At 42.7% G+C, this 144,179-nt stretch overlaps 4 protein-coding genes, 1 long non-coding RNA gene and 1 pseudogene across 8 annotated transcripts; 1 reads left to right on the top strand and 5 right to left on the bottom strand.

Annotated features, from left to right (window-relative positions):
- The first annotated feature begins 27,949 nt into the window (after positions 1–27,949).
- On the top strand, positions 27,950–76,278 carry LOC145863962 (CKLF-like MARVEL transmembrane domain-containing protein 8). Its single transcript, XM_082968591.1, has 5 exons — positions 27,950–28,097; positions 37,121–37,257; positions 74,742–74,915; positions 75,856–75,975; positions 76,231–76,278. The coding sequence occupies exons 1-5, from the start codon at positions 27,950–27,952 to the stop codon at positions 76,276–76,278; spliced, it is 627 nt and encodes a 208-aa protein (XP_082824717.1).
- Positions 76,279–79,122: 2,844 nt separating this feature from the next.
- Positions 79,123–80,384, bottom strand: LOC145863961 (zymogen granule membrane protein 16-like; annotated as a pseudogene). Its single transcript, XR_014382531.1, has 2 exons — positions 80,215–80,384; positions 79,123–79,735 (listed from the first exon to the last, which is right to left on the bottom strand). The product of XR_014382531.1 is annotated as a zymogen granule membrane protein 16-like (transcript).
- A 9,205-nt stretch (positions 80,385–89,589) lies between these two features.
- On the bottom strand, positions 89,590–91,982 carry LOC106562679 (zymogen granule membrane protein 16-like). 2 transcript variants are annotated; one of them, XM_082959941.1, is made up of 5 exons: positions 91,869–91,982; positions 91,538–91,559; positions 91,341–91,393; positions 90,906–91,065; positions 89,590–90,597 (listed from the first exon to the last, which is right to left on the bottom strand). In XM_082959941.1, exons 3-5 carry the CDS (start codon positions 91,390–91,392, stop codon positions 90,231–90,233), a joined length of 579 nt encoding a protein of 192 aa, XP_082816067.1. In that variant the 5' UTR covers position 91,393; positions 91,538–91,559; positions 91,869–91,982; the 3' UTR covers positions 89,590–90,230. The 2 variants fall into 2 exon arrangements, with proteins under 2 accessions (XP_082816067.1, XP_082816071.1); XM_082959945.1 differs by having other exon boundaries at positions 91,865–91,967.
- Positions 91,983–110,829: 18,847 nt separating this feature from the next.
- LOC145860028 (uncharacterized) lies at positions 110,830–121,732 on the bottom strand. The gene is made up of 3 exons (XR_014380009.1): positions 121,519–121,732; positions 120,368–120,554; positions 110,830–112,642 (listed from the first exon to the last, which is right to left on the bottom strand). It is a non-coding gene; the product is annotated as an uncharacterized LOC145860028 (long non-coding RNA).
- A 1,456-nt stretch (positions 121,733–123,188) lies between these two features.
- On the bottom strand, positions 123,189–124,903 carry LOC145863960 (angiopoietin-1-like). Its single transcript, XM_082968588.1, has 4 exons — positions 124,687–124,903; positions 124,330–124,451; positions 123,987–124,228; positions 123,189–123,349 (listed from the first exon to the last, which is right to left on the bottom strand). Exons 1-4 carry the CDS (start codon positions 124,849–124,851, stop codon positions 123,189–123,191), a joined length of 690 nt encoding a protein of 229 aa, XP_082824714.1. The 5' UTR covers positions 124,852–124,903.
- Positions 124,904–134,241: 9,338 nt separating this feature from the next.
- LOC145860025 (zymogen granule membrane protein 16-like) lies at positions 134,242–136,081 on the bottom strand. 2 transcript variants are annotated; one of them, XM_082959933.1, is made up of 5 exons: positions 135,969–136,081; positions 135,638–135,659; positions 135,441–135,493; positions 135,006–135,165; positions 134,242–134,697 (listed from the first exon to the last, which is right to left on the bottom strand). In XM_082959933.1, exons 3-5 carry the CDS (start codon positions 135,490–135,492, stop codon positions 134,331–134,333), a joined length of 579 nt encoding a protein of 192 aa, XP_082816059.1. In that variant the 5' UTR covers position 135,493; positions 135,638–135,659; positions 135,969–136,081; the 3' UTR covers positions 134,242–134,330. The 2 variants fall into 2 exon arrangements, with proteins under 2 accessions (XP_082816059.1, XP_082816060.1); XM_082959934.1 differs by having other exon boundaries at positions 135,965–136,066.
- Between the last annotated feature and the right edge of the window lie 8,098 nt (positions 136,082–144,179).

Raw genomic sequence — 144,179 nt, 5'->3', positions numbered from 1 at the left:
TTCCCTAAATTTTGTCTCCATTATTGTCCGACGTTTTCTTCATCTGTTACAATACTCACATCTTCATTAAATCACTGGCAACCTGTACATGTTACTACAGGAAAACAATATGATTTCATTTTTTGCAGATTAACCAGATAAATGTCCGTAGAAGTTACAAAGTGAGAAAATAAATAAAAGTTTACATACACATTACTAAGTGAAATACCCGGAGGCACTTGTTACTACCTATCTGTAAAATGTGATAGTTTAATTAACATATTGTTAGATTTCTTGTTAGATATTACTGCATGGTGGGAACTAGAAGCACAAGCATTTTGCTACACTCGCATTAATATCTGCTAACCATGTGTATGTTACCAATAACATTTGATTTGATTTGATAGTAATACAAATATGTAATGTAGGACCTTATTGATAAAAAATAAAATGTCAATGTAAAGCACAATTGCTTTTGTGTATGTAGGTTGAGTTATCTATTTTATTTTAGCTGGGGAAGAATGTGAATTTATCTCAATAACTACCAATTGGGCACACACTGGTTGAATCAATGTTTTTTCCACATCATTTCATTTCCCTTCAAAAGGTAAAACTTGAAATAAGTTTGTTAATAATGTTTTTCATAGTTCTTAAAAACAAGTCAGGCATTTTACCTGTCAGGTCAATCACCCCTAGGGGGGGGGGGAGAAAATACACTTTATTGAATTGTGAAATGTGACGTAACAATCAACAAACCATTCTTGAATGTGAAATGTTTTAAAACGGCTTTAAAAGGTTAAACCTACTCTTGTTTACTACAATCACTCTTGTAGTGCTAAGCTACTGTCACATTAAAAATAATGTCAGATAATTGAATTGAAATGTAAAGGCAATAGGGCCAAAATGTTTGTACCCAAGTACTAAGAGATGATGAGTATTAACTTTACAACATTTCCCAAACAAGTATTATTTATTAAATACAAGTGCACATTTTCTATTTTGTTAGTTGTGTAGTTACCCACAGTGCTATCTTGAGACGTGTGTGAAAACCTGTGAAAGCTTCTTATCTCTCTCTCTGCCAGGTCATTCTAGTCTACTGCTTCCTCTAAGAACTGCATTTATACCTGCTGAACATTCCATCAGCTCGAGATGGAAAGAGCATGACAAAGAACACCTTTATTAACTTACTATAAAATGAATCATGAAACAATTAAAGATTTTACTGACTTACACTTCATATAAGGAAATAAATCAATTGAAATAAATAAATTAGGCCCTAATCTATGGATTTCACATGACTGGGAATACAGATATACATCTGTTGGTCACAGGCACCTTGACAGAGTTGATCAGGCTGTTGACTGTGGAATGTTGTCGCACTTCTTTTCAATGGCTTTGCAGAGATGCAGGATTTTGGTGGGAACTGGAACAAGCTGTCATGCATATTGATCTGGGGCATTCCAAACTTGCTCTGTGGGTGACATGTCTGGTGAGTATGCAGACCATGGAAGAACTGTAACACCAGAAATTGTGTACAAATCCTTGCGACATGGGGCCTTGCATAATCATGCTGGAACATGAGGTGAAGTTTGCAGATTAATGTTGTTGTCCATAGCTTATGCCTGCCCATACCATAAATCCACACACACAATGTGTAACGCTTTTGGTTTGGAGACATAGCGGAGTCAGGTGCAGGACACAGGTTGAGTGAAAACAGTCTAGTTTACTCAAAAAACACAAGCAAAAGCTCCAACAGCAAAACAACAGTGTGAGGAGAAACACCTCCAACAACCACTGACAACGAACAACCGCGGACAACACAGAAAGGTAAGTGAGAGGGTTAAATAAGGAACATAATAAGGGAATTGAAACCAGGTGTGCGTAATCAAGACAAAACAAAACGAAAAGGGAAACAAGGATCGGTGGTGACTAGAAAGCCGGTGACGTCGACCGCCGAACGCCGCCCGAACAAGGAGAGGGGCCGGAAGTTTTGACACAATGGGGCACTCTGTTCACAACGTTTACATCAGCAAACCACTCGCCCACACGACGTCATACATGTGGTCTGTGGTTGTGAGTCCGGTTCGACGCACTGCCAAACGATCTAAAAACAACGTTGGAGGCGGCTTATGGTAGAGAAATTAACATTACATTATCTGGAAATAAGCTCTGGTGGACATTCCTGCATTTAGCATGCCAATTGCATGGTCCCTCAAAACTTGAGACTTCAGTGACATTGTGTTGTGTGACAAAACTGCAGATTTTAGAGTGTCATTTTATTGTCCCCAGCACAAGGTGTATCTATATAATGATCATGCTGTTTAATCAGCTTATTGATATGCCATAGCTGTCACATGGATGAATTATCTTGGCAAAGGAGAAATGCTCACTAACAGGGATGGAAACAAATTTGTGTGCAACGTTTTAGAGAAGTAAGGAACATTTATGGGATCTTTGATTTCAGCTCATGAAACGTGAAACCAACATTTTACATGTAGCATTTATATTTTTTGTTGAGTGTAAAGTAGTTAGTTCACATAAAGATGTATGTAATTCATATGAATAAAATCGTCAACATGTATTGATCACATCTTTACTAATGCTGCAGAAATGAACTTTAAAGCAGTATCCAAATCCATATGATGTAGTGATCACAATATAATAGCCATATCTAGGAAAAACCAAAGTTCCAAAGGCTGGGCCTAATATAGTGCATAAGAGGTCATAGAATATGTTTTGTAGTTATTCATATGTTGATGATGTAAAGAATATTTGCTGGTCTGTGGTGTGTAATGAGGAGCAAACAAATGCTGCACTTGACACATTTATGAAATTGCTTATTCCAGTTACTACTAAGCATGCACCCATTAAGAAAATGACTGTAAAAACTGTTAAATCCCATTGGATTGATGAGGAATTGAAAAATTGTATGGTTAAGAGGGATTAGGCAAAAGGTATGGCAAATAAGTCTGTCAACCCAACTGATTGGCAAACGTACTGTAAATGAAGAAATCATGTGACTAAGCTTAACAAAAATAAAAATAAACTATTCCATGAAAGAAAGATAAATGATACACTGCTCAAAAAAATAAAGGGAACACTTAAACAACACAATGTAACTCCAAGTCAATCACACTTCTGTGAAATCAAACTGTCCACTTAGAAAGCAACACTGATTGACAATAAATTTCACATGCTGTTGTGCAAATGGAATAGACAACAGGTGGAAATTATAGGCAATTAGCAAGACACCCCCAATAAAGGAGTGGTTCTGCTGGTGGTGACCACAGACCACTTCTCAGTTCCTATGCTTCCTGGCTGATGTTTTGGTCACTTTTGAATGCTGGCGGTGCTTTCACTCTAGTGGTAGCATGAGACGGAGTCTACAACCCACACAAGTGGCTCAGGTAGTGCAGCTCATCCAGGATGGCACATCAATGCGAGCTGTGGCAAGAAGGTTTGCTGTGTCTGTCAGCGTAGTGTCCAGAGCATGGAGGCGCTACCAGGAGACAGGCCAGTACATCAGGAGACGTGGAGGAGGCCGTAGGAGGGCAACAACCCAACCAATTGTTCTTATTGTAAATCTGAGTTTGGTGAGTACCAAACTTGGTGGGTGTCAAAATAGCTAGCCATGATGGCCGGGCTATCTACGCAGAATATTGCAAAATGTGCTTTCACCGAAAAGGTATTTTAAAATCGGACACCGCGATTGCATAAAGGAGTTCTGTATCTATATTTCTTAAAATAATTGTTATGTTTTTTTGTGAACGTTTATCGTGAGTAATTTAGTAAATTCACCGGAAGTGTTCGGTGGGAATGCTAGTTCTGAACATCACATGCTAATGTAAAAAGCTGGTTTTTGATATAAATATGAACTTGATTGAACAAAACATGCATGTATTGTATAACATAATGTCCTAGGAGTGTCATCTGATGAAGATCATCAAAGGTTAGTGCTGCATTTAGCTGTGGTTTTGTTTTTTGTAACATTATATGCTAGCTTGAAAAATGGGTGTCTGATTATTTCTGGCTGGGTACTCTGCTGACATAATCTAATGTTTTGCTTTCGCTGTAAAGCCTTTTTGAAATCGGACAGTGTGGTTAGATAAAGGAGAGTCTTGTCTTTAAAATGGTGTAAAATAGTCATATGTTTGAAAAATGGAAGTTTGGGGATTTTTGAGGAATTTGTAATTCACGCCACGCCTATCATTGGATATTGGAGCAGGTGTTCCGCTAGCGGAACGTCTAGATGTAAGACCCACTGTTCCCCGGTAGGCCATCATTGTAAATAAGAATTTGTTCTTAACTAACTTGACTAGTTAAATATAATGATATGTCACAGTAAACAAATTGACAACAGACTTTCAGCATGCATATAGGGAAGGACACTCAACAAGCACGGCACTTACACAAATGACAGATGATTGGCTCAGAGAAATTGATGGTAAAATGATTGTGGGGGCTGTCTTGTTTTGACATTATCGATCATAGTCTGCTGCAGAAAAATGTATGTGTTATGGCTTTACACCCCCTGCTATAACGTGGATAAAGAGTTACTGTCTAACAGAACACAGAGGGTGTTCTTTATTGGAAGCCTCTCAAACATAGAAGTGGATAGAAGCAGGAATTCCCCAGGGTAGCTGTTTAGGCCCCTTGCTTTTTTCAATCTTTACTAATGACATGCCACTGGCTTTGAGTAAGGCCAGTGTGTCTATGTATGCAGATGGCTCAACACTATACACGTCAGCTGCTACAGCAACTGAAATGACTGAAACACTTAACAAAGAGCTGCAGTTAGTTTCGGAATGGGTGGCATAATAAGTTAGTCTTAAATATTTCTGAAACTAAAAGTTTTGTATTTGGGACAAATCATTCACTAAACGCTAAACCTCAACTACATCTCATAATGAATCATGTGGAAATTGAGCAAGTTGAGGTGATTAAACTGCTTGGAGTAACTCTGGATTGTAAACTGTCATTGTCAAAACATATTGATACAACGGTAGCTAAGATGGAGAGAAGTCTGTCTATAATAAAGCGCTGCTCTGCCTGCTTTAAAAAAAGATTTAACCTTTATTTAACCAGGTAGGCAAGTTGAGAACAAGTTCTCATTTACAATTGCGACCTGGCCAAGATAAAGCAAAGCAGTTCGACACATACAACAACACAGAGTTACACATGGAGTAAAACAAACATACAGTCAATAATACAGTAGAAAATAAGTCTATATACAATGTGAGCAAATGAGGTGAGATAAGGGAGGTAAAGGCAAAAAACAGGCCATGGTGACGAAGTAAATACAATATAACAAGTAAAACACTGGAATGTTAGATTTGCAGTGAAAGAAAGTGCATAGTAGAAATAGAAATAATGGGGTGCAAAGGAGCAAAATAAATAAATACAATAGGGGAAGAGGTAGTTTGTTTTTGCTAAATTATAGATGGGCTATGTACAGGTGCAGTAATCTGTGAGCCGCTCTGACAGCTGGTGCTTGTCACGAATTGCGCCATGCTCGTGACCCTTATTTACACTTCGGATAGTGTCTTGAATGCACGAACAAAACGCCGCTATTTGGATATAACGATGGATTATTTTGAACCAAACCAACATTTGTTATTGAAGTAGCAGTCCTGGGAGTGCATTCTGACGAAGAACACCAAAGGAAATCAAACTTTTGTAATAGTAAATCGGAGTTTGGTCAGGGCTAAACTTGGTCGGTGTCTAAATGGCTAGTCGTGATAGCTGGCCTATCTACTGAGAATATTGCAAAATGTGCTTTCACCGAAAAGCTATTTTAAAATCGGACATATCGAGTGCATAGAGGAGTTCTGTATCTATAATTCTTAAAATTGTTATGTTTTTTGTGAACGTTTGTCGTGAGTAATTGAGTAAATTCACCGGATGTTTGCGGGGGGTATGCTAGTTCTAAACGTCACATGCTAATGTAAAAAAGCTGGTTTTTGATATAAATATGAACTTGATTGAACAAAACATGCATGCATTGTATAACATAATGTCCTAGGGTTGTCATCTGATGAAGATCATCAAAGGTTAGTGCTGCATTTAGCTGTGGTTTTGTTTTTTGTAACATTATATGCTAGCTTGAAAAATGGATGTCTGATTATTTCTGGCTGGGTACTCTGCTGACATAATCTAATGTTTTGCTTTCGCAGTAAAGCCTTTTTGAAATCGGACAGTGTGGTTAGATTAACGAGAGTCTTGTCTTTAAAATGCCGTAAAATAGTAATATGTTTGAAAAATGGAAGTTTTCGGATTTTAGAGGAGTTTGTATTTCGCGCCACGCCCATCATTGGATATTGGAGCAGGTGTTCCGCTAGCGGAACGTCTAGATGTAAGAGGTTAAAATCCATTTTTATGCGATTTTTCTCGTAAAATAGCGATAATATTCCGACCGGGAGTCGTTGTTTTCGTTCAAAGACTGAAAATGCAAAATGGACTCTTCACGTGCACGCGCGCACCCGTCTCATTGTTCTCAGATCGACCACTATCCAAATGCGCTTCTGTTTTTCAGCCATGGACTGCAAAGTCATCATTCAACGTTCTTGCGCCTTCTGAGAGCCTATGGGAGCCTTAGAAAGTGTCACGTTACAGCAGAGATCCTCTGTTTTCAATAAAGAGAATAAAGAAGGCCAAGAAATGGTCAGAGAGGGCACTTCCTGTTTGGAATCTTCTCAGGTTTTCGCCTGCCATATGAGTTCTGTTATACTCTCAGACACCATTCAAACAGTTTTAGAAACTTTAGGGTGTTTTCTATCCAAATCAAACAATTAAATGCATATTCTAGTTTCTGGGCAGGAGTAATAAACAGATTAAATCGGATACGTTTTTTATCCGGCCGTGAAAATACTGCCCCTATCCATAACAGGTTAACGAGATTCTTATCTTTCAAATGGTCCTATGTTTGAGACCTTTGAATTATAACATTTTGTGGTTTTAAATTTGGCGCTCTGATTGGTCACTGGCTGTTGAATAGTGTGGGACGATTTCGTCCCACATACCCTAGAGAGGTTAATTTTACTAATATTTATTTAAATTGAGTGCCCTCCAATTTCGCAGGATGTTGTCAGCTTCTATCCCGCTAGCGGGACACCGAGCCCCAAGAGGTTTTAACTCAAGACACATGGAAGGTGGGATGTATACGGAAGGTACGGGGCAACTGAAGACAAGCAGCAGAAGGGCTAATGACCTTGGAGATGGGAAAAGGGCCGATAAACCGGGGGGAGAGTTTGCGGGATTCCACCTGGAGGGGCAGATCCCGGGTGGACAGCCATACCTTTTGCCCAAGATGATACCGGGGAGACGGGGTCCGGTGGCAATCCGCCTGTCGTTGATACCTGGAGGCAGTCTTGAGGCGGGCCGACACGGCTCTCCTCCAGGTACAACGACAGCGGCAGACAAATATCTGTGCCGAAGGTATGCCGACCTCTGCTTCTGGCTCAGGGAAGAGCGGGGGCTGATACCCCAGGGAGCACTCAAAAGGAGATAGGCCCGTGGCATAGCAGGGAAGGGTGTTGCGGGCATATTCGACCCGCACCAGCTGCTGGCTCCAGGTGGTGGGGTTGGCGGAGACCAGGCAGCGCAGAGTAGTCCCAAGGTCTTGGTTGGCTCGCTCCGACTGGCTATTGGACTGGGGGTGGATCCTAGAGGATAGGCTGGTCGACGACCCAATGAGGGTGCAGAATTCTTTTCCAGAACCGGGATGAGATCTGAGGGCTCTGGTCAGAGACCATGTCGATTGGTAGTCTATGGATCTGTAAGACATGTTGCACCATGAGCTGGGCCGTCTCTTTGGCAGAGGGTAGTTTGGGGAGAGGAATGAAGAGGGCGGGTTTGGAAAACCGATCCACCACAGTCAGGATTGCTGTGTTGCCATCAGATGGGGGATGACCCGTAACAAAGTCCAGGGAGATGTGAGACCAGGGACGGTGAGGGACAGGCAGAGGTCAGAGGAGACCAGCTGGAGCTTGTTGATGAGTCTTGTTTTGTGCACAAACCGTGCATCGGCGACAAATGCAGAGACATCAGGGACCATGGTAGGCCACCAAAAGCGTTGTTGCACAAATGCCAGGGTCCGATGGGAGCCTGGGTGGCAGGCCAGTCTGGAGGAGTGGGCCCACTCCAGGACTGCAGAGCAGTCAGGCATGTACATCCGGTTATCTGGACCCCCGGGGTTTGGCTCGGAACGCTGCGCCCCCTGGACCTGCTTCCCTATACCTCAGCTGAGTGCCATCACAAGGAACGAGGTGGGAGAATTATTTCGGGCTCCGGGGTAATAGCCGTGGGGCTATAGTGGTGAAACAGTGTATCCAGCTTGACATTTTTGGATCCCGGACAGTATGAGAGGGAGAAGTTGAACCAGGTGAACATTAGGGCCCACCTAGCTTGCCTCGAGTTAGGGCGTTTGGCGGTGCGGAGGTATTCCAGGTTTTGGGGTCGGTCCATACAATAAATGGATGTTCCGTCCCTTCCACCCAGTGCCTCCATTACTCCAACGCCATCTTCACTGCGAGAAGCTCACGATTCCCCACATCGTAGGTTTTCTCCGTAGCGTTGATGCGGTGGGAGAAGAAGGTGCAGGGATGTAGCTTCAGGTTCAGGGCAGAACACTGGGACAGGACCGCCCCCACTCCTAGATCAGAAGCATCGGCCTCCACCACGAACTGACGGGAAGAGTCAGGATGAACCAAGATGGGAGCAGTGGTGAAGTGGTGTTTGAGGTCCTGGAATGCCCGGTCAGCAGCAGGGGACCACGTGAACAAACTTTGGGAGAGGTGAGTGCTGACAGTGGGGAAGCCAGGGTGCTGTAACCCCAGATGAAACAGCAATAAAAGTTGGTGAACCCCAGGTAACGTTGCAGTTGCACCCTGGACATAGGCTGGGGCCAATCCACTGCTACTCTCACCTTCCCGGGATCCATCTGGACTCTCCCATTGGAGATGATGTATCCCAGAAAGGAGATGGTTGAACTCGCAATTCTCTGCCTTCACATTCTCCAGGAGGCATTGAAGGACCTGTCAGACGTGGAGCACATGTTCTTGGGAGGAGCAGGAGAAGACAAAGATGTCATCAATGTAGACGAAGACGAACCGGTTCAACATGTTGTGGAAAACACAATTTACCAGAGCCTGAACACAGCAGGGGTGTTGGTGAGTCCAAATGGCATGACCAAATACTCATAGTGGCCACTGGCTGTGTTGAAGGTGGTCTTCCACTCATCCCTCTCCCCTATCCGCACCAGGTGTTAGGCGTTCCGTAGATCAAGCTTGGAAAACACGGTGGCCCCCTGGAGCGGCCCGAAGGCTGAGGTTCTTCACCGCTATGTAATTGAGTCCCCGGTAGTCAATGCACGGGCGCAGGGTCTTGTGGGAGAGGACGAGGGACAGATAAATCCTGCAGCTAGGGAGTCCCCAATGTAGGTCCTCATATCCTTGGTCTCCGGTCCCGACAGCGAGTACAGTCATCCCAGGGGCGGAGTGGTGCTGGGGAGAAGGTCAGATGCAGACAATGTCGAAGTAACAACAGCTTATTAACCTCTTGGGGCTAGGTGGGACGCTAGCGTGCCACCCGTGGTGCACTCCATCAACAGCAGGTGCATTTCAAGAGCGGCAAATTTGAATCCAAATAAATGTCAAAATTCAAATTTTCAAAAATACAACTATGTTACACCATTTGAAAGATAAACATCTCCTTAATCTAACCACGTTTTACGATTTCAAAAAGGTTTTACGGCGAAAGCATAAATTTAGAGTATGTTAGGACAGTACATTTACAAGAGTTGTGTGTAATGTTTTGTCAAGTCAAAGACAGGGTCACCAAAACCATAAAACCAGCTAAAATGATACACTAACCTTTTACAATCTCCATCAGATGACACTCCTAGGACATTATGTTAGACAATGCATGCATTTTTAGTTCTATCAAGTTCATATTTATATACAAAAACAGCGTTTTACTATGGCATTGATGTTGAGGAAATCGTTTCCCTCCAATAACCGGCAGTCAAGTCAGCGTCACAAATTAAATAATTAAAATTAGAAAACATTGGTAAAATATTATATTGTCATTTAAAGAATTATAGATTTACATCTTTTGAACGCAATCAACTTGCCAGATTTAAAAATAACCTTACTGGGAAATCACACTTTGCAATAATCTGAGCACTGTGCCCAGAAAAATACGCGTTGCGATACAGACTAGACGTCATGTTGGGGAGATCTAAAATCGAAAATACTATGTAAATAATCCATTACCTTTGATTCTCTTCATCAGATGTCACTTCCAGGTATCACAGGTCCATAACGAATGTAGTTTTGTTCAAAAAAGCTCATCATTTATGTCCAAAAATCTCCGTCTCGTTAGCACATGATGTAAGCCAGCCGGACTTCTCGTCATGAACGAGGGGAAAAAATATATTTCCGTTCGTTCAAACATGTCAAACGTTGTATAGCATAAATCATTAGGGCCTTTTTTAACCAGAACATGAATAATATTCAAGGTGGACGAATGCATAGCCTTTTATAACGTATTGGAACGAGGGTACCCAACATGAAGTAGCGCGCCAGGTGTCTAATGGGACATCACCGTTCCATGGCTCTTGTTCGGTCAGATCTCCCTCCAGAAGACTCAAAACACTTTGTAAAGGCTGGTGACATCTAGTGGAAGCAATAGGAAGTGCCAAAATATTCCTAAACCCCTGTGTTTTTCAATGGGATAGGTTTAAACTCAATACAACACATCAGGTATCCACTTCCTGTCAGAAAATGTCTCAGGGTTTTGCCTGCCAAATGAGTTCTGTTATACTCACAGACACCATTCAAACAGTTTTGGAAACTTTAGAGTGTTTTCTATCCATATATAATAAGTATATGCATATTCTAGTTACTGGGTAGGATTAGTAACCAGATTAAATCGGGTACATTTTTTTTATCCAGACGTGCAAATGCTGCCCCCTAGACCCAACAGGTTAATACAACAGGGGCAGGCAAAAGAATTGTGAGACAGGAGCAGAGGGAAAATGCTGGTAGGCTTGATGAAACAACTAACTGGCAACAGACAAACTGACAACACCAGGGGAAAAGGGGGAAGATGGGTGACACCCGGAGGGGTTGGAGACAATCACAAAGACAGGTGAGACAGATCAGGGTGTGACATTTATGAACAGACCTCTCCCAATCCTTACAACCATTGAATCTATATATTTTGACAATGACTGTTCACAATCTAAGGTAACACCAAGTAATTTAGTCTCCTCAACTTGTTAACCTGTTAGGGCTAGGGGGCAGTATTGACACGGCTGGATAAAAAACATACCCGATTTAATCTGGTTACCACTCCTACCCAGTAACTAGAATATGCATATACTTATTACATATGGATAGAAAACACCCTAAATTTTCTAAAACTGTTTGAATGGTGTCTGTGAGTATAACAGAACTCAAATGGCAGGTCAAAACCTGAGAGATTCCTTTACAGGAAGTGGCCTGTCTGACCATTTGTTGAACTTCTTTTCCATCTCTATCATTTACTAAGGATCTCTGCTCTAACGTGACACTTCCCACGTCGTCCATAGGCGCTCAGAGCCCGGGAAAAAACAGAATGTCGTCATTCCAGCCCCAGGCTGAAACACATTATCGCCTTTCTCAAGTGGCCGATCAAGGGACACGGGCTTATGCGCGTAACCCCGACCGCCCCCGCCTTTGGGATTTTTTCCTCTGTTTGCCGAAAAGGAGATTCCCTGTCGGAATATTATCGCTTTTCTACGAGAAAAGTGTCGTAAAAATTGATTTTAAACAGCGGTTGACATGCTTCGAAGGTCTCCGCCAACCCCACCACCTGGAGCCAGCAGCTGGTGCGGGTCGAATATGCCCGCAACACCATTCCCTGCTATGCCACGGGCCTATCTCCTTTGGAGTGTTCCCTGGGGTATCAGCCCCCGCTCTTCCCTGAGCAAGATGAAGAGGTCGGCATACCTTCGGCCCAGATATTTGTCTGCCGCTGTCGTTGTACCTGGAGGAGAGTCCGGTCGGCCCTCAAGACAGCTTCCAGGTATCAAAGACAAGCGGATCACCACCAAACTCCAGCTCCCAGGTATCATCTCGGACAGAAGGTATGGCTGTCCACCCAGGATGTGCCCCTCCAGTTGTAATCCCGCAAACTCTCCCCCCGGTTTATCGGCCCTTTTCCCATCTCCAAGGTCATTAGCCCTTCTGCTGCTTGTCTTCAGTTGCCCCGTACCTTCCGTATACATCCCACCTTCCATGTGTCTTGAGTTAAAACCTCTTGGGGCTCGGTGTCCCGCTAGCGGGATAGAAGCTGACAACATCCTGCGAAATTGGAGGGCACTCAATTTAAATAAATATTAGTAAAATTAACCTCTCTAGGGTATGTGGGACGAAATCGTCCCACACTATTCAACAGCCAGTGACCAATCAGAGCGCCAAATTTAAAACCACAAAATGTTATAATTCAAAGGTCTCAAACATAGGACCATTTGAAAGATAAGAATCTCGTTAACCTGTTATGGATAGGGGCAGTATTTTCACGGCCGGATAAAAAAACGTATCCGATTTAATCTGTTTATTACTCCTGCCCAGAAGCTAGAATATGCATTTAATTGTTTGATTTGGATAGAAAACACCCTAAAGTTTCTAAAACTGTTTGAATGGTGTCTGAGAGTATAACAGAACTCATATGGCAGGCGAAAACCTGAGAAGATTCCAAACAGGAAGTGCCCTCTCTGACCATTTCTTGGCCTTTATTCTCTTTATTGAAAACAGAGGATCTCTGCTGTAACGTGACACTTTCTAAGGCTCCCATAGGCTCTCAGAAGGCGCAAGAACGTTGAATGATGACTTTGCAGTCCATGGCTGAAAAACAGAAGCGCATTTGGATAGTGGTCGATCTGAGAACAATGAGACGGGTGCGCGCGTGCACGTGAAGAGTCCATTTTGCATTTTCAGTCTTTGAACGAAAACAACGACTCCCGGTCGGAATATTATCGCTATTTTACGAGAAAAATCGCATAAAAATGGATTTTAACCTCTTACATCTAGACGTTCCGCTAGCGGAACACCTGCTCCAATATCCAATGATGGGCGTGGCGCGAAATACAAACTCCTCTAAAATCCGAAAACTTCCATTTTTCAAACATATTACTATTTTACGGCATTTTAAAGACAAGACTCTCGTTAATCTAACCACACTGTCCGATTTCAAAAAGGCTTTACTGCGAAAGCAAAACATTAGATTATGTCAGCAGAGTACCCAGCCAGAAATAATCAGACATCCATTTTTCAAGCTAGCATATAATGTTACAAAAAACAAAACCACAGCTAAATGCAGCACTAACCTTTGATGATCTTCATCAGATGACAACCCTAGGACATTATGTTATACAATGCATGCATGTTTTGTTCAATCAAGTTCATATTTATATCAAAAACCAGCTTGTTGGGGAGATCTAAAATCGAAAATACTATGTAAATAATCCATTACCTTTGATTCTCTTCATCAGATGTCACTTCCAGGTATCACAGGTCCATAACGAATGTAGTTTTGTTCAAAAAAGCTCATCATTTATGTCCAAAAATCTCCGTCTTGTTAGCACATGATCTAAGCCCGCCGGACTTCACTTCATGAACGAGGGGTAAAAATATATTTACGTTCGTTCAAACATGTCAAACGTTGTATAGCATAAATCATTAGGGCCTTTTTTAACCAGAACATGAATAATATTCAAGGTGGACGAATGCATTCTCTTTTATAACGTATTGGAACGAGGGTACCCAACATGAACTCGCGCGCCAGGTGTCTAATGGGCCATCATCGTTCCATGGCTCTTGTTCGGTCAGATCTCCCTCCAGAAGACTCAAAACACTTTGTAAAGGCTGGTGACATCTAGTGGAAGCAATAGGAAGTGCCAAAATATTCCTCAGCCCCTGTGTTTTTCAATGGCATAGGTTTAAAGGTAATACAACACATCAGATATCCACTTCCTGTCAGAATCTGTCTCAGGGTTTTGCCTGCCAAATGAGTTCTGTTTTACTCACAGACACCATTCAAACAGTTTTAGAAACTTTAGGGTGTTTTCTATCCATATATAATAAGTATATGCATATTCTAGTTACTGGGTAGGATTAGTAACCAGATTAAATCGGGTAAAATTTTTTATCCAGCTGTGCAAATACTGCCCCCTAGCCCTAACAGGTTAACGAGAGTCTTGTCTTTAAAATGGTGTAAAATAGTCATATGTTTGAAAAATTGAAAAAAGTGTCATCTGATGGAGATTGTAAAAGGTTAGTGCATCATTTTAGCTGGTTTTATGGTTTTGGTGACCCTGTCTTTGACTTGACAAAACATTACACACAACTCTTGTAAATGTACTGTCCTAACATACTCTAAATTTATGCTTTCGCCGTAAAACCTTTTTGAAATCGTAAAACGTGGTTACATTAAGGAGATGTTTATCTTTCAAAGGGTGTAAAATAGTTGTATGTTTGAAAAATTTGAATTTTGACATTTATTTGGATTCAAATTTGCCGCTCTTGAAATGCACCTGCTGTTGATGGAGTGCACCACGGGGGGGGGGACGCCTGCGTCCCACCTAGCCCATAGAGGTTAATCTAACCACACTGTCCGATTTCAAAAAGGCTTTACAACGAAAGCATATTCTAGTTTCTGGGCAGGAGTAGTAACCAGATTAAATCTGCCCAAATACTGCCCCCTATCCCCAACAGGTTAGGCTATATTTTAAATCACGTGTTCCCCTGATTGAACATCTATCCTAAGTGTTACTATTACAGAGCTCCAGACTAACATTTTCCTCTGGTGTCACAATATTTTACAGTTGCAGGGACAAGCCCCAAGTAATCATCTTATTCAGTCATTAGTATTGCTTTATTAAGAAGTATAAATAATATACTACTGAGGTATTCAAGTTGTTTCATCTAACATGTCCAAGCAGGAATGCGTGATGCAACCTAATCCAGTGATCGTCATGAACTTTGGGTTGACAACAGACAATAGTTATATTTTACTGTCAAAGTAGGACTCCAGAATGTCCAGATTTTGTTCAATAGAGATGAATTACATACATCTTTATGTGAACGAACTACTGTACACTGAACATAAAAATATAAAAGCAACATATAAAATGTTGGTCCCATGTTTCATGAGCTGAAATAAAACATCTAAGACATTTTCCATACATTCAAAAATAGTATTTATCAAAACTTTGTGCTCAGATGTGTTTACATCCCTGTTAGTTAGCATTTATCCTTAACCAAGATAATCCATGTATCGCATATCAAGAAGCTGATTAAACAGCATGATTATTATACAGATACACCTTGTGCTGGGGACAATTAAAAGGCCCCTCTAAAATGTGCAATTTTGTAAAGACATCACTGATGTCTCAAGTTTTGAGGGAGTGTGCAATTGGTATGCTAAATGCCGGAATGTCCACCAGAGCTGTTGCCAGATAATTTAATGTTAATTTGGCAGTACGTCCAAACGGTCAACAACCACAGACCACATGTATGGCGTCGTGTGGGCGAGCGCTTTGCTGATTGTGATCAGAGTGCCCCATGGTGGCGGGGGGTTATGGTATGGGCAGGCATAAGCTATGGACAGTGAACACATTTGCGTTTTATCATTGGCAATTTGAATGCACAGAGATACCGTGACAAGATTCTGAGGACCATTGTCGTGCCATTCATCCAGCGCCTTCACCTCATGTTCCAGCATGATAATGCACAGCCCCACGTCGCAAGGATCTGTACACAATTCCTGGAAGCAGAAAATTGCCCAGTTCTTCCATGGCCTGCATACTTACCAGATATGTCACCCACTGAGCATGTTTGGAATGCTCCGGATCTATGTGTATGACAGAGTGTTCTAGTTCCCGCCAATATCCAGCAACTCCGCACAGCCATTCAAAAGGAGTGGGACAACATTCCACAGTCAACAGCCTGATCAACCCTGTCACACCAGACACTGTGTAATGGTCATCGTACGCAGTGGACCAAGGCACAGCGGGTTGAGTGCTCATAATGACTTTTATTGAACACAAACAAAGCAAAACAAGAAAACGATCGAACGAACAGTGTTGCAGGCTAACACACAGCAGTACAACAACAACTTCCCACAAAGGGACAGGTGAAAACAGGCTACCCCAAAACCCCGGAACACATAAATCAAACACCCCTCTCACATAAATACATATCCCATTAAACCCCGAACCACATAAAACAAATACCCCCTGCCACGTCCTGACCAAACTACAATAACCAATGACCCCTTATACTGGTCAGGATGTGACAGTACCCCCCCCCCCCCCCCCCCCCCCCCAAAGGTGCAGACCCCGGATGCACCTCACACAAAAAATAAACACAAAAAAAAAGAAAAACTAAAGGGAGGGAAGGGAGGGTGGCTGCCGTCACCAACGTTTCCCATGCTACACCCCCACCTCCCCAATCAGCCTACTGTGGAGGTGGCTCACGCTCTGGCCTTAGTCCCCCACCTAACTTGTCCACCCCCGCTAAATACCTCTGGCTGAGGCACGTTGCTGTAGACCTCGGGCTGAAGGACGATTCTGGGAGCTCCGGACTGTAGGGCGACTCTGGGAGCTCTGGACTGTAGGGCGACTCTGGGAGCTCTGGACTGTAGGGCGACTCTGGGAGCTCTGGACTGTAGGGCGACTCTGGGAGCTCTGGACTGTAGGGTGACACTGGCTGTGCCGATTCCGGACTGTAGGTCGTCTCACTCGGTTCCGGACTGTAGGTCGTCTCACTCGGTTCCGGACTGTAGGCCGTCTCACTCGGTTCCGGACTGTGGGCCGTCTCTCTTGGTTCCGGACTGTGGGCCATCTCTAGACGGGGCACTGTCGCCGGACACGCTGGACAGGGCACTGTCGTCGGACACTCTGGACGGGGCACTGTTTCCGGACACTCTGGACGGGGTACTGTCATCGGAAGCTCTGGACGGGGACTGCGCACTGAAAGCCTGATGCGTGGGGCTGGTAGTGGAGGTACCAGACTGGAGACACGCACCCCAAGGCTAGTGCGAGGAGCAGGAACAGGACGAGTTGGACTGGGCTGACGCACTGGAGGCCTGGTGCGTGGGGCTGGTACTGGAGATGCCAGACTGGAGACACGCACCTCAGGGCTAGTGCGGGGAGCGGGAACAGGCCGAGTCGGACTGGGTTGATGCACTAGAAGCCTGATGCGTGGGGCTGGTACTGGACGTGCCAGCCTGGAGACACGCACCTCAAGGCTAGTGCGTGTAGCGGGAAACACTGGACCGTAGAGGCGCACTGGCCGTCTCGAGTGCAGGGCTGGCATCACCCCTACTGGCTGGATGCCCACTTTCCCCTGGCACATGTGGGGCGCTGGTACTGCGCGTACAGGCCTGAAAATACCCAGCCTCGCCACAGCACCCATCACCCCAAAGCATGGGACCTGTCCAGTATGTCTCTGCCCAAAAAGGGTACGGGGAGCTGGCCTGGGGCTCCATCCTCGCCCTGCCAAACTGCCCTTGTGCCCCCCCCCAAAAATTATTGGGGCTGCCTCTCGGGCTCCCTTACAAGCCGTGTTCCCCGGTCCTCGCCAGATTTCCTCCGCTGCTTGGTCCTGTTGTGGTGGGTAGTTCTGTCATAGTAGCAGCCGTGTTGAATGGACCAAACTGCAGCAGGTGGAATGTGGATACTCATCTTTTAGTATTCTAACCTCTATGGGCTAGGTGGGACGCTAGCGTGCCACCCGTGGTGCACTCCATCAACAGCAGGTGCATTTCAAGAGCGGCAAATTTGAATCCAAATAAATGTCAAAATTCAAATTTTTCAAAAATACAACTATTTTACACCATTTGAAAGATAAACATCTCCTTAATCTAACCACGTTTTACGATTTCAAAAAGGTTTTACGGCGAAAGCATAAATTTAGAGTATGTTAGGACAGTACATTTACAAGAGTTGTGTGTAATGTTTTGTCAAGTCAAAGACAGGGTCACCAAAACCATAAAACCAGCTAAAATGATGCACTAACCTTTTACAATCTCCATCAGATGACACTCCTAGGACATTATGTTAGACAATGCATGCATTTTTAGTTCTATCAAGTTCATATTTATATCCAAAAACAGCGTTTTACTATGGCATTGATGTTGAGGAAATCGTTTCCCTCCAATAACCGGCAGTCAAGTCAGCGTCACAAATTAAATAATTAAAATTAGAAAACATTGGTAAAATATTATATTGTCATTTAAAGAATTATAGATTTACATCTCTTGAACGCAATCAACTTGCCAGATTTAAAAATAACCTTACTGGGAAATCACACTTTGCAATAATCTGAGCACTGCGCCCAGAAAAATACGCGTTGCGATACAGACTAGACGTCATGTTGGGGAGATCTAAAATCGAAAATACTATGTAAATAATCCATTACCTTTGATTCTCTTCATCAGATGTCACTTCCAGGTATCACAGGTCCATAACGAATGTAGTTTTGTTCAAAAAAGCTCATCATTTATGTCCAAAGATCTCCGTCTTGTTAGCACATGATCTAAGCCAGCCGGACTTCTCGTCATGAACGAGGGGAAAAAATATATTTACGTTCGTTCAAACATGTCAAACGTTGTATAGCATAAATCATTAGGGCCTTTTTTAACCAGAACATGAATAATATTCAAGGTGGACGAATGCATACTCTTTTATAACGTATTGGAACGAGGGTACCCAACATGAACTCGCGCGCCAGGTGTCTAATGGGACATCATCGTTCCATGGCTCTTGTTCGGTCAGATCTCCCTCCAGAAGACTCAAAACACTTTGTAAAGGCTGGTGACATCTAGTGGAAGCAATAGGAAGTGCCAAAATATTCCTCAGCCCCTGTGTTTTTCAATGGGATAGGTTTAAAGTCAATACAACACATCAGGTATCCACTTCCTGTCAGAAAATGTCTCAGGGTTTTACCTGCCAAATGAGTTCTGTTATACTCACAGACACCATTCAAACAGTTTTAGAAACTTTAGAGTGTTTTCTATCCATATATAATAAGTATATGCATATTCTAGTTACTGGGTAGGATTAGTAACCATATTAAATCGGGTACATTTTTTTTATCCAGACGTGCAAATGCTGCCCCCTAGCCCTAACAGGCTAAGTTGTTAGATTTGCTTTTATAACGTATAAGGCTTAAGCAGACAGACAGGTAGACAGAGAACAAGAAGAAGCACAGAATGACAGCAGAGAAGATGCTGAGACAGATAGACAGCACAACATGGAGGCAAACCAAATGGGATTCACCACCTGGATTCGGTCTTATGAAGCAACATTTGAAATTGGGTTTTTTACATTGGTAAAAAGTAGAGACTCGGAGCTACAAAATGGTATATCATACACTGCATTTTTTGAGGAACAATGGGAAAGTAATTCTGCTTTGAAAGTTGATAAACTTCTTAACTCACTTTTGAGAAAAGGGCCTTTGAATGTTTTGGTACCTACTGGAGAACTCTCCTTTGTCTACACCCATTCAGCATAGTTCACACACTCTTAAACCAGCCACACCCATCTATTTAAGGATTCACATGTGAGGTCATGTGCTAAACAGTGAGTAGTGTAGTAAAGATTAAGACTAAAAGTGGTAGTAGCCTACAATAAGGAAAAATTCCAAGTAAACAGAAACTGTCCAGAAAAAAACATTTTATAAATATCAGATGATGCATACCCAGACACACTTGTCTAAATTGATGGGTCATGTGAAAGAAATGCTATAACCCCAGCCACATCCAGTGGTGGAAAAAGTATTAGTGTCATACTTGAGTAAATGTAATGATACCTTAATAGAAAATGACAGAAGTAAAAGTAAAAGTCACCCAGTAAAATACTACTTGAGAAAAAGTCTAAAAGTATTTGGTTTAACAATACTTAAGTATCAAAAGTAAAAGTATAAATCATTTCAAATTCCTTATATTAAACCAGACGGCCCAATTCTTTTGACGGATAGCCAGGGGCACACTGCAACACTAATGTACAAATTAAGCATTTGTGTTAAGTGAGTCTGCCAGATCAAATGCAGTATGGATGACCAGGGATATTCTCTTGATAAGTGTGTGAATTGGACAATTCTCCTGTCAAAATGGAACGAGTACTTTTGGGTGTCAGGGAAAATGTTTGGAATTATTTTCTTTCGGAATGTAGTGAAGAAAAAGTAAAAGTTGCCAAAAATATAAATGGTAAAGTAATGTAGATGCCCCCAAAAACTGTTAATCTGATGATTGTTTTATGATCTAGAAGGAACAGTGTGTTAAAATAATGACTGGTTTATGATCTAGAGGGGACAGTGTGTTAATCTGATGACTGGTTTTTGATCTAGAGGAGACAGTGTTAATCTGATGACTGGTTTACGATCTAGAGGGGACAGTGTTAATCTGATGACTGATTTATGACTAGAGAGGACAGTGTTAATCTGATGACTGGTTTATGATCTAGAGGGGACAGTGTTAATCTGATGACTGGTTTATGATCTAGAGAGGACAGTGTTAATCTGATGACTGGTTTATGATCTAGAGGGGACAGTGTGTTAATCTGATGACTGGTTTATATCTAGAGGGACAGTGTGTTAATCTGATGACTGGTTTATGATCTAGAGAGGACAGTGTGTTAATCTGATGACTGGTTTATGATCTAGAGGGGACAGTGTTAATCTGATGACTGGTTTATGATCTAGAGGGGACAGTGTTAATCTGATGACTGGTTTATGATCTAGAGGAGAAAGTGTGTTAATCTGATGACTGGTTTATGATCTAGAGAGGACAGTGTGTTAATCTGATGACTGGTTTATGATCTAGAGAGGACAGTGTGTTAATCTGATGACTGGTTTATGATCTAGAGGGGACAGTGTGTTAATCTGATGACTGGTTTATGATCTAGAGGGGACAGGTGTTAATCTGATGACTGGTTTATGATCTAGAGAGGACAGTGTGTTAATCTGATGACTGGTTTATGATCTAGAGGGGACAGTGTGTTATCTGATGACTGGGTTATGATCTAGAGGGGACAGTGTTAATCTGATGATGGTTTATGATCTAGAGGGGACAGTGTGTAATCTGATGACTGGTTTATGATCTAGAGGGACAGTGTGTTAATCTGATGAGCTGGTTTATGATCTAGAGGGGACAGTGTTAATCTGATGACTGGTTTATGATCTAGAGGGGACAGTGTGTAATCTGATGACTGGTTTATGATCTAGAGGGGACAGTGTTAATCTGATGACTGGTTTATGATCTAGAGGGGACAGTGTTAATCTGATGACTGAGTTTATGATCTAGAGGGGACAGTGTGTTAATCTGATGACTGGTTTATGATCTAGAGGGGACAGTGTTATCTGTGACTGTTTATGATCTAGAGGGGACAGTGTTAATCTGATGACTGGTTTATGATCTAGAGGGGACAGTGTGTTAATCTGATGACTGGTTTATGATCTAGAGAGGACAGTGTGTTAATCTGATGACTGGTTTATGATCTAGAGAGGACAGTGTGTTAATCTGATGACTGGTTTATGATCTAGAGAGGACAGTGTGTTAATCTGATGACTGGTTTATGATCTAGAGAGGACAGTGTGTTAATCTGATGACTGGTTTATGAGGACAGTGTGTTAATCTGATGACTGGTTTATGATCTAGAGGGGACAGTGTTAATCTGATGACTGGTTTATGATCTAGAGGGGACAGTGTGTTAAACTGATGACTGGTTTATGATCTAGAGGGGACAGTGTTAATCTGATGACTGGTTTATGATCTAGAGGAGACAGTGTTAATCTGATGACTGGTTTATGATCTAGAGGGGACAGTGTTAATCTGATGACTAGTTTATGATCTAGAGGGTACAGTGTGTTAATCTGATGACTGGTTTATGATCTAGAGGGGACAGTGTTCATCTGATGACTGGTTTATGATCTAGAGAGCACAGTGTGTTAATCTGATGACTGGTTTATGATCTAGAGAGGACAGTGTGTTAATCTGATGACTGGTTTATGATCTAGAGAGGACTGTGTGTTAATCTGATGACTGGTTAATGATCTAGAGAGGACAGTGTGTTAATCTGATGACTGGTTTATGATCTAGAGGGGACAGTGTTAATCTGATGACTGGTTTATGATCTAGAGGGGACAGTGTGTTAATCTGATGTACTTTAGACTGTGGTGGAGCTTGTGCATGGTCCGCCAGGCACAATACCAGAGCATAAACTTGTTCTTGTTTTGGCCACTACAGTTATCATAATTCAGGTCCAACTGTGTTTCCCCAACTCTGTAGTTGGTGAAGAAGTGGTGCATGTAGTTGCGCTGCTGCCTTTGCTGGATGTCAAGCCTTCATCAATCAAATAGTTGACTTGTTGTGGTATTCCTTCACAGCAGACACCAAACAAGCCACACTTGCGAGGAGTTAAAAAGTAGATGGGACCTGCTGCATAGCGTCAGAAGGATAGCGTGCCTGCAAACAACAAAAGAACATTGTAATAAATTACAATTAATTGTCTCACCCCTGTCAATCTGTCTTTACAAAGCTCAGTGAAAGGTATTCGCCTGCCTCCCATATATATATACACTGCTCAAAAAAATAAAGGGAACACTTAAACAACACAATGTAACTCCAAGTCAATCACAATTCTGTGAAATCAAACTGTCCACTTAGGAAGCAACACTGATTGACAATAAATGTCACATGCTGTTGTGCAAATGGAATAGACAACAGGTGGAAATTATAGGCAATTAGCAAGACACCCCCAATAAAGGAGTGGTTCTGCAGTGGTGACCACAGACCACTTCTCAGTTCCTATGCTTCCTGGCTGATGTTTTGGTCACTTTTGAATGCTGGCGGTGCTTTCACTCTAGTGGTAGCATGAGACGGAGTCTACAACCCACACAAGTGGCTCAGGTAGTGCAGCTCATCCAGGATGGCACATCAATGCGAGCTGTGGCAAGAAGGTTTGCTGTGTCTGTCAGCGTAGTGTCCAGAGCATGGAGGCGCTACCAGGAGACAGGCCAGTACATCAGGAGACGTGGAGGAGGCCGTAGGAGGGCAACAACCCAGCAGCAGGACCGCTACCTCCGCCTTTGTGCAAGGAGGAGCAGGAGGAGCACAGCCAGAGCCCTGCAAAATGACCTCCAGCAGGCCACAAATGTGCATGTGTCTGCTCAAACGGTCAGAAACAGACTCCATGAGGGTGGTATGAGGGCCCGACGTCCACAGGTGGGGGTTGTGCTTACAGCCCAACACCGTGCAGGACGTTTGGCATTTGCCAGAGAACACCAAGATTGGCAAATTCGCCACTGGCGCCCTGTGCTCTTCACAGATGAAGCAGGTTCACACTGAGCACATGTGACAGACGTGACATAGTCTGGAGACGCCGTGGAGAACGTTCTGCTGCCTGCAACATCCTCCAGCATGACCGGTTTGGCAGTGGGTCAGTCATGGTGTGGGGTGGCATTTCTTTGGGGGGCCGCACAGCCCTCCATGTGCTCGCCAGAGGTAGCCTGACTGCCATTAGGTACCGAGATGAGATCCTCAGACCCCTTGTGAGACCATATGCTGGTGCGGTTGGCCCTGGGTTCCTCCTAATGCAAGACAATGCTAGACCTCATGTGGCTGGAGTGTGTCAGCAGTTCCTGCAAGAGGACGTCATTGATGCTATGGACTGGCCCGCCCGTTCCCCAGACCTGAATCCAATTGAGCACATCTGGGACATCATGTCTCGCTCCATCCACCAACGCCACGTTGCACCACAGACTGTCCAGGAGTTGGCGGATGCTTTAGTCCAGGTCTGGGAGGAGATCCCTCAGGAGACCATCTGCCACCTCATCAGGAGCATGCCCAGGCGTTGTAGGGAGGTCATACAGGCACGTGGAGGCCACACACACTACTGAGCCTCATTTTGACTTGTTTTAAGGACATTACATCAAAGTTGGATCAGCCTGTAGTGTGGTTTTTCACTTTAATTTTGAGTGTGACTCCAAATCCAGACCTCCATGGGTTGATAAATTGGATTTCCATTGATTATTTTTGTGTGATTTTGTTGTCAGCACATTCAAATATGTCAAGGAAAAAGTATTTAATAAGATTAGTTCATTCATTCAGATCTAGGATGTGTTATTTTAGTGTTCCCTTTATTTTTTTGAGCAGTATATATATATATAATCAGTATAAAGGAGGAAATGTTGCTTACTTGTTGCTTACGTACATGCAAAATCAAGGCTGTAATGCATCATGATGACTTTGCTTGCTGGTTCAGTAGGGGCTGCCAGAGACAACTACAGGTCTTGACAGGTGGTCTTGCAGTCAGCAACCTTCTTCTGGTAGACAGACCGCTCACTCTGAACAAGCAGGAGATGCTGCTCTTGCTTCTTCAACTTGGCTGATTTAACAGCTTCTGGTAGATTGGCAGATCTGAAGACCTGATAGTTGTTCATCTGACACTGCCAGTACAGGTCTGTCCTGGTCTTATTGCTCGAGATGTGGGGCAACAATTTTCTCCACAGATTCCTAAAGGAAGACAGCCAGACTACACGTATCTCTGGAAAATACAGAAGTAATGTGAGATCAATAAAAGTAGTGCCAATCATGTTGGAGGTCAATTAAATAATCAAAATGTGTTTATGCTTTACATACCAAGTATTGTCATCGATTGCTTGTAGAGAGGCCACACTACTGCTTTTGTCACATGGGATGGCAGCAGCTTTCCACCAAAGTGTTTGTGTCCTGGGTGGCATCCTGGAAATGCTATTGCATTATCCTCTGTGTAGTTGTTGATGAAGTTCACCACTCGCTGCAGGTCCTCATGCTTCAGGTGTCACCTGTGCTTGCTTGGGCCAGCTCTCTTTTTGATGGGAGGCATTAGACCATTCTCCTTGTATGACTAGTGGAGGAGAGTCAGTCTTATTCTACTGATGCTGAAAGACAAATTTCAGATACAAATATTTCAACATTATTATACAATAGATATGAAATGGCATTCTGAGATAACATCACTACACACAGTTCATAGACGTAATGTTAGCTAGCTAGCCAACCATCAAACTTCAGCTGGCTAGCCAACAGCAAGTTTTAACTAGCAATACAAACCGATTGTCATTGCTAGCTAAAGTTAACCAAATAGGTTCAATGTTAGCTAGTTAGCTAGCTAACATTAGGCTGTAACTAGCAAAGCGAAATCGCATTCTGAGAAAACATCACTAACATTACATACACTTCATATATGTAAGTCAATGTTAGCTAGCAAGCCAGCCACCTAACCTCCGCTAACGTTAGCTAGCTAACAGCAAGCTTTAACTTGGGGTCTTTTGTTTAGACATGTAAAGTTAACGTTAGCTAGCTAGATAAAAAATTATCTAAAATCCCAATCCATAGAGTAACGTTACTATCAATACAAACCGATTGTCATTGCTAGCTAAAGTTAACCAGATAGGTTCAATGTTAGCTAGCAAGCCAGCCATCAAACTTCAGCTGGCTAGCTTTTACTAGCAAGCTTTTACTAGCAAACTCAGTCAACTTCTTCCGTGATAAGAACAATGTTGATTGCCGTTTCTTCCCCATCACTGTCATCAGAAGACTGCAATGTCTTCTTCAATGAAAATGTTTTTACCTAAATCAGGGATTTCCTCATCGTCTGATTCATTTTCAGTCAGAGAGACAACACGGCACGATCATCCTCCAGAAAGACCACTGACTTTTGTTGATAGCACCTGATAAATTCAGGGCAGCAATGTTATTGAGAGCAGTAGCAACATATTTGCAGTTCTCCATGGCTAAAATTATATCTTTCAAAAAAACTGCAGTAGAAAGGATTATCTACGCATAACGAGCAGCTCATTTTATAGACACAAGATGCTACACCGCAGACCAATCCAAACTCATCTCTCGGGATGTCCAGTCCACGCATTATCTCAGTCATTCACGGCTAGCGGGAAGGTTGATTACTTTTTCTGTGGCTAAACCAACTAGGCTTGTATTTTAACAATTTTATTCATATTTACAGATGGCATACAAGTTTGTTATTAAGGCACATGAAAGTTCACCTGGTTGAGAAAAAAAAATTACGTTCAAACGGCTCTCCTGTGAAGTCCTGACTTGCGACATACGCCTAGTTTCCTGAATCGGGTCACAGATGGCTCGAGCAGAGGCCCAGTTAGAGTGGTGAGTTGTGTCTCCAGTGGTGTTTAACATATTGTATTTGTTTTACATTTTAGTCATTTAGCAGACGCTCTTATCCAGAGCAACTTACAGTAGTGAATGCACACATTTCATGCATTTTTTTCTCCGTACTGGTCCCCCATCTCTGGTCTTTAGTTTTAGTTTTTCTCCATGATCTCTGGTCTAATGAACATTTTGTCAGAAGTGGGTTTTATGCACTCTGGGAAAGGGGGCATTCCATGACGCTAACGTAATGTCTGAGCTCACGTGGGTGTGGTCACTGACTAGTTAAGACTTTATATGAAAAACAATTCTCTCATTTAGACGACTAACATCACATTCATCTTCACACAAATAGTTTCACATTTAATCATGTAAGTTCCACAACATCGAGATGTGAATCTGATCACTGGGAAATATACACATTCAAAGATACAGTTATGTTGTTCTACTGTCCATGACCAATTAGCAATGCATTTGACAGGATTGGTCTTTAAGTACCCACGGATCATTCCAACTGTTTTGGATTACAGAAATAATGTTTCATTATTCAACCTTTTGATGTTTCTTTCCCATCAATACTGCCAAACCCAACGGCAGAATTTCTACACAGTATTTACGACCGGTCATAAAACTGTTGGGAGAGAGAGAGATGGGGGGGGGGGGATATGGCGCCTATTATCCTTCCCCAACATGGCAAATCATGATAACAGTTACAGAGTTTAAAATCCCCTAGAGTCTATTGTAACATTATAAAAAAATCCCCATTAAAATATGTCAGTTTAAGCTAGAGATATCTGTTTTGCATGGGCTGCATCTCAATCCACCATATCTGCCTATGGTAGTCTTCCACATCTGCGGTGGAAAGTGGCCGAGCTACAGGAGTGATTGTCAGACCATGAAACATCCCGAAAATCGGTTTTCTCACAAAATCGTGTGTAGCGTCTGAATGGTTTGGCCTACAAACTATTTAAATATGTTCCAGAGCTTTCTTCTAGATATAGGACAGACACTTAAAAATGTTTATTTTTTGACTGTATTTTTGCCATTTATGAATGCATTATTCAATGCGTTTCTATGGTCTATAGTAGTAAAGGCCAAATTCAAAATTGTATATATTAGTTTTTTTACATATTTGTTTTATCCATAAGAGTGTCCTAAAATTCTAAATCAAAAAGATAAATGATCCATGGTATTACCATCTTAAAACAATTCCATATGCTAGCTTAGACCACAGCTGTCAGCTCGAACCACCCAGTTTATCATTTTAATTTTGAAAGTACATTGGAATTATCCATCGGAGGTTGTCTAAGGGCTAGGTTCAACCCATAAAGCAGAAGTTGTCATGTCCTGACCCTAGTAAGATGTCATTTTCTATAGTAGAGTAGGGCAGGGTGTGACAGGGGGTGTTTTGGGCTAATCTATGTTTTCTATTTCTATGTTTAGGTTCTAGTTTGTCTATTTCTATGTTGGGATTGTTTGGGGTTGATCTCTAATTGGAGGCAGCTGATCTCATTGCCTCTGATTAGAGATCATATTTAAGTAGGGGGTTTTCTCATTGTTGTTTGTGGGTTATTATATTTTGTGAGTGTGTATGTTCCTCCTGCGTCACGGTTTGTTGTTTTTGTAATTCAAGTTTATTTATGTATAGCATTTAGTTTCACGGTCAATAAATATGTGGAACTACGGAAACGCTGCATCTTGGTCCGTTCCTTATAACAGCCGTGACAGAATCACCCACCAACCAAGGACCAAGCAGCGTGGCATGGAGCAGCAGGAGTCATGGACATGGGAGGAAATACTGGATGGCAAGGGACAATGGAGGCAGGCTGGGGAGTACCAGTGCCCGAAGGAGGAACTTGAGGCAGCGAAGGCAGAGCGGCGATACTATGAAGCGCGGTATCCACCAAGAGGCAAGGACGAAAAGGCAGCCCCCCCCCCAAAAAAATGGGGGGGGCATACGGGGAGTTTGGCTAAGTCAGGGGGGAGCCCTGACCTAACTTCCTGGGCGTACAAGAGAGAGCCGTGGAGCAAACCGGAGCCAGTCAAGGAGTCAAACGAGGAGCTTGACCCGAGATTCCGGAGAGAGGTACTGGCAGAAAGGGCACGAAGGAGCAGACGTGCTTACTGTGGGGAGCGAGTGATCGAGCAAGAACCATGTTATGCTGAAATATGCACAGTGCGTTTCTACAGCCTGGTGCGCTCGGTGCAAGCTCCTCACAGGTGCCGTGCTAGAGTTGGCATTCAGACAGGACGGGTTGTGTCAGCCATAAGCCCCAGACCTGCAGTGCGCCTTCACTGCCCAGTACGTCCTGTTCCTGCTACCCACACTCGCCCTGAGGTGCGTGTTAACCTGTTGGGGGTAGGGGGCAGTATTGACACGGCCGGATAAAAAACGTACCCGATTTAATCTGGTTACTACTCCTGCCCAGTAACTAGAATATGCATATAATTATTGGCTTTGGATAGAAAACACCCTAAAGTTTCTAAAACTGTTTGAATGGTGTCTGTGAGTATAACAGAACTCATATGGCAGGCAAAAACCTGAGAAGATTCCTTACAGGAAGTCCCCTCTCTGACAAGATCTTGTTCGTCTTGTCTCTGTTTATTGAAGACTGAGGATCTTTGCTGTAACGTGACACTTCCTACGGCTCCCATAGGCTCTCAGAGCCCGGGAAAAAGCTGAATGATATCGAGGCAGCCCCAGGCTGAAACACATTTGCGCTTTTGGCAAGTGGCCGATCAGAGGACAATGGGCTTAGGCGCTTGCACGAGTCGACTCCATGCTTTATTTTCTTTCGTCTTTTTACCTAAACGCAGATTCCCGGTCGGAATATTGTCGCTTTTTTACGAGAAAAATTGCATAAAAATTGATTTTAAACAGCGGTTGACATGCTTCGAAGTACGGTAATGGAATATTTAGAATTTTTTTGTCACGAAATGCGTCGTGCTCGTCACCCTTCTTTACTCTTTCGGATAGTGTCTTGAACGCACGAACAAAACGCCGCTGTTTGGATATAACTATGGATTATTTGGGACCAAACCAACATTTGTTATTGAAGTAGAAGTCCTGGGAGTGCATTCTGACGAAGAACACCAAAGGTAATAACATTTTTCTTATAATAAATCTGACTTTGGTGAGTGCTAAACTTGCTGGGTGTCTAAATAGCTAGCCCTGCGATGCCGGGCTATCTACTTAGAATATTGCAAAATGTGCTTTCACCGAAAAGCTATTTTAAAATCGGGCATATCGAGTGCATAGAGGAGTTCTGTATCTATAATTCTTAAAATAATTGTTATCCTTTCTGTGAACATTTATCGTGAGTAATTTAGTACATTTTTTGTAAATTCATCGGAAGTTTGCGGGGGGGTATGCTAGTTCTGAACGTCACATGCTAATGTAAAAAGCTGGTTTTTTATATTAATATGAACTTGATTGAACAAAACATGCATGTATTGTATAACATAATGTCCTAGGTGTGTCGTCTGATGAAGATCATCAAAGGTTAGTGCTGCATTTAGCTGTCTTCTGGGTTTTTGTGAGATTATATGCTAGCTTGAAAAATGGGTGTCTGATTATTTCTGGCTGGGTACTTTGCTGACATAATCTAATGTTTTGCTTTCGTTGTAAAGCCTTTTTGAAATCGGGCAGTGTGGTTAGATTAACCTCTATGGGCTAGGTGGGACGCAGGCGTCCCCCCCCCGTGGTGCACTCCATCAACAGCAGGTGCATTTCAAGAGCGGCAAATTTGAATCCAAATAAATGTCAAAATTCAAATTTTTCAAACATACAACTATTTTACACCCTTTGAAAGATAAACATCTCCTTAATCTAACCACGTTTTACGATTTCAAAAAGGTTTTACGGCGAAAGCATAAATTTAGAGTATGTTAGGACAGTACATTTACAAGAGTTGTGTGTAATGTTTTGTCAATTCAAAGACAGGGTCACCAAAACCATAAAACCAGCTAAAATGATGCACTAACCTTTTACAATCTCCATCAGATGACACTCCTAGGACATTATGTTAGACAATGCATGCATTTTTAGTTCTATCAAGTTCATATTTATATCCAAAAACAGCGTTTTACTATGGCATTGATGTTGAGGAAATCGTTTCCCTCCAATAACCGGCAGTCAAGTCAGCATCACAAATTAAATAATTAAAATTAGAAAACATTGGTAAAATATTATATTGTCATTTAAAGAATTATAGATTTACATCTCTTGAACGCAATCAACTTGCCAGATTTAAAAATAACCTTACTGGGAAATCACACTTTGCAATAATCTGAGCACTGCGCCCAGAAAAATACGCGTTGCGATACAGACTAGTCGTCATGTTGGGGAGATCTAAAATCGAAAATACTATGTAAATAATCCATTACCTTTGATTCTCTTCATCAGATGTCACTTCCAGGTATCACAGGTCCATAACCTGTTGGGGCTACAGGTTAGCAATGAACCCCGAGCCGGGATTGCTAACAAGGCTGGAAATTCAAAACATCAAAAATATAATAATTTCAATTTCTCAAACAATCAACTATTTTACACAGTTTAAATGATAAACATCTCCTTAATCTAACCACATTGTTCGATTTTCAAAGAGGCTTTACGGCAAAAGCATAAAGTTAGATTATGTTAGGACAGTACCTAGCAAGGTCAGGCGTCACCAAAAGCAGAAACCAGCTTGAATTATGCACTAACTTTTGTCAATCTCCATCAGATGACACTCCTAGGACATTATGTTATACAATACATGCATTTTTTGTTCCATCAAGTTCATATTTATATCCAAAAACAGCATTTTACAGTAGCGTGAAATTCAGATTTTTTTCTTCTCTGAAATGCTTCCGGTGAACATAACAAAATTACTATTCGAAAACATTGGTAAATTATAATATTGTCATTCAAAGAATAATATATTATCATCTCGTAATTGCTACCGAATGGCCAGATCTCAAAATAACTTTACTGGGAAATCACATTTTGCAATAAACGGGGTGCTATGCTAAGAACAACAGGCTATGCTATACAGTTAGCATCATCTAAAATCGATAATAACATTGTAAATATCCCCTTACCTTTGATTATCTCCATCAGAAGACAGGCATCCCAGGTCCGGAAGGCATCCCAGGTCTGGAACAAATGTGGTTTCTTTTGACAAAGTTCATAATTTATGTCCAAATAACACCAAGTACTTAGCGTTCATTATGCTCCCACAAAACGTGGTGGGGGACTGTAAAATCACGCCGAAAAGCTAAAAAAAACTAGTAAATAATCTATTTATATTCGTTCAAACATGTCAAATGTTGTTTAGCATTAATCTTTTGGTCCATTTTTAACGTTAAACATCAGTAATATTTTCACACAACCTATCCTATGTCGAGATAAACAATGAAGACAAAACTCACGTTTCTCAGATTTATGCACAGGCGCAAAAAAATGAAGTGATGACATATCAACTTCCTTGGATTCTAATTTGCTCTCTGTTTATCATAGACGCTTCAAACAGCTTTATAAAGATCGTTGACATCTAGTGGAAGCCGTAGGTGTTGCGAAATGAATCCTTTCTCACTATGGTATCTATAAAACAATGACACTAAATAGTACAGTCACAAAATTCACATTTTTTTAAATCTATTTTTCACAGGTTTTTGCCTGCAATATGAGTTTTGTTATACTTACAGACACCATTCAAACTGTTTTAGAAAATTCAGAGTGTTTTCTATCCGAATGTGTTAACCTGTTAGGGCTAGGGGGCAGCATTGACACGGCTGGATAAAAAACATACCCGATTTAATCTGGTTACCACTCCTACTCAGTAACTAGAATATGCATATACTTATTACATATGGATAGAAACCACCCTAAATTTTCTAAAACTGTTTGAATGGTGTCTGTGAGTATAACAGAACTCAAATGGCAGGTCAAAACCTGAGAGATTCCTTTACAGGAAGTGGCCTGTCTGACCATTTGTTGAACTTCTTTTCCATCTCTATCATTTACTAAGGATCTCTGCTCTAACGTGACACTTCCCACGTCGTCCATAGGCGCTCAGAGCCCGGGAAAAAACAGAATGTCGTCATTCCAGCCCCAGGCTGAAACACATTATCGCCTTTCTCAAGTGGCCGATCAAGAGACACTAGCTTATGCGCGTGACCCCGACCGCCCCCGCCTTAATAATATTCAAGGTGGACGAATGCATACTCTTTTATAACGTATTGGAACGAGGGTACCCAACATGAACTCGCGCGCCAGGTGTCTAATGGGCCATCATCGTTCCATGGCTCTTGTTCGGTCAGATCTCCCTCCAGAAGACTCAAAACACTTTGTAAAGGCTGGTGACATCTAGTGGAAGCAATAGGAAGTGCCAAAATATTCCTCAGCCCCTGTGTTTTTCAATGGGATAGGTTTAAAGGTAATACAACACATCAGGTATCCACTTCCTGTCAGAAAATGTCTCAGGGTTTTGCCTGCCAAATGAGTTCTGTTATACTCACAGACACCATTCAAACAGTTTTAGAAAATTTAGGGTGTTTTCTATCCATATGTAATAAGTATATGCATATTCTAGTTACTGGGTAGGAGTGGTAACCAGATTAAATCGGGTATGTTTTTTTATCCAGCCGTGTCAATACTGCCCCCTAGCCCTAACAGGTTAATCACATCAGACCAACAAATATTTTTAACATCATCCACATAAGAGTCACAGCAAAATATTTTGGATGATCTATTGTACACAATTTTAGGCCCAGCTTTTGGAACTGTGGCTTTCCTGGATATACCCGCTATATTGTGATCACTGCATCCAATGGGTATGGATACATCTTTAGAACAAAGTTCTACAGTATTAGTAAAAATATGAACAGTACATGTGGATTATCTTCTTCCTGTGGTGATTGTAAACACCCGGGTAGGTTGATGAATAACCTGAACCCGATTACAGTTTACAGTGAGAAGCTTCCTCTTGAGTGGACAACATGATGAAAACGAGTCAATATTCAGGTTCCCAAGAAAGTAGACCTCTCTGTTTACATCACATACACTATCAAGCATTTCACACATTTTATTTGGAAATGGACTGTTAACCTGTTAGGGCTAGGGGGCAGCATTGACACGGCTGGATAAAAAACATACCCGATTTAATCTGGTTACCACTCCTACTCAGTAACTAGAATATGCATATACTTATTACATATGGATAGAAAACACCCTAAATTTTCTAAAACTGTTTGAATGGTGTCTGTGAGTATAACAGAACTCAAATGGCAGGTCAAAACCTGAGAGATTCCTTTACAGGAAGTGGCCTGTCTGACCATTTCTGGAACTTCTTTGCCATCTCTATCATTTACTAAGGATCTCTGCTCTAACGTGACACTTCCCACGTCGTCCATAGGCTCTCATAGCCCGGGAAAAAAGAGAATGTCGTCATTCCAGCCCCAGGCTGAAACACATTATCGCCTTTCTCAAGTGGCCCATCAAGAGACACTAGCTTATGCGCGTGACCCCGACCGCCCCCGCCTTTGGGATTTTTTCCTCTGTTTGCCGAAAAGGAGATTCCCTGTCGGAATTTTACCGCTTTTCTACGAGAAAAATGACGTAAAAATTGATTTTAAACAGCGGTTGACATGCTTCGACGTACGGCAATTGAATACTTTGAATTTTATTGTCAGGAATTGCGCCAAGCGCGCGACACTTCTTTACTATTTCGGATAGTGTCTGGAACGCACGAACAAAACGCTGCTATTCGGATATAACGATGGATTATTTTGGACCAAACCAACATTTGTTATTGAAGTAGACGTCCTGGGTGTGCATTCTGACGAAGACAACAAAAGGTAATGACATTTTTATAATAGTAAATATGATTATGGTGAGTGCTAAACTTGCCGGGTGTCTAAATAGCGAGCCCGTGATGCCTGGGCTATATACTTAGAATATTGCAAAATGTGCTTTCACCAAAAAGCTATTTTAAAATCGGACATATCGAGTGCATAGAGGAGGTCTGTATCTATAATTCTTAAAATAATTGTTATGCTTTTTGTGAACGTTTATCGTGAGTAATTTAGTAAAATGTTAGCGAATTCCCCGTAAGTTTGCGGGGGGTATGCTAGTTCTGAACGTCACATGCTAATGTAAAAAGCTGGTTTTTGATATAAATATGAACTTGATTGAACAAAACATGCATGTATTGTATAACATAATGTCCTAGGGTTGTCATCTGATGAAGATCATCAAAGGTGAGTGCTGCATTTAGCTGTCTTCTGGGTTTTGGTGACATTATATGCTGGCTTGAAAAATGGGTGTCTGATTATTTCTGGCTTGGTACTCTGCTGACATAATCTAATGTTTTGCTTTCGTTGTAAAGCCTTTTTGAAATCGGACAGTGTGGTTAGATTAACGAGAGTCTTATCTTTAAATGGCTGTAAAATAGTCATATGTTTGAGAAATTGAAGTAATAGGATTTTGAAGATTTTGAAAATCGCGCCACAGGCTGGCAGTGGATGTTACGTAGGTGGGACGAATTCGTCCCGCCGGTCCCATAGAGGTTAACACTTGTTGGCCTATAGCAACAGCCCAAAAGAATGGGCTTTAGATGTGCCAGGTGAACCTACAACCACAACACTTCAACAACACTTGACATAGGATCTTCTCTAAGCATTACAGGGATATGGCTCCTCCCCCATAAGCATTCCTTTCTCTTCTATAGATGTTATATCCTTGTATTGCTATTGCTGTATCATCAAATGAATTATCTAAGTGAGTCTCAGAAATGGCTAATATATTAATCTTATCTGATGTGTCGTGTCTTTGGCATCATTCAAACTGAAGACTTATTTTTATCAAATAACTCTCTGTAGTTATTATTACGCGATTAAACTAATTAATCACGTAACTGTAATTAACTAGGAAGTTGGGGCATCAAGGAAAATATTCAGATTACAAAGTTATAATTTTCCTAATATAACTTTCAGATATTTTAGTATATAAGATCACTTAGTCTTCTGATTAATGAATTATTCTTTACCTCACGTTAGTCTCATTCCAAACGTCTTAAATTGTTGGTTATCTGCACGAACCCAGTCTTCACTATGAGTCATCCATACATCAATTGTCTTAAAATAATTTATTTACTAACTAAGTACACACAGAAATGCATAACAAACAGTAGATATGGTTACAAAGAAATGATATGGGAATGTGCCCTAGTGGGCTAAACCGGCATGGCGGCTTGTTAGACAGAGGGACTGATAAGGGCGCGAAAGATAAGAGACACTACAAAGTTGATAATTATAACAATTGAAATGCTAATCCTTTCCACATGAACGCACACTCATTCGGGAATAATTGCAATCAATATATATATATATATATATATATATATATTTACGCTCAGTGTGTCATCGGGATCTCTGTTGAAAAGTTTGTTTCTGTTGGAGAGTTTGTCCGCCCTCTCTCTCTCTCTCTCTCTCTCTCTCTCTATCGTGGGTTGGAATGGATAGTTCAGAGTAACATTCATTCATGTTGCTATAGAATAGATGTTTCTGCGGTTGTCGGTCTTCGCATTCAATGATACCGAATTCCTAGCTGCAGACTAATAATTAATACCCAAAGACGTGTTCTTATTCTGTCGGTATCGATAGTCTAAGAGTTTAACCACGTGGGATGGTTAAAAGATTCAGCAATCTACTCAAGCCTTATTTCCCTCTATGATAGAGGTACTGGTCTCGTCTCAAACCTTAGCCCTCTCGTAATTGAGGTAAGCTCGGTCTGGTGATAGAAAACCCGGGTGGGGGTTTTATTCGGAAGAGCGGAAAAGGGCCTGTCCCATGACGTCAGACCATAACTGTGCTCATGGGCGGTCCTCTGATTTAGTTAAACTCCAAAGGGAATTGGAGTTTCCTTCATTAAACAGTCTAAAATCACATTACATAATTTCACAAATAGTTTCATCTTCACTCATTCATTTTATACAACTATTAGATGTAAGCCTCATAACGGAGACTCTTGTATAAACATGGTTATGGTAATGTGTCTGTATTGTCTCTCATGAGTTTCACAAAATTGTACCAAACGGACCAGTTCGTAGCTGGATTCTTCACCGATCTTTTATACCTTCTCCAGAACATTAATATTGTTTGGTTGTCAAGTTCTGTGAGGTGGAAGAAATTCCTTTGTTCTCTCTATGAAAACTCACTCTCTCTCTATACTCTGGCCATGAGGAGAGATTCTCCTCCAGGAATTTACGACCTCTCTGAACACAGCAGCCTGAGTGTAGGAGACAGAGAGAGGGGGATGGTGCAGAGGTAGGGGGATGGTGCTCGCTGTGTCCAAAGAGGGCAACGTCATGACAGATGTTAGCAAGTTCATGAACCTTATTTCTAAGGGTACATACAGTACAGTATATTAATATGGGCTATTTTCAGCCCTTTCCTGGGTAGCTTATCAGAGATAGATATAATATAGAAAAGATAAAACAAAGCAAGAGAAAAAAAATACATTCAGCAGCCCATGTGTGCTGCGGGGTTGAAGATAATTTCCTATTGAGCTGACATATGCAGTTTTTCCCTTGAATGCAGTCTCCACCAACACAGGACATTGCCTTTACAGTTCAATTGTGCTATAAAGGGGAACTTCCGCGATACTGATTGAACTGAGCCCTAACTGAAAAAGACAATTTGAAGTGAAAACATTAATCGTATTAATTGATTATTATAATTCAGAATTGTATTGTTATTACTCATGCATTGCCAAACAGCTGGCCAAGAACACTGACGAACAGGTTTGAGAACATTCTGCTATCAGGTATGACCCAGATGCCCACATTGTAAAAGAAACCCCAGGGAACACTCAAAAGGTGATAGGCCCGTGGCAGAGCAGGGAAGGGTGTTGCAGGCTTTTTCGACCCACATGTGTTCTTGGGTGGAGCAGGAGAAGATGAGGATGTCATCAAGGTAGATGAAGACAAACCGGTTCTACATGTCACAGAGAACATCATTAACCAGAGCCTGGAACACAGCAGGGGCATTGCTGTTGCTGAGGCCAAATGGCATGACCAGATAATCGCAGTGACTGCTGGTCATGTTGAAGGCAGTTTTCCAGTCGTGCCCTTCCAGAATCCACACTAAGTGGTAGGCATTCCGTATGGGGAGGCAGAAGGACAGAAAACTTAGAGGCAATAGGGCCAAAATGTTTATTTCTTTAGAGTCTAAAACAATGGGTGGGTGGTGTAAACTGACATATGGAATTGTTTTAAAATGGTCATAATATGGATCATTTAGCTATTTGATTTAGAATTTTAGGACCCCTTTGGGTATCCCCACATTTTTTAAACCATTATTTGATAACATTATACAAAAATATATCAAAACCAGATGAATTTGAAATATATTGTCTATGTATTTTTTTATTGACCTTTATTTTACCAATTTATTCTTATCAAGATAAAAAGAAATCACGAGAGACCTGGCCAAAATAGCAGCAGGTAACATTTCATATAAAGACATGTTGACAACATAAAAACACCAAACACAACAACATAAAAACATCAATATACACAAGATGTTTGGAGGGGTGTGGTGCATCTACAGTTAGGGCCGGGACAACACAGTGACCCCCCCCCCCCCCCCCACCCCCCACCCCCCACTTCATTGTTCACCATAGTTTTTACCCTAGCTTTAAAGTCATTGAAAGAAATGCGGTCCTGTAATTTCAAGTCCTATTGTCACTAGTTCCAAGTGGACGGGGCAGTCAACTGGAAAAACATTTTACCCAGCTCTGTACAGGCATTAGGCACAGACAGCAAGATACTGTCATGTGATTGTATGCGATAGTTGTCATTTGTCTTTTGGATCATGTACGTACACAGGAAAAATGTAAATCTAAATATTATTAGAATGTTTATTATTATATTTTAGAATCAGTCAGTCTTGTCATCTTTACTTGTGACTACATATGGATTGGGTCATTAATAGGGTGGTTAGTTCATTGGCTGAAATACCTATTTTATTGTAGAATAATTGATTCTGTCACGTCCTGACCAGTATAAGGGTTATTTGTTATTGTAGTTTGGTCAGGACGTGGCAGAGGGTATTTTGTTTATGTGGTTCGGGGTGGTGATTTATGTAATAAGGTGTTTGATTTATTATTTCGGGGTTTTGGTCTATGTTCTATAATTCTATGTTCTTTCTGGTTTGTTGTATGTCTATGTTTAGGTTGATGGGGGGTTGGACTCTCAATTGGAGGCAGGTGCTTTCTCGTTGCCTCTGATTGAGAGTCCTATATATGGGTAATTGTTTGGTTTGGTGTTGTGGGAGATTGTTTCTTGTTTTGCCTGTGTGAGCATGACAAGACTGTTTTGTTGTTTGTGCATTTTTTCGGTTTGTTATTTTGGTGTTCTCTTTATTTAAAAATAAATAACAAGATGAGCATCCACATTCCTGCTGCGTTTTGGTCCTCTATTCCCGACGACAGCCGTTAGAGATTCAGTACATGTATTTCAGTTTATTCTAGCGGGCCAGATTAGATACTACATTTTCTGTCTCTATTAATGTCTGAAGTTTGCTGCAGTCTGTTACAACACTCACATAGTCTTATCCAGAGCGACCAACAGTTAGTGCATTCATTTTAAGGTAGCTAGGTGGGACAACCAAATATCACACAGTCATAGTAAGTAAAACAGCTCCTCAGTAAAGCAGCTATCAGCTATTTAATCAAAGGGAAAGAAGCTGGTTTTAGCCCAACCCATCTACTGTACCAGTGAAGTTTCCTCTAAAAAACAGACATTTACATGAAGACGGAGAAATGCAGTAGTTCCTGATGATCTCATGACAACAGAGAAGTATACTTAGACTTTGCCATTGGTAATACTTTATTTGAAGGGGGTCTTACATATTATTAGGGATTCATTACATCTTTATGAAAACAGCCATCACATAATGTTTGAGTATTGCAGTACTCCTGTCCCTCAGACCAGTAAGGGTTTCTTCTCTCCTGGCCAATAGCAGCCAATTAGGAGTTGTGCTGGCTTTGGGCTGTGAGGACAATACAAACATGTAATTATTTCTTACTATCATAATTATAAGTGATATATTCCCGTAAGTGCTTTGTGATATGCAACCTCAATGTTCAAATGTCACTATTTTTTACATATTCTAATGCAGGGCTCTTCAACCCTGTTCCTGGAGAGCTACCCTCCTGTAGTTTTACACCAGGGCTCTCCATCCCTGTTCCTGGAGAGCTACCCTCCTGTAGGTTTTCACTCCAACCCTGTTCCTGGAGAGTTACCCTCCTTTAGGTTTTCACTCCAACCCTGTTCCTGGAGAGCCACCCTCCTGTAGGTTTATACCAGGACACTACAACCATTTTCCAGGTGAGCAACCCTCCTGTAGGTTTACACCAGGACTCTCCATCCCTGTTCCTGGAGAGCTACCCTCCTGTAGGTTTTCACTCCAACCCTGTTCCTGGAGAGCTACCCTCCTGTAGGTTTTCACTCCATCCCTGTTCCTGGAGAGCTACCCTCCTGTAGGTTTTCACTCCATCCCTGTTCGTGGAGAGCTACCCTCCTGTCGGTTTTCACTCTAACCCTGTTCCTGGAGAGACACCCTCCTGTAGGTTTTCACTCCAACCCCAGTTGTAACTAACCTGATTTATCTTAGAAACCAGTGAATTATTAGAATCAGATCTGCTCGATTAGGGTTGGAATTGAAAAGCCACACGATGATAGCTCTCCAGGAACAGGGTTGGAGAGCCCTGTTCTAATAAGACTATGGTGCATTGTTTTATGGAGAATAGCTGTGTGTTGATAGGTTTGATGAATCAGCTCTGTTAGCTAATTGAGCCCATAATGTGGCCAACTGCATGCTGTCACTGGATGCTTTACTCTGGAAAAGAAAGTGAAACAAGTTAATGTGTTCAGCTATATTCTGCATTCCAATATAGGAGAGATATTTACATTTTTACATTTTTTTTTTACATTTTAGTCATTTAGCAGACGCTCTTATCCAGAGCGACTTACAGTAGTGAATGCATACATTTCATTTTTTCTGTGCTGGCCCCCCGTGGGAATCGAACCCACAACCCTGGCGTTGCAAACACCATGCTCTACCAACTGAGCTACAGGGAAGGCATGTTGTCATAACAAGAAAAAAACATCTTTGCATACCATTATGCATATTATTAACTAATTATAAACTTAACCTGTTAGGGCTAGGGGGCAGTATTTACACCGCCGGATAAAAAACGTACCCGATTTAATCTGGTTACCACTCCTACCCAGTAACTAGAATATGCATATACTTATTACATATGGATAGAAAACACCCTAAAGTTTCTAAAACTGTTTGAATGGTGTCTGTGAGTATAACAGAACTCATTTGGCAGGCAAAAACCTGAGAAGGTTTCATGCAGGAAGTGGCCTGTCTGACAAGGTGTTGTTGTTCTTGCTTCTGTTTATTGAAGAGTCAGGATCTTAGCTGTAACGTGACATTTCCTAGGGCTCCAATAGGCTCTCAGTGCTAAAGTGCTAAACCTGCTGGGTGTCTAAATAGCTAGCCCTGTGATGCCGGGCTATGTACTTAGAGTATTGCAAAATGTGCTTTCACCGAAAAGCTATTTTAAAATCGGACATATCGAGTGCATAACGGAGTAATGTATCTATAATTCTTAAAATAATTGTTATGCTTTTTGTGAACGTTTATCGTGAGTAATTTAGTAAATTGTTAGTAAATTCGCCGGAAGTTTGCTAGTTCTGAATGTCACATGCTAATGTAAAAAGCTGTTTTTTGATATAAATATGAACTTGATTGAACAAAACATGCATGTATTGTATAACATAATGTCCTAGGTGTGTCATCTGATGAAGATCATCAAAGGTTAGTGCTGCATTTAGCTGTGGTTTTGTTTTTTGTGACATTATATGCTAGCTTGAAAAATGGGTGTCTGATTATTTCTGGCTTGGTACTCTGCTGACATAATCTAATGTTTTGTTTTCGTTGTAAAGCCTTTTTGAAATCGGACAGTGTGGTTAGATTAACGAGAGTCTTGTCTTTAAATAGCTGTAAAATAGTCATATGTTTGAGAAATTGAAGTAATAGGATTTTTAAGGTATTTGAAAATCGTGCCACAGGATTCAACTGGCTGTTACGTAGGTGGGACGAATTCGTCCCGCCTGACCCATAGAGGTTAATGGCCAGTTTATTAGGCACCCCCATCTAGTTCCGGGTTGGATCCCCCTTTGCCCTACAATAGCCTGAATTCTTTAGGGAATGGATTCTACAAATCGGAAATATTCCACAGGGATGTTGGCCCATGCTGGCATGGACCAACATGGCATCACGCAGTTGCTGCAGATTAGACAGCGATACTCCACTGCCACCAGCCTGTACCGTTGACACCAGGCAGGATGGGTACATGGACTCATGCTGCTTATGATAGTGTAATGTTAGAATGTGAAAAATAAAATAGTCACCTTTAGTCTTGTGAGTCAACTCTGATGATGAGTCTGTAGCCGCTCTTCCATTTGAGATGAGAGTGAGTTATGATTATACCTCCACATATGTATATTCTTAAAGTAATCCTACGTACTATTGCACCCTGCCTCGTAAGCCCTCCTATCTGTAGATGAACAGTACCTACAAGATTCCCAAAACAATATTTTGAACTGTCTTACATGAACCATTTACTGGTTTGACATATTTTGGAAGGATTATCTTAGCCAACCCCAGTTAAACTTATTGCCCAACTAGTCTCAAGAAAAACATGACATTCAGCATCTGTAACGAGGGTCGTACAAAGGGGACCAATGCGCGGCGTGTAAAGTGCTCATATTTTACTTTAACCCCTGTGCGGCCTCCGTCCCGTAATTAAATTTTTAAAAAAAATCTCTTTTTTTTTTCAAATGATATCGTTTTATAGATACACCTCTCCTGAATCGAACCACGTTGTCCGATTTCAAAAAGGCTTTACAGCAAAAGCAAAACATTAGATTATGTTAGAGGAGTATATCGTAAAAGTAGCCACATAGCCATTTTCCGACCAACCACATGCATCACAAATAACCAAAAAACAGCTAAATGCAGCACTAACCTTTTACAAACTTCATCAGATGACACTCCTAGGACATCATGTTACACAATACATGCATTCTTTTGTTCGATAAATTTCATATTTATATATAAAAACAGCATTTTACATCGGCGCTTAACGTTGACTAACTATTTTCCCTCAAATGCATCCGGTGAAACAGTGCCACAATTTACTAAATTACTATTCGAAAACATTTTTAAAATGTAATATTGTCATTCTAAGATTTATAGATGAATATCTCTTGAAAGCACCTGTAATGCCAGATTTAAAAATAACTTTACTGCGTAATCACACTTTGCGATAAAAGGGATGCGATACTCAGAACAATAGGCTAGCAATAGCAATAGGCTAGCCATCTTGGAACAATCGCATATCACATCTAGTCTTGTATACTACTGTCAATAATCCCTTACCTTTGATTATCTTCATCCTTAGGCACTTCCAGGAATCCCAGGTCCACAACAAATGTATTTTCGTTCGAAAAAGTTAATCCTTTACGTCCCAATAGCTTGTTCTTGTTAGCGCGTTCTGAAGGCTTCACCAAAAGTTCCGACGTGCGTGGGGCTACTCTTTCAACAAAATGCTTTTTTTTCTTATTTAGGTTCGTTCAAACATGTCAAACGTTGTATAACATAAATCTGTAGGGCCTTTTTCAACGAGAGCTCCAATAAGATTCAAGGGGGACGATTGCATTGTGTTTCAAAACGTTTCGAAAGGGGAGGGTAACCAGGGGCGCCGGCGTCATAATGGTGATGGCCCTCTCCGTGTGACCACGTTCCACAGCGTGTCATTCTGTCAGTTTTCACAGTAGGAGACTCAAATCACTTTGTAAAGACTGGGGACATCTAGTGGAAGCAATAGGAAGTGCTCAATGAACCATAGCTCACGGTGTGATTAATAGGCAACGTGATGAAGTTGAGTTCGCAATTCAGAATTCCACTTCCTGTTTCGATCTGTCTCGGGGTTTTGACTGCCATATGAGTTCTGTTATACTCACAGACACCATTCAAACAGTTTTAGAAACTTTAGGGTGTTTTCTATCCACAAGTGTTAATTATATGCATATCCTAGCTTCTGAGTTTGAGTAGTAGGCCGTTTAAAATGGGCACGAATTCTTTTCAAAATGCGCTGTGGCGCCCCCTATCCTAGGCGACCATCAAGAGGTTAATGAAAACACTCAATCAAAAACAACAAAAACGACCGTCAACAGTTCCGTCAGGTTACAAGGAACAAAACAGAAAACAACTACCCACAAAACCCAAAGGAAAAACAGGCTGCCTAAGTATGGTTCCTAATCAGAGACAACGATAGACAGCTGCCTCTGGTTAGGAACCATACTCGGCCCAACACAAAGAAATACAGCACATAGAATGCCCACCCCACACCCTGACCTAACCACATAGAGAAACAAACCCTCTCTCTCAGGTCAGGGCGTGACAGTACCCCGCCCCAAAAGGTGCGGACTCCCGGCCGCAAACCTGAACCTATAGGGGACGGTCCGGGCGGGCATCTATACTAGGCGGCGGCTCTGGTTCGGGGCGTAGCCCCCACACCGCCCGCTGATCCCCCTGCTTCTGTGTCGCCAGAGGAACCCGACCGTGGATCAGTGCCGGAGGCTCTGAACTGCCAACCGTCGCTGAAGACTCCAGGCTGCAGACCGTCGCTGAAGACTCAGGTCTGCAGACCGTCGACTGGGGAGCATCGCTGGAGGCTCCGGGCTGAGGAGCGTCGCTGGAGGCTCCGGGCTGAGGAGCATCTCTGGAGGCTCCGGGCTGAGGAGCATCACTAGAGGCTCCGGACTGGGGAGCGTCTCTGTAGGTTCCGTGCCATGGATCCTCACTACTGGTTCCGCGCCATGGATCATCACTGGAGGCTTTGTGCCACGGATCATCACTGGAGGCTCCGGGCCATGGATTATTGCTGGAGGCTTCATGCCATGGATCATCCCTACAGGCTCCGGGCCATGCATCATCACTGGAGGCTTCGTGCCATGGATCATCCCTACAGGCTCCGGGCCATGGATCATCACTGGAGGCTTCGTGCCATGGATCATCCCTACATGCTCCGGGCCATGGATCATCACTGGAGGCTTCGTGCCATGGATTATCACTGGATGCTTCAGACCACTGATCATCACTGGAGGCTTCCTACGGGGAGCTGGAACCGGTCTCACCGGACTGGGGAGACACACTGAGGACCGAGTGCTCAAAGCAGGCACAGGCCTTACTGGGCTATTGAGGCGAACTGGAGGGAGAGTGAGGGAAGCAGGCACAGGACTTCCTGGATTCTGGAGGCGCACTGGAGGGAGAGTGCGAGGAGCAGGCACTGGACGTACTGGATTATGGAGGCGTAGCGGAGAGAGAGTGCGAGAGGCAGGCACATGCTCACCACAATAAGTACGGGGACTTGGCTCAGGGTTCACCCCTGGCCCAGCCAAACACCGTGTGCCCCCTCCCCCAAAAATTTGGGGGGCTGCCTCTCGTTCTTCCCCGGTAGGCTCCGATATCTGTCAATGACTTGCCCCCAAATCCAGTTTCTCCTCTCCATCCATTCCATGTGTGACCAGGTGTCCATCTCTGCCTGGGCACGCTGCTTGATCCAGTCATGGTGGGTAGTTCTGTAACGAGGGTCGTACAAAGGGGACCATGGCGCGGCGTGTAAAGTGCTCATATTTTACTTTCATGAAAACACTAAATCAAAAACAACAAAAACGACCGTCAACATTTCCGTCAGGTTACAAGGAACAAAACAGAACACAACTACCCACAAAACCCAAAGGAAAAACAGGCAGCCTAAGTATGGTTCCTAATCAGAGACAACGGTAGACAGCTGCCTCTGGTTAGGAACCATACTCAGTCCAACAGAAAGAAATACAACACATAGAATGCCCACCCCACACCCTGACCTAACCACATAGAGAAACAAACCCTCTCTCTCAGGTCAGGGCGTGACAGCATCTGACAACACATTATCTAGCCATCATTCAAAGAAGAAGACAGATGATTGTTACTCTTTCAACTTCACCTGGTTGGTCGCTATAAAAACACATGTACCAGGGACTGCCATTACTTCCTCAAGGCTTTCCTAAATGAGCAAATTATGTCACTAGGGTTGCACCTTTTGGGGAATATTCAGAGGTGGAAACTTTCCGTGGGAATTAACGGGAATATATGGGAATTAACAGAAATATATGTAAAGTAATGTCACGACTTCCCCCGAAGTTGGTCCCTCTCCTTGTTTGGGCGGCGTTCGGCGGTCGACGTCGCCGACCTTCTAGCCATCGCTGATCCACTTTTCATTTTCCATTGGTTTTGTCTTGTATTTAACCCTCTGTTCCCCCCATGTCCTTGTCCGTAATTGTTTGTTGTAGTGCTTGTGCACGGTATGCTGGTATTTACCGGGTTTTGTTTGACCCATTTATTGTATTGTTCTGTTGACGGTGGTTTATGGTTATTAAACACAACCGTTGTAAACCAGTTTTCGCTCTCCTGCGCCTGATTTCTCTGCCACCAGTAGCATCGCATTACAAGTAATATGCATTGAATATATTTACCGTATCATATGGAGACAGAAACATAAACCTTTACCTTATCATAAGTAGACATAATTGCAAATGATTAAATCTTTCCAATCGAAATAAAAATATATATATTTAGTTACGAATTGAACTTGTCTTTGTCAGCCTGTTATGTGCTTTGGTATGTGTGTTCCCAAACAAGAACCAGTTGCGCTCTGAGACGGCTGATGTTGGTGGGATTTGGAGGATGATGGAGGCAACAGGGGAAAGAGCCTCAGATCCACATAGTCCCTTCCACCAAGTGGATGATGAGATATGTTGACACGACTGCCATATTGCATCTCCATCCCAAAGCCCTTGCTTGGACTTGTACTTCATCAGACTGCCAAGAACCTTGCCCTCATCCAGGCCAAGGTGGCGAGACACGGTAGTGATGACACCATAGGTCTTGTTGACCTCTGTACCAGACAGGATGCTCTTGCCAGCATACTTGGGGTCCAACATGTACGCTGCGGCGTGTATGGGCGTCTTTACGCTTTTTGATGTATTTCAGAACTGCAGTTTCCTCTGCTTGGAGCAACAGTGAAGTGGGCAGGGCAGTACGGATTTCTTCTCTTACATCTGCAAGCAGAGTCTGAACATCAGACAGGATGGCATTGTCTCCCTCAATCCGTGCAATGGCTACTGCTATAGGTTTCAGGAGTTTCAGGCTGCTTACCACTCTCTCCCAAAATACATTATCCCGGAGGATCCTCTTGAAGGGGGTGTCCATATTGGCAGACTGTGATATGGCCATTTCTTGGAGAGACTCCTTCCCCTCCAGGAGAGTGTCAAACATGATGACAACACCACCCCAACGGGTGCTGCTGGGCAGCTTCAATGTGGTGCAGTTATTCTTTTCACTTTGCTTGGTGAGGTAGATTGCTGCTATAACTTGATGGCCCTTCACATACCTAACCATTTCCTTGGCTCTCTTGTAGTGTATCCATTGTTTTCAGTGCCAAGATGTCCTTGAGGAGCAGATTCAATGCACAAGCAGCACAGCCAATGGGTGTGATGTGAGCGTAGGACTCCTCCACTTTAGACCAAGCAGCCTTCATGTTCGCAGCATTGTCTGTCACCAGTGCAAATACCTTTTGTGGTCCAATGTCATTGTTGACTGCCTTCAGCTCATCTGCAATGTAGAGACCGGTGTGTCTGTTGTCCCTTGTGTCTGTGCTCTTGTAGAATACTGGTTGAGGGGTGGAGATGATGTAGTTAGTTATTCCTTGCCCAAGAACATTCGACCACCCATCAGAGATGATTGCAATACAGTCTGCTTTCTCTATGATTTGCTTGACCTTCACTTTAACTCTGCATCCAGCAAATGAGTAGATAAAGCATGTCTGGTTGGAGGGGTGTATGCTGGGCGAAGAACATTCAGAAATCTCTTCCAATACACATTGCCTGTGAGCATCAGAGATGAACCAGTTGCATTCACAGCTCGAGCAAGACATTCATCAGCATTTCTCTGACTATGTTCCTCCATTGAATCAAAAAAACTTCTGATTCCAGGAGGACTATGAGCTGTTGCTATCGATAAGGTGTCTGATTCATCATTTCCACCTCGAATAGAAGTAGAGGGACTTTTGTCAGAGGTTGCTTGTTGTGAGCGCTGAGGGAACTTTATGCACTTCATTGTGTATGGATCTGTTGGGGCAGTATGCAAATTGGGAGTAGGTCTAGGGTGTCTGGGATGATGGAGTTAATGTGTGCCATAACCAGCCTCTCAAAGCACTTCTTTAATAATGAAGTATGTGCTACAGGGCGGTAGTCATTGTGGCGTGAAGCCTTAGAGTTCTTGGAAACAGGAGTGATGGTGGTCAGTTTAAAACATGTGGGGATGACAGACTAGGACAAGGAGAGGGTGTAAGCACCATGATAAAGGCATATATCATATTTCAGATTAAAACTAAAGAGGCATTTTCTATTGAACTGCCATTGAGCTCTGAGGGGGGTCTCTTGCACATCTATTTTAAAGGGGCAATTTACAGCCGCTGAAACTCCAGTGGCCGCCCCACTGCTTGGAGGGGGGTTGAGAACGGAGCAGAAGACACATTTCCGTTGTTCGCTGTAACACGTGGACAATAATATATACGGTAATAATAATAATATGGACAATAAAGTTATATTCCAGGTTGAACAAAAACATGAGGGCTGGCCTTTTGCGTCATGCTCCTTGTTTGGACTACAAGTGTGTCACGTCCTGACCAGCAGATGGAGCTGTTGTAGTAGTTTGGGGGTCAGGACGTGGCAGTCTTGTGTGTGTGTTTGAATGTTCTGTGTGTCTTGTGACTCCTGATCAGGAACAGCTGGGGATCGTTGTTCCTGATTGGGAGTCATATATGTAGGAGTATGTGTGTCACTGGGGTTTGTGGGTGGTTGTTTTTGCACTGCGTTTATAGCCTGCAGAACTGTCACTGTTGTCACCTTTTTGTGTTAATAACCTCTTACATCTAGACGTTCCGCTAGCGGAACACCTGCTCCAATATCCAATGATAGGCGTGGCGCGAATTACAAATTCCTCAAAAATACAAAAACTTCAATTTTTCAAACATATGACTATTTCACAGCATTTTAAAGATAAGACTCTCCTTTATCTAACCACACTGTCCGATTTCAAAAAGGCTTTACAACGAAAGCAAAACATTAGATTATGTCAGCAGAGTACCAAGCCAGAAATAATCAGACACCCATTTTTCAAGCTAGCATATAATGTCACAAAAACCCAGAAGACAGCTAAATGCAGCACTAACCTTTGATGATCTTCATCAGATGACAACCCTAGGACATTATGTTATACAATACATGCATGTTTTGTTCAATCAAGTTCATATTTATATCAAAAACCAGCTTTTTACATTAGCATGTGACGTTCAGAACTAGCATACCCCCCGCAAACTTCCGGCGAATTCACTGAGAATTTACTAAATTACTCACGATAAACATTCACAAAAAGCATAACAATTATTTAAAGAATTATAGATACAGAACTCCTCTATGCACTCGATATGTCCGATTTTAAAATAGCTTTTTGGTGAAAGCACATTTTGCAATATTCTAAGTACATAGCCCAGGCATCACGGGCTAGCTATTTAGACACCCGGCAAGTTTAGCACTCACCAATATCAGGTTTACTATTATAAAAGTTTGATTACCTTTTGTTGTCTTCGTCAGAATGCACTCCCAGGACTGCTACTTCAATAACAAATGTTGGTTTGGTCCAAAATAATCCATCGTTATATCCGAATAACGGCGTTTTGTTCGTGTGTCCCAGACACTATCTGAAATGGTAAATCAGGGTCGTGCGCATGGCGCAATTCGTGACAAAAAAAATCTAAATATTCCATTACCGTACTTCGAAGCATGTCAACCGCTGTTTAAAATCAATTTTTATGCCATTTTTCTCGTAAAAAAGCGATAATATTCCGACCGGGAATCTCCTTTTAGCTAAACAGAGGAAAGTAAACAAAGCTTTTGGTCGACGCAGGCACGAGCCTGAGTCTCACAGTACTGTAACCAGCCACTACCCAAACGCGCTACTTTTTTTCAGCCAGAGCCTGCAAAGCCACGATTCAGCTTTTTACCGCCTTCTGAGACCCTATGGCAGCCGTAGGAAGTGTCACGGGACAGCTAAGATCCTCACTCTTCAATAAACAGAGACAAGAAGAACGACACCTTGTCAGACAGGCCACTTCCTGCCTGAAACCTTGTCAGGTTTTTGCCTGCCAAATGAGTTCTGTTATACTCACAGACACCATTCAAACAGTTTTAGAAACGTTAGGGTGTTTTCTATCCATATGTAATAAGTATATGCATATTCTCGTTACTGGGTAGGAGTGGTAACCAGATTAAATCGGGTACGTTTTTTATCCAGCCGTGAAAATACTGCCCCCTAGCCATAACAGGTTAAGTGGATGCTTTACTCCTTAATTTTAATTAAAGATGATTATTCACATACCTGCTGCGCCTTGGTCCATTTATGAAGACAGCCGTTACAAAGTGTCACGAATCCCACCGAAGGTGGCTCCCCTGCCTGTTCGGGCGGCGCTCAGCGGTCGTCGTTGCCGGCCTACTAGCCACCGCTGATCCTTTTTCCCTTTTCTGTTTGTTTGGTCTTATTTGTTGCACCTGTTCCCTGTTTTGTTTCTTGATTTGTGTTTATTTAAGCCTGTTTAGCCCGCCCAGGTTTGTGCGGGATTATTTCGCTGTTTGTATTTTTGGCTGTGCTGGCTGACGTCTTATTTTTCTATCCGGACCGTTTTGCCCTGTGTTTTGGGTTGGTCATTATATTTACGCGCCCTTCTGTTTGGCGTGACCGTTTTGTGCTGGAGAAAATAAAGACGATATACTTTACCTCTGCTCTCTGCGCCTGACTCCAACCACCACTCCTAGATTCCGTGACAACAAGGCCCTGTAGCAACACAGTAGCCTATATTTCCCCCTACAGGCTACATCTACCCTCCATAGTTCCCCGGGTGGTCTCTGTGAGCTGTGGTACTAGAAGGAGACGAGGGTAAAGTCCATACCATACAGGGAGCCAGGCTGGGCATTGTGAGGAGCAATGTGATGATCCTGAGGAGACTGAGTGACTGGCTTGCTGTGTGTGTCCTTTAATGCTGTTGCATCTCACATCTTTCATTGACCACAACATTCCTCCAGCTGAAAACTAAGCCTTAACTTTTAATGGCTTTGAAATCTCTTGCTTTGACCAAGAATTGTTAAACAAATACCACAGATCAGTGTCACTGATTGAGGGTGGGGGGTGTGTGTGTGTGTGTGCGCATGCGTGTGTGGGGACAAGTGAGTCACAGTACAAAATCTGATTTGATCCATTTGGCCCCAATGGCATTACCATGAACCAAGGGCTCAAACAAAACCCCTGCTTCTACAGTACAGTAGAACTGATCATGTCATGTCCAGTACATGGAGCACCATACCTTCACCATCACCATCCTTTACTGTGGAGTTAGTGCTCAGGGTACAACACCTGTTGCCTCTGGAGCCTGTATGGCCATGTCCCAAATAGCACCCTATTCCCTACATAGTGCACATATGAGCCCTGGTCAAAAGTACTGCACTCTATAGGGAATAGGGTTACAATTAGAACGCATCCAGTATCTATCCTATAGTCTGTGGGGACCCAAGCGGATTCCCACTGACTCTCTCCCTCAGTCCCACGGCTCTGCTCTACACTCCTACATCCTCATTAAGACCTGCTATTGCTGGAGTTGCTGCTTCCTCCCTGGATTAAAGCTTCCTTTCCTCTCATCCTCTGCCTACTGTACCAGCTCACACAGAACTATCCAGCCCCCTCAAAAAAATACATCAAGGCTTTGCCTGGGTTTAATATATGCTGCGTTTACACTACCCCTGGAGGATGCAGTTTGAAGGGGAGCCAGAGCCTCTAAATAGATGATGACAGAAGGGAAGACGTCCCCAGTGTTATTCTGTTCTGGCTTTTCTAAAGCACCAGGACTCATGATAGATACTGGTATCCAGGGAGAGAGTAGAGCAACTGCCACCGCTGCTGTTTCTGTTGCTGCTGCTGCGCAGTTCTGTTTCTGTTGCTGCTGCTAGTTCTGTCTCTGTTTCTACTGCTGCTGCTAGTTCTGTTTCTGTTGCTGCTGCTAGTTCTGTCTCTGTTTCTACTGCTGCTGCTAGTTCTGTTTCTGTTTCTACTGCTGCTGCTAGTTCTGTTTCTGTTGCTGCTGCTAGTTCTGTCTCTGTTTCTACTGCTGCTGCTAGTTCTGTTTCTGTTTCTACTGCTGCTGCTAGTTCTGTTTCTGTTGCTGCTGCTGCTAGTTCTGTCTCTGTTTCTACTGCTGCTGCTAGTTCTGTTTCTGTTGCTGCTGCTAGTTCTGTTTCTGTTGCTTCTGCTAGTTCTGTTTCTGTTTCTACTGCTGCTGCTAGTTCTGTTTCTGTTGCTGCTGCTAGTTCTGTTTCTGTTGTTGCTGCTGCTGCTAGTTCTGTTTCTGTTGCTGCTGTTGCTAGTTCTGTTTCTGTTGCTGCTGCTGTTGCTGCTAGTTCTGTTTCTGTTGCTGCTGCTAGTTCTGTTTCTGCTGCTGCTGCTGCTAGTTCTGTTTCTGCTGCTGCTGCTGCTAGTTCTGTTTCTGTTGCTGCTGCTGCTAGTTCTGTTTCTGTTGCTGCTGCTGCTAGTTCTGTTTCTGTTACTGCTGCTGCTGCTAGTTCTGTTTCTGTTACTGCTGCTGCTGCTAGTTCTGTTTCTGTTTCTACTGCTGCTAGTTCTGTTTCTGTTGCTGCTGTTGCTAGTTCTGTTTCTGTTACTGCTGCTGCTGCTAGTTCTGTTTCTGTTGCTGCTGTTGCTAGTTCTGTTTCTGTTGCTGCTGCTGCTAGTTCTGTTTCTGTTACTGCTGCTGCTGCTAGTTCTGTTTCTGTTGCTGCTGTTGCTAGTTCTGTTTCTGTTTCTACTGCTGTTGCTAGTTCTGTTTCTGTTGCTGCTGCTGCTAGTTCTGTTTCTGTTACTGCTGCTGCTGCTAGTTCTGTTTCTGTTTCTACTGCTGCTGTTTCTGTTTCTACTGCTGCTAGTCCTGTTTCTGTTTCTACTGCTGTTGCTAGTTCTGTTTCTGTTTCTACTGCTGCTAGTTCTGTTTCTGCTGCTGCTGCTGTTCTGTTTCTGTTGCTGCTGCTGCTAGTTCTGTTTCTGTTGCTGCTGCTGCTAGTTCTGTTTCTGTTGCTGCTGCTGCTAGTTCTGTTTCTGTTTCTGCTGCTGCTAGTTCTGTCCCTGTTGCTGCTGCTAGTTCTGTTTCTGTTTCTGAGCCTCAGATCCTAATGTCCCTTCCAGCAGGTGGGTGATGAGATAAGCTGGCACTACTGCCATATTGCATCTCCATCCCAAAGCCCTTGCTTGGAAGTGTACTTTGCCAGACTGACAAGAACCTTTCCCTCATCCAGGCCAAGGTGGCGAGACACGGTAGTGATGACACCATAGGTCTTGTTGACCTCTGTACCAGACAGGATGCTCTTGCCAGCATACTTGGGGTCCAACATGTACGCTGTGGCGTGTATGGGCTTCAGGCAGAAGTCTTCATGTTTTTTGATGTATTTCAGAACTGCAGTTTCCTCTGCTTGGAGTAACAGGGCAGTACGGATTTCTTCTCTTACATCTGCAAGCAGAGTCTAAACATCAGACAGGATGGCATTGTCTCCCTCAATCTGTGCAATGGCTACTGCTATAGGTTTCAGGAGTTTCAGGCTGCTTACCCCTCTCTCCCAAAATACATTATCCAGGAGGATCCTCTTGATGGGGCTGTCCATATCGGCAGACTGTGATATGGCAATTTCTTAGAGAGACTCCTTCCCCTCCAGGAGACTGTCAAACATGATGACAACACCACCCCAACAAATGTTGCTGGGCAGCTTCAATGTGATGCTCTTATTCTTCTAATTTTGCTTGGTGAGGTATATTGCTGCTATAACCTCTATGGGCTAGGTGGGACGCAGGCGTCCCACCCGTGGTGCACTCCATCAACAGCAGGTGCATTTCAAGAGCGGCAAATTTGAATCCAAATAAATGTCAAAATTCCAATTTTTCAAACATACAACTATTTTACACCCTTTGAAAGATAAACATCTCCTTAATCTAACCACGTTTTACGATTTCAAAAAGGTTTTACGGCGAAAGCATAAATTTAGAGTATGTTAGGACAGTACATTTACAAGAGTTGTGTGTAATGTTTTGTCAATTCAAAGACAGGGTCACCAAAACCATAAAACCAGCTAAAATGATGCACTAACCTTTTACAATCTCCATCAGATGACACTCCTAGGACATTACGTTAGACAATGCATGCATTTTTAGTTCTATCAAATTCATATTTATATCCAAAAACAGCGTTTTACTATGGCATTGATGTTGAGGAAATCGTTTCCCTCCAATAACCGGCAGTCAAGTCAGCATCACAAATTAAATAATTAAAATTAGAAAACATTGGTAAAATATTATATTGTCATTTAAAGAATTATAGATTTACATCTCTTGAACGCAATCAACTTGCCAGATTTAAAAATAACCTTACTGGGAAATCACACTTTGCAATAATCTGAGCACTGCGCCCAGAAAAATACGCGTTGCGATACAGACTAGTCGTCATGTTGGGGAGATCTAAAATCGAAAATACTATGTAAATAATCCATTACCTTTGATTCTCTTCATCAGATGTCACTTCCAGGTATCACAGGTCCATAACGAATGTAGTTTTGTTCAAAAAAGCTCATCATTTATGTCCAAAAATCTCCGTCTTGTTAGCACATGATCTAAGCCCGCCGTTGACTTCACTTCATGAACGAGGGGAAAAAATATATTTACGTTCGTTCAAACATGTCAAACGTTGTATAGCATAAATCATTAGGGCCTTTTTTAACCAGAACATGAATAATATTCAAGGTGGACGAATGCATACTCTTTTATAACGTATTGGAACGAGGGTACCCAACATGAACTCGCGCGCCAGGTGTCTAATGGGCCATCATCGTTCCATGGCTCTTGTTCGGTCAGATCTCCCTCCAGAAGACTCAAAACACTTTGTAAAGGCTGGTGACATCTAGTGGAAGCAATAGGAAGTGCCAAAATATTCCTCAGCCCCTGTTTTTTTTCAATGGCATAGGTTTAAAGGTAATACAACACATCAGGTATCCACTTCCTGTCAGAAAATGTCTCAGGGTTTTGCCTGCCAAATGAGTTCTGTTATACTCACAGACACCATTCAAACAGTTTTAGAAACTTTAGAGTGTTTTCTATCCATATATAATAAGTATATGCATATTCTAGTTACTGGGTAGGATTAGTAACCAGATTAAATCGGGTACATTTTTTTTATCCAGCCGTGCAAATACTGCCCCCTAGCCCTAACAGGATAACTTGATGACCCTTCACATACCTAACCATTTCCTTGGCTCTCTTGTAGAGTGTATACATTGTTTTCAGTGCCATGATGTCCTTGAGGAGCAGATTCAATGCATGAGCAGCAAAGCCAATGGGTGTGATGTGAGGGTAGGACTCCACCACTTTAGACCAAGCAGCCTTCATGTTCGCAGCATTGTCTGTCCACAGTGCAAATACCTTCTGTGGTCCAAGGTCATTGATGACTGCCTTCAGCTCATCTGCAATGTAGACACCGGTGTGTCTGTTGTCCCTTGTGTCTGTGCTCTTGTAGAATACTGGTTGAGGGGTGGAGATGATGTAGCTAATTATTCCTTGCCCACGAACATTCGACCACCCATCAGAGATGATTGCAATACAGTCTGCTTTCTCTATAATTTGCTTGACCTTCACTTGAACTCTGTTGAACTCTGCATCTAGCAAATGAGTAGATAAAGCATATCTGGTAGGAGGGGTGTATGCTGGGCGAAGAACATTCAGAAATGCCTCTTCCAATACACATTGCCTGTGAGCATCTGTAACGATCGTCTGGAAGAGGGGACCAAGATGCAGCGTTGTAAGTGGTCATAATGATTTTTTATGATACACTTAAAAAAAAAAAAACTGGGAAAATGAAAGCCAACAGTTCTGTCGGTGCAAACCACACAACAGAAACAACTACCCACAAAACCCCAAAGGAAACAGGCTGCTTAAGTATGATTCCTAATCAGAGACAACGATAGACAGCTGCCTCTGATTAGGAACCCTACTCGGCCCAAAACAAAGAAATACAAAAACATAGAAAAAGGAACATAGAACGCCCACCCAATGTAACACCCTGGCCTAACCAAAATAAAGAACAAAAAAACCCTCTCTATGGCCAGGGCGTTACAGTACCCCCCCAAAGGTGCGGACTCCGGCTGCAAAATGTGACTCTGAAGGGGAGGGTCCGAGTGGGCATTCCTACGGCGGCGGCTCGGGTGCGGGACGTGGACCCCGCTCCACCCTTGGCTTAGGCCACTTAGGTGGCACCCCTAGCTGCGCCGGAGGACTGGTGGGCGACCCTGGCTGTGCCCGGCTGGCGGGCGATTGTTGTTGCGCCCGGCCGGCGGGCGTCCCTGGCTGCGCCCGGCTGGCGGGTGACGCTGGCAGCTCCGGCGGCTCTGGGCTGGCGGGCGGCTCCGGGCTGGCGGATGGCCCTGGTGGCTCCGGGCTGGCGGATGGCCCTGGTGGCTCCGGGCTGGCGGGCAGCTCTGGCGGCTCCGGGCTGGCGGGCGGCTCTGGCGGCTCTGGCCCAGGATTCACCAGGCTGGGGAAGACATGAAGGTGGCCTGGCCCTGGGCGCAGGCACAGGACTCACCAGGCTGGGGAGACATGAAGGAGGCCTGGCCCTGGGCGCAGGCACAGGACTCACCAGGCTGGCGGGTGGCTCTGGCGGCTCCGGACAGGCAGGTGGCTCTGGCTGCTCCGGACAGGCGGGCGGCTCTGGCGGCTCCGGACAGGCGGGCGGCTCTGGCGGCTCCGGACAGGCGTGCGGCTCTGGCGGCTCCGGACAGGCGGGCGGCTCTGACGGCTCTGGACAGGGAATGCGCACTGTAGGCCTGATGCGTGGGACTGGCTTTGGAGATGCCAGACTAGTAACACACACCTTCAGGCTATTGCGGGGAGCAGGAACAGGACGTACTGGAGAGAGAGTGCGAGAGGCAGGCACCTGAAAAGCATGGGTAGTTGACTCAGGCCTTACCCCTGGTCCAGTCGAACTACCCGTGTGCCCCCTCCAAAAAAATGTTTGGGGCTGCCTCTCGTTCTTCCCGGGTAGGCTCCGATATCTGTCGATCACCTGGCCCCAAGTCCAGTCTCTCCTCCCAATCCACTCCTGATGAGACCAGGTGTCCATCTCCTCCCGAGCACGCTGCTTGATCCAGTTGTGGTGGGTAGTTCTGTAACGATCGTCTGGAAGAGGGGACCAAGATGCAGCGTGGTAAGTGGTCATAATGATTTTTAATGATACACTTCGAAAAACAAACAGGGAAAATGAAAGCCAACAGTTCTGTCGGTGCTAACCACACAACAGAAACAACTACCCACAAAACCCCAAAGGAAACAGGCCGCCTAAATATGATTCCTAATCAGAGACAATGATAGACAGCTGCCTCTGATTAGGAACCCTACTCGGCCCAAAACAAAGAAATACAAAAACATAGAAAAAGGAACATAGAACGCCCACCCAATGTAACACCCTGGCCTAACCAAAATAAAGAACAAAAAACCCCTCTCTATGGCCAGAGCGATACAGCATCAGAGGTGAACTAGTTGCATACACAGCTCGAGCAAGACATTCAGCAGCATTTCTCTGACTACGTTCCTCCATTGACTCAAAAAAACTTCTGATTCCAGGAGGACCATGATCTGTTGCTATCGATAAGCTTTCTGATTCATAATTTTCACCTCGAATAGAGGTAGAGGGACTTTTCTCAGAGGTTGCTTGTTGTGAGCGCTGAGGGAAATTTATGCACTTGGCCAGATGATTCTGCATCTTTGTTGCATTCTTCACATATGATTTGGCACAGTATTTGCAAATGTCCACAGCTTTTCCTTCTACATTAGCTGCAGTGAAATGTCTCCACACATCAGATAGTGCATTTTCCTGTAAAGAATAGAAAAACATTTGTAAAAAAAACAACAAATACAATTCCATGTACAGATAAATAGTTAAGCAGTTAGATTAAACAACTCCTTTGTAAGATAAATGTTTTAAAATGAGACAAGCAAGCTAGAAACCCACATGGTAGCAAAAACTAACTAGCAGAAATTGTTAAGTTAGAAATGATTTAAACACACTTTGCTGTAGGCAACTATTTACTAGTTAACAAAAAATCATCTATGTCATATAAAATATATTCACTCCACCCAGTATTGTAATCAAAATTTACCAGAAGGCATGTAGTCCTTGGCTCAGACAGTGTAGTAGTGTGGGCTCAAGAGCATCTCATTAGTGTGCAGGATTTTGAAAATCAGCTGTACATGTGATGGAAGAGTGCACTGTGCATGCAGAGGGTTGCAATTCCATTGAATTGGGGATAGTTTAACCAAAATATGCCAAAAGACCTAGAATTGCCTTATGTGTGTCCCACAAAAAACGTTCACTGTTGTAAGCTCACTTTTTTGATGAATTTAAGCAAAAATCCCCAAATTCCCGGGCTTAACTTCCCATGGAAATTTTTGGGAAAATGTACGGAAATTTACCGGGAAGTTTCCAACCCTTTGCAACCCCAGATGTCATGCATGTTTTATTCTAAAGACAGAAGTAGAAGAGGCAGACAGAAACAGTTATGCACTGTTATTGACTTGGTTGCAAAACTGATGTTTAACTGACAGATGGCAGCACTTTTCTGCTATCTCTAACATTTAATGTGAATGTTTCATAACTCTAAAACACACCTGTGTGTGGAGATATATCTGTCTCCTGTCTGGCAAGAGTAACAGATACTGACAATTAGAACAGTTTCCCACAGCCTGCCTGCCTGCTGAATAGAATGAGGATATATCTGTCTGTCACTGAGCTTTATTACATTTACATTTTACATTTTAGTCATTTAGCAGACGCTCTTATCCTGAGCGACTTACAGTAGTGAATGCATACATTTCATACAATTTCATACATATCATACATTTTTTTTCTGTGCTGGCCCCCCGTGGGAATCAAACCCACAACCCGGGTGTTGCAAACACCATGCTCTACCAACTGAAGTCCAACAGGGAAGTCCAACCCAGAAGCCAGAAAGTGTCACCTAAGTTCATGAACTCACTGCAGTGTCTAGCCTGTTTGACTACTTTATGGACCAGAAAAATTATTGGCATTGCTTTTAGGGAGAATATTTTGATCGGCCCCCAAAAACAGTACTTTTGTCATCGACGCAAAGTTCAACAAAGGCCCCAATAGATGCTGCATATTAGTCCAAATCTAGAAGGGGTATAAGACATACTTTATCTCTATTAAATATTACAGTGTGGTGAGACACACTTAGAAACCTTGCCTTAAACATAATGATTTAAAACACAGTACACTCCACACACACACACACACACACACACACACACACACACACACACACACACACACACACACACACACACACACACACACACACACACACACACAGGAATGATACGCGTAACATTGTCTGCATGGTGTTTCAAAGTGGTACAGGAAGAAAAGAACAACAATTGTTCTGAAGTGTTTCCAGACTAGGCATCAGGCTTCTCTGCCCACTGTGCAGACTAAGAGAGCAGTAGACTGATTTGCAATGTGTTAACAGATTGCAAAGGAATACCTTACTCATACAAGAACAACACACAACAGAGACAAATGAAAACAGAGAAATGAAAAGAGAATAATGAAAGAGACCAATTAAAGTATTTCAAAAGCACCACGTCTTCCCTTCAAAGAAAATTGTTTTTAGTCTTGATGATGATACACTATCAGCAAAACTATCAAAATTGTGAAACACAGAAAGATTCATTATTTTACATCTTTCTTTCTTGGATGTTTTTTGTGGAAAGCCTGGTTGCCCTTGGCATCCATGAATGCGCACCACTGATAGGAATTGAAAAAAGATTTACACTAAACTAAATACCAGTTACATGAATATGCCAAAATCCAGATTAATTCGAAATTCCCATTTGTTCATATTTTTTATTTTACCAAATTAGTCTTATTGAAATAAAAATAAAACAATATTAAGAGAAAGACCTGGCCAAAACAGCACCACATAAAGTTTTATACAAAGACACATTGACAACATAAAAACACCAATCACAACAATATAAAAACATCATCATGTAGCTAGGGGTGAAGTGACATGCATAGATAATAACTTCTATGGGCTACGTGGGACGCTAGCTGCGGGACACAGCCAGTGAAATATCAGGGCGGCAAATTCAAAAACAAAATGTCATAATTCAACTTTCTCAAACATACACTTCTCGTTAATCTAACCACATTGTCCGATTTCAAAAAGGCTTTACAGTGAAAGCAAAACATTAGATTATGTTAGGAGAGTACATAGACAAAAATAATCACACAGCCATTTTCCAAGCAAGGACATGTGTCAATGAAACGCAAAAGACAGCTAAATGAAGCACTAACCTTTGACGATCTTCATCAGATGACACTCCTAGGACATTACGTTACACAATACATGTATGTTTTGTTCGATAAAGTTCATATTTATATCCAAAAACAGCATTTTACATTGGCGCGTGACGTTCAGAAAATGTATTCCCACCAAGACCCCTGGTAAATGTGCACATCAATTTACAAAAATACTCATCATAAACGTTGACAAAATATATAACAATTGTTTAAAAATTATAGATAGACTACTCCTGGATGCAACCGCTGTGTCAGATTTTAAAATAGCTTTACGGAGAAAGCACATTTTCCAATATTCTGAGTACATAGCTCAGCCATCACAGCAAGCTATACAGACACCCGCCAAGTTCGGGGCCACCTAAACTCAGAATTAGTATTAGAAATATTCTCTTTACCTTTGCTGATCTTCATCAGAATGCACTCCCAGGACTGCTACTTCCACAATAAATTTTGTTTTTGTTCGAAATAATCCATATTTATGTCCAAATACCTCTGTTTTGTTCGTGCGTTCAGAGCACTATCCAAAGGCATAACGCACGAGCGCGGTACCAGAGATGAAAAGTCAAAATGTTCCATTACCGTACTTAGAAGCATGTCAAACGCTGTTTAAAATCAATCTTCATGGTATTTTTAACGTAAAATTGCGATAATATTCCAACCGGACAATAGCGTATTCATTCAAGGAGAAAAAGAAGGAACGGCGTGCTCGCGGGATCGAGCATATCCAATCCCTTTGTTGCCAGGCAGTCCACTCAGTAACTGAGCTCCTATTATCTGCCCAGTGACAGGAGAATGCTGAAACAACTTTCTGAAGGCTTTTGACAGCCAATGGAAGCCTTAGGAAGTAGATACTGTAGTTTCGAAAGGGACTAGAAAGAAGAACTACAATTCTCAGATCCTCCACTTCCTGGTTTAATTTTTCTCAGGTTTTTGCCTGCCATATGAGTTCTGTTATACTCACAGACACCATTCAAACAGTTTTAGAAACTTCAGAGTGTTTTCTATCCAAATCTACTTATAACATGCATATTCTAGTTTCTGGTCCAGAGTAGTAACCTGTTTAAATTGGGTACATTTTTCATCCTGCCGTGAAAATACTGCCCCCTAGCCCAGACAGGATAAACAATGAGTAGCGGCAGTGTACTAAAGGGCGGGGGGGGTCAATGTAAATCGGCGATGTTAAATGGGGGCCTGTTGAGCCCGTCTTTTCCTGTAGTCCACGATCAGCTCATTTGTCTTGCTCAAATTGAGGTAGCGGTTGTTGTCCTGGCACCACACTGCCCATTCTATGCCCCCCTACCTATAGGCCGTCTCATTGTTGTCAGTGATCAGGTTGTGTCGTCAGCAAACTTAATGATGGTGTTGGAGTCATGTTTGGCCACACAGTCGTGGGTGAACAGGGTGTACAGGAGGGGACTAAGTACACACCCCTGAGGGGCCCCAGTGTTAAGGATCAGCGTGGCAGACGTGTTGTTGCCTACTCTTACCACCTGGGGGCGGCCCTTCGGGAAGTTCAGGATCCAGATGCAGAGGAAGGTGTTTAGTTGCAGAGTCCTTAGCTTAGTGATGAGCTTTGTGGGCTCTATTTACATTTACATTTAAGTCATGTAGCAGACGCTCTTATCCAGAGCGACTTACAAATTGGTGCATTCACCTTATGATATCCAGTGGAACAACCACTTTACAATAGTGCATCTAAATCTTTTAGGGGGGGGGGGGTTAGAAGGATTACTTTATCCTATCCCAGGTATTCCTTAAAGAGGTGGGGTTTCAGGTGTCTCCGGAAGGTGGTGATTGACTCCGCTGTCCTGGCGTCATGAGGGAGCTTGTTCCACCATAGGGGTGCCAGAGCAGCGAACAGTTTTGACTGGGCTGAGCGGGAACTGTGCTTCCTCAGAGGTAGGGGGGCCAGCAGGCCAGAGGTAGATGAGCGCAGTGCCCTCGTTTGGGTGTAGGGACTGATCAGAGCCTGAAGGTACGGAGGTGCCGTTCCCCTCACGGCTCCGTAGGCAAGCACCATGGTCTTGTAGCGGATGCGAGCTTCAACTGGAAGCCAGTGGAGAGAGCGGAGGAGCGGGGTGACGTGAGAGAACTTGGTAAGGTTGAACACCAGACGGGCTGCGGCGTTCTGGATGAGTTGTAGGGGTTTAATGGCACAGGCAGGGAGCCCAGCCAACAGCGAGTTGCAGTAATCCAGACGGGAGATGACAAGTGCCTGGATTAGGACCTGCGCCGCTTCCTATGTGAGGCAGGGTCGTACTCTGCGAATGTTGTAGAGCATGAACCTACAGGATCGGGTCACCGCCTTGATGTTAGTGGAGAATGACGGTGTTGTCCAGGGTCACGCCAAGGTTCTTAGCACTCTGGGCGGAGGACACAATGGAGTTGTCAACCGTGATGGCGAGATCATGGAACGGGCAGTCCTTCCCCGGGAGGAAAAGCAGCTCCGTCTTGCCGAGGTTCAGCTTGAGGTGGTGATCCGTCATCCACACTGATATGTCTGCCAGACATGCAGAGATGCGATTCGCCACCTGGTTATCAGAAGGGGGAAAGGAGAAGATTAATTGTGTCGTCTGCATAGCAATGATAGGAGAGACCATGTGAGGATATGACAGAGCCAAGTGACTTGGTGTATAGCGAGAATAGGAGAGGGCCTAGAACAGAGCCCTGGGGGACACCAGTGGTGAGAGCACGTGGTGCAGAGACAGATTCTCGCCACGCCACCTGGTAGGAGCGACCTGTCAGGTAGGACGCAATCCAAGCGTGGGCCGCGCCGGAGATGCCCAACTCGGAGAGGGTGGAGAGGAGGATCTGGTGGTTCACCGTATCAAAGGCAGCAGATAGGTCTAGAAGGATGAGAGCAGAGGAGAGAGAGTTAGCTTTAGCAGTGCGGAGAGCCTCCGTGACATAGAGAAGAGCAGTCTCAGTTGAATGACCAGTCTTGAGACCTGACTGATTGAGCTGTAGTCAATGAACAGCATTCTCACATAACTGTTTCTTTTGTCCTGGTGGGAAAGGGCAGTGTGGAGTGCGATTGAGCTTGCGTCATCTGTGGATCTGTTGGGGCGGAATGCGAATTGGAGTTGCTCTAGGGTGTCGGGGAGGATGCTGTTGATGTGAGCCATGACCAGCCTTTCAATGCACTTCATGGCTACCGACGTGAGTGCTACGAGGCAGTAATCATTTACGCAGGTTACCTTCACTTCCTTGGGCACAGGGACTATGGTGGTCGGCTTGAAACATGTAGGTATTACAGACTCCGTCAGGGAGAGGTTGAAAATGTCAGTGAAGACACTTGACAGTTGGTCTGCGCATGCTTTGAATACACGTCCTGGTAATCCGTCTGGCCCAGCGGCTTTGTGAATGTTGACCTGTTTAACCTCTATGGGCTAGGTGGGACGCTTGCGTCCCACCTACTCAACAGCCAGTGTAATCCCGTGGCGCGTTATTCAAATTCCAAAAAAATGCAAAAACTTCAGTTTTTCAAACATATGACTATTTTACACCATTTTAAAGACAAGACTCTCGTTAATCTAACCGCACTGTCCGATTTCAAAAAGGCTTTACAACGAAAGCAAAACATTAGATTATGTCAGCAGAGTACCCAGCCAGAAATAATCAGACACCCATTTTTCAAGCTAGCATATAATGTCACATAAACCCAAACCACAGCTAAATGTAGCACTAACCTTTGATGATCTTCATCAGATGACAACCCTAGGACATTATGTTATACAATACATGCATGTTTTCTTCAATCAAGTTCATATTTATATCAAAAACCAGCTTTTTACATTAGCATGTGACTAACATGTGACTAGCATTCCCACCGAACACTGCCGGTGAATTTACTAAATTACTCACGATAAACGTTCACAAAAAGCATAACAATTATTTTAAGAATTATAGATAGAGAACTCCTCTATGCACTCGATATGTCCGATTTTAAAATAGCTTTTCGGTGAAAGCACATTTTGCAATATTCTCAGTAGATGTTAGCACTCACCAAAGTCAGATTTACTATAAGAAAAATGTTATTACCTTTGCTGTCTTCGTCAGAATGCACTCCCAGGACTTCTACTTCAATAACAAATGTTGGTTTGGTCCCAAATAATCCATAGTTATATCCAAATAGCGGCGTTTTGTTCATGCGTTCAAGACACTATCCGAAAGGGTAAATAAGGGTGACGAGCATGGCGCAATTCGTGACAAAAAAATTCTAAATATTCCCTTACCGTACTTCGAAGCATGTCAACCGCTGTTTAAAATCAATTTTTATGCCATTTTTCTCATAAAAAAGCGATAATCTTCTGACCGGGAATCTGCGTTTAGGTAAACAGACGAAAGAAAATAAAGCATGGGGTCGACTCGGGCACGCGCCTAAGCCCATAGTACTCTGATCGGCCACTTGCCAAACGCGATAGTGTTTCAGCCAGAGGCTGCCTCGATATCGTTCAGCTTTTTCCCAGGCTCTGAGAGCCTATGGGAGCTGTAGGAAGTGTCACGTTATAGCAAAGATTCTCAGTATTCAATAAAAAGAGCCAAGATGAAACACAACTTGTCAGACAGGCCACTTCCTGCATGGAATCTTCTCAGGTTTTGGCCTGCCATATGAGTTCTGTTATACTCACAGACACCATTCAAACAGTTTTAGAAACGTTAGGGTGTTTTCTATCCAAAGCCAATAATTATATGCATATTCTAGTTACTGCGCAGGAGTAGTAACCAGATTAAATCGGATACGTTTTTTATCCGGCCGTGTCAATACTGCCCCCTAGCCCTAACAGGTTAAAGGTTTTGTTCACATCGGCTACCGAGAGCGTTATCACACAGTCATCCAGAACAGCTGGTGCTCTCGTGCATGCTTCAGTGTTGCTTGCCTTGAAGCGTGCATAAAAGGCTTTTAGGTCGTCTGGTAGGCTCGCGTCACTGGGCAGCTCGCGTCTGAGTTTCCCTTTGTAGTCCATAATAGTGTTCAAGCCCTGCCACATCCGAAGAGCCGGTGTAGTAGGATTCAATCTTATTCCTGGATTGACGTTTTGGCTGTTTGATGGTTCATCTGAGGGTATAACGGGATTTCTTATAAGCATCTGGATTTGTGTCCCGCTCCTTGAAAGCAGAAGCTCTAGCATTTTGCTCGGTGACGATGTTGCCTGTAATCCATGGCTTCTGGTTATGGGATATATACGTACGGTCACTGTGGGGATGATGTCGCCGATGAACTTATTGATGAAGCCGATGACTGAGGTGGTGTACTCCTCAATGCCATTGGATGAATCCCGGAACATATTCCAGTATGTGCTAGCAAAACAGTCCTGTAGTGTAGCATCTGCGTCATCTGACCACTTCTGTATTGAGCGAGTCACTGGTACTTCCTGCTTTAGTTATTGCTTGTAAGCAGGAATCAGGAGGATATAATTATGGTCAGATTTGACAAATGAAGGGCGGGGGAGAGCTTTGTATGTATCTCTGTGTGTGGAGTAAAGGTGGTCTAGGATTTTCTTTCCTCTGGTTGCTCGTGACATTCTGGTAAAAATTTGGTAAAACTGATATAAGTTTGACTGCATTAAAGTCCCCGAACAGTAGGAGCGCCGCTTCTGGGTGAGCATTTTCTTCTTTACTTATGGCCTTATAGAGTTGGTTGAGAGCTGTCTTAGTGCCAGCTTCGTTCTGTGGTGGTAAATAGACGGCTACGAACAATATAGATGAGAACTCTCTTGGTAGATAGTGTGGTCTACAGCTTATCAAAAGGTATCATAAGACCAGCTTCTCTTTTCTGCCGATGCATGGAAAATCCCTCCAGCTCTATATTATCCGTATAATTGTTCAGCCATGTCTCGGTGAAACATAAGATATTACAGTTTTTAATGTCCCGTTGGTAGGATAATCTTAATCGTAGGTCATTAATTTTATTTTCCAATGATTGCACGTTAGGAAGAACAACGGATGGCAGTGGGAGTTTTATCATTCGCCTACGGATTCTCAGAAGGCAGCCCAATCTGTGGCCACTTTTCCTGCCTCTTTTCTTCAAGCAAATTACGGGGATCTGGGCCTGTTCCAGAGAAAGAGGAAATAACAGCGATTCCAGACCCATCCTTCTCTCTATCCTCCTCTCTTCTAAATCAGCCGCTCCAGAGACCATAAAAGACCTTAAAAAATATATAATTCTGCTAGTTTAATTTTCTTTTTCAATCATCCAGACTGTATCACAACCGGCCATGATTGGGAGTCCCATAGGGCGGCGCACAATTGGCCCAGCGTAGTCCGGGTTTGGCTGGTGTAGGCCGTCATTGTATATAAGAATTTGTTTTTAATTGGCTTGCCTATTTAAACAAAGGTTAAATTAAAAAATTATAAATGCTCCAAAAATGTAATTGTTCCATTCCAAAGACATTTCTGTTCCATGATTATAATTTTCATATTTGAGAAGTGAAAGAGGAGCACGTGCATGTACTCTGTGACGCCCCTTCCATCTGTTGACGCAAATCACACGTCACTAAAATGCAAGTTCACTGCCTTACATACAAGTATAGCCTTATACCAACACATGTAAAGTAAGAACTAATGTCAACAATGCACGCATCATGAAACATATCATTGTTTCATTGTGGAGAAGGATAATACATGTTTGATATATAGTTATATAGTGAGTGATGAATAGCTAAACAATTATATTGTGTGGCTCAGTTGGTAGAGCATGGTGTTTGCAACGCCAGCATGGTGTGTGCAACACCAGGGTTGTGGGTCCGATTCCCACGGGGGGCCAGTACAAAAATGAAATGTATGCACTCACTAATGTAAGTCGCTCTGGATAAGAGCGTCTGCTCTTAAGAGCGTCTGCTAAATTACTAAAATGTTAATGTAAATGTCAATAATTAATAACCAATAATGATCCAAACTGAAGTTCTAGGGAAACAGGGGTATTGTCTGTACTATGGGGTTGCTATTGTTTTAGTATGATTAGATAAAACACTGTTTTTATCCCGGGCCTTGTACATTACATCTTATAACTATAACCTATTCTACAATGCACCATGATAATGCAAGTTTAGCACGTAATCCAGGCATCATCAAGATGCCTTTTGCTCAGCAAAAAGGAAATCAGGATAATGGTTAAAAACGTTTTTTAAACCTTTACGTTCCTCTGGACCGCTGTGATTCTACCAAGGCTTTATAGTATTAATCTGAATCTGAATATGAGTAGTCGTTCATTCTATCGATTCAGTCTGTTTGTTCAGTATCTATGGACGCAACCCAGTCGTTCGAAATGTTCTATTACCATGTTTGTTTTTTTTGACTAGGCAGATCAGTTAAGAACAAATTCTTATTTTAATGACAGCCTAGGAACAGTGGGTTAACTGCCTTGTTCAGGGGCACAACGACAGATTTGTACCTTGTCAGCTCGGGAATTTGAACTTGCAACCTTTTGATTATAAGTCCAACACTCTATCCACTAGGCTACCCTGCCACCCCAACCATACAGGCTGGCAACATTCTCATCCCTTGCTTACTAGCTAGCCTTCTACGGCTAACTTTCAGTCACATCAAACAGTGCAGCCAGAAAACAACAAAGTAGCTGTATTTGCATTTGTTTACGCAGTTTTCTAGTGACATTTGGATACATCCATAACAATGAGCTAATAAGCCGCGATTTCACCTGGCATAGGAAATGTGCTCTCTCATCAGGACATCGTTGTTCAGAGGAGCTAGCCAACAACACAGCTAACACAATCACTTCAAACTGAAGCTGGAAAAACTACAAACGTTTTGTTTGACCTGCTTTCTATTGACATTTCTTCTTATATATCCATAAAAATTATGCCAGCTGATTCATGATCTCGACTGGCTGAGAAACGCGGCCTGCCTGTCTGTCTCCTCCAACACGTTCATTACTATGGGACAGCTGAAGATCGAATTTGAATATTGAAACAATGTTGCCAAAGTCGGAGAGACAGACCCCAAGGTTTATACAAATCTCCGCTGTTGAAAACAAAATGTTAGTCTAAAAGAAACTTGAGGTAATGTCTAGATGCTTTTTATAGTGGAGATCAAGTTTATAAATTGCCTGGCTGGGCTGATGAGACAGTGCATTGCGCAGGCAAATGGAACAGAGCAAATAGGCATTTTAACGTTATAGATTTAGCCGGTGATAACTTGTGAAATAGACACCGGCTGGAATGCGGTTTTATGGCTGGAATGCGGTTTTAACCAATCAGCATTCAGAATCAGACCCACCCATTGTATAATCATAAATTAACAATGCAAACAACAAAGTGGATGTGTGTTTGATGAAGGTTACTATGGAGTGTCCCAGTGATATTTTGGCCTCCATACCATTTGGGTGTATAGCGAACTTAAAACAAAAAAATATCATTATGAATATTCTAAACAACAAGGTCACAAGATGTAGCGTAGTCAAACACAAGTCACTTATGAATTAATTGATTAAGTCCTGTTTTGCATTTATTTATTTGTGATGAGGAGGGTTCCCAGATAGGAGCCTAGTATTAACACACAATGCCTCTCCCCACTGCTCTCTCAACCTGTCCCTGGCCATGCAATCCCCTTCAGTTTGTTACAGGGTGAACTTAAGTGTCCATACCTACATTTCTTAGCAGTATTAACACGTTTATAATATTTTGTTTTGATGTAATTACATCGCCTATTTCGAGTATTGTTAAGTTGGTTGTTAAGACTATACACAAGTTGTAGTTAAGCCTTGAGTTGTTTTCACATTTTCCTTTGCCTTTCCCCATGATCTTTGTCTGTCTATATGCTGCCATCTGCTGGTACAGTTTAGACACCACAACAGAACACATTTACTACTGTCACACTGAGGACAGGGTGATGATATCGAGTTTCCAACTGGAGAGAGTAGTAACTAATCAATGATTGAAAACTACATCAACAACTGTCTGATTTAGCGAAGGTACATTAGGTCAGGACTATGGTCCTTATTGGACATGCCCCAGCAGGTCCAGAAAGTGGTTAACTGAACACACACTGTTCTGTTTGACCAAAAGGCACACTATACTGTATCTGTTTGAGCAAGGGTGCAACGACAGTTTAGTAAATTAATAATCCACAGCTAACCTGCATTATGCACTCCTTTAGAAGTGAGACTCCACCTGCTGTCATTGCCCTTACAAAAAAAGATTGCAGTCAGAGTGCAGTTTAACTTCAGTATAACTGCAGTATGCAGCAATTATTGTGTCCGAAATAACCCAGCCGACTGCAGTTACTGCACTTTTACCTCAGTTTCAAAACTACAATCAGCATTCTACTGGCTAGGTCTCTCTTCAGTCTTTGGCTGTATATTGCTCCTGCTTGGGTCCTCTGAAAAACAGCACCCTATGCAAATCATTACCAACCATACAAGCATGAAAAGGCAATATTTTCTGGCAGGCCGATTTACCTACCATCAAAAATAAGTTCCTCTTTATGCAACCTCTCTCAACTCAGTGACTTTGCCTACATACAGTAGGCTTTGTTATACGACGACAGAATAACATTCAGACAGGTCCTAGACATTATTATCTAAAATAAACAAAAACGAGTTGTTTCACAAATTCACAGAGTTCCACAGAAGTATTGTTGCCTACTCAGGAAAGACCATGGCTATCTTGTCCACCTTCCATTGATTAGAGTTTTCCACCTTCCATTGATTAGAGTTGCACATTGATTCGAGTTTTTCTTAATTCAGTGGGCCAGGATCCAAAAGCAGTAGTTCGATATTGAAGATGGAAGGAGCAGCGACGCGCACTGTGATAACGTCTACAACAGTGGTGGTGGTGTTGGTCCATGTCACATCCTCGGTGATGTGGATGCCGAGGAACTTAAAACTAGTGACTCTCTCTACTGCAGTCCGGTTGATGTGGATCGGGGCATGTTCCCACCTCTGCTTCCTGAAGTTAGCAATCAACTACTTTGTTTTGCTGACTTTTAGGGAGAGGTTGCTGTCATGACACCACAATGCCAGTTCACTTACCTCCTCCCTATAGGCTGACTCGTTGTTGTTGGTTATCAGGCCTACAACCGTGTTGTCGTTAGCAACGTTCATGGGGGAGTTGGTGTTGTGCAAAGCCACGCAGTTGTGGTTGAACAGGGAGTACAGCAGAGGACTGAGGACACCCCTGGGGGGCCCCTGAGTTAACCTCTATGGGCTAGGTGGGACGCTAGCGTGCCACCCGTGGTGCACTCCATCAACAGCAGGTGCATTTCAAGAGCGGCAAATTTGAATCCGAATAAATGTCAAAATTCAAATTTTTCAAACATACAACTATTTTACACCCTTTGAAAGATAAACATCTCCTTAATCTAACCACGTTTTACGATTTCAAAAAGGTTTTACGGCGAAAGCATAAATTTAGAGTATGTTAGGACAGTACATTTACAAGAGTTGTGTGTAATGTTTTGTCAATTCAAAGACAGGGTCACCAAAACCATAAAACCAGCTAAAATGATGCACTAACCTTTTACAATCTCCATCAGATGACACTCCTAGGACATTATGTTAGACAATGCATGCATTTTTAGTTCTATCAAGTTCATATTTATATCCAAAAACAGCGTTTTACTATGGCATTGATGTTGAGGAAATCGTTTCCCTCCAATAACCGGCAGTCAAGTCAGCGTCACAAATTAAATAATTAAAATTAGAAAACATTGGTAAAATATTATATTGTCATTTAAAGAATTATAGATTTACATCTCTTGAACGCAATCAACTTGCCAGATTTAAAAATAACCTTACTGGGAAATCACACTTTGCAATAATCTGAGCACTGCGCCCAGAAAAATACGCGTTGCGATACAGACTAGACGTCATGTTGGGGAGATCTAAAATCGAAAATACTATGTAAATAATCCATTACCTTTGATTCTCTTCATCAGATGCCACTTCCAGGTATCACAGGTCCATAACGAATGTAGTTTTGTTCAAAAAAGCTCATCATTTATGTCCAAAAATCTCCGTCTTGTTAGCACATGATCTAAGCCAGCCGGACTTCTCGTCATGAACGAGGGGAAAAAATATATTTCCGTTCGTTCAAACATGTCAAACGTTGTATAGCATAAATCATTAGGGCCTTTTTTAACCAGAACATGAATAATATTCAAGGTGGACGAATGCATACTCTTTTATAACGTATTGGAACGAGGGTACCCAACATGAACTTGCGCGCCAGGTGTCTAATGGGCCATCATCGTTCCATGGCTCTTGTTCGGTCAGATCTCCCTCCAGAAGACTCAAAACACTTTGTAAAGGCTGGTGACATCTAGTGGAAGCAATAGGAAGTGCCAAAATATTCCTCAGCCCCTGTGTTTTTCAATGGGATAGGTTTAAAGGTAATACAACACATCAGGTATCCACTTCCTGTCAGAAAATGTCTCAGGGTTTTGCCTGCCAAATGAGTTCTGTTATACTCACAGACACCATTCAAACAGTTTTAGAAAATGTAGGGTGTTTTCTATCCATATGTAATAAGTATATGCATATTCTAGTTACTGGGTAGGAGTGGTAACCAGATTAAATCGGGTATGTTTTTTATCCAGCCGTGTCAATACTGCCCCCTAGCCCTAACAGGGTCAGTGTAGAGGAGGTGTTGTTGCCAATCCTCACAGCCTGTGGTATACGCGTCAGGAAGTCCAGGATCCAGTTGCAGAGAGTGATGTCCTAACTGCAACACAAACATATTTGTGTCCAAGTTCGATATAATCATTTATTGAAATCACTATGGCAGTGTCTTTTACCATCTTTCTCACAATAGCTGCCATCAGAATTCATGGAGGGAATCAATACTGCATTGTTGATTAACCTCTCTGGGCTAGGCGGGACGAATTCGTCCCACCTACGCAACAGCCAGTCTAATCCAGTGGCGCGATTTTCAAATACCTTAGAAATGCTATTACTTCAATTTCTCAAACATATGACTATTTTACAGCATTTTAAAGACAAGACTCTCGTTAATCTAACCACACTGTCCGATTTCAAAAAGGCTTTACAATGAAAGCAAAACATTAGATTATGTCAGCAGAGTACCCAGCCAGAAATAATCAGACACCGATTTTTCAAGCTAGCATATAATGTCACAAAAACCCAGGAGACAGCTAAATGCAGCACTAACCTTTGATGATCTTCATCAGATGACAACCCTAGGACATTATGTTATACAATACATGCATGTTTTGTTCAATCAAGTTCATATTTATATCAAAAACCAGCTTTTTACATTAGCATGTGACGTTCAGCAAACCTCCGGTGAATTTACTAAATTACTCACGATAAACGTTCACAAAAAACATAACAATTATTTTAAGAATTATAGATACAGAACTCCTTTGTGCAATCGAGGTGTCCGATTTTAAAATAGCTTTTCGGTGAAAGCACATTTTGCAATATTCTCAGTAGATAGCCCAGCCATCACGGCTAGCCATTTAGACACCGACCAAGTTTAGCCCTGACCAAACTCCGATTTACTATTACAAAAGTTTGATTACCTTTGTTGTCTTCGTCAGAATGCACTCCCAGGACTGCTACTTCAATAACAAATGTTGGTTTGGTCCAAAAGAATCCATCGTTATATCCGAATAGCGGCGTTTTGTTCGTGCGTTCCAGACACTATCCGAAATGGTAAATCAGGGTCGCGAGCATGGCGCAATTCGTGACTAAAAAATTCTAAATATTCCATTACCGTACTTCGAAGCATGTCAACCGCTGTTTAAAATCCATTTTTATGCCATTTTTCTCGTAAAAAAGCGATAATATTCCAACCGGGAATCTCCTTTTAGGTAAACAGAGGAAAGAAAACAAAGCATTCTGTCGACGCGGGCACGAGCCTGAGTCTCACAGTACTGTAACCAGCCACTACCCAAACGTGCTACTTTTTTTCAGCCAGAACCTGCAAAGCCACGATTCAGCTTTTTGCCGCCTTCTGAGAGCCTATGGCAGCCGTAGGAAGTGTCACGTAACAGCAGAGATCCTTTGTAATGGATAGAGATGGCAAAGAAGGCCAAGAAATGGTCAGACAGGGTACTTCCTGTACAGAATCTTCTCAGGTTTTGACCTGCCATTTGAGTTCTGTTATACTCACAGACACCATTCAAACAGTTTTAGAAACTTTGGAGTGTTTTCTATCCAAAGCCAATAATTATATGCATATTCTAGTTACTGGGCAGGAGTAGTAACCAGATTAAATTGTGTACGTTTTTTATCCAGCCGTGTCAATACTGCCCCCTAGCCCTAACAGGTTAAACAAATTAAACACATTATGATGATCAGACATTTTATATTGTTCATACCTTGTATCACATGGCTAATTGTACCCTTATCATAGGGGCACAATTAGTTCTGATAAAGGGAAGAGTGAGCCATTTGCTGAATTCCATTACTTTTATACAGATTTACATTCTGTTCGACCTGTATATTTTATGTGCATTTTATACACATTTTGCATAGGCTAATGATATATGATGTTTTTTTCACATATGGTGACGTGACATTGTATTGAACACTGCACTGAATGAAGTTTCAATTATTTAACATTGTTCAAGGAAATGTAACTGGAGAAAATGAACATAATTTTAACCTACTTCCTGTAATATAGGCTACTTTCTGTAATATAGGCTATTTCCTGTAACACAGGCTACTTTCTGAAATATAGACTATTTTCTGTAAAAAAATGACACTTCCTGTAAAATAGGACACTTCCTGTAATATTGACTACTTCCTGTAGTATAGACTACGTTCTGTAATATGGGCTAGTTCCTGTAAAATAGACTACTTTCTGTAATATAGACTACTTCCTGTAATAGTCACTACTTTCTGTAATATATACTACTTTCTGTAATATAAGCTACTTCCTGAAATATAGACTACTTTCTGTTATATATACTACTTTCTGTAATATATCCTCCTTTCTGTAACATTGGCTACTTCTTGTAATATAGACTACCTTCTGTAATATAGACTACTGCCTGTAATTTTGACAGCTTTCTGTAATATAGACTGTAATATAGACTACTTTCTGTAATGTAGACTACCTTCTAGAATACCTTCTAGAATATAGACTACTTTCTGTAATATCAGATACTTCCTGTAATATAGACTACTTTCTGTAATATAGAATACTTTCTGTTTGGACAGATATTGGTTCTCAGTACAGTGTTTTATTTTTCTCTGGAAAGGGAAGTTGCTTAAAAACAAGGTCAGTTTTATTGTCCCTTTTCCTTCCAGCATCAGAGGAGAATGTGACCATAAGAGTCTCCTCTTCCACTTAGGCCAGACATTATTTTTTCCTGTGATACGAAGCAACCAATGAAACATTATTTTATTTTAATAACAGGAAGGGAGGTTTGCAGTGCAACAGAGGACAAAACGTCCCATTATTTACAGTAGCACGCAGTATAACAATCTGCATCTATAGATTTATCATGATCAATGTGTTACGACATTCTTTCAGAATGCTGTCAGATAAGATATGTGTCAGTCAGCGGCGGGGTCAATTTCTGTTCCAGAAAAAAAACTATGAAAAATCATATAGCTGTTGTACTGTTTTCACTCTACACTGCACTGGATCCTGTGCATATGCCAATAAACTTTGATTTGATTTAGGCTACATTATTTCCTTTCTTTGTAATGTGTTTCTACAGTATGCCATTAAGATTAGCACAGCAAATTCATTTAAATACACGATAAAGTAGGCACCACCAGAGCACAGCCATCTCTGACTATGGAGGTGTCCCAAATGGCATCCTATTCCCTGTATAGTGCACTACATTTAACTTGAGCCCTATGGGCCCCGTTCAAAAGTAGTGCACTATAAATGGAATAGGATACCATTTGGAATGCTGGCTATATGCTTCCCTGTCCCCTCAGGTGTTTGGTCTGCTGGTATGGATGCTGATAGCAGGGACGGAGTACTTCCGTGTGTCTGCCTTTGGGTGGGTCATGTTTGTGGCCATCTTGTACTGGGTCCTGACGGTCATCTTCCTCATCATCTACCTGACCATGGCTTACAACAGGATCCCTCAGGTCCCCTGGACAACTGTGGTACGACACACACTACGACACATAATACAACAGCACATTATATGAAACATGAGGGATTGAGGTTGTTTATTATATATTTAGTAATTGAATAATTGTGGACTATTTATGTAACAGAAAACCAATGGAGTTAACTGCCTTGATGATTTTGGGGGAGAGAGCAAATAGATTAACCAAGTCTTTATGAATGTGATCAAATGAAGCCATTCTATAATGTGTACTACCCTACAGTATCTGAGCCAGCCAGCCAGTAATCCTGTTGTCATTCTACAGGGTCTGTTCTTCAACAGTAGTGCTACAGTGATGTATGTGGTGTTGTACAGCGCCTGTTCTTCAACAGTAGTACTACAGTGATGTATGTGGTGTTGTACAGGGCCTGTTCTTCAACAGTAGTGCTACAGTGATGTATGTGGTGTTGTACAGGGCCTGTTCTTCAACAGTAGTGCTACAGTGATGTAAGTGGTGTTGTACAGGGCCTGTTATTCAACAGTAGTGCTACAGTGATGTATGTGGTGTTGTACAGGGCCTGTTCTTCAACAGTAGTGCTACAGTGATGTAAGTAGTGCTACAGTGATGTAAGTGGTGTTGTACAGGGCCTGTTCTTCAACAGTAGTGCTACAGTGATGTATGTGGTGTTGTACAGGGCCTGTTCTTCAACAGTAGTGCTACAGTGATGTATGTGGTGTTGTACAGGGCCTGTTCTTCAACAGTAGTGCTACAGTGATGTATGTGGTGTTCTACAGGGCCTGTTCTTCAACAGTAGTGATACAGTGATGTATGTGGTGTTCTACAGGGCCTGTTCTTCAACAGTAGTGCTACAGTGATGTATGTGGTGTTGTACAGCGCCCGTTCTTCAACAGTAGTGCCACAGTGATGTATGTGGTGTTCTACAGGGCCTGTTCTTCAACAGTAGTGATACAGTGATGTATGTGGTGTTCAACAGGGCCTGTTCTTCAACAGTAGTGCTACAGAGATGTATGTGGTGGCAGCAGCAGTGGACTCAGCCTCAATCAGCCATGCTGTTAAGGGGCGCCATAACTACACCTGCTGGGTCGCATCCACAGTAAGAAAACCACCTCAGACCTCCCAGACAGACATTTAAATCACGCCAACTTTTAAAATATACCACAAATATGATTTATGATTACAGCGATATTAAAATATACAATATTAAAATGCTAAATATATGCCTACAAGTCAGATAAGAGAGGTATGATGCCACTGTGTACCATCCAGAATGATATCTATTTGGTCCATTTAAGCCTACTCTACCCAGTATTGTACTGAATTTGAATATTTTCATCCGTCTGTTTTTCAGTTCTTTGCCTTCCTGGTCACACTCTGCTATGCAGGAAGTACATATTAAGTATTCAGTCGTGGAGATCAAGGGATGAGGAATAATAGCCAATCATAAAGGACAGCTAAAGTATATCCGTTATGGAACACATGAAGAATATAACAACCACTCCTTCCCTTTGGAATGCATTACTCTATTATTTTAGTTCTGTTATATTTCTGTTATTTTGGAGTAATGGTGTATTTCATCTGTTGCAATGACAGAGCCTGATCCTAAGTGATGTTTTACTTCTTATGAACTCATTCATTTGTTTTTATACATTTGGATGAAAATGACTGAAGCTAACAAAGTGCCTATTCTATTTCTCTGAAGCTGGAGATCAAAGACCTCCTCTATGCACTCGATATGTCCGATTTTAAAATAGCTTTTTGGTGAAAGCACATTTTGCAATATTCTAAGTACATAGCCCAGGCATCACGGGCTAGCTATTTAGACACCCGGCAAGTTTAGCACTCACCAATATCAGCTTTACTATTATAAAAGTTTCATTACCTTTTGTTGTCTTCGTCAGAATGCACTCCCAGGACTGCTACTTCAATAACAAATGTTGGTTTGGTCCAAAATAATCCATCGTTATATCCGAATAGCGGCGTTTTGTTCGTGCGTCCCAGACACTATCTGAAATGGTAAATCAGGGTCGTGCGCATGGCGCAATTCGTGACAAAAAAAATCTAAATATTCCATTACCGTACTTCGAAGCATGTCAACCGCTGTTTAAAATCCATTTTTATGCCATTTTTCTCGTAAAAAAGCGATAATATTCCGACCAGGAATCTCCTTTTAGCTAAACTGAGGAAAGTAAACAAAGCTTTCGGTCGACGCGGGCACGAGCCTGAGTCTCACAGTACTGTAACCAGCCACTACCCAAACGCGCTACTTTGTTTCAGCCAGAGCCTGCAAAGCCACGATTCAGCTTTTTACCGCCTTCTGAGACCCTATGGCAGCCGTAGGAAGTGTCACGGGACAGCTAAGATCCTCACTCTTCAATAAACAGAGACAAGAAGAACGACACCTTGTCAGACAGGCCACTTCCTGCCTGAAACCTTGTCAGGTTTTTGCCTGCCAAATGAGTTCTGTTATACTCACAGACACCATTCAAACAGTTTTAGAAACTTTGGAGTGTTTTCTATCCATATGTAATAAGTATATGCATATTCTAGTTACTGGGTAGGAGTGGTAACCAGATTAAATCGGGTATGTTTTTTATCCAGCCGTGAAAACTGCCCCCTAGGCAGACAGTTTGTGCAGAAATTCTTTGCTTGTGCAGACCCACAGATTCATCAACTTTCCGGGTGGCTGGTCTCAGACGATCGCGCAGGGGAAGAAGCCAGATGTGGAGGTCCTGGGCTGGCGTGGTTACATGTGGTCTGCGGTTATGAGGCCGGTTGGAAGTACTGCCAAATTCTCTAAAATGGCATTGGAGGCGGTTATGGTAGAGAAATTAACTTCTCTGGCAACAGCGCTCATGGACATTCATGCAGTCAGCATGCCAATTGCACTCTCCCTCAAAACAGACATCTGTTGCATTGTGTTGTGTGACAAAACTGCACATTTTAGAGTGGCCTTTTATTGTCCCCAGTGCAAGGTGCACCTGTGTAATGATCATGCTGTTTAATCAGATTCTTGATATGCCACACCTGTCTTGGAGAAATGCTCACTAACCGTTGAAAAAAAACATTTGAGAAATAAGCTTTTTGTGTGTGTGGAAAATGTCTGGGAAACATGGGACCAACACTTTAAATATTGCATTTATTTTGTTGTTCAGTGTAAATACAATGAACACTTGTCAAAAACACCTACTGTACATCATTTGAAATGTTGCTCGAGGTTTTGCTTTGTGATGCCTTGAGGGTCCAATACAGGGGGATACATTTACTCAGATTATTTAGTGATTCTGGTCTGAATATACAGTAGGGAAGCAGTAGTCAAGCTAACATTTTAGGCTCTATGAATAAGCTATAATGTAGCATTGTTCATGGTTTAACAACTATATTAAAAAAAAAAATCACACATAATTTCTTTAAGATTTGCAGCCATCCCATTACAGTATCATCCACATTACACTAAATGCAAATAGAAAACAATCCATATAATATTTTGCCCCATTTAAATCGATGTCTGTTCCTCAAATTAGCTCGGACTTACTGGGACTTAGACAATGTTTCAAGGATCCAAAGACTTATTCTGTAAAACAAAGACAATAAAAAGCATTTCCTAATTTTATTCTATCTCACCAAAACTAGTTAAGCAGCTTTGACTGTTGAACCATGCAAATACTGTATAAACCCCATCTATCAAACTGTCTAATCTAGACCATCCACACAGTTAAAGCTACATTCTGTGATTAGCAACAAAGTGGTGTCCCTCCCCACCACTTGTTTTGGTATACAGCTGAATATTGAACAGCTTCCCAAATCTCAGACTGTAGCTTTAACTAAAACATGATGCCGCTTGACATGCAATGTCAGGCTAGAAGGAGAGCAGACTTCATAGACAAAATGTTTGATGATATGAATGGGTATGGCAGATATACGTTCCAGACATTATTGTTGTGTTGGATAGTAGCTCTGGGAATTGCCAGGGACCTCACGATATGATGTTATCACAATGCAGCATGTATAAAATAGTGAAGGTGAAGTACCCTGAGAGGCTATTATCTCCCCATAATATTTTATTGTTCAATTAATCAAAGATAAAATTAATCATTTAAGTCCCATATGATTCTTTCATTTAATGTGATAAATACAACATCAAATGATGTGTAACAACGCATGTGGTCTGTGACCCACGCTGACAAGACAGTTTTAATATTCCTATCTGATGGGTGCTTCATGAGAATTTAAACTGAATGAATTTGAATGTTTTGAATATTTTATTGTATTGCTTCAAGTGAGGGATCACCAAATAGTTCTGTCAGCGTCTATGTCAAACATCCGTCTAAAACATATAGGGTCAGTTTCCTGGACCCAGATTAAGTTACTCCTGGACTAAAAAGCATGTTGAATGGAGAATCTCCATTGAAAGTAACTAGTCCAGGACTAGGCTTAATCTGTATCTGGGATACCATCCCAAAGAGCAAGACATACTTTTTTATTTTCTTCAAATAATAGGAGTTACTGTTTCCAGTGCTGTTTCCAGAGTACTGTTTCCAGCCCCTTCCATGTACACCAATCCCCAGTGGGCTCCGATGGAGGTGATCCCGGCACCGTTGAAGCGACCGCTGAGCAGCCTCAGCTCATTGCCCATGTTGGCTGGGTAGAAGTTGAAGGAGACTTGGCTAGGCTGGCCGGCTGACAGAGTGCGCCCCATGTTGGTGGTTAACACCAGGTAGCAGATGTAGTCTGCTGGGTTGTACTTCCCAGACACCTCGACGATGGCCTCATCATTAAACAGCTCCATCTCCTGCTTTTCACCCCATTCACCACCGAACACAGGAGACCAGGTGGAGCCGTATCTCAGCTGGAACCTAAAACAGAGGAAGCTTTTCACATTGGTTGTGTTTTGATAAGGCACATTCAGACCGAGAGAGCAGGTAGCGTCAGAGAATATCAAGGAATGACATTTTACATTGTACACTGGGTTAGATACGATTACACTATTGTTTGGTCATGTAATGAATATGTAATAAACACAACAAATGAATAAAGACAGAAAGAAAGAAAGAGTGTCTGTTGGGTAGTGTAGTTGGACTGAGTCATTGGTGTCTGTTGGGTAGTGTAGTTGGACTGAGACAGTGGTGTCTGTTGGGTAGTGTATTTGGACTGAGTCAGTGGTGTGTGTTGGGTAGTGTAGTTGAACTGATTCAGTGGTGTGTGTGGGTAGTGTAGTTGGACTGAGTCAGTGGTGTGTGTTGGGTAGTGTAGTTGGACTGAGTCAGTGGTGTGTGTTGGGTAGTGTAGTTGGACTGAGTCAGTGGTGTCTGTTCATGGGTCAGGGTCTGCTCACCCGCTGATGTAGGCGTTTCTGTTGCTGTGTAGTAGTAGTAGTAGTAGTAGTAGTAGTGTGTTGTTGGTCTCCCACACTCTGACTCCTGTGATGCGTCCCTCACCGTAGGAAGCAAATGGGGTGCCACCTCCCTGAACCACCGCAGAGGAATACGAGTGCAGTTCTTTCATGGCTAAAATAACATGGGCAATATATTCACTATACTAATAATAAAAATGTATACATTCATAATTTTAATTTTACCAACACATTTCTGAAAGATCTTTACATTTTGAATAAAGTGCAGATTAATTAACTAAAGTACATTATGCAATGATTGAATCCATCAGTTTTTGTCTCACGCATTGCCAAGCAGCTGACCAAGAACACTGATGGAGTGGAGGCTGCTGATGGGAGAACGGCTCACAATAATGGCTGGAACTGAGCAAATGGAATGGCATCAAATACATGGAGATCATGTGTTTGTTGTATTTGATACCATTCCATTAAGTTGGCTCATGCCATTACCACGAGCCCATCCTCCCCAACACCAACCTCTTGTGGTGACAAACAAGATTGACAACATTCTGCCAAAGATTGTCATCATTACTAATGACCTTTCATTTCACTCAGTTTCGCTTTCACTCCATTTCACTTCAAATGGTAAAACTTGAAATAAATTTGTTAATAATGTTTTTATTAGTACTTCACAAAAACAAGTTAGGCATTTTACCTGTCAGGTCAACCACCCCTAGGGGGGAAAAGAAAATACAGTTTTTATAATTGTGAAATCTGACCTAACAAACAACATTTACAGCTGCTGAACATTCCATCAGCTCTAGATGGAAGGAGCATGATGGAGAACAGCTTTATTAACTTACTATAAAATGAATCATGCAACAATAACAAAGATTTCACTGAGTTACAGTTCATATAAGGAAATCAATCAATTGAAATAAATAAATTAGGCCCTAATCTATGGATTTCACATGACTGGGAATACAGATATGCATCTGTTGTTCACAAATACCTTTAAAAAAAAGTAGGGGCGTGGATCAGAAAATCAGTCAGTGTCTGGTGTGACAGGGTTGATCAGGCTGTTGACTGTGGAATGTTGTCCCACTCCTTTTGAATGGCTGTGCGGAGTTGCTGGATATTGGCGGGAACTAGAACACGCAGTCATACACACTGATCCGGAGCATTCCAAACATGCTCAGTGGGTGACATGTCTGGTAAGTATGCAGGCCATGGAAGAACTGGGACATTTTCTGCTTCCAGGAATTGTGTACAGATCCTTGCGACATGGGGCCATGCATTATCATGCTGGAACATGAGGTGAAGGCGGCGGATGAATGGCATGACAATGGATGGGCCTCAGGATCTCGTCACAGTATCTCTGGGCATTCAAATTGCCAACGATAAAAAGTTTGTGTTTGTTGTCCATAGCTTATGCCTGCCCATATCATAACCCCACCGCCACCATGGGGCACTTTGTTCACAACGTTCACAATCTCGCCCACACGATGCCATACACGTAGTTTGTGGTTGTGAGGCCGGTTGGACGTACTGCCAAATTATCTAAAAACAACATTGGAGGCGGCTTATGGTAGAGAAATTAACATTAAATTATCTGGCAACAGCTCTGGTGGACATTCCTGCATTTAGCATGCCAATTGCACACTCCCTCAAAACTTGAGACATCAGTGACATTGTGTTGTGTGACAAAATTGCACATTTTAGAGGGGCCTTTTATGGTCCCCAGCCCAAGCTGTATCTGTGATCATGCTGTTTAATCAGCTTCTTGATATGCCATACCTGTCACATGGATGGATTATCTTGGTAAAGGAGAAATGCTCACTAACAGGGAAACAGGTAAACACATTTGTGCACAACATTTTAGAGAAATACGCTTTTTGTGCGTATGGAACATTTCTGGGATCTTTTATTTCAGCTCATGAAATATTGAACCAACATTTTATATGTTGCGTTTATATTTTTTGTTCAGTGTACAGTAGTTAGTTCACATGAAGATGTATGTAATTCATCTCTATTGAACAAAACAACAAAATCTGGATATTCTGGAGTCCTACTTTGACAGTAAAATATAAGAACTATAGTCTATTGTCAACCCAAAGTTCATGACAATCGCTGGATTAGGTTGCATCACGCATTCCTGCTTGGACATGTTAGATGAAACAACTTGAATACCTCTGTAGTTTATTATTTATACTTTGTAATAAAGCAATAAGAATGACTTAATAAGATGATTACTCGGGGCTGGTGCCCCCAACTGTAAAATGTTGTGACACCAGAGGAAAATGTTAGTTCCGTTGGTCTTGTGAGCACCTGTGCTGTTGTATCGGCTTCCATGCTTCGTGTTATTGTGCACTTGTTTTATGGGTCTCGTCCCATGTATTATTTGGAGGTTTACACCTCGCTCTTTTGGGTGGATAAAATAAATCCCCCTATTACGTATTCTTGTGCTTGTCTCCTATCCTTATACAGCGTGACAGAATAACCAACCTACTAAATGGAGACTAGCTGTCAACCATCATAGAGACAGTCCAGGATCAAGGACTGTCTCTCCAGACTCGGCAGCGCCATGGACAGGGTTCTGGCAACCATCCTGCGTTTGGAGGGGAATGTGCAGTCCCTTCAGTCTCCAGCACCGGTTCCAGCACCAGCCACCACACCACTACCTGCCTCTGTCCCATCTGAGCCAGCCTCCATCCCATCTGAGCCGGAATACCCCTGTCCCTTCTGGAGTGCTTTGACGGCGCGCCAGCAAGATGCAAGGGATTCCTTCTGCAATGCGACCTGTACCTCGCTCACTACAATGAGGCTGTCTCTGGGAGAGACAGGGTTGCCAACGTCATCTCGGCACTGACCGAAAGGGCCCTGGACTGGGGTGCCGCGGTCTGTGAAATGGCGGACCTGAGGTCGAGTCCTACGAGCGCTTCACCTTCTTCCACTCGGTGATTGGTCATCCTGTGCAGGGCCGAGAGGAGGGTGAGCGCCTACTCTGACTACGCTAGGGATCTAGGACCGCCTCGAAGTTCGCTCTGGAGTTCTGGAATATCACAGCCTCCACCGGATGGAATGAGTCGGCTCTGGTCACCGTGTTCAGCAGCGGACTGCGGGAGGAGGTACAGGTGGAGTTGCCGTGATGACAACCTGTCACTCGACCAGCTCATCAGCATGGCGATTCATTTGGACAACCTCCTGCGGTCCCGACCAAAGACCTGCACGGAATCCGGAGCCCATGGCTACACCTGCTCTGTGGCCGGAGCCGATGGAGGTGGGCTCTGCACGTTTGCCTAAGGCAAAGCGTAGGAGCAGGAGGAATCTGGGCCTCTGCTCCTATTGTGTAGTAAGGGGTAATTTCTCCCCAACCTGCCCTCTATCCACTAATAGGCGAGGAGGTGACAAGCTAGGGAATTCTCCTGCTCCAACCCAGGTGGGATGCAAGTTCTCCCCTCCTTTTCTGTCAGCTCAACCACAGTGTTTTCCCATTAAATTCCCTGAATACCCTAGCCCCACACTCCCGTTAGCTCTGATTGTTAGCTCTGATTTCCGGAGCTGCCTGGAATCTTTTAGATTAGACACCCATTCCGGTTCGAGCCCTGGATAATCGTCCAATAGGGCCAGGGCTCGTACATCACATCACTGTTCCCGTTTCTCTGCTGAACCATGACACTTATTTAGAACAGATCACCTTTTTGTTTATAGACAACCCCACGCACCCCGTTGTGTTAGGTCTCCCCTGGTTGAGCTGGCATAACCCTGTTATTTCCTGGTCCGAGGGGAGACTGCTGGGTTGGTTGCAGGAGTGTCAGGGAAGGTGTCTCGTGGTGTCTGTCAACACCACTACGGTGGAAAGTCTGGACCACACACCTCAAGTGGAGTTACCAGAGGAATACCAGGATCTGCATCGGGTTTTCTCTAAGACCCAGGCTACACGCCTGCCTCCTCATCGCCCCTGGGGACTGTGCCATTGATCTGCTGTCTGACGCAGCCCTCCCGGGAGGACACGTCTATCCCCTCTCCTATGCAGAGACCGAGGCCATGGAGACCTACGTACAGGAGAGCCTCCAGCAGGGTTTTATCCGCCCCTCTACGTCAACAGCCTGCTCGAGCTTTGTTTTTGTTAAAAAGAAAGATGGGGGGACTGCGCTCCTGCTTTGAATTTTGAACTCTGAAAAAAGCCACTGTTAAGTTCAGCTATCCTTTACCCCTCATCTCAACCATTATCAAACAAATGCATGGTGTGCAGTACTTCACAAAGTGAACTTGAGGAGAGACTACAATCTGGTGCGCATTCGTGCAGTTGTAGAATGTAAAAGCGGCCTTTTCCCACGACCACAGGCTTTTACGAGTATCTCGTAATATCTTTTGGCCTGTATAAAGCTCCTTCAGTCTTCCAGGCCTTTATTAACTTACATCTAGATGTTCCGCTAGCGGAACGCCTCGCCAATATCCAATGATAGAGCGTGGCACGAATTACAAACTCCTCAAAAATCCCAAAACTTCAATTTTTCAAACATATGACTATTTCACAGCATTTTAAAGACAAGACTCTCCTTTATCTAACCACACTGTCCGATTTCAAAAAGGCTTTACAGCGAAAGCAAAACATTAGATTATGTCAGCAGAGTACCAAGCCAGAAATAATCAGACAACCATTTTTCAAGCTAGCATATAATGTCACAAAAACCCAGAAGACAGCTAAATGCAGCACTAACCTTTGATGATCTTCATCAGATGACACACCTAGGACATTATGTTATACAATACATGCATGTTTTGTTCAATCAAGTTCATATTTATATCAAAAAACAGCTTTTTTACATTAGCATGTGACGTTCAGAACTAGCATACCCCCCGCAAACTTCCGGGGAATTTGCTAACAATTTACTAAATAACTCACGATAAACGTTCACAAAAAGCATAACAATTATTTTAAGAAGTTATAGATACAGAACTCCTCTATGCACTCGATATGTCCGATTTTAAAATAGCTTTTTTGGTGAAAGCACATTTTGAAATATTCTAAGTACATAGCCCAGGCATCACGGGCTAGCTATTTAGACACCCGGCAAGTTTAGCCTTCACCAAAATCAGATTTACTATTATAAAAGTTTGATTACCTTTTGTTGTCTTCATCAGAATGCACTCCCAGGACTGCTACTTCAATAACAAATGTTGGTTTGGTTCAAAATAATCCATCGTTATATCCGAATAGCGGCGTTTTGTTCGTGTGTCCCAGACACTATCCGAAATGGTAAATCAGGATCGCGCGCATGGCGCAATTCGTGACAAAAAAAATCTAAATATTCCATTACCGTACTTCGAAGCATGTCAACCGCTGTTTAAAATCAATTTTTATGCAATTTATCTCGTAAAAAAGCAATAATATTCCGACCGGGAATCTCCTTTTCGGCAAACAGAGGAAAAATCACAAAGACGGGGGCGGCCAGGGCACGCGCCTAAGCCCACAGTCCCTTGATCGGCCACTTGAGAAAGGCGATAATGTGTTTCAGCCTGGGGCTGGGATGACGACATTCAGGTTTTTCCCGGGCTCTGAGCGCCCATGGAAGACGTAGGAATTGTCACGTTAGAGCAGAGATCCTTTGTAAAAGATAGAGATGGCAAAGAAGTTCAAGAAATGGTCAGACAGGCCACTTCCTGTAAAGGAATCTCTCAGGTTTTGACCTGCCATTTGAGTTCTGTTATACTCAGAGACACCATTCAAACCGTTTTAGAAACTTTGGAGTGTTTTCTTATCCAAAGCCAATAATTATATGCATATTCTAGTTACTGGGCAGAAGTAGTAACCAGATTAAATCGGGTACGTTTTTTATCCAGCCATGATAATACTGCCCCCTAGCCATAACAGGTTAAGCCATTAATCAACCTAGATGGTCTATTTGTCATGTATGATGAGGGAGAAGTGGGATTTTGATGTTTTTTAACGATTTTTTGAAAAACTTCCAAAATGAGAATTACCATCATGAATTTGACATGCTCAAAAATACTGCAGAAATGCAAAATTCACTGGCCCGATGAACTCAGGATGGCCGGGCAGTGACTGTGGTTCCTCTCCATCGCTTGTTGTGGTGTTTTCATCATGTCCATTTGGTGATGTTTTTCACTATTGAATCATATTGCAAATGTACAATATGTTGCAATTTGGTGCAATATTTTTCAATGGGCATTTACCATCACAAATTTGACATGGTCAAAAATTCTGCAGAAATGCAAAATTGACTGGCCCGATGATCTCAGGATGGCCGGGCAGTGACTGTGGTTCCTCTCCATCGCTCGTTGTGATGTTTTCATCATGTCCATTTGGTGATGTTTTTCACTATTGAATCATTTTGCAAATATACAATATGTTGCAATTTGTTGCAATATTTTTCAATGGGCATTTAGCATCACAAATTTGACATGCTCAAAAATACTGCAGAAATGCAAAATTGACTGGCCCGATGAACTAGTGGTTCCTCTCCATCACTCGATGGTGACATGAGAGAAGTGGGACTCCAACAGTCAATTAGGTATCATTCTGACACCAAACTGATACCATCTGACACCAAACCCACTTTTTCCAACTTGTTTAGAAGCCAACTATCACATATATCAGAGCAGGCCCATAATTCATAGCGCCTTCAGATTAAACCATAATAAAAATGTAAAACACATAGTTACGTTCTAGCTGTGAGTCCAGCTCTGACAGTATGTGTTGGACTATGTGAGGCGACCCCGAATCCCAAGTTTCGGCTCGATAGGTCATTCGGTGCCCGAGCAACGACCTTAATTGTTGCTGAAAATATACTTTTTCCAGGCGTTGCTACGGTGTCCTTGAATGAGCTATCGGACAGAAACGTTGGGGTCCGTCTCTATGGGCCGAAGCGGTTTCAATGCACCTAGTCTTGCGACTCTGGGATATTTCTAAATGTTGCCATTTTCGTGATGTCAAAATGAATTCAACATATTGCAAATGTATGAGGCTGTTTCTCGGTCTGAGAACCGTCTAGAGCCACATAACTCACCGTGCAATATCTACTTGAGCTCTAGAACAGGTTTCTAAAGTTTCAGAGCTCTAGGTCTGACGGTTCTTTGATCGTTCGAACAAAGGTAACTATTGCAGGCACTGTATGTCTCTAAGCCCCACACTGTGTCACTATGTCCTAGCTGTGTGTGTGTTAGTTTTTTGCAAATCTGATGGTATAAATGACTGATTAACAGTTCATGAGGGTTACCTAGTCACACATAAGAAGTTTTTAAATTATCAGACTTTTTTAACCCTTCAAAACAGCCACTGTGACCCATATTTAAGGCAATTCTGGTGGGCACAGGAAGCTATAAGTAAAAAAATATCCTGATTGGGGTATGTTCTTACAGAATCCTGAGTTTAAAGTCTTTACGTTAAGAATTGACTGATCTACATATGGTTGAATGCAGTGATTTTCACAATCTGCAGGCTGGTTATAGAAAAACATCTTTAGGGTGTTTTTAACCACTTCAGGTTGCTCCAGGAAGCTTAGAATTGACATAGGTAGACCTCATAGTGGCCTGATGGTATGTCATCGAAGACAGGTTCATAAGGCATTCATAAAACACATAGGCTTCAGGTTGAATTAAGGGGAATAGGTTAGCCTTGCGCAAATCGGGAGGACCTCAGGAACATTCCTGAGGTTGAATTGTGCTTCTAACGCTAACGGTTCCGTCGCTGTCACCCAAAAGCACTTGAAATTTAGGGCCAGGCTGATGGGATAAATGACTGATTTACAGTTCATGAGGGTTGCCTAGTCACACATATGAAGTTTTGGAAAGATGTGACTTTTTTAACCCTTCAAAACAGCTACTCTGACCCCAATTTAAGGCACTTCCGGTTGGCACAGGAAGCTTAGAATCGACACATGTTGTCAATGGGGTAGGCTTTCACAGAATCCTGAGTTTTAAGTCTTTACGTCAAGAATTGACTGATTTACACTTGGGTTGAATTCAGTGATTTTCACAATCAGTTGGTTGGTTAAATCAATACAACTTTAGGGTGTTTTTAACAACTTCCGGTTGTTGTAGAAAGCTTAGAATGGACACACGTTGTCATTTGGGTAGGCTTTCACAGAATCCTGAGTTTTAAGTCCTTACATCAAGAATTGACGGATTTACACAGGGTTGAATTGAGTGATTTTCACAATCTGCAGGCTGGATATATATAAACACCTCTAGGGTGTTTTTAACAAGTTCCGGTTGCTCTAGGAAGCTTAGAATCGACACAGGTAGACCTCACAGTAGCCTGATGGATTGTTATCGAAGACAGGTTCATAAAGCATTCATAACCCACATAGGCTTCAGGTTGAATTAAGGGGAATAGGCAATGTATTCCTATGAGGAGAGAAGTCATTGCAAACTGTTTGATGTAAACACCTTCTTATCACTGTTAAGGGTTAATGCCACACGGTCACCGTTAGGCTTGCACAGATCGGGAGGACCTCAGGAACGTTCCAGAGGTGGAATTGTGCTTGTAACCCTAACTGTTCTCTCGCTGTCACCCAAAAACACTTGAAATTTAGGGACAGGCTTCATTTTGGGCCTACTTTTATTTAAGGTCGATGCGCTCAGACCGAGCAAGCTACGGTCAAGTGGGGCATCTCGTTGAACTCGGCACAGCCTAGAGATAATGCTAATGCCATTGCAGGCTCTTTGTGTCTTTAAGCACCGCACACTGTCACTCCATCCTTGCTCTGTGTGTGTGTGTGTGTGTGTGTGTGTGTGTGTGTGTGTGTGTGTGTGTGTGTGTGTGTGTGTGTGTGTGTGTGTGTGTCCGTGTGTGTGTGTCCGTGTGTGTGTGTGTGTGTGTGTGGGGGGGGGGGGAGAGCTTTTCTTTGTCATCTGATGGGATAAATGACTAATTTACAATTCATGAGGGTTGCCTAGTCACACATATGAAGATTTTGAAAGATGTGACTTTTTTAACCCTTCAAAAAAGCTACTCTGACCCCAATTTAAGACACTTCCGGTTGGCACAGGAAGGTTAGAATCGACACATTTTGTCATTGGGGTAGGCTTTCACAGAATCCTGAGCTTTAAGTCTTTACGTCAAGAATTTACGGATTTACACAGGGTTGAATTGAGTGATTTTCACAATCTGTATGTTAGTTATATCAAAACACCTTTAGGGTGTATTTAACAACTTCTGGTTGCTCCAGGAAGCTTAGAATCGACACAGGTAGACCTCACAGTAGCCTGATTGATTTTTATCGAAGACAGGTTCATAAGGCGTTCATAAACCACATAGGCTTCAGGTGTAATTAAGGGGAATATGCATTGTATTCATATGAGGAGAGAAATCATTGCAAACTGTTTGATGTAAAAACCTTCTTTTCACTGTTAAGGGTTAATGCTTTTTATTAAAATGTCCATAAGCAGATGTAGCAGAAAAGGAACAACAAATAACTAATACAGCGTGTATAAAATAGTGAAGGTGAAGCACCCTGAGACGCAATTATCTCCCCATAATAATTGATTGTTCAATTAATCAAAGATATAATTAATCCTTTAATTCCCATATGATTCTTTCATTTGTTGTGATAAATTGTGATAACCTCAAATGATGTGTAAAAACGCATGTGGTCTGTGACCCACGCTGACAGGACTGTTTTAATATCCCTATATGATGGGCGCTTCATGAGAATTTGAACTGATTGAATTTGAATGTTTAGAAGTATTTTTGTACTGCTTCAAGTGAGGAATCACCTCAAAAATACTTCCAAAGTATTCAAAACATTTAAATTCATTCAGTTTAAATTCTCATGAAGCACCCATCAGATAGTGATATGAAAAACAGTTCTGTGAGCGTCTATGTCAATCATCCGTCCAAACATATAGGGTCAGTTTTCTGGACCCAGATTAAGTTACTCCTGGACTAAAAAGCATGTTGAATGGAGAATCTCCATTGAAAGTAACTAGTCCAGGACTAGGCTTAATCTGTATCCGGGATACCATCCCAAAGAGCAAGACATACTTTTTTTTCAAGAAGTAGGAGTTACTGTTTCCAGTGCTGTTTCCAGAGTACTGTTTCCAGCCCCTTCCATGTACACCAATCCCCAGTGGGCTCCAATGGATGTGATCCCGGCACCGTTGAAGCGACCACTGAGCAGCCTCAGCTCATTGCCCATGTTGGCTGGGTAGAAGTTGAAGGAGACTTGGTTGGGCAGGCCGGCTGACAGAGTGCGCCCCATGTTGGTGGTTAACACCAGCTTGCAGATGTAGTCTGCTGGGTTGTACTTCCCAGACACCTCGACGATGGACTCATCATTAAACAGCTCCATCTCCTGCTTTTCACCCCCTTCACGACCAAACACAGGGGACCAGGTGGAGCCGTATCTCAGCTGGAACCTAAAACAGAGGAAGCTTTTCACGTTGGTTGTGTTTTGATAAGGCACATTCAGACCGAGAGAGCATGTAGCGTCAGAGAATATCAAGGAATGACATTTTACATTGTACTCTGGGTTAGATACGATAACACTATTGTTTGGTCATGTACTGAATATGTAATAAACACAACAAATAAATAAATACAGAAAGAAAGAAAGAAAGAAAGAGTTTCTGTTGGGTAGTGTAGTTGGACTGAGTCAGTGGTGTGTGTTGGGTAGTGTAGTTGGACTGAGTCAGTGTTGTCTGTTCATGTGTCAGTTTCTGCTCACCCGCTGATGTAGGCGTTGCTGTTGTAGTTGTAGTTGTAGTAGTAGTTGTTGTTGATCTCCCACACTCTGACTGCTGTGATGCGTCCCTCACCGTAGGAAGCAAATGGGGTCCCACCTCCCTGACCCACCGCAGAGGAATACGAGTACGGGTCTTTGATGGCTAAAATAACATGGGCAATATGTTTACTATATTTGCTATATTAATAATACATATTTCTATATACATCGTTTTAATTTTACCAACACATTTCTGAAAGATCTACACATTATGAATAAAGTGCAGATGAATTAACTAAAGTACATTCTGCAATGATTTAATCCATCAGCTTTTGTCTCAAAGAAGAACTCCTAAGTCGAACTGAAAAAACAAGTTGGTGAAAGCACAAAAGCTATTATTTTATCATTATCATTCAGAATTGTATTTTTATTACTCACGCATTGCCAAGCAGCTAGCCAAGAACACTGTGACAACCAGGATTGAGAACATTCTGCAAAAGGGAGGCATCAATACTTAAGACCTTTAATTTCAGTCAGTTTCACTCACTCCATTTCACTTTAAATGGTAAAACTTGAAAAAATGTAGTTAATAATGTTTTTCATAGTAGTTTGTCAAAACAACTAAGTCCTTTTACCTGTCAGGTCAACCAGTGTTTTCTAGGAGGGAAAAGAAAATAACCTTTTGAATTGTGACGTAACAAACAACAAACCATTCTTGAATGTGAAATGTTATAAAACAGATCTAAAAAGTTGAACCTACTCTTGTTTACTACAATCACTCTTGTAGTGCTAAGCTAATTATTAAAAATAATGTCAGATCATTGAATTTAAATTTAGAGGCAAAAGGGCCAACATGTTTGTGCCCAAGTACCAAGAGATAATGAGTATTAACTTCATAACATTTCCCACACTAGTATCATACATTGAATACAAGTTTTCAATTTAATTAGTTATGTAGTTACCCACAGTGCTATCTTGAGATGTGTGTGAAAACCTGTGAAAGCTTCTTATCTCTCTGTCTCTGCAAGGTCCTTCTAGTCTACTGCTTCCTCTAAGAACTGCATTTATACCTGCTGAACATTCCATCAGCTCTAGATGGAAGGAGCATGACAAAGAACACCTTTAGTCAGTCACTATAGAGAAGTCAGACATTGTTTTCTAATTGGTCTAGGCTACTTTGGGAGGGAGTATCAAGGAAATACTATAAGGAAACAAGCATATTTCTGTTAAGAAAAAGGGCGGGGGTGTATGACTTATGATTAACGAGACGTGGTGTGATCATAACAACATACAGGAACTCAAGTCCTTCTCTTCACCCGACTTAGAATTCCTCACAATCAAATGCCGACCGCATTATCTACCTAGAGAATTCTCTTCGATTATAATCACAGCCGCATATATCCCCCCCAAGCAGACACATCGATGGCCCTGAATGAACTTCATTTGACACTATGTAAACTGGAATCCACATAGGCTGCATTTATTGTAGATGGGGATTTTAACAAGGCTAATCTGAAAACAAGGCTCCCTAAATTCTATCAGCATGTCGATTGCGCTACCAGGGCTGGCAAAACCCTAGATCATTGCTATTCTAACTTCCGCGACGCATATAAGGCCCTCCCCCGCCCTCCTTTCGGAAAAGCTGACCACGACTCAATTTTGTTGCTTCCAGCCTATAGACAGAAACTAAAACAGGAAGCTCCCACGCTCAGGTCTGTTCAACACTTGTCCGACCAATCGGATTCCACGCTTCAAGATTGCTTCGATCACGTGGACTGGGATATGTTCCGCATTGTGGCGAACAACAACATTGACGAATACGCTGAGTCGGTGAGCGGGTTTATTAGCAAGTGCATCGGTGATGTCGTACCCACAGCGTCTATTAAAACATTCCCAAACCAGAAACTGTGGATTGATGGCAGCATTCGCGCAAAACTGAAAGCGCGAACCACTGCTTTTAATCAGGGCAAGGTGACCGGAAACATGACCAAATACAAACAGTGTAGCTATTCCCTCCGCAAGGCAATCAAACAAGCTAAGCGTCAGTATAGAGACAAAGTAGAGTCGCAATTCAACGGCTCAGACACGAGCGGTATGTGGCAGGGTCTACAGTCAATCACGGACTATAAAAGGAAAACCAGCCCCGTCGCGGACTAGGATGTCTTGCTCCCAGACAGCCTAAACAACTTCTTTGCTCACTTTGAGGACAATACAGTGCCACTGACATGGCCCGCTACCAAAACCTGCGGGCTCTCCTTCACTGCAGCCGATGTGAGCAAAACATTTAAACGTGTCAACCCTCACAGGGCTGCAGGCCCAGACTGCATCCCCAGCTACGTCCTCAGAGCATGCGCAGACCAGCTGGCTGGTGTGTTTACGGACATATTCAATCAATCCTTATCCCAGTCTGCTGTCCCCACATGCTTCAAGAGGGCCACCATTGTTCCTGTTCCCAAGAAAGCTAAGGTAACTGAGCTAAATTTACGTCATAATGAAGTGCTTTGAGAGACGAGTCAAGGACCATATCACTTCCACCCTCCCTGACACCCTAGACCCACTCCAATTTGCTTACCGCCCCAATAGGTCCACAGACGACGCAATCGCAATCACACTGCACACTGCCCTAACCCATCTGGACAAGAGGAATACCTATGTGAGAATGCTGTTCATCGACTACAGCTCAGCATTTAACACCATAGTACCCTCCAAACTCGTCATCAAGCTCGAGACCCTGGGTCTCGACCCCGCCCTGTGCAACTGGCTCCTGGACTTCCTGATGGGCCGCCATCAGGTGGTGAGGGTAGGTAACAACATCTCCACCCCGCTGATCCTCAACACTGGGGTCCACAAGGGTGCATTCTCAGCCCTCTCCTGTCCTCCCTCTTCACCCATGACTGCGTGGCGATGCACGCCTCCAACTCAATCATCAAGTTTGCAGACAACACTACAGTGGTAGGCTTGATTACCAACAACGACGAGACGGCCTACAGGGAGGAGGTGAGGGCCCTCGGAGTGTGGTGTCAGGAAAATAACCTCACACTCAATGTCAACAAAACAAAGGAGATGATCGTGGACTTCAGGAAACAGCAGAAGGAGCACCCCCCTATCCACATCGATGGGACAGTAGTGGAGAGGGTAGAAAGTTTTAAGTTCCTCAGCATACACATCATGGACAAACTTAAATGGTCCAACCACACAGACAGCGTGGTGAAGAAGGCGCAGCAGCGCCTCTTCAACCTCAGGAGGCTAAAGAAATTTGGCTTGTCACCAAAAACACTCACAAACCTTTACAGATGCACAATCGAGAGCATCCTGTCTGGCTGTATCACCGCCTGGTACGGCAACTGCTCCGCCCAAAACCGTAAGGCTCTCCAGAGGGTAGTGAGGTCTGCACAACGCATCACCGGGGGCAAACTACCTGCCCTCCAGGACACATACACCACCCGATGTCACAGGAAGGCCAAAAAGATCATCAAGGACAACAACCACCCAAGCCACTGCCTGTTCACCCCGCTATCATCCAGAAGGCGAGGTCAGTACAGGTGCAGCAAAGCAGGGACCGAGAGACTGAAAAACAGCTTCTATCTCAAGGCCATCAGACTGTTAAACAGCCATCACTAACATTGAGTGGCTGCTGCCAACATACTGACTCAACTCCAGCCACTTTGATAATGGAAAATGGATCTAATAAATGTATCACTACCCACTTCAAACAATGCCACTTCATATAACATTTACATACCCTTCATTACTCATCTCATATGTATATACTGTACTCTATACCATCTACTGCATCTTGCCATCTTGATGTAATGTATCACTAGTCACTTTAAACAATGCCACTTTTATATGTTTACATACCCTACATTACTCATCTCATATGTATATACTGTACTCTATACCATCAACTGCATCTTGCCTATGCCGTTCTATACCATCACTCATTCATATATTTTTTTAATGTACATATTCTTATTCATTCCTTTACACTTGTGTGTGTATAAGGTAATTGTTGTGAAATTGTTAGGATAGATTACTCGTAGGATATTACTGCATTGTCGGAACTAGAAGCACAAGCATTTCGCTACACTCGCATTAACATCTGCTAACCATGTGTATGTGACAAATAAAATTTGATTTGATTTGAAAAATACTCATTGTGTTCTTTTGAATTGTAACAAATGAATGATCTGAAATAGGGATTAAAAAAATATACAATCTAACAACCGAACAATTAAAAGAATGTACCAAAATTGTATGAATGTGTACGAAAATCACTCAAAATCAGTCTCCCAATCTTCAGTTGTTTTATTACACCAAGAGGTACTCCTTCCCTTCAAACATCAACACGCTGAAAAAGACAAGTGGATCTGGTCATTAACAGGATGGTTAGTTCATTGGTTTGCTCAAATACCTACAGTATTTTATTGTAGAATATTTGTTTCAGTACATGTATTTCAATTTAATTCTAGATGTGCACATGAGATTCCAACATTTTTGTCTCCATTATTGTCCGACGTTTTCTTAATCTGTTACAATACTCACATCTTCATTAAATCACTGGCAACCTGTACATGTTACTACAGGAAAACAATATGATTTCATTTTTTGCAGATTAACCAGATAAATATCAGCAGAAGTTACAAAGTGAGAAAATAAATAAAAGTTTATATACACATTACTAAGTGAAATACCCGGAGGCACTTGTTACTACCTATCTATAAAATGTGATAGTTCAATTAACATATTGTTAGATTACTTGTTGGATATTACTGCATGGTCGGAACTAGAAGCACAAGCATTTCGCTACACTCGCATTAACATCTGCTAACCATGTGTATGTGACCAATAACATTTGATTTGATTTGATAGTAATACAAATATGTAATGTAGGACCTTATTGATAAAAAATAAAATGCCAATGTAAAGCACAATTGCTTTTGTGTAAGTAGGTTGAGTTATCTATACTGCTCAAAAAAATAAAGGGAACACTTAAACAACACAATGTAACTCCAAGTCAATCACACTTCTGTGAAATCAAACTGTCCACTTAGGAAGCAACACTGATTGACAATAAATTTCACATGCTGTTGTGTAAATGGAATAGACAACAGGTGGAAATTATAGGCAATAAGCAAGACACCCCCAATAAAGGAGTGGTTCTGCAGGGGGTGACCACAGACCACTTCTCAGTTCCTATGCTTCCTGGCTGATGTTTTGGTCACTTTTGTAAGCTGGCGGTGCTTTCACTCTAGTGGTAGCATGAGACGGAGTCTACAACCCACACAAGTGGCTCAGGTAGTGCAGCTCATCCAGGATGGCACATCAATGCGAGCTGTGGCAAGAAGGTTTGCTGTGTCTGTCAGCGTAGTGTCCAGAGCATGGAGGCGCTACCAGGAGACAGGCCAGTACATCAGGAGACGTGGAGGAGGCCGTAGGAGGGCAACAACACAGCAGCAGGACCGCTACCTCCGCCTTTGTGCAAGGAGGAGCAGGAGGAGCACTGCCAGAGCCCTGCAAAATAACCTCCAGCAGGCCACAAATGTGCATGTGTCTGCTCAAACGGTCAGAAACAGACTCCACGAGGGTGGTATGAGGGTCCGAGGTCCACAGGTGGGGGTTGTGCTTACAGCCCAACACCGTGCAGGACGTTTGGCATTTGCCAGAGAACACCAAGATTGGCAAATTCGCCACTGGCGCCCTGTGCTCTTCACAGATGAAAGCAGGTTCACACTGAGCACATGTGACAGACGTGACAGACTCTGGAGACGCCGTGGAGAACGTTCTGCTGCCTGCAACATCCTCCAGCATGACCGGTTTGGCGGTGGGTCAGTCATGGTGTGGGGTGGCATTTCTTTGGGGGGGCCACACAGCCCTCCATGTGCTCGCCAGATGTAGCCTGACTGTCATTAGGTACCGAGATGAGATCCTCAGACCCCTTGTGAGACCATATGCTGGTGCGGTTGGCCCTGGGTTCCTCCTAATGCAAGACAATGCTAGACCTCATGTGGCTGGAGTGTGTCAGCAGTTCCTGCAAGAGGAAGGCATTGATGCTATGGACTGGCCCGCCCGTTCCCCAGACCTGAATCCAATTGAGCACATCTGGGACATCATGTCTCGCTCCATCCACCAACGCCACGTTGCACCACAGACTGTCCAGGAGTTGGCGGATGCTTTAGTCCAGGTCTGGGAGGAGATCCCTCAGGAGACCATCCGCCACCTCATCAGGAGCATGCCCAGGCGTTGTAGGGAGGTCATACAGGCACGTGGAGGCCACATACACTACTGAGCCTCATTTTGACTTGTTTTAAGGACATTACATCAAAGTTGGATCAGCCTGTAGTGTGGTTTTCCACTTTAATTTTGAGTGTGACTCCAAATCCAGACCTCCATGGGTTGATAAATTGGATTTCCATTGATTATTTTTGTGTGATTTTGTTGTCAACACATTCAACTATGTAAAGAAAAAAGTATTTAATAAGATTATTTATTTCATTCAGATCTAGGATGTGTTGTTTAAGTGTTCCCTTTATTTTTTTGAACAGTGTGTTTTATTTTAGCTGGGGAAGAATGTGAATTTATCTCAATAACTACCCATTGGGCACATACTGGTTGAATCAACGTTTTTTTCCACGTCATTTCATTTCACTTCAAAAGGTAAAACTTGAAATAAGTTTGTTAATAATGTTTTTAATAGTTCTTAAAAACAAGTCAGGCATTGTACCTGTTAGGTCAATCACCCCTAGGGGGGAAAGAAAATACACTTTATTGAATTGTGAAATGTGACGTAACAATCAACAAACCATTCTTGAATGTGAAATGTTTTGAAACGGCTTAAAAAGGATAAACCTAATCTTGTTTACTACAATCACTCTTGTAGTGCTAAGCTACTGTCACGTTAAAAATAAAGGCAATAGGGCCAAAATGTTTGTACCCAAGTACTAAGAGATGATGAGTATTAACTTTAAAACATTTCCCACACAATTATTATTTATTAAATACAAGTGCACATTTTCTATTTCGTTAGTTGTGTAGTTACCCACAGTGCTATCTTGAGATGTGTGTGAAAACCTGTGAAACCTTCTTATCTCTCTCTGCCATGTCCTTCTAGTCTACTGCTTCCTCTAAGAACTGCATTTATACCTGCTGAACATTCCATCAGCTCTAGATGGAAGGAGCATGACAAAGAACACCTTTAGTTAGTCACTATAGAGATGTCAGATATTGTTTACTAATTGGTCGCAGCTACATTGGTAGGGAGTGTCAAGGAAATATATACTGCTCAAAAAAATAAAGGGAACACTTAAACAACACAATGTAACTCCAAGTCAATCACACTTCTGTGAAATCAAACTGTCCACTTAGGAAGCAACACTGATTGACAACACATTTCACATGCTGTTGTGCAAATGGAATAGACAACAGGTGGAAATTATAGGCAATAAGCAAGACACTCCCAATAAAGGAGTGGTTCTGCAGGTGGAGACCAAAGACCACTTCTCAGTTCCTATGCTTCCTGGCTGATGTTTTGGTCACTTTTGAATGCTGGCGGTGCTTTCACTCTAGTGGTAGCATGAGACGGAGTCTACAACCCACACAAGTGGCTCAGGTAGTGCAGCTCATCCAGGATGGCACATCAATGCGAGCTGTGGCAAGAAGGTTTGCTGTGTCTGTCAGCGTAGTGTCCAGAGCATGGAGGCACTACCAGGAGACAGGCCAGTACATCAGGAGATGTGGAGGAGGCTGTAGGAGGGCAACATCCCAGCAGCAGGACCGCTACCTCCGCCTTTGTGCAAGGAGGAGCACTGCCAGAGCCCTGCAAAATGACCTCCACCAGACTCTGGGCTGAGAGGCATCGCTGGAGGCCCCGGGCTGAGAGGCGTCGCTGGAGGCCCCAGGCTGAGAGGCGTCGCTGGAGGCCCCGGACTGAGAGGCGTCGCCGGAGGCCCCGCGCTGAGAGGCGTCGCTGGAGGCCCCGCGCTGAGAGGCGTCGCTGGAGGCCCCGGCCTGAGGAGCATCGCTGGAGACTCCGGGCTGAGGGGTGTCGCTGGAGACTCCGGGCTGAGGGGCGTCGCTGGAGGCTCCGGGCTGAGGGGCGTCGCTGGAGGCTCTGGGCTGAGGAGCGTCGCTGGAGGCTCCTGGCTGGGGAGCGTAGCTGGAGGCTCTGGGCTGAGGAGCGTCACTGGAGGCTCCGGGCTGAGGAGCGTCACTGGAGGCTCCGGCCTGAGGAGCATCGCTGGACGGAGAGTGCGTGGAGCAGGCACAGGATGTACTAGGCCTTGGAGGCGCACTGGAGGTCTGGCGCTCAGGGCTGGCACAACCCGTCCCGGCCCAATGCTGACTATAGCCCGGTAAGAGCGGAGCGCTGGCACCGGACGAACTGGGCTGTGCTGCGGAATGCGGAGCACCATACCTGGAGCAGGCGTAGGATATCCTGGGCCCAGGATTCTCCCTGGAGGTCTGACACTTACAGCCAGCATAACCCGTCCTGGCTCAATGCTCACTCTAGCCCGGCAAGGGCGAAGCGCTGGCACAGGACGAACTGGGCTTATGGGCGACATAGTGCACATACCGCCATGCTGCCTAGCTCCTCCCTCTGTGCGTCTGCTTCGTTGGGCGCTCTCCACCAGTCCCTTTCTCCAGAATCCAGCGTCGTCATCCGCTCTTAACTCCTCGACCGGCTCTGGTTTCCTCCATGGCTCCCTCCGTATAGCCCGGGAAGTTAGGTCAGGGTTCCCCCCTGACCTAGCAACACTCCCCTTATGCCCCCCCCCCCAAAAAAAATTGGGGGCTGCCTCTGAACTCCTGAATAGGAGGATACAACACCTCGTACCTCCGTCGTTCCCTCTTCGCTTCCTCCAGCTCCTCCTTCGGGTGCTGGTACTCCCCAGCCTGGCTCCATGGACCCTTTCCATTGAGGATCTCCTCCCACGTCCATGACTCGAGATACCTCCTCTTTTGCTCCTTACCCCGCTGCTTGGTCTTCTTTTGGTGGGTGCTTCTGTCACACTCATCGTAAGGGACAGACCAAGGCGCAGCGGGTAGAGTGCTCATCTTCTTTCTTTATTTAGAGAGAACACTCAAACAAAATAAACCAACGATGAAACAGTTCCGTAAGGCACACAGGCACACTATTTGTGATAAGATTAAATGTAATTTTAGCTTCCAAATGAGAGAATTGGGTTTTCATAAGGTTAGAGCCCTGCTCAATCAGTGGCTCGCCCCTGTGAAGAGACATGGGTTATAAACTATGAAACACACCCTTCTCTCCCTCCACTATATAAGCCCTTGACGAAAATGTAACCTCCTGTTCCGAGTACGATAGGACGACGTCCATACGTTAAAAAGGACTAACATGTCAACTATAGAACTAAGCCAACCTCAGCGTGAGCTTTGGTTGTGAACAGTATGAACTTTGAACTCTTATTCACTAAAGAAGTGAGACATCCTAGCCATTGAGTTAGCAACAGCAGCTGTAAACGTGGGCTAGGAAAGGACGGACGACGTATCCAGTCTAACACACAACGAAGATACTACAACGTATTCAATTTACCACCAGAGACATTCTTCCGAGGACAGGAAGATCTCTGTTGGCCAACACGGCCAGCATCTACGACCAACCTACCGAAGCGCAGCTCAGAGTAAATATTTATTGCATTTTCCTTTTCCTTTTCCAAATGGGCGGTAACTTAGAATGCATAAGATACTGTATTTACGAAAGCTTAGCTTCTCCCTTTGTTCCTCAGTCTTCCCGCTCTTTCATTCAAGCCCAACCCCCTCTCTTTGTGTAACAAGCCATCATACAGGTTCCGTCCACCAGGGACATTTTCTGTATGACATAATTTGCATTCTGTGTATATGTAATTCTGTGTGATTAGTTAGGTATTTAGTAAATAAATAATTAAACCCAATTTTCTATTGCTGATTCAACTTGTTAGCCAAGTTGTTAACCAAGAATTTACAACTTTCAGATGAGACTGAAATAAGGTGACGATTAATATTGACTGCTATTGATGTAAAATATTACTAGGTCTTTCAGAGTTTATTCGGAAGATAACAGCTCCATAAACAGTCTTTTGTGGTGCCCTGACTTTCTAGTTAATTACATTTACATGATTAGCTCAAACAGGTAATATTAATTACAGAGAAATTATTTTATAGAATGTCATATCACTTAATCCGGCATAGCCAAAGACACGACAGTTTATATGGTGTATAGAAATGAGTCAGTTTGTGATTGAAATGAATTCTTAATTAACATGCTATTGGGCTTGTGATATAGATATCAGATGGATTTGAGAAGTTGCCTGAAAGGCAATTGTATATCTAAAATTACCCAAATATATACTTTTAATTATATATTTATTTCTTTGGCAGATATCAGCAAATCCCAGGAGGAACCACCGGTGCAGCCAATGATGAACATATACCCAAGAACTCTGATGGGGGACCGGAGGAGGAGCTTCAAGGTGGCCTGGTACCATATCCACCCCTGGCTTGATTATTTAAAAAAAAAATCAGACTCTGTGTTTTGTTATGCCTGCAGGCATTTTAGCCCTCCCAAAGTCTCAGAGACTGTATTTGATTTACAATTGGGTTTTAACAACTGGAAGAAGGCAACTTACAAAGAGGGGGGATTTGCAATTCATGCAAGGTCTGAGCGGCACAAACAAGCAATGATTACATGGAGAAACTATCAGAAAGCTGTAAAAAGTAATGCAACACTGGTAAATGCCCTAAACAAGGAACACAACAAACGGGTTCAAGAAAATCGGGACTATATTAAAACAATAGGAGAAGTACTACTACTTACAGCCACACAAAACATTGCACAAAGAGGACACGATGAGTCTGCAGAGTCAGATAATAAAGGGAACTTCATGGCAATCCTAGAAACAACAGCAAAGCATGACACAACTGTGAAAAAAGGTTGACTTCCATTCATAATGCAAAATATACAAGCAAAGGGATTCAGAATGAGTTGTTTGGCAGACATGGTTTGAACAAAAATGATAGAAGTGAAAGACAGTGAGGTCTTTAGCATAATGGCAGAAAAAACAAAAGATGTAGAAAAAAAGAGCAGATATCTCTAGTACTCAGGTACTATCTCAGAGGAGCTGTCCATGAGAGCTTTCTCCACTTTGAATCGGCTGATTGACTAGATGCAGCAGGGCTTACTGACAAAATCATACACATATTAGAAAGTCATGGTCTTGAATACAAAAACAACCTAGTAGGCCAAGCATATGTCGGTGCTTCCGTTATGAGTGGCAAGCATTCAAGCGTCCAGGCACGCATTAAAGAACAAGCAAATCATGCCTTTTACATCCACTGCAGTGCACACTGTCTAAACTTAGTTTTAGTGGATACAGTCAAAGCTGTCCCTGAGGTAGGACAGTTCTTCTCCTTACTAGAAAGACTTTACATCTTCACATCTGGGTCATATGTGCATCAAAAATGGCTTAGCATACAAAAAGAGATGTACCCAGGTGCACCTAGAGAGCTTCAGAGACTAAGTGACACTCGCTGGGCATGTCGATATATGGCTCTACATACTATTATGGATAGATTACCTGCCATTAAGTGAGTCCTGCAAGACATAGTCCAAGAACACAATGGTGACAAATCTGTTGAGGCACGAGGTCTGCTTGCAAAGATAGATTTACAATTCATTGTGTGCCTTGTTACACTCCATAAAGTGTTTGGAGAAGTAGAATTTCTATCAGATATGCTACAGTCTTCATCACTTGACCTGTCAAAGGCTGTTGATTTAGCTGAAGCCTTAGTTCAAACTTTGAATGACTACAGGGATGAGTCATTTTTTGATGACCTATGGAATGAAGTGTTGAACACAGCTGAGCAATGTGATACTGCAATACACCCCCCTGCAAAACGACCAAAAAAGCTCTCAATTTAGACACTCTAATGTCCTTGTCCTCTTGCTCAGTTGTGTGCACCGGGGCCTCCTGCTCTTTCTATTCTGGTTAGAGACAGTTTACGCTGTTCTGTGAAGGGAGTAGTACACAGCGTTGTACAAGATCTTCAGTTTCTTGGACATTTCTCGCCTGAATAGCCTTCATTTCTCAGAACAAGAACAGACTGATGAGTTTCAGAAGAAAGTCCTTTGTTTCTAGCCATTTTGAGCCTGTAATCCAACTCACAAATGCTGATGCTTCAGATACTCAACTAGTCTAAAGAATGACAGTTTTATGGCTTCTTTAATCAGAACAAAAGGTTTTCGCTGTGCTAACATTAATTGCAAAAGTGTTTTCTAATGATCAATTAGCCTTTTAAAATGATTAACTTCGATTAGCTAACACAACGTGCCATTGGAACACAGCAGTAATGGTTGCTGCTGATGGGCCTCTGTACACCTATGTAGATATTCCATAAAAAATCTGCCGTTTCCAGCTACAATAGTCATTTACAACATTAACAATGTCTACACTGTATCAATTTGATGTTACTTCAATGGACCAAAAATTTGGCCAGTGATTTGGGTCTGTATTTTGGCAGCAGCCTCTCTATGTTAGTGATGGCTGTTTAACAGTCAGATGGCCTTGAGATAGAAGCTGTTTTTCAGTCTCTCTGTCCCAGCTTTGATGTACCTGTACTGACCACGCCTTCTGGATAATAGCGGGGTGAACAGGCAGTGGCCCGGGTGGTTGTTGTCCTTGGTGATATTTTCGGCCTTCCTGTGACATCGGGTGCTGTAGGTGTCCTGGAGGGCAGGTAGTTTGCCCCCGGTGATGTGTTGTGTAGACCGCACTACCCTCTGGAGAGCCTTGCGGTTGAGGGTGGTGCAGTTATCGTACCAGGCGGTGATACAGCCCGACAGGCTGCTCTCGATTGTGCATCTGTAAAAGTTGGTGAGGATTTTAGGTGACAAGCCAAATTTCTTCAGCCTCCTGAGGTTCTTCACCACACTGTCTGTGTGGGTGGACCATTTCAGTTTGTCCATGATGTGTATGCCGAGGAACTTAAAACTTTCCACCTTCTCCTCTACTGTCCCGTCGATGTAGATCGGGGTGTGCTCCCTCTACTTTTTCCTGAAGTCCACGATCATCTCCTTTGTTTTGTTGACGTTGAGTGAGAGGTTGTTTTCCTGACACCACACTCCGAGTGCCCTAACATAGGTTTTCCTCTTGTCCAGATGGGATAGGACAGTGTGCAGTGTGATTGCGATTGCATCGTCTGTGGACCTGTTGGGATGGTATGCAAACTGAAGTGGGTCTAGGGTGGCAGGTAAGGTGGCGGTGATATGATCCTTGACTGGTCTCTCAAAGCACTTCATGATGACAGAAGTGAGCGCTATGGGGCGATAGTCATTTAGTTCAGTTGTCTTTGCCTTCTTTGGTACAGGAACAATGGTGGCCATCTTGAAGAATGTGGGGACAGCAGACTGGGAAAGGGAGCAATTGAATATGTCCGTAAACACAGCAGCCAACTGGTCTGCGCATGCTCTGAAGATGCGGCTAGGGTGCCGTCTGGGCCAACAGCCTTGCGAGGGTTAACACATTTAAATGTCTTACTCACGTCAATCTTCAGTCTCTAGACGGCAAGGTGGACAAAATTAGGGCACAAGTTGCCTTCCAGAGAGACATCAGAGATGGTAACATTATACCAACCTCCTGTGGTGACAAACAGGATTGAGAACATTCTGCAAAAGATAGGCATCATTACATATGACCTTACATTTCACTCAATTTCACTTTCACTCTATTTCTCTTCAAATGGTAAAACTTGAAATAAGTTTGTTAATAATGTTTTTCATTGTAGTTCACAAAAACAAGTCAGGCATTTTACCTGTCAGGTCAACCACCCCTAGTTGGGAAAAGAAAATACACTTTTTGAACTTTTTGTTAGTTGTGTAGTTACCCACAGTGCTATCTTGAGATCTGTGTGAAAACCTATGTAAGTGTCACGCCCTGGCAATAGAGAGGTTTTTATTCTCTATTTTGGTTAGGCCAGGGTGTGACTAGGGTGGGCATTCTATGTCCTTTTTTAAATGTTTTTGTATTTCTTTGTTTTGGCCTGGTATGGCTCTCAATCATCGTTGTCGCTGATTCCGAGCCATACTTAGGTAGCCTGTTTTCCTTTGGGGTTTGTGGGTGGTTAATTTCTGTTTAGTGTTGTTACCTGACAGAACTGTTTTGGCTGTCGTTCGTTTCTTGTTTTGTTTAAAGTGCTCCATTAAAATATTATGATGAGCACTAACCACGCTGCGCCTTGGTCTACTCCCTTCAACAGCCATTACAGTAAGCCTCGTATCTCTCTGTCTCTGCCAGGTTTCTAGTCTACTGCTTCCTCTTAGAACTGCATTTATACCTGCTGAACATTCCATCAGCTATAGACGGAAGGAGCATGACAGAGAACACCTTTATTAACTTACTATAAAATGAATCATGCAACAGTTACAAAGATTTTACTGAGTTACAGTTCTTATTTGGAAATCAGTAAATTCAAATAGATAAACTAGGGACTAATCTATGGATTTCACATGACTGGGAATACAGATATGCATCTGTTGGTAACAGATACCTTTAAAAAAGTAGGGGCGTGGATCAGAAAACTATTTGCCTCATGCGGCGCGATATCTCCTTTGCAAAGAGTTTATCAGGCTGTTGATTGTGGACTGTGGGTTGTTGTCCCACTCCTCATCAATGAAGTTGCTGGATAGTGGCAGGAAGTGGAACACGCTGTCGTACACATTGATCTGGAGCATCCCAAACATGCTCAGTGGGTGACATGTCTGATGAGTATGCAGGCCATGGAAGAACTGGGACATTTTCAGCTTCCAGGAATTGTGTACAGATTCTTGCGACATGAGGCCGTGCATCTGGGGCTGTGCATCCTTGACCATCAGCAACTCGTTTGGGTGGAATACGCCCACAACACCCTCCCCTGCTCATCCACTGGTCTCTCGCCTTTCGAGTGTTCGATGGGTTATCAGCCTCCGCTCTTCCCTGAGCAAGAGGAAGTGGTCAGCATACCCTCGGCGCAAATGTCCGTCCGCCCCGTAGCCATACCTGGAAGAGAGCCCAGTCTGCTCTTCTCAAGACCACCCCCAGATATCGACGACAGGCGGACCACCATCGGACCCCGACTCCCCGCTATCGTCTCGGGCAGAGGGTATGGCTGTCCACTCGGGATCTGCCCCTCTGTTTACAGCACCACAAACATTCCCCCCGATTTATTGTCCCTTTCTCCAACTATACGATTATTAGCCTCTCTGCTGTTCATCTTCTGTTGCCCCACACCCTCCATTTACATCCCACTTTTCATGTATCAAGGATTAAACCTCTGTCTCACAGCCCTCTGTCTCCTATTTACTTGACCTGTTGTTTGCCTGACCCCTGTTTTGTAAATACACTTCTGTGATTCGAACTGTCTGCATCTGGGTCTTATCCTGAGTTCTGATATTAATGTTTCTTATAAAAACAAGAAGGGACTTATAAAAACAAGAAGTGACTTATAAAAACAAGAAGTGACGAGGGGCAGTCTATCCTCAACTCTTAGCCAAGAGAGACTGGCATGCATATTATTAATATTAGCCCTCTGATTACAATGGAGAGCAAGATGTGCCGCTTTGTTCTGGACCAGCTGCAGCTTAACTAGGTCCTTGCAAAACTTGACCATATGACTTGACAATAATCAAGATAAGATAAAACTAGAGCCTGCAGGACTTGCTTTGTAGAGTATGGTGTCAAAAAAGCAGAGCATCTCTTTATTATGGACAGACCTCTCCCCATCTTTACAACTTGAATCTACATATTTTGACCATGACAGTTTACAATCTAAGGTAACACCAAGTAATTTAGTCTCCTCAACTTGTTTAACAGCCCCACCGTTCATTACCAGATTCAGCTGAGGTCTAGAACTTAGGGAATGATTTGTACCAAATGCTCTTTGTTTTAGAGATGTTCAGGACCAGGTTATTACTGGCCACCCATTACAAAACAGACTGCAACTCTTTGAAAAGGGTTTCAGTAACTTCATTAGCTGTGGTTGCTGATGCGTATATGGTTGAATCATCAGCATACATAGACCCAAATACTTTGTTTAATGCCAGTGGCAGGTCATTGGTAAAAATAGAAAAGAGTAGAGGGCCTAGAGAGCTGCTCTGTGGTACACCACAATTTACATGTTTGACTTTAGAGAAGCTTCCATTAAAGAAAACCCGCTGAGTTCTATTAGATAGCTCTGAATCCAGGTTGAAAAGCCATAACACATACATTTCTTCAACAACATGTTATGGCCAATAATATCAAAGGCTGCACTGAAATATAACAGTACAGCACCCAAAATATTCTTATTATCAATGTCTTTCAACAAATCATCAGTAATTTGTGTCAGTGCAGTACATGTTGAGGGCCCTTCTCTATAAGCATGCTGGAAGTCTGTTGTTAATTTGTTTAGAGAGAAGTAGCATTGTATTTGTTCAACACAATATTTTCCAAAGTTTGCTAAGAGCTGGCAGCAAGCTGATAGGTCTGCTGTTAGAGCCAGTAAAGACCATTTTACCACTCTTGGGTAGGGGAATGTCTTTGGCTTCCCTCCAGGTCTGAGGAGAAAGACTTTCCACTAGGCTCAGATTAAAGATATGACAGATAGGAGTGGCTATGGAGTCAGCTTCCATCCTCAGTAGCTTTCCATCTAAGTTAACATTAACAGTACTTTTCCATCCTCTCCCACACTAACTTGACAAAATTCAAACTTGCAATGCTTTTCTTTCATTATTTGTTTTTTATACATGAGTACGATGGCTCACTGTTAGTTGTTGACATTTCCTGCCTAAGTTTGCCCACTTTGCCAATAAAATAATCATAAAAATTATTGCCATTTAAAATGCTTTTGTGATGAATAAGCCATCTGATTTAATGAAAGAACAAGTTGAATTTGTCTTTCTGCTGATCATTTCATTTAAAGTACTCACGTTTTTTTCCTTTATTCTTTATATCATTGATCTTGGCTTCATAAAACAGTTTTTTTTTTTTTTTTAGTTTAGTCACACAATTTCTCAATTTTCAGTAAGTCACTCAGTCAGATGTGCAGCCAGACTTATTAGCCACTCCTTTTGCCCCATCTCTTTCAGTTATACCGTTTTTCAATACCTCATCAATCCATGGAGCCTTAACAGTTCTAAAAGTAAGTTGCATTTTTATCAATAATTGTAAAAAGCAATTTCATGAATGTATCAAGTGCAGCATCTGGATGCTCCTTATTAATCACATAAGACCAACAAATATTTTTAACATCATCCACATAAATCATAGCAAAGTCTTTTGTAGGATCTCTTATGCACAATTTTAGGCCCAGCTTTTGGAACTTTGGCTTTCCTGGATATAGCCACTATATTGTGATCACTGCATCCAGTGGGTACGGATACATCTTTAGAACAAAGTTCTACAGTATTAGTAAAAATGTGATCAATACATGTGGATGATCATGATCCTGTAGTGTTTGTAAACACTCTAGTAGGTTGATTAATAACCTGAACCAGATTACATGCACTGGTTACAGTGAGAAGCAACCTCTTGAGCTTAATGAAAACCAGTCAATATTCAGGTCCCCAAGAAAGAAGACCTCTCTATTTACATCACATGCACTATCAAACATTTCACACATATTATTTAGATACTGACTGTTAGCACTTGGCGGCCTATAGCAACACCCCAAAATAAAAGGCTTCAGATGTGCCAGGTGAACCTGCAACCACAACACTTCAATAACACTTGACATAAGATCTTCTCTAAGCATTACAGGGATATGCTCTGAATATTGTTATACAGCAACTCCTCCCCATAAGCATTCCTGTCTGTTCTATAGATGTTATATCCTTGTATTGATATGGCTGTAATATCAAATGAATTATCTAAGTGAGTCTCAGAAATGTCTAATACATTAATCTTATCTGATGTTAGCAAGTAATTGATTTCATTAATCTTATTTCAATGGCTACATATATTAATATGGGATATTTCTGCCCTTTCAGCCCTCAGGAAACGAAAAAGATTTGGCATGGGTCCTTAGATCCTCAAAAGGTTCTACAGCTGCAACATCAAGAGCATCCTGACTGGTTGCATCACTGCCTGGTACGGCAATTGCTCGGCCTCCGGCCGCAAGGCACTACAGAGGGTAGTGCGTACAGCCCAGTACATCACTGGGGCTAAGCTACACCAGGCGGTGTCAGAGGAAGGCCCTAAAAGTTGTCAAAGACCCCAGCCACTCCAGTCATAGACTGTTCTCTCTACTACCGCCTGGCAAGCGGTACCAGAGTGCCAAGTCTAGGACAAAAAGGCTTCTCAACAGTTTTTACCCCCAAGCGATAAGACTCCTGAACAGGTAATCAAATGGCTACCCGGACTATCTGCATTGTGTGCCCCCCCAACCCCTCTTTTCCGCTGCTGCTACTCTCTGTTTATCATATATGCATAGTCACTTTAACTATACATTCATGTACATACTACCTCAATTGGGCCGACCAACCAGTGCCCCCGCACATTGGCTAACCGGGCTATCTGCATTGTGTCCCATCACCCGCCAACCCCTCTTTTACGCTACTGCTACTCTCAGTTCACATATATGCATAGTCACTTTAACCATATCTACATGTACATAGTACCTCAATCAGCCCGACTAACCGGTGCCTGTATGTAGCCTCGCTACTGTATATAGCCTCGCAACTGTTATTTTCACTGTCTTTTTACTGTTGTTTTTATTTATTTACTTACCTATTGTTCACCAAATACCTTTTTTGCACTGTTGGTTAGACCCTGTAAGTAAGTATTTCACTGTAAGGTCTACGCTTGTTGTATTCGGCACACGTGACAAACTTTGATTTGATTTGATTCCTGGGTAGCTTATCAGTGATAGACATAAGCTGTAGACCACGCTATCTACCAAGAGAGTTCACATCTATATTATTTGTAGCTGTCTATTTACCACCACAAACCGATGCTGGCACTAAGACAGTACTCAACAAGCTGTATAAGGCCATAAGCAAACAAGAAAATGCTCATCCAGAAGCGGGGCTCCTAGTGGCCAGTGACTTTAATGCAGGCAAACTTACATTTGTTTTTCCTCATTTCTACCAGCATGTCACATGTGCAACCAGAGGAAAAAATTCTAGACCACCTTTACTCCACACACAGCTCTCCCTCGCACCCTACATTTTGCAAATCTGACCATAATTATATCCTACTGATTCCTGCTTAAAAGCAAAAATTAAAGCAGGAAGTACCAGTATCTTGCTCAATACGGAAGTGGTCAGATGACGCGGATGCTACGCTACAGGACTGTTTTGCTAGCACAGTCTGGAATATGTTCCGGGATTCATCCAATGGCATTAACTTCTTTGGGATAAACCCCCCTTCTCTCAATTTCCGCCTGAAGACATACCTTAATCTAACTGTCTGTAGCTCAGGCCCAGAAGCAAGGATATGCATATTCTTGGTATCATTTGAAGGAAACACTCTGAAGTTTGTGGAAATGTGAATTGAATGTAGGATAATATAACACAATAGATCTGGTAGAAGAAAATACAAGGAAATAAACATATGTTTTCTGTTTTTTATTGTTGTTGCATCATCTTTCAACTGAACAAGAACAGCCAAACATTCAGATATGATGCTGGGGATAATTTCGATACAGAACATGAGAGGGCAAAAGTATTTGAGAAAAGTTTCAGACAGATATCTTCAGGAATGAGTGCGCTACATGACATTGAGCATGTAGTCACCCAGGTGTCCCACACAAGTTGCCCAAATGTACCCAAGTGGCCAAATTGGTACAGTGATACATTTTGATGTAAATAACTATATACAAAATACTAAAATGCTATTCTAACACCCCCCCACCCCCCAAAAAAAATACAAATAATTAAAAAATAACGAAATTTTTTAAAAAAATTAAATAACAAGGGTAACTATTTACACACATTCAATGTATAATGTACAATATTGTGAAGACCCTCAGTCCTCTACACAATATTGTGCTGCTGATGACATGCCCCATAGCAGTCTCTTTCTGCTGTAAAGCAGAAGGTTACTGAACAAGTGGTGCAGGTGATGGGGCATTTCCTGTGACAAAGTGCACACCGACGCCTCCCTACTGTGCCCTTTTTGGCCTGAGGCACATTCAGGCCTGCAGAGATGAATTTGGGCAGGTGAACACCACTGGTTGAAGGAGTAGAAGGGACAGAGGTAGAGGGGACAGAAGGTGATGCAGTGGACTTGCTGTAGCAAGCAAGCTCCTGGATGAGCAGCTCTCTGAAGGCTAGCTGTGAGATGGGGGGGCTGTCCACAGCTCTTAGCCATTTTCTTCTGGAGGATGAAGGCATTCACCACAGCAATGTCGATGAAATGATAGAAAAATGTATTGTACCATTTCATTGTCTTGTGGAGAACATTGTAGTAACCTATCAGCGCATCTGACAGGTCCACACCTCCCACGCCCTTGTTGTAATCCTTTATAGCTGCAGGAATGGGGACATGTATGGTGGTCCATGCCCCAGTTGCATCCTTCACACGCCTGACGACGTGATCGCCACTGAAGGACTTGTGGATGGTGTTGCACATGACCACCTCTCTGGTATCCATCCACTTCACAAAGAGCAGGCCATCTTGGCGAATCCATCTCATGGTATCCCGCTCAGCCCGCTTAGGCATGTCATTCACCTTGGTTTTCGGAAAGCCCACTCTGTTGGTCCGAATGGTGCCACAAGCCCACACATCCAGCTTCCTCAAGTCTGTGAACAGGGTAGGGCTTGTGTAGAAGTTGTCCACAAAAAGTTTGAAGCCCTTCCCAGCAGTTGAAAATCTAATAACTCCATAACGGAATCATAACTGAGTCCCTTACCGGTCGCAAAACTGCTCTTCCCCTCATAAACAAAAAAATTGCACGTGTATGCACATGCAGAATCAGCCAAAGCAAACAGTTTGTAACCCCATTTAGTTGGTTTGTTACGCATGTATTGTTTTAGGCCAATTCTGGCCTTTGAGGCTACCATCCTCTCATCGATGGAAAGGTTCTGGGCGGGCTGAAAATAGGTCTTGCAGGCCTCAACCACACTGTGGTAGAGAGGCTCCACAAAATAAAACCTATCAAACCTTGGTGTGCCTCGCTTCTTCTCGATGTCCTCATCAACTTCTGGGTCACTGATATAAAGCGCCCGTGAGATTGTCAGAAACCTTTTGCATGACATGACAGTGGAGGGGAAAGGCAGTTGATAGAGGGGAGCAGTTTTCCAGTAGTCTTTCAGGGTTTTCAGCTTCACAAGACCCATGTAAATAACCATTGACAGGTAGCAAAACAGATCTGACATGGAAATGAGCTTCCATCCCTCTTTCTTGCCTGCCTGCTTCTTAGCACCATACTTATTAGTGTTCAACACCAGGGAATCAACAACTGATGAGGTGAAAAACAGCTGAAAAAGTTGAATTGGGCTGTACTTTGAGGTCATGTCCAGCTGAGGTCCTGGTGGCCTTTTCGGTCTAAATGTTGGAGGAAGTGGCTCGACATCCTCCTCCAGCACAGAGTGCCAATGACCCTCTTCCTCTCTGTTTGCAGGTTTATCTCTTCCCCACCTCCGCTTCTTTGTCACTGACTTCACTGACTTCACACCTGGCCGGACGGGGGTAGGTGTGGAGCCGGAGACAGCAGGGGTCCGGCTGGATGAACCAGCTTCAGTGGGGGATGGGCACCTTGGCAGTGGGGGCTCCCAGTCAGAATCGGTGGGACTGTGAAATAAAGACAGACACAGACACAGATTATATATAGAGGGAGCCAAATCACTATGGTGCGGTGTTGTTCCATTCTACCCCATTCCATGTTTAGATAAAATAAATGTTAAAATGTTTTAATATATACAGACACACAGACACACAGACACAGATTATATATAGAGGAGGGAACCCAATCACTATGGTGAGGTGTTGTTCCATTCTACCCCATTCCATGTTTAGATAAAATACATGTTAAAAATATCTAATATATACATACATACATACATACATACAGAAACACAGGCACAGATTATATATAGAGGAGGGTACCCAATCACATACATACACACACACACACACACACACACACACACACACACACACACACACACACACACAGAATGTAGAGCCATATGTACTTTACACATTTCATTACACATTTCATTACTTATTATATATGGCAAATAAAATAAAAACAACTCAAATGAATAATATTTGATATTATTAATTTCAAACAACGGCATGAGAAGTACCTACCGGTCCAACACTGCATCCTCTCCGTACAAAAACATCTCCTCGGTTTGCGAGTCAAAACTGTTGTCACTATCTGACTCATCTTGTAGTAATTCCGTCTCACTTTCTCTATCAATTTCGTCGATAATATCGTGTAGATCTGTATACCTAGACTTTGCCTTTGATTTCCCAGATTTAGTTGCCATAATTCTTCAGATAAAACTGCGGAAAATGCTCTCGAAACAATACTGCTATGTGTAACCAGCGTGGCTGCTTCAGGTAAAATTTTCAATGGCGAATGAGTGTCTTTACGCTCGAGTTTCAAGCAAGGGCTAGTCTTCCCGGATATAACCATCACACATTGCCGTTTACCTCAGCTCATTGGCTATCTACCAAGCTAGATTTTAAGACAATCAGTGGTCATTGGGCCGAAATACAGTCAATCAACGAAGCACTGGTCATATCATTGGTGTGCAATGAGGTCATTGTTTGGTGTGTTCAAATCAGTTCCTTTCGGTCAATACGTCCCGCGAAAAGAACCATGAAGTCGGGTTGTGTTACTAACAAACAGAGGATTGCAATGAAACCAACCATGACTAGATAAATGTAAGTTTAGTGTGAGTAATTACATCGAATGTTTCGTCGAAAGTTGAAGGAGACGGAATTCATGACACAAGCCGTTAACAAAATGTTTCATGTTAGGCTAAAAATGGATTTTATCTGGCCAACATCCGGTGAAATTGCAGAGCGACAAATTCAAATGACAGAAATCGTAATATTAAACATTCATGAAAATACAAGTGTCATACATCATTTAAAAGTTTATCGTCTTGTTAATCCAGCCACTTTGTCAGATTTCAAAAAGGCTTTACGGCGAAAGCACCCCATGCGATTATCTGAGGACAGCGCCCTGCACACAAAAGCATTACATACATTTTCCAACCAAGCAGATGTGTCACGAAAGTCAGAAATAGCGATAAAATAAATCACTTACCTTTTGAAGATCTTCATCTGGTTGCAATCACAAGGGTCCCACCTATATAACAAATGGTCCTTTTGTTCGATAAAGTCCTTCTTTATATCCCAAAAAAGTCAGTTTCATTGGCGTGCTAGACTCAGTAATCCACCGGTTTCCCTCGTTCAAAATGCATACAAATGAATCCCGTAGGTTACCAATAAACTTCTTCTAAACAAGTCAAACAACGTTCCTAATCAATCCTCAGGTACCCTATTATGTAAATAAACAATAACATTTAAGACAGAGAATACCAGAGACCATTACCGGAGATAAATAACGAAGTATGCGCACTCACCTGAACGCAGTACAAACACTACAGCCAAAATGGGAGCCGCTTAGAAAACTACAAATTCTAGCAAATTTTTCAAAAAACAAGCCTGAAACTCTTTCTAAAGACTGTTGACATCTAGTGAAAGCCCTAGGAACTGCAATCTGGGAGGACTTCCTTTTATATTCACATTCCCAGCCATTGTAATCAGAGGTGAGAAGAGAAAATTAGAAAAACAAATGTCTGGACAGATTTTCCTCGGGTTTTCACCTGCCATATTAGTTCGGTTATACTCACAGACATTATTTTAACAGTTTTGGAAACCTTAGAGTGTTTTCTATCCAATACTACCAATTACATGCATATCCTAGCTTCTGGGCCTGAGTAACAGGCAGTTTACATTGGGCACCTCATTCATCCAATCTTCCAAATACTGCCCAATAGCCTGAAGAAGTTAATGAATTCCACCCCGTAGCACTCATGTCGGTAGCCATGAAGTTCTTTGAAAGGCTGGTCATGGCTCACATCAACACCATCATGCCAGAAACCCTAGACCCACTCCAAATCGCATTCCGCCCCAACAGATCCACAGATGACGCAATCTCAATCACAGTCCACACTGCCCTTTCCCACCTGGACAAAAGGAACACCTATGTGAGATTACTGTTCATTGACTACAGCGTTCAACACCATAGTGTCCACAAAGCTCATCACTAAGCTAAGGACACTGGGACTAAACACCTCCCTCTGCAACTGGATCCTGGACTTCCTGACGGGCCGCCCCCAGGTGGTAAGGGTAGGCAACAAGAAGACTCTAGTTTCAGCTCCTGGCTGGCTCTGCACTGTATTTGGGGTTCCTGAGTGGCACAGCGGTCTAAGGCACTGCATCTCAGACCCTAGTTTGATTCCAGGCTGTATCACAACCAGCCATGATTGGTAGTCCCATAGGGTGGTGCACAATTGTCCCAATTGGATCCTCAACACTGGGGCCCTTCAGGGGTGCATGCTTAGTCCCCTCCTGTACTCCCTGTTCACTCACGACTGCATGGCCAAGCACAACTCCAACACCATCATTAAGTTTGCTGACGATACAACAGTGGTAGGCCTGATCACCGACAATGATGAGACAGCCTATAGGGAGGAGGTCAGAGACCTGGCAGTGTGGTGCCAGGACAACAAGCTCTCTCTCAATGTGAGCAAGACAAAGGAGCTGATCATGGACTATAGGAAAATAAGGGTGAACAGGCCCTTATTAACATTGATGGGACTGAAGTGGAGCGGGTTGAGATTTTCAAGTTCCTTGGCGTCCACATCACCAACAAACCATCATAGTCCAAACACACCAAGACAGTTGTGAAGAGGGCATGACAACACTTTTTCCCCCTCAAGAGACTTAAAACATTTGGCATAGGTCTCCAGATGCTCAAAAAATTCTACAGCTGGCAACTGCTCGGCATCTGATCGTAAGGCGCTACAGAGGGTAGTGTGTATGGCCCCATTTGTTTTTACATTGCTGCTACTCGCTGTTTATTATCTATGCATAGTCACTTTACAAATTACCTCGAACTACCTGTAACCCCACACATTGACTTGGTACTGGTACCCCCTGTATATAGCCTCGTTATTGTTATGTACATTTGTGTTACTTTTTGCTTGATTCCATTTTTTTATTTTAGTTTATTTAGTAAATATTTTATTAACTATTTCTTGAACTGCTTTGTTGTAAGTAAGCATTTCACGGTAGGGTCTACACCTGTTGTATTCGGCGCATGTGACAAATACATTTGATTTAATATCGAAAAGATCAAGCAAAGCCAGAGAAAAAAATACCATCAGCAGCCCATTATTCATTAATACTTAAGACCTTTCATTTCACTCAATTCAACTCTCAATCCATTTCACTTCAAATGGTAAAACTTGAAATTATTTTAACCTGGTATTTATAGTATTTCACAAAAACAACTAAGGCATTTTACCTGTCAGGTCAACCACTGTTTCCTGGGGGGAATAAAATAAACATTTGAATTGTGAAATGTGACTTTACAAACTACCAACCATTCTTGAACTTGAAATGTTATAAAACAGCTTTAAAAAGTTGAACCAACTCTTGTGTCCTATAATCAGTACTAAGCTACTGCCAAATAGATGTCCGATTATTGAATTTAAATTTAGAAGCAATAGGGCCAAAATGTTTATTTCTTTAGAGTCTAGGACAATGGGTGGGGGGTGTAAACTGATATATGGAATTGTTTTAAGGTGGTCATACTATGGATCATTTAGCTATTTGATTTAGAATTTTAGGGCCCCTTTAGGTATTCCCCAAAATAAATTAAAAAAATTATTAAATACTGATTTTGGCTGCTAAAGCCCATAGAAATGCATTGAATAACACATTCATAAATGGCAAAACTTCTGCGAGCAGGCCTTTCTAATCAACCTTGCCCGGGTATCCTGGAAGGATATTGACCTCATCCCGTCAGTCGTGGATGCCTGGTCGTTCTTTAAAAGTAATTTCCTCACCACCTCACTTAAATAAGCATGCCCATTTAAAAAAAATGTAGAACTAAGAACAGATATAGCCCTTGGTTCACTCTAGACCCGACTGCCCTCGACCAGCACAAAAACATCCTGTGGCGGACTGCAATAGCATCGAATAGTCCCCCCGATATGCAACTGTTCAGGGAAGTCAGGAACCAATACACGCAGTCAGTCAGGAAAGCAAAGGCTAGCTTTTTCAAACAGAAATGTGTATCCTGTAGCTCTAACTCCAAAAGGTTTTGGGACACTGTAAAGTCCATGGAGAACAACAGCACCTCCTCCCAGCTGCCCACTGCACTGAGGCTAGGTAACACTGTCACCACCGATAAATCCACAATAATCGAGAATTTCAATAAGCATTTCTCTACAGCTGGCAATGCTTTCCTCCTGGCTACCCCAACCCCGGCCAACAGCTCCGCAACCCCCGCAGCTACTTGCCCAAGCCTCCCTAGCTTCTTCTTCACCCAAATCCAGATAGCAGATGGTCTGAAAGAACTGCAAAACCTGGACCCGTACAAATCAGCTGGGCTAAACAATTTGGACCCTCTCTTTCTAAAATTATCCACCGCCATTGTTGCAACCCCTATTACCAGTCTGTTCAACCTCTCTTTCGTTTCGTCCGAGATCCCTAAGGATTGGAAAGCTGCCGCGGTCATCCCCCTCTTCAAAGGGGGTGACACTCTAGACCCAAACTGTTATAGATCTATATCCATCCTGCTCTGTCTCTCTAAAGTCTTCGAAAGCCAAGTTAATAAACAGATCACCGACCATTTCGAATCCCACCGTACCTTCTCCGCTGTGCAATCCGGTTTCCGAGCTGGTCACGGGTGCACCTCAGCCACGCTCAAGGTACTAAACGATATCATAACTGCCATCGATAAAAGATTGTACTGTGCAGCCGTCTTCATCGACCTGGCCAAGGCTTTCTTATCTATCTTTCTTATTCTTTATTCTTATCGGCAGACTCAACAGCCTTGGTTTCTCAAATGACTGCCTCGCCTGGTTCACCAATTACGTCTCTGACAGAGTTCAGTGTGTCAAATCAGAGGGCCTGTTGTCCGGACCTATGGCAGTCTCTATGGGGGTACCACAGGGTTCAATTCTCGGGCCGACTCTTTTCTCTGTATAAATCAACGATGTCGCTCCTGCTGCAGGCGACTCCCTGATCCACCTGTACGCAGACGACACCATTCTGTATACATCTGGCCCTTCTTTGGACACTGTGTTAACAAACCTCCAAATGAGCTTCAATGCCATACAACACTCCTTCCGTGGCCTCCAACTGCTCTTAAACGCTAGTAAAACTAAATGCATGCTTTTCAACCGTTCGCTGTCCGCACCCGCCCACCCGACTAGCATCACTACTCTGGACGGTTCTGACCTAGAATATGTGGACAACTACAAATACCTAGGTGTCTGGCTAGACTGTAAACTCTCCTTCCAGACTCATATTAAACATATCCAATCCTAAATTAAATCTAGAATCGGCTTCCTATTTCGCAGCAAAGCCTAGTTCACTCACGCCGCCTAGTAAAACTGACTATCCTACCGATCCTCGACTTCGGCGATGTAATTTACAAAATAGCCTCCAACACTCTGCTCAGCAAACTGGATGCAGTCTATCACAGTGCCATCTGTTTTGTCACCAAAGCCCCATATACCACCCACCACTGCGACCTGTATGCTCTAATCGGCTGGCCCTCACTACATATAATCGTCGCCAGACCCACTGGCTCCAGGTCATATATAAGTCTTTGCTAGGTAAAGCTCCGCCTTATCTCAACTCACTGGTCACGATAACAACACCCACCCGTAGCAAGCACTCCAGCAGGTATATCTCACTGGTCATCCCCAAAGCCAACACCTTCTTTGGCCGCCTTTCCTTCCAGTTCTCCGCTGCCAATGACTGGAATGTATTGAAAAAATAACTGAAGCTGGAGACTTATATTTCCCTCACTAACTTTAAACATCAGCTATCCAAGCAGCTAACCGATCGCTGCAGCTGTACATCACTCCAGTGTTCATTTGCTAAATTGTAATTACTTGCTACTATGGGCTATTTATTGCCTTACCTCCTCACGCCATTGGCACACACTGTATATAGACTTTCTTTTTTTCTATTGTGTTATTGACTGTATGCTTGTTTATTCCATGTGTAACTCTGTGTTGTTGTTTATGTCGCACTGCTTTGCTTTATCTTGGCCAGGTCGCAGTTGTAAATGAGAACTTGTTCTCAACTAGCCTACCTGGTTAAATAAAGGTGCCATTTAAAAAATAAAATATTTCATATCTCTAAAACACACCTGTGTGTGGAGACAAAAATGTCCCATCTGGCAAGAGTAGCCGATACTGACATTCAGAATGGTTCCCACCCACAGCCTCCCTGCCTGACACGCAGCCTGCAGAATAGAATGGAATGGTTATGTCTCTCTGTCTGTCACTGACCTTAACGTCATAACAATAGGAAAATCCACCCCAGAGCCAGAAGTTCACATCACCTAAGTTCATGAAGTCACTGCAGTGTCTAGCTTGTTGGACTACTTTATGGAGCAGAAAAATGCTTGGCACTGCTTTTAGGGGGAATATTTTTAATTCATGGCACAAAAAAAGTACTTTTGTCATTGACACAAAGTTCAACAAAGGCCCCAATAGATGTTGCAAATTAGTACAAAACTTACATGAAAGTGAAGACATCAATTATTTATCTCTATTCCATTAAATATTCAAGTGTGGTGAGACACACTTAGACACCTTGCCTTAAACATAATGATTTAGAACACAGTACACTCCACACACACACCAGCAATCCACTGTATAGGCAAATAATATCCATAACAGTGTTCTTAAGTGTATCCAGTCTAGGCCATCAGGCATCTCTGCCCACTGTGCAGACTAAGAGAGCAGTACACTGATTCACAACGTGTTAACAGGAATACCTTACCCATAGAAGAACAATACACAACAGATACATGAAAGAGACTAATGAAAAGAGACTAATGAAAAGAGAGACAAATGAGAGTCAAATGAAAAGAGAAATGAAAGCGAGACAAATGAAAGTCTTTCAAAAGCACCAAGTCTTACATTCATATCCTCTTCATGTAACCCACTTCTACAGTTTGATTCATTGCAGAGCTGGTGCTCAAGCATACTGTCTCAAACAATCAATATCTTTCAAGAGGACATGTAAGCACCAGAAAGTCAGAATCCAAGTTCCTCATAGAAAGCAAAATTATGTTGCTAATTTTTCTCAAGTCAAAGTACAAGCAATTATCCCACCTTGTATTTTGTGTTTCCGTCACACCTGTTGTGACTTTCTTTTATGCAACAGGACAGTACATTATCGCATAAAAACTGTTTGATGGAAACATGGCTAATGATGCCAATATGTCTCTGGACAACGTACCCAACGACAGTCACCAAAAGATCCTCTCAGAAGTCTGCTGGTCGTATCATCATGGTGGTAGCACGGAGAGAGTAACTAGACCCTTTGAAGTAGTGCCACCTGATCCCATTCAGTTTACCCATGTTCTGACCATGACTGTAGTACATCCCGTTCAGGTTCGATGGTCCACAGGCATCGAACCACCAACCTGAAGGCATAGAGAGAAAGGCAGAGAGAAACAAAGAAAATAGATTTTAGGCTTGATGTTACACTATCAGAGAACTATCAAAGTCATCACTGTGTGACCTCCCTGTAACCTCTGATTATCTCTGGATAGCTTTGTTGCAACGCCAAGTAGTCAACAATTGAACTTGACCAGTACAGAGAAAAAAATGTATGAAATGTATGCACTCACTACTGTAAGTCGCTCTGGATAAGAGCGTCTGCTAAATGACTAAAATGTAAATGTAAAAATGTCAACACTAGAGCAGACTCCAGCACTCCTCTCTTTGGATAGCTTTGCCCCATTCTGACCTCTGACCTTTCATTACAGGTGAGAGCGGAGTATGAGGGCAACTAACAAAACATAAATAGTCTACAACAATCTCTGTGAGCCCAACACGTTTAGACCAGCTACTTGGGGGGGGGGGAAATGCTGGTCTAGACATTGATAAGAGGATAAAGACGTATGTTTGTTGTGTATTTTCTGATGTACATTCTGGATCTAAATCCTGATGAGATTGTAGATTCTCATTCTTAATAGGAATTTCACTGTCATTTTGATTTATTCTGCTGGCCAGTTCCCTGGACTTCTAAACCAGCCATGGCATGTGTCCATCATTCTGTAAAATGCTGAGGGCTGCCACCTGGCTTCACCAGCTGAGATACCATTCTCTGCTTTGATATGTCAGTAACAATGCTGAATACATACTAACTGGCTCTGGCCTGCTCTGTAGTTCTTCTAGACCGGAGATAAAGTGGGTGAGGGTGACAGGGAGGTCAATGGGTTGAAAATGTTTTACCAAAATGACAAATGCTTCACCTAGCATAGTCTGGGTGGGTGGTTGTTGTTGTCTTATAGCTTCTACTTATCCAATCATTTCAGTTCTACAGGAGTACATACAGAGTGCATGTGTTTAGGGGGTTAATGTGGACTTTAACCTCAGACATACCCCCGGTAAGCATGAGAGCACATTTGCAGATGCAGTTGTCGTTGTCCATATCCTCGGTACTGAAGTCTGCTCCGTTGATGACCAGGCTGCTCTGTCTGCCTGCCGTTCCACTGTGACTCTTCAGGAACAGCCTGACACAGTCGCCAGGGAAACACAGAGGGAAATAAAGCAGAAGCACAATGCTAGTGTCCTTTAGCTGCTGCAGAATGCTTTGTTCTTGTTCTCACCGTGTGCACGCTGGAGGACAGAGATTCACCACCCACGCTGTTCTTCTAATCAAAATAATATGTACCGCCCCTTGCAACCTGGTCTCAGAGCATTTCATATTATTCTGTACATAAATCCAAGACACTCCATTTAATATTATATGTTTCGTTTCAAATGGTTACATGAGACAGATTGTTACTTAAGGCAAAAATGTACCTCCCCTTGTTCTCACTGTGTGAACGTTTGAGGACATAAATTCACCGCCACACTGTTCTTCTAATCTACTACAAAGAATATGTACCCTTCCAAATAAGTGTCTTTGAAATTCTCGTACGCTATATTAAAACCAATCACACCTGTTGCTTTTATAAAGAAAATCCTGGTTTATGAGGACATTGTCGGTTTCCTCGTTTGTCTCAAGCTGTATGTGTACTTCCTTGTGAACCCTTTGCACTCCCTCCTGCATTGTTTGTCCCTATCTACTGTACTGCATGTCAAGCAGCAGCAGCTCCAACTGTGGTTTATGAGTCAGACATCTTTGAGGTCTTGCCAAGAACCAGGTGATGGATAATTCACGGAAGAGAGAGGCCCTATTCTTAGTCAGTGGTCTTGTATACTATGTCTATGTTGAATACTGTGTCTATGTTGAATACTGTGTCTATGTTAGACCATCATAGATACAGTACAACAGTCACTTTGAGAGGGTTGATTAGTTCAACATATCAGGCCTCACAGCACGGAAACCACATTTTCTATGATCTTAACGTATTTAACAAACATTGTTCAATTAATTCATCTATTACACGACTATGAATGACACAGATCATGAAATAAATTACTACATATCACAATTGAACTTGACCTGAACACTGGTGTTCATCAATTATAACGTCTCTATTTATCTGTGGTCCTCTGTGTGGTCATATATCTGACCCATCAAAGTGTCAGGCTGATCATTAATGTGGCTTGGCTGCTATGGTGACCAGGTGTTTGGCTCCTGTACAGTGACTCTGTGTCACATTAAGTAGCACAGCTGATAATGGACAGCAACACACTGTTGCCAGTCAGCCATCTGCGGCTTGGCAGGACACTACTGAGGAGGAGGACATCTGCTGTGTAGCTGTGCTGAAGAGGCCAGCCAAGAGTATTTCCAGCTCCAGCATATCACCCAGCCAGCCAGCCAGCCAATACCTGACATGTTCCTGGGATATTGTTGTTGAATCTTTTGGCAAGCTGCTTTAGAGTACCGTATATTAATTGCTGCCACTTCACTTGCAAGTTAACTAAAGTAGGTTACAGTCAAAAAAAGTGCAGCCTTTTATTTTTTCATGTCTGTTTTTGCTGTTTCCATGCAGAGGTAAAGCCAGGCCTGCGTATATCATCTAATATATGCCTCTATATTACACATTCTGCTAATAGAATTTACATCTCTTTTCCCCCTCTAATATTTATTGAAGATAATATCAAGTTTTCCGTACCTTTTTGGTCTCCTGTGTGTTGATGTGAATAGTATATACTCCACTGTTGTTGAAGCCAGCTTGAAAGATTTCAGAGCAGTCCCGATACTTTCTCTCCTCATGAGATGAATCGCTCTGCTTAAAGGCAAGGTTGCTGTTTGGGACCACTGTTTAAATAGATAATTAAATAAGAGCAAACACATTATCAGCTAGGCTCCAATTTGAATGCATCCAAAATCCTTTGTAATCAACAGCCCAGAATGGGTCAATTCCTATTAGAACAGGTTCTTATGTAATCAACAGCCCAGACTGGGTTAGTTCCTATTAGAACAGGTTCTTATGTAATCAACAGCCCAGACTGGGTCAGGTCCTATTAGAATAGGTTCTTATGTAATTAACAGCCCAGACTGGGTCAGCTCCTATTAGAACAGGTTCTTATGTTCTGGAATGCATCTTCTTATGAACTTAGAACATGTGGACATTGAAATTAAGGCTGGTCCGGACCAAGTTTCAACCTATTCTCAACGCCCATGGACATCAGCCGGTGCTCACTGGGTTAGTCCAGCCTTCTTAGTCCAGTTATAGGCTTTATCTGTGCCCAGAGAATATCTTGTCTAAACCTGTGAACATTTGGCACAATATATCCTCCAGTACCTCTGTTGTATTTAACCCTACCTAGAGTTTTTAAATTCAACTCCTTCTTCCTGCAAATAATTACTATCTATGCTATGATATTCATACCCCAGAGTATTTTATTTATACTTTCTGTAACAGGAAACATTGGCCCCAGTATCCATCCAGTACCTCCAGACCCTCTGTCCATAGAGCAGAGCTTCAGCAGACTGTTGACGGTGTCAGTGAGCTGCTGTTGTTGGCTAAGCAGGATACTGTTGTTGCCAGTGGCCTGGTCCAGATGGGTCTGTAGCTCTGTGATCACACTGTTCTGTCTGGCTACCATCTGCTGCAGGCTGGACCTCTCCTCCTGTAAGGTGACCAGCTCCTCATGGTGCCCAGACTCCAGCTCCTGCATCTTCTGCTCCAAGAGCCTGATCAATACAAGTGATTTGAAAATCAGTTGATCAGTCAGTCAGCCAATAAATCAAGACAGAATTGTTCATGGGAAGAAAATCATTCATGTTGATTTGACCTGTTCTTGTCGTGTAGCTTGCTGATCTCTGTAGAATGGTGGAGGAGCTTGGTCTCCAGTTTGTTGGTGGACAGAGAGTTCTCCAGGAGCTGAATCTCCAGCCTGGAGGTCTGATTCAACACCTGTCCATCAGGAAGCTGTTACTATCATTCATATTCACCCAGTCAAGTGTATAGACATCTATATAGGCTAAAAGTGGCACCATGTATTTTAATGTACTTCATAGGCCTATTCATCCAATCAAATGAGGATAATTGCTGAGTAGGCTACATGATTAAATAGTAAGTGTTACTGATATCATAACATGCACTTGAATGTTCTTTGGAGAGGGATATTTGTATATGATTCATACTGCACCTGGATCTCTACGTCTGTCAGTTTCCGTGTGTGCTGGGCAGTCTGGGTCAGGAGGTTGGTGCCTAGATCCAAGATGGCAGCTGTGTGGTTGTGGACAGCACTCTGCTGTAGCTGAGCCATCTCCACATTCAGACTGTCCTTCACATATCTCTCAATCTGACACATAAACACAGAGGTATGAAGGGATGTTTAGGGATTTACCTCTCTCGCCAGACTCAGGGTGTTCTGCACACTCACATTTAATTTCTAGGAATGTTCTCCAACTGGCTTAACATTGAACATGTTCTCACATAGTTCAGAGAACGTTAAGAAACAACTTCCTTCTGTGGGAATTTCAGTACTTCAGCATAACGTTTCCTACAGGTTTCCTCTTGGTTCTATTTAAAGTAATGTTCTCAAATTGTTCCAAGAACGTTAAGAAAACTTTCCATAAAAAACACAAGAAAACTTTTGTAATGTTCAGAGAATGTTATAAAAATGTTATTTAAAAACATACATCCCGTTCTCAGAACGTTAAGAAAACGTTCCAAAAAATCGTTCCATTCTCAGCATCACCAAAACTCTATCCTCTGTCTTGTTAAGTGTTTGATCTTAATGAGTGTTTGTTTCCTTTTAAAATGGGGTCTGTTTGAATAGACAAAATGAACAACTGTGACTGCGTAAAAGAACATGACACGCAAGCTCCATACTGGTGGCACAGTGAACTAATTCCATGGATAGACGACAGAAGATGATGCCATGTCACAATAAAAAAGAAATGTGTTGGATGATTAATGCAAACACATTTATAGGATTAGTGTCTGATAGATAAGTTGTCTGACAACGTCATGAAAATGTGCTTTGTGTCACGACTTCCGCCAAAGTTGGTCCCTCTCCTTGTTCGGGCGGCGTTCAGCGGTCGTCGTCACCGGTTTTCTAGTTGCCACCGATCCACGTTTTCTTTTTCCATTTGTTTTGTCTTCATTGTACACACCTGTTTTCCATTTCTTAATTAGTGTTCCCTATTTAACCCTCTGGTTTCCCCATTGGTTTTGTGAGTGTTTGTTCCGTGTTAAGCTGTCGCGTATGTTTGTGAGCTGAGTTTGCATTCCTATGTGGAATATTTTGTTGTTTTGTTGAGTAAAGACCTTTATTACTCATTCTCGATGTCCTGCGCCTGACTCTTGATACTTTGTTATGATTCTGAACCATCAGATAGCAAGCAACAATGACAAACAATCTGCCATGTGGGCAATCGTAGGTGGCTATTTTTAGCTAGTTTTATCTTGTTCTTGAAACCATGTCGTGTTTTGACTGATTTCATGTCAATGCTTATATGGCTAAAATTCGATAGCTAGTTAACCAACAACTGTAACAATGTATTTGTGCTCATTGTGAAAATGTATTTATGTTTTCAATAAACATTTGAAGACAAAATATAGTTGACATGTTGTCAACAATCTAAGCCAACCCTGTCTGTTTTACCCCATATTTGTGCACGCATTGGTTTTGTTGCTAAACAACCAACTGGTCTATCTGTGCTTGCAGTTCAAAAAAGTAAACCCAAAATAAGCTAGTAGTGTTATTAAAAGTCTTACTGAAACATGGTGAATGTTTTAAGGAAGTTATTAAAAAAACTCAAAATAACCTATAATATCTGTTTCCAGAACCTCTCTGCAACTTCAAAATAAAAGTTCCCAGAATGGAGACAAAATCTTCTGTTCTCAGAACGTTTGAAAATGTTGTTTTACCGGTCAGGAAACGTATGGCTTCGTTCCCACAACCAATGTGTAACCAAAAACATACGTTCCCACAACTTCCAAGAAACCAACCATAAATAACCAAATTATATCCAGGGAAGAAAAATATTGGATATGTATTAATTCCCTTCAGCAATTTTGGATTGACTGCATTGATATGGTCCTGTCTAAGGATTTCCTTGGCCCCTGGTCAGCTACTTAGGGAGGGATCTTTCAGGGTTGTTGAGTTGAGTCATTTCCTTTTAGTCAACCAGGAGAGATCAGTCATGGGACTGCATCTGTATGTTTTCTGCCACAGATACATCATGTGGACAGGGCTCAGCTGCTAATGACATTATCCATCTGAAGTTCCCTATCCTGATGATGATTACAATGAGGAGAGGTCTTTCCCAGAAATGTGCTTTAAAAATATATTGTTTTTTTTGTGATAGCTCAGGGTCATTCGGTGATTCATTGAAGTTTAGAGTTTTCCTGTTACCCCGGCTTTTAAGCCATGGCCTTTTCAGTTCATGTGAATCAGTTTAGCCTTGGACAGCTTTTTAAACTATGTATTTTCAAAAATGTACAGTTTGGAAATTACAGTTAGGTAGTCACAATAATGGTATATGAAATATTTACATTGCAAAGTTAGAATTTCATGTCTCACTTTATCCCTGATTTAACATAACAGATCACCCTAAGTATGATTTTCAACTTGAGAATGTCTACTTTGTGGCTAGATTTCCTCTGCACAGACAGAAGAAAGGCCTGGTCTCTATGACACGTACAGAAAGATTCCCTCTGCACAGACAGAGGAAAGGCATGGCCTCTATGACACTTACTGAAAGATTCCCTCTGCACAGAGGAAAGGCCTGGTCTCTATGACACTTACTGAAAGTGCAGTGTCAGACTGTTTATCTCTGCTGCTATGTGGTCTGAGCAGCTTCCCACGAAGACAATTGAATAGTCGGCTAATGGAATCATTCAGGAGTTAATTAATCTGTAAGATCAGAGTGCATTAAGATGCCAATGTCAATGCAGAGGAAAGGAAGAGAAGGTCTAGTGCACTGTACACATGTTGAGCAGGATAAAACGTGTCAACTGGCAGTCTCCTTATTACAATGTCCAGAGTCCTCAAATAATCACACACTACATTAGACATAAGAAACCCAGAGGAATAGTTGCAGGGCCGGATTACCACATTATGGGCCCCGGGGCACCTACCAAATATACAGTACCAGTCAAAAGTTTGGACACACCTACTCATTCAAGGGTATTTCTTTATTTTTACTATTTTTTACATTGTAGAATAATAGTGAAGACATCAAAACTATGAAACAACACATATGGAATCTTGCAGTAACCAAAAACGTGTTAAACAAATCAAAATATATTTGAGATTTGAGATTCTTCAAAGTAACCACCCTTTGCCTTGATGATAGCTTTGCACTCTTGGCATTCTCAATTGGGTTGAGGTCGGGTGATTCTGGAGGCCAGGTTATCTGATGCAGCACTCCATCACTCTTCGTCTTCGTCAAATAGTCCTTACACAGCCTGGAGATGTGTTTTTGGTCATTGTCCTGTTGAAAAACAAATGATAGTCCCACTAAGCGCAAACCAGATGGGATGGCATATCGCTGCAGAATGCTGTGGTAGCCATGCTGGTTAAGAATGCTTTGAATTCTAAATAAATCACAGACAGTGTCACCAGCAAAGCACCCCCACACCATCACTCCTCCTCCTCCTCCTCCCTTTTTCACAGTGGGAACCACAAATGCTGAGATCATCTGTTCACCTACTCTGATTCTCACAAAAACACAGTGGTTGGAAACAAAAATATAAAATTTGTACTCATCAGACCAAAGGACAGATTTCCACCGGTCTGATGTCCATTGCTCTTGTTTCTTGGCCCAAGCAAGTCTCTTCTTCTTATTGGTGTCCTTTAGTAGTGGTTTCTTTGCAGCAATTCAACCATGAAGGTCTGATTCACGCATTCTCCTCTGAACAGTTGATGGTGAGATGTGTCTGTTACTTGAACTCTGTGAAGCATTCATTTGGGCTGCAATTTCTGAGGTGCAGTTAACTCTAATGAACTTATCCTCTGCAGCAGAGGTAACTCTGGGTCTTCCTATCCTGTGGCGGTCCTCATGAGAGCCAGTTTCATCATAGCGCTTGATGGTTTTTGCGACTGCACTTGAAGAAACATTCAAAGTTCTTGACATTTTCCGGAATGACTGACCTTCATGTCTTAAAGTAATGATGGACTGCCATTTCTCTTTGCTTATTTGAGCTGTTCTTGCCATAATATGGACTTGGTATTTTACCAATAGGGCACAACAATTTTTACCTTTATTTAACAAGGCAAGTCAGTTAAGAACCAATTCTTATTTACAAAAACAGCCTAGGAACAGTGGGTTAACTGCCTTGCTCAGGGGCAGAATGACAGATTTTTACCTTGTCAGCTCGGGGATTCAATCTACCGTAGCAACCTTTCGGTTAATGGCCCAATGCTCTAACCACTAGGCTACCTGCCGCCCCAATCTTCTGTATACCAACCATACCTTGTCACAACACAACTGATTGGCTCAAATGCATTAAGGAAAGAAATTCCACAAATGTACTTTTAACAAGGCACACCTGTTAATTGAAATGCATTCCATGTGACTACTTCATGAAGCTGGTTGAGAGAATGCCAAGTGTCACGTCCTGACCAGTAAAGGGGTTATTTGTTATTATAGTTTGGTCAGGACGTGGCAGGGGGTATTTGTTTTATATGGTTTTGAGTGTGTGTTTATGTAGAGGGGCGTTTGATTTATGTATTCCGGGGTTTTGGTTTAGTTCTATATTGTATATTTCTATGTCGAGTCTAGGGTGTTTATTTCTATGTTTAGGTATTTGGGATTGGGGCCTTCAATTGGAGGCAGCTGTGTATCGTTGCCTCTGAATGAAGGTCCTATAATTAGGAGTATGTTTGTTTTGGGAATTGTCGGAGGTTGTTCTTTGCACTGCTGTATTTAGCCTGCAAGACTGTTAGTTTGTTCGTTTCTTGTTTTGTTTATTAAGTGTTCACAAATAAAGTTAAGATGAGCACTCGACCTGCTGCGCCTTGGTCCATTCACTACGACGAACGTGACACCAAGAGTGTGCAAAGCTGTTATCAAGTCAAAGGGTGACTACTTTGAAGAATTTCAAATATAAAAGAACACCTTTTTGATTACTACATGACTCCATATGTGTTATTTCATAGTTTTTGTGTCTTCACTATTATTCTACAATGTAGAAAATAATAAAAATAACAAAAACCTGGAATGAGTAGGTGTGTCAACTTTTGATTGGTAGTGTATTTCATTTTTTATTATTAATTTTGGGAAAACAACTAACGTCCTGCATTTCAACACATTTTGCCATGGGGCAGAGAGTAAAATGTGCAGTTTTATAATTCTATTCTACACATTTTTCCCTGGGGTGGAGAGAAAGATGTCATGTTTTCTAGCTCATCTCATGCTAGTCTTCACATTTTGCCATGAAGCTGAGAGAAAATGTTGCCGTTTTAAATTGAATTTCCTGCAATTCTACAGACTTTGCCATTGCCTCTAGTGGGTCGGGGGCCCCAGGGCACTTGCCCTGCGTGCCCATTAGGTAATCCAGCCCTGAGTAGTTGTAATCGACACACGATAACCAGAATGAATTTTGAGGAAAGTCTTTATGTGTCATTTTGTTGGTTGGCAATGTATGCAGCATACAGAATACTTTCACACAATCAACCCCTCTAAGATTGTATTATCTTGGAACATATTATGGGAAATCTGGAGTTTACATAGAGGTCCTTTAGCATGTGGCCATGAGCTATCATATGTCAATGTTTATGGCTTTTGACTAAACAATTAAACGACGGCTATCTACAACACTTGCCATCTTATTCATTAGCATTTATGTTATGTTATGTTCATATATCATAAACATTCTTCCAAACCATTGTGGAACAAATTGGTGCCAAACGCAAACAAATGTTCAGTTTAACCTATGTTAGAAACTCTCACATGAGGAAAATATATAACCTCAGTACCACACTATAGCGTTAATTTAATCAATCAAAGAGGAAAACACATTACCTCAGTGCCACACTATAGCGTTCATTTAATCAAGAGGAAAACACATTACCTCAGTACCACACTATAGCGTTCATTTAATCAAAGAGAAAAACACATTACCTCAGTGCCACACTATAGCGTTCATTTATTTAATCAAGAGGAAAACACATTACCTCAGTACCACACTATAGCGTTCATTTAATCAAAGAGAAAAACACATTACCTCAGTACCACACTATAGCATTCCTTTAATCAAAGAGGAAAACACATTACCTCAGTTCCACACTATAGCGTTCAGTTACTCAATCAAAGAGGAAAACACATTACCTCAGTACCACACTATAGCATTCATTTAATCAATCAAAGAGGAAAACACATTACCTCAGTACCACACTATAGCATTCATTTAATCAATCAAAGAGAAAAACACATTACCTCAGTACCACACTATAGCATTCATTTAATCAAAGAGGAAAACACATTACCTCAGTTCCACACTATAGCGTTCAGTTACTCAATCAAAGAGGAAAACACATTACCTCAGTACCACACTATAGCATTCATTTAATCAATCAAAGAGGAAAAACACATTACCTCAGTACCACACTATAGCATTCATTTAATCAATCAAAGAGGAAAACACATTACCTCAGTGCCACACTATAGCGTTCATTTAATCAAGAGGAAAACTCATTACCTCAGTGCCACACTATAGCGTTCATTTATTTAATCAAGAGGAAAACACATTACCTCAGTACCACACTATAGCATTCATTGAATCAAAGAGAAAAACACATTACCTCAGTTCCACACTATAGCATTCATTTAATCAAAGAGGAAAACACATTACCTCAGTACCACACTATAGCATTCATTTAATCAAAGAGGAAAACACATTACCTCAGTACCACACTATAGCGTTAATTTAATCAAAGAAGAAAACACATTACCTCAGTGCCACACTATAGCGTTCATTTAATCAAGAAGAAAACACATTACCTCAGTGCCACACTATAGCGTTAATTTATTTAATCAAGAGGAAAACACATTACCTCAGTACCACACTATAGCATTCATTGAATCAAAGAGGAAAACACATTATCTCAGTACCACACTATAGCATTCATTGAATCAAAGAGGAAAACACATTATCTCAGTACCACACTATAGCGTTCATTTAATCAAAGAGAAAAACACATTACCTCAGTGCCACACTATAGCATTCCTGAGTTTAAAGTCTTTACGTTAAGAATTGACTGATCTACATATGGTTGAATGCAGTGATTTTCACAATCTGCAGGCTGGTTATAGAAAAACATCTTTAGGGTGTTTTTAACCACTTCAGGTTGCTCCAGGAAGCTTAGAATTGACACAGGTAGACCTCATAGTGGCCTGATGGTATGTCATCGAAGACAGGTTCATAAGGCATTCATAAAACACATAGGCTTCAGGTTGAATTAAGGGGAATAGGTTAGCCTTGCGCAAATCGGGAGGACCTCAGGAACATTCCTGAGGTTGAATTGTGCTTCTAACGCTAACGGTTCCGTCGCTGTCACCCAAAAGCACTTGAAATTTAGGGCCAGGCTGATGGGATAAATGACTGATTTACAGTTCATGAGGGTTGCCTAGTCACACATATGAAGTTTTGGAAAGATGTGACTTTTTTAACCCTTCAAAACAGCTACTCTGACACCAATTTAAGGCACTTCCGGTTGGCACAGGAAGCTTAGAATCGACACATGTTGTCAATGGGGTAGGCTTTCACAGAATCCTGAGTTTTAAGTCTTTACGTCAAGAATTGACTGATTTACACTTGGGTTGAATTCAGTGATTTTCACAATCAGTTGGTTGGTTAAATCAATACAACTTTAGGGTGTTTTTAACAACTTCCGGTTGTTGTAGAAAGCTTAGAATGGACACACGTTGTCATTTGGGTAGGCTTTCACAGAATCCTGAGTTTTAAGTCCTTACATCAAGAATTGACGGATTTACACAGGGTTGAATTGAGTGATTTTCACAATCTGCAGGCTGGATATATATAAACACCTCTAGGGTGTTTTTAACAAGTTCCGGTTGCTCTAGGAAGCTTAGAATCGACACAGGTAGACCTCACAGTAGCCTGATGGATTGTTATCGAAGACAGGTTCATAAAGCATTCATAACCCACATAGGCTTCAGGTTGAATTAAGGGGAATAGGCAATGTATTCCTATGAGGAGAGAAGTCATTGCAAACTGTTTGATGTAAACACCTTCTTATCACTGTTAAGGGTTAATGCCACACGGTCACCGTTAGGCTTGCACAGATCGGGAGGACCTCAGGAACGTTCCAGAGGTGGAATTGTGCTTGTAACCCGAACTGTTCTCTCGCTGTCACCCAAAAACACTTGAAATTTAGGGACAGGCTTCATTTTGGGCCTACTTTTATTTAAGGTCGATGCGCTCAGACCGAGCAAGCTACGGTCAAGTGGGGCATCTCGTTGAACTCGGCACAGCCTAGAGATAATGCTAATGCCATTGCAGGCTCTTTGTGTCTTTAAGCACCGCACACTGTCACTCCATCCTTGCTCTGTGTGTGTGTGTGTGTGTGTGTGTGTGTGTGTGTGTGTGTGTCCGTGTGTGTGTGTGTGTCCGTGTGTGTGTGTGTGTGTGTGTGTGTGGGGGGGGGGGGGGGGGGGGGAGAGCTTTTCTTTGTCATCTGATGGGATAAATGACTAATTTACAATTCATGAGGGTTGCCTAGTCACACATATGAAGATTTTGAAAGATGTGACTTTTTTAACCCTTCAAAAAAGCTACTCTGACCCCAATTTAAGGCACTTCCGGTTGGCACAGGAAGGTTAGAATCGACACATTTTGTCATTGGGGTAGGCTTTCACAGAATCCTGAGCTTTAAGTCTTTACGTCAAGAATTTACGGATTTACACAGGGTTGAATTGAGTGATTTTCACAATCTGTATGTTAGTTATATCAAAACACCTTTAGGGTGTATTTAACAACTTCCGGTTGCTCCAGGAAGCTTAGAATCGACACAGGTAGACCTCACAGTAGCCTGATTGATTTTTATCGAAGACAGGTTCATAAGGCGTTCATAAACCACATAGGCTTCAGGTGTAATTAAGGGGAATATGCATTGTATTCATATGAGGAGAGAAATCATTGCAAACTGTTTGATGTAAAAACCTTCTTTTCACTGTTAAGGGTTAATGCTTTTTATTAAAATGTCCATAAGCAGATGTAGCAGAAAAGGAACAACAAATAACTAATACAGCGTGTATAAAATAGTGAAGGTGAAGCACCCTGAGACGCAATTATCTCCCCATAATAATTGATTGTTCAATTAATCAAAGATATAATTAATCCTTTAATTCCCATATGATTCTTTAATTTGTTGTGATAAATTGTGATAACCTCAAATGATGTGTAAAAACGCATGTGGTCTGTGACCCACGCTGACAGGACTGTTTTAATATCCCTATCTGATGGGCGCTTCATGAGAATTTGAACTGATTGAATTTGAATGTTTAGAAGTATTTTTGTACTGCTTCAAGTGAGGAATCACCTCAAAAATACTTCCAAAGTATTCAAAACATTTAAATTCATTCAGTTTAAATTCTCATGAAGCACCCATCAGATAGTGATATGAAAAACAGTTCTGTGAGCGTCTATGTCAATCATCCGTCCAAACATATAGGGTCAGTTTTCTGGACCCAGATTAAGTTACTCCTGGACTAAAAAGCATGTTGAATGGAGAATCTCCATTGAAAGTAACTAGTCCAGGACTAGGCTTAATCTGTATCCGGGATACCATCCCAAAGAGCAAGACATACTTTTTTTTCAAGAAGTAGGAGTTACTGTTTCCAGTGCTGTTTCCAGAGTACTGTTTCCAGCCCCTTCCATGTACACCAATCCCCAGTGGGCTCCAATGGAGGTGATCCCGGCACCGTTGAAGCGACCACTGAGCAGCCTCAGCTCATTGCCCATGTTGGCTGGGTAGAAGTTGAAGGAGACTTGGTTGGGCAGGCCGGCTGACAGAGTGCGCCCCATGTTGGTGGTTAACACCAGCTTGCAGATGTAGTCTGCTGGGTTGTACTTCCCAGACACCTCGACGATGGACTCATCATTAAACAGCTCCATCTCCTGCTTTTCACCCCCTTCACGACCAAACACAGGGGACCAGGTGGAGCCGTATCTCAGCTGGAACCTAAAACAGAGGAAGCTTTTCACGTTGGTTGTGTTTTGATAAGGCACATTCAGACCGAGAGAGCATGTAGCGTCAGAGAATATCAAGGAATGACATTTTACATTGTACTCTGGGTTAGATACGATAACACTATTGTTTGGTCATGTACTGAATATGTAATAAACACAACAAATAAATAAATACAGAAAGAAAGAAAGAAAGAAAGAGTTTCTGTTGGGTAGTGTAGTTGGACTGAGTCAGTGGTGTGTGTTGGGTAGTGTAGTTGGACTGAGTCAGTGTTGTCTGTTCATGTGTCAGTTTCTGCTCACCCGCTGATGTAGGCGTTGCTGTTGTAGTTGTAGTTGTAGTAGTAGTTGTTGTTGATCTCCCACACTCTGACTGCTGTGATGCGTCCCTCACCGTAGGAAGCAAATGGGGTCCCACCTCCCTGACCCACCGCAGAGGAATACGAGTACGGGTCTTTGATGGCTAAAATAACATGGGCAATATGTTTACTATATTTGCTATATTAATAATACATATTTCTATATACATCGTTTTAATTTTACCAACACATTTCTGAAAGATCTACACATTATGAATAAAGTGCAGATGAATTAACTAAAGTACATTCTGCAATGATTTAATCCATCAGCTTTTGTCTCAAAGAAGAACTCCTAAGTCGAACTGAAAAAACAAGTTGGTGAAAGCACAAAAGCTATTATTTTATCATTATCATTCAGAATTGTATTTTTATTACTCACGCATTGCCAAGCAGCTAGCCAAGAACACTGTGACAACCAGGATTGAGAACATTCTGCAAAAGGGAGGCATCAATACTTAAGACCTTTAATTTCAGTCAGTTTCACTCACTCCATTTCACTTTAAATGGTAAAACTTGAAAAAATGTAGTTAATAATGTTTTTCATAGTAGTTTGTCAAAACAACTAAGTCCTTTTACCTGTCAGGTCAACCAGTGTTTTCTAGGAGGGAAAAGAAAATAACCTTTTGAATTGTGACGTAACAAACAACAAACCATTCTTGAATGTGAAATGTTATAAAACAGATCTAAAAAGTTGAACCTACTCTTGTTTACTACAATCACTCTTGTAGTGCTAAGCTAATTATTAAAAATAATGTCAGATCATTGAATTTAAATTTAGAGGCAAAAGGGCCAACATGTTTGTGCCCAAGTACCAAGAGATAATGAGTATTAACTTCATAACATTTCCCACACTAGTATCATACATTGAATACAAGTTTTCAATTTAATTAGTTATGTAGTTACCCACAGTGCTATCTTGAGATGTGTGTGAAAACCTGTGAAAGCTTCTTATCTCTCTGTCTCTGCAAGGTCCTTCTAGTCTACTGCTTCCTCTAAGAACTGCATTTATACCTGCTGAACATTCCATCAGCTCTAGATGGAAGGAGCATGACAAAGAACACCTTTAGTCAGTCACTATAGAGAAGTCAGACATTGTTTTCTAATTGGTCTAGGCTACTTTGGGAGGGAGTATCAAGGAAATACTATAAGGAAACAAGCATATTTCTGTTAAGAAAAAGGGCGGGGGTGTATGACTTATGATTAACGAGACGTGGTGTGATCATAACAACATACAGGAACTCAAGTCCTTCTCTTCACCCGACTTAGAATTCCTCACAATCAAATGCCGACCGCATTATCTACCTAGAGAATTCTCTTCGATTATAATCACAGCCGCATATATCCCCCCCAAGCAGACACATCGATGGCCCTGAATGAACTTCATTTGACACTATGTAAACTGGAATCCACATAGGCTGCATTTATTGTAGATGGGGATTTTAACAAGGCTAATCTGAAAACAAGGCTCCCTAAATTCTATCAGCATGTCGATTGCGCTACCAGGGCTGGCAAAACCCTAGATCATTGCTATTCTAACTTCCGCGACGCATATAAGGCCCTCCCCCGCCCTCCTTTCGGAAAAGCTGACCACGACTCAATTTTGTTGCTTCCAGCCTATAGACAGAAACTAAAACAGGAAGCTCCCACGCTCAGGTCTGTTCAACACTTGTCCGACCAATCGGATTCCACGCTTCAAGATTGCTTCGATCACGTGGACTGGGATATGTTCCGCATTGTGGCGAACAACAACATTGACGAATACGCTGAGTCGGTGAGCGGGTTTATTAGCAAGTGCATCGGTGATGTCGTACCCACAGCGTCTATTAAAACATTCCCAAACCAGAAACTGTGGATTGATGGCAGCATTCGCGCAAAACTGAAAGCGCGAACCACTGCTTTTAATCAGGGCAAGGTGACCGGAAACATGACCAAATACAAACAGTGTAGCTATTCCCTCCGCAAGGCAATCAAACAAGCTAAGCGTCAGTATAGAGACAAAGTAGAGTCGCAATTCAACGGCTCAGACACGAGCGGTATGTGGCAGGGTCTACAGTCAATCACGGACTATAAAAGGAAAACCAGCCCCGTCGCGGACTAGGATGTCTTGCTCCCAGACAGCCTAAACAACTTCTTTGCTCACTTTGAGGACAATACAGTGCCACTGACATGGCCCGCTACCAAAACCTGCGGGCTCTCCTTCACTGCAGCCGATGTGAGCAAAACATTTAAACGTGTCAACCCTCACAGGGCTGCAGGCCCAGACTGCATCCCCAGCTACGTCCTCAGAGCATGCGCAGACCAGCTGGCTGGTGTGTTTACGGACATATTCAATCAATCTTTATCCCAGTCTGCTGTCCCCACATGCTTCAAGAGGGCCACCATTGTTCCTGTTCCCAAGAAAGCTAAGGTAACTGAGCTAAACTTCCGTCATAATGAAGTGCTTTGAGAGACGAGTCAAGGACCATATCACTTCCACCCTCCCTGACACCCTAGACCCACTCCAATTTGCTTACCGCCCCAATAGGTCCACAGACGACGCAATCGCAATCACACTGCACACTGCCCTAACCCATCTGGACAAGAGGAATACCTATGTGAGAATGCTGTTCATCGACTACAGCTCAGCATTTAACACCATAGTACCCTCCAAACTCGTCATCAAGCTCGAGACCCTGGGTCTCGACCCCGCCCTGTGCAACTGGCTCCTGGACTTCCTGATGGGCCGCCATCAGGTGGTGAGGGTAGGTAACAACATCTCCACCCCGCTGATCCTCAACACTGGGGTCCACAAGGGTGCATTCTCAGCCCTCTCCTGTCCTCCCTCTTCACCCATGACTGCGTGGCCATGCACGCCTCCAACTCAATCATCAAGTTTGCAGACAACACTACAGTGGTAGGCTTGATTACCAACAACGACGAGACGGCCTACAGGGAGGAGGTGAGGGCCCTCGGAGTGTGGTGTCAGGAAAATAACCTCACACTCAATGTCAACAAAACAAAGGAGATGATCGTGGACTTCAGGAAACAGCAGAAGGAGCACCCCCCTATCCACATCGATGGGACAGTAGTGGAGAGGGTAGAAAGTTTTAAGTTCCTCAGCATACACATCATGGACAAACTTAAATGGTCCAACCACACAGACAGCGTGGTGAAGAAGGCGCAGCAGCGCCTCTTCAACCTCAGGAGGCTAAAGAAATTTGGCTTGTCACCAAAAACACTCACAAACCTTTACAGATGCACAATCGAGAGCATCCTGTCTGGCTGTATCACCGCCTGGTACGGCAACTGCTCCGCCCAAAACCGTAAGGCTCTCCAGAGGGTAGTGAGGTCTGCACAACGCATCACCGGGGGCAAACTACCTGCCCTCCAGGACACATACACCACCCGATGTCACAGGAAGGCCAAAAAGATCATCAAGGACAACAACCACCCAAGCCACTGCCTGTTCACCCCGCTATCATCCAGAAGGCGAGGTCAGTACAGGTGCAGGAAAGCAGGGACCGAGAGACTGAAAAACAGCTTCTATCTCAAGGCCATCAGACTGTTAAACAGCCATCACTAACATTGAGTGGCTGCTGCCAACATACTGACTCAACTCCAGCCACTTTGATAATGGAAAATGGATCTAATAAATGTATCACTACCCACTTCAAACAATGCCACTTCATATAACATTTACATACCCTTCATTACTCATCTCATATGTATATACTGTACTCTATACCATCTACTGCATCTTGCCATCTTGATGTAATGTATCACTAGTCACTTTAAACAATGCCACTTTTATATGTTTACATACCCTACATTACTCATCTCATATGTATATACTGTACTCTATACCATCAACTGCATCTTGCCTATGCCGTTCTATACCATCACTCATTCATATATTTTTTTAATGTACATATTCTTATTCATTCCTTTACACTTGTGTGTGTATAAGGTAATTGTTGTGAAATTGTTAGGATAGATTACTCGTAGGATATTACTGCATTGTCGGAACTAGAAGCACAAGCATTTCGCTACACTCGCATTAACATCTGCTAACCATGTGTATGTGACAAATAAAATTTGATTTGATTTGAAAAATACTCATTGTGTTCTTTTGAATTGTAACAAATGAATGATCTGAAATAGGGATTAAAAAAATATACAATCTAACAACCGAACAATTAAAAGAATGTACCAAAATTGTATGAATGTGTACGAAAATCACTCAAAATCAGTCTCCCAATCTTCAGTTGTTTTATTACACCAAGAGGTACTCCTTCCCTTCAAACATCAACACGCTGAAAAAGACAAGAGGATCTGGTCATTAACAGGATGGTTAGTTCATTGGTTTGCTCAAATACCTACAGTATTATATTGTAGAATATTTGTTTCAGTACATGTATTTCAATTTAATTCTAGATGTGCACATGAGATTCCAACATTTTTGTCTCCATTATTGTCCGACGTTTTCTTAATCTGTTACAATACTCACATCTTCATTAAATCACTGGCAACCTGTACATGTTACTACAGGAAAACAATATGATTTCATTTTTTGCAGATTAACCAGATAAATATCAGCAGAAGTTACAAAGTGAGAAAATAAATAAAAGTTTATATACACATTACTAAGTGAAATACCCGGAGGCACTTGTTACTACCTATCTATAAAATGTGATAGTTCAATTAACATATTGTTAGATTACTTGTTGGATATTACTGCATGGTCGGAACTAGAAGCACAAGCATTTCGCTACACTCGCATTAACATCTGCTAACCATGTGTATGTGACCAATAACATTTGATTTGATTTGATAGTAATACAAATATGTAATGTAGGACCTTATTGATAAAAAATAAAATGCCAATGTAAAGCACAATTGCTTTTGTGTAAGTAGGTTGAGTTATCTATACTGCTCAAAAAAATAAAGGGAACACTTAAACAACACAATGTAACTCCAAGTCAATCACACTTCTGTGAAATCAAACTGTCCACTTAGGAAGCAACACTGATTGACAATAAATTTCACATGCTGTTGTGTAAATGGAATAGACAACAGGTGGAAATTATAGGCAATAAGCAAGACACCCCCAATAAAGGAGTGGTTCTGCAGGGGGTGACCACAGACCACTTCTCAGTTCCTATGCTTCCTGGCTGATGTTTTGGTCACTTTTGTAAGCTGGCGGTGCTTTCACTCTAGTGGTAGCATGAGACGGAGTCTACAACCCACACAAGTGGCTCAGGTAGTGCAGCTCATCCAGGATGGCACATCAATGCGAGCTGTGGCAAGAAGGTTTGCTGTGTCTGTCAGCGTAGTGTCCAGAGCATGGAGGCGCTACCAGGAGACAGGCCAGTACATCAGGAGACGTGGAGGAGGCCGTAGGAGGGCAACAACACAGCAGCAGGACCGCTACCTCCGCCTTTGTGCAAGGAGGAGCAGGAGGAGCACTGCCAGAGCCCTGCAAAATAACCTCCAGCAGGCCACAAATGTGCATGTGTCTGCTCAAACGGTCAGAAACAGACTCCACGAGGGTGGTATGAGGGTCCGAGGTCCACAGGTGGGGGTTGTGCTTACAGCCCAACACCGTGCAGGACGTTTGGCATTTGCCAGAGAACACCAAGATTGGCAAATTCGCCACTGGCGCCCTGTGCTCTTCACAGATGAAAGCAGGTTCACACTGAGCACATGTGACAGACGTGACAGACTCTGGAGACGCCGTGGAGAACGTTCTGCTGCCTGCAACATCCTCCAGCATGACCGGTTTGGCGGTGGGTCAGTCATGGTGTGGGGTGGCATTTCTTTGGGGGGGCCACACAGCCCTCCATGTGCTCGCCAGATGTAGCCTGACTGTCATTAGGTACCGAGATGAGATCCTCAGACCCCTTGTGAGACCATATGCTGGTGCGGTTGGCCCTGGGTTCCTCCTCATGCAAGACAATGCTAGACCTCATGTGGCTGGAGTGTGTCAGCAGTTCCTGCAAGAGGAAGGCATTGATGCTATGGACTGGCCCGCCCGTTCCCCAGACCTGAATCCAATTGAGCACATCTGGGACATCATGTCTCGCTCCATCCACCAACGCCACGTTGCACCACAGACTGTCCAGGAGTTGGCGGATGCTTTAGTCCAGGTCTGGGAGGAGATCCCTCAGGAGACCATCCGCCACCTCATCAGGAGCATGCCCAGGCGTTGTAGGGAGGTCATACAGGCACGTGGAGGCCACATACACTACTGAGCCTCATTTTGACTTGTTTTAAGGACATTACATCAAAGTTGGATCAGCCTGTAGTGTGGTTTTCCACTTTAATTTTGAGTGTGACTCCAAATCCAGACCTCCATGGGTTGATAAATTGGATTTCCATTGATTATTTTTGTGTGATTTTGTTGTCAGCACATTCAACTATGTAAAGAAAAAAGTATTTAATAAGATTATTTATTTCATTCAGATCTAGGATGTGTTGTTTAAGTGTTCCCTTTATTTTTTTGAACAGTGTGTTTTATTTTAGCTGGGGAAGAATGTGAATTTATCTCAATAACTACCCATTGGGCACATACTGGTTGAATCAACGTTTTTTTCCACGTCATTTCATTTCACTTCAAAAGGTAAAACTTGAAATAAGTTTGTTAATAATGTTTTTAATAGTTCTTAAAAACAAGTCAGGCATTGTACCTGTTAGGTCAATCACCCCTAGGGGGGAAAGAAAATACACTTTATTGAATTGTGAAATGTGACGTAACAATCAACAAACCATTCTTGAATGTGAAATGTTTTGAAACGGCTTAAAAAGGATAAACCTAATCTTGTTTACTACAATCACTCTTGTAGTGCTAAGCTACTGTCACGTTAAAAATAAAGGCAATAGGGCCAAAATGTTTGTACCCAAGTACTAAGAGATGATGAGTATTAACTTTAAAACATTTCCCACACAATTATTATTTATTAAATACAAGTGCACATTTTCTATTTCGTTAGTTGTGTAGTTACCCACAGTGCTATCTTGAGATGTGTGTGAAAACCTGTGAAACCTTCTTATCTCTCTCTGCCATGTCCTTCTAGTCTACTGCTTCCTCTAAGAACTGCATTTATACCTGCTGAACATTCCATCAGCTCTAGATGGAAGGAGCATGACAAAGAACACCTTTAGTTAGTCACTATAGAGATGTCAGATATTGTTTACTAATTGGTCGCAGCTACATTGGTAGGGAGTGTCAAGGAAATATATACTGCTCAAAAAAATAAAGGGAACACTTAAACAACACAATGTAACTCCAAGTCAATCACACTTCTGTGAAATCAAACTGTCCACTTAGGAAGCAACACTGATTGACAACACATTTCACATGCTGTTGTGCAAATGGAATAGACAACAGGTGGAAATTATAGGCAATAAGCAAGACACTCCCAATAAAGGAGTGGTTCTGCAGGTGGAGACCAAAGACCACTTCTCAGTTCCTATGCTTCCTGGCTGATGTTTTGGTCACTTTTGAATGCTGGCGGTGCTTTCACTCTAGTGGTAGCATGAGACGGAGTCTACAACCCACACAAGTGGCTCAGGTAGTGCAGCTCATCCAGGATGGCACATCAATGCGAGCTGTGGCAAGAAGGTTTGCTGTGTCTGTCAGCGTAGTGTCCAGAGCATGGAGGCACTACCAGGAGACAGGCCAGTACATCAGGAGATGTGGAGGAGGCTGTAGGAGGGCAACATCCCAGCAGCAGGACCGCTACCTCCGCCTTTGTGCAAGGAGGAGCACTGCCAGAGCCCTGCAAAATGACCTCCACCAGACTCTGGGCTGAGAGGCATCGCTGGAGGCCCCGGGCTGAGAGGCGTCGCTGGAGGCCCCAGGCTGAGAGGCGTCGCTGGAGGCCCCGGACTGAGAGGCGTCGCCGGAGGCCCCGCGCTGAGAGGCGTCGCTGGAGGCCCCGCGCTGAGAGGCGTCGCTGGAGGCCCCGGCCTGAGGAGCATCGCTGGAGACTCCGGGCTGAGGGGTGTCGCTGGAGACTCCGGGCTGAGGGGCGTCGCTGGAGGCTCCGGGCTGAGGGGCGTCGCTGGAGGCTCTGGGCTGAGGAGCGTCGCTGGAGGCTCCTGGCTGGGGAGCGTAGCTGGAGGCTCTGGGCTGAGGAGCGTCACTGGAGGCTCCGGGCTGAGGAGCGTCACTGGAGGCTCCGGCCTGAGGAGCATCGCTGGACGGAGAGTGCGTGGAGCAGGCACAGGATGTACTAGGCCTTGGAGGCGCACTGGAGGTCTGGCGCTCAGGGCTGGCACAACCCGTCCCGGCCCAATGCTGACTATAGCCCGGTAAGAGCGGAGCGCTGGCACCGGACGAACTGGGCTGTGCTGGGGAATGCGGCGCACCATACCTGGAGCAGGCGTAGGATATCCTGGGCCCAGGATTCTCCCTGGAGGTCTGACACTTACAGCCAGCATAACCCGTCCTGGCTCAATGCTCACTCTAGCCCGGCAAGGGCGAAGCGCTGGCACAGGACGAACTGGGCTGTGCTAGGGAATGCAGGGTATCGTGCGTGGAGCAGGCGTGAGATATCCTGGGCCGAGGAGCCGCACTGGAGGCCAGATACGCTGCACCGGCGCACTTTTTCCTGGCAGCCGGCTAGCTGTCGCCCGACAACGTTACAGAGCCTGTATCGACCGCACCGGGCTCTGAGTGCTTATGGGCGACATAGTGCACATACCGCCATGCTGCCTAGCTCCTCCCTCTGTGCGTCTGCTTCGTTGGGCGCTCTCCACCAGTCCCTTTCTCCAGAATCCAGAGTCGTCATCCGCTCTTAACTCCTCGACTGGCTCTGGTTTCCTCCATGGCTCCCTCCGTATAGCCCGGGAAGTTAGGTCAGGGTTCCCCCCTGACCTAGCAACACTCCCCTTATGCCCCCCCCCCAAAAAAAAAATTGGGGGCTGCCTCTCAACTCCTGAATAGGAGGATACAACACCTCGTACCTCCGTCGTTCCCTCTTCGCTTCCTCCAGCTCCTCCTTCGGGTGCTGGTACTCCCCAGCCTGGCTCCATGGACCCTTTCCATTGAGGATCTCCTCCCACGTCCATGACTCGAGATACCTCCTCTTTTGCTCCTTACCCCGCTGCTTGGTCTTCTTTTGGTGGGTGCTTCTGT

This window comes from Salmo salar, chromosome 02 (assembly GCF_965601325.2).
Source record: "Salmo salar chromosome 02, fSalSal1, whole genome shotgun sequence".
Taxonomy (NCBI): domain Eukaryota; kingdom Metazoa; phylum Chordata; class Actinopteri; order Salmoniformes; family Salmonidae; genus Salmo; species Salmo salar.
The sequence above is the reverse complement of the archived record's forward strand: the minus strand, read 5'-3'. Positions and strand labels throughout refer to the sequence as shown.

Bases quoted from the DNA above. Each gene is read 5' to 3' on its own strand.
- LOC106562679 (XM_082959941.1), bottom strand. From the start codon at position 91,392: ATGTTCTCAATCCTGGTTGTCACAGTGTTCTTGGCTAGCTGCTTGGCA. The intron at 91,066-91,340 runs GTGAGTAATAAA...ATGTTATTTTAG, and splicing joins GGCTAGCTGCTTGGCAATGC to CCATCAAAGACCCGTACTCG. The intron at 90,598-90,905 runs GTGAGCAGAAAC...CCTCTGTTTTAG, and splicing joins AGCAACGCCTACATCAGCGG to GTTCCAGCTGAGATACGGCT.
- LOC145863962 (XM_082968591.1), top strand. From the start codon at position 27,950: ATGGAGCAGCAGGAGTCATGGACATGGGAGGAAATACTGGATGGCAAG. The intron at 37,258-74,741 runs GTGACTGCTGGT...CTGTCCCCTCAG, and splicing joins GGCATGACCAGATAATCGCA to GTGTTTGGTCTGCTGGTATG. The intron at 74,916-75,855 runs GTACGACACACA...GGTGTTCAACAG, and splicing joins AGGTCCCCTGGACAACTGTG to GGCCTGTTCTTCAACAGTAG.
- LOC145860025 (XM_082959933.1), bottom strand. From the start codon at position 135,492: ATGTTCTCAATCCTGGTTGTCACAGTGTTCTTGGCTAGCTGCTTGGCA. The intron at 135,166-135,440 runs GTGAGTAATAAA...ATGTTATTTTAG, and splicing joins GGCTAGCTGCTTGGCAATGC to CCATCAAAGACCCGTACTCG. The intron at 134,698-135,005 runs GTGAGCAGAAAC...CCTCTGTTTTAG, and splicing joins AGCAACGCCTACATCAGCGG to GTTCCAGCTGAGATACGGCT.
- LOC145863960 (XM_082968588.1), bottom strand. From the start codon at position 124,851: ATGTGTCAGATTGAGAGATATGTGAAGGACAGTCTGAATGTGGAGATG. The intron at 124,452-124,686 runs GTGCAGTATGAA...CCTGATGGACAG, and splicing joins TGACAGACGTAGAGATCCAG to GTGTTGAATCAGACCTCCAG. The intron at 124,229-124,329 runs GTCAAATCAACA...TGTATTGATCAG, and splicing joins AAGCTACACGACAAGAACAG to GCTCTTGGAGCAGAAGATGC.